Source organism: Artibeus jamaicensis, unplaced genomic scaffold (genome assembly GCF_021234435.1).
Source record: "Artibeus jamaicensis isolate MK-2021 breed Jamaican fruit bat unplaced genomic scaffold, CSHL_Jam_final scaffold_614, whole genome shotgun sequence".
Classification (NCBI taxonomy): domain Eukaryota; kingdom Metazoa; phylum Chordata; class Mammalia; order Chiroptera; family Phyllostomidae; genus Artibeus; species Artibeus jamaicensis.
The window spans coordinates 6,319,852-6,456,616 of NW_026522050.1; the positions used below are offsets into that span (position 1 = coordinate 6,319,852).

The window sequence follows — 136,765 nt, forward strand, 5'->3', positions numbered from 1 at the left end:
CTTGAGCATGGTCACAGCCCGTCCTGTGGTTTTGCAGCCCATGAGGAGAGCTGCCTGTACAATCTATAGGAACCCATCAGCCTCAAGAACTTCTGTGGTTTCTGAGTCACGGTTGGGCCATTTCAGCTTCCAAGCAGAGACGCCCAGGGAGGACTCACCATCTAGGCCTTTGCTGGCCTCCTCTGAAGAGGAAGGAGAAGACGTCTGCACCCCACAGCAGACCCTGGCTCCCCTCAGTCTCTGCATGGAGCCCCAGCATCACAGCCAGTCCCAAAGGGAAAGATGCTCAAGATGGCCCAGCTGGGGTGCTCCAGACCCACGTGCACACCTCTGTCCGGTGTCCTGTCTACAGATCCTGCTGGGAGCTGCTGTAGTGTTACCATGAATTTGTTCTGGCCAATGCAGGGAGGAAAGAAGGGAAGAGAGGGACAGAAAGGCGTGCTAGAGGAGTGCTGGGTTTCAGGCAAATTGGGAAGAAGGGTCCCGGAAAGCTTCCCCCTTCTTCCCAGGAGGGGAACTCCTGCTGCACCAGGGTTGCTGCTCCAGCTCTGTCCTGCTTCCCTTCGCCTTTTCCCACAGCAAAAGGGGAGCGTTCCACTGGCCTCAGCAGTTTCTTGTTCCTTTTATCTGGGGGTTGCGACGCATCTAAAAACCCCTGTTGTTTTCACTCAGGCGTCCTGCCTCCCCCGCCTGGATCCATTTCCTCTTTTCAGCAGTGCATGTGGGTGAGGGTGGGTGGTTGGAAAAACGGAGCCGGGAGACAGAGCCCGTAGCTGAACGAGAGACACCGTTCCTTCCTGGTGTTAACCAACGACACTTCCGAAAGGGGTGCCCACCCCAATTCCTATTACTGACGATCGCTGCCCATATTAACCCAGTTCAGAAGTCATGCTCCGTCCAGCGCCCGGCAGGGCCGAGGCCAAGTGGGTGGGTGGGTACTGGTTCAGAATGTCCAGGTCTGTATCCCAGCTCTGCCGCCACCGTGAACTTGGGGGAGTTGCCTAATCCCTCTGGACTTCAAATGGCCCAGATGATGGTTGCTAATAACAACACCTATCCCCCCAGGACTATTGTGAGATTTAGTGAAAGAATCAGCTTGAAGCACTTAGAAAGGTGCCTGATAGGTGGCCAGCACTCAACCAATACCAGGTCCTACTGATAGGTGTGGTACCTCTCGGCGGTGGGGCCTCCTTAGCTTCGGAGATGAACTAGTTGTCAGTGCACCAGGGTATGCTGTTCTAGCAAAGTTTGTACGAGGAGTCAGGTTACCAATAAACAGTTTCTTGGTGAACGTGCACTTAGGGCTGGGTGGGGACAATGGGCAGCAGGAGGCTCATATGGCTTCATTTCTCTCCCAGGAACTGGCCCAGAAGCCCCCCGTGGCTGGTCCAGGAGCCCTGCTCTCCTGCATGTAGGAGGGAGGCCCAATCGGGTTGCAACATCTGCTGACTCCAACATCCCCCAAGCCCGAGCTGTTTGACCTGACTGGTTGGAGCCACCCCCTCTTTCTGGTAGCTTTTGGGTGTCCTTTCGGATTCACCCTTGGTCAGAGAAACATCTCCCCAGAACCAGGAGGCCTCATCTTCATTCAGGGCCATGTAGAGGCTTGGCCAGCCCTGTCGGAACTGCTGAGCACAGCGGGAGACACCCTGAAGGCCCAGCTGTCAGACTCCCGCCCCTTCTGTCCTCTCTGGCCCGTGAACAGATGTCCTTCCTTCCCTCAGCACACAGTACAGGCAAACAGCACTCTGCTTTGGATAGACCTGCTCGAGTGGGGAGGTCACCCTGGTCACACTAATGTTTGTCTGGGCGCTATGCAGAGGTCAGTTCTCTGGGGGTGGGACTTCTGGTGCAGGGTACTGAGCTCACATGTTATTCAGGATTTCCCCACCCCCACCCCCTTGATCTCTGTTTTAGGTTTTGAGCACTTTGCACTTCTCTTCAAATATAACTTCATAATTTCTTTTGTTTTTTAGTAATGAAATACTTTTTGATACAATAGTTGCATTTATTAATCAGCTAGTATACTAATTGGGTGATTTTCTTGCATTATCTTTAACCTATACAACAACTGATTCCAGTTTTATAGATGAGGAGACTGGAGCTCAGAGGAATCAGTAAAATCAGTAATTGGCCCAAAAATCTGTGTTTGTTTGCTTGTTTTTTTTTGGCATTGCCTCAACATGATGAGTATTTTTCTCCCCAGTTGAAATGGAAAACATTTGCATTTACCTTTTATCTTCCAAAACAATTTATTGAAACCTCATTGAAGACCAAACCTGGAAAAATCAAGACATTTTGATCTGCATGAGCCCAGATTTTGCAAGGACAAAAAGTTCACGTTTCTGTTTCATTTGTCTGTTTGCTCGGCATATCCGAAGTCCAAGTCCTGTATCCAATGGGAACCATGGAAACTAGCAGCAGGATGCAGTGGTGCCAAGTGGTGATGCCTGAACAGGGCAGGGGCCAAGGACGGGTCGGGGAGACATAGGAGAAGGGGAAGAGTCCACAGACATGGACGACCGATGTGGGCTGCGGTCCAGCGCCTTCACTCGGGCGGTCACTTCAGCCTTCTCCATGTCTGCTCTAACCGGTTCCTAGATGTCCTTGCTGTGTCCAGGCTTCATGCCTCTGGAAGTGTTGCACTGGCTTCTTTCTGCCTGGGAAGACCCTGTTGTCACTCCAGAAACCTTGGGTCTCTTTGCCTGTCTCCCCTAACTAGACAATGAGCTCCTTGAAGGCAGGTGCTGAATCCCTCCTCTCAAAATCCCAGTTTCTGGCACAAAGCCTCGGGCACCCGGAATGCCTGTTGAGAGCAAATCAATAAATGAAAAAAGAGGCAGGATGAAGAGGAAGAAAGGAAGTAAAGAGAGAAAGAGTGCAGACATAGGGTGAGCCATCTGACCTTAGGATGATCGCTGCTCACTGATGTTACGTGTTAAACCTCATCGGAATGAGGCCTGAGAGCAGTCCTTAGAGCACATGCCTCTGCTAGTTGCTGGAGCTTGGACCACATGAAATGGAGTGGTCCAGAGGATAGTCTAACATTCTGTCCCAACAGTTTCCATGAGACTGAGGCACCCCTAGAGGTCATGCCTTCTGCAGACACTGACGTGGATGTGGGCTGGGGCTGCTAAGAGCCAAGACAGGGGTAGCAAGACAAGGGACAGAACCCTGACAACCTGTCCCATGTCCTGACTTCCAGTCCTGGATGCCCAGGTAGCCTGGGAGCTGGGCCTTTCTCACTGTTCCTGTGATTTACATTATAGAATCTCTCTCTGTTTGCTTTCACTTTTTCTGTTCCTTTCTTGCTACTTCCACACTTAACTGATCCCCCAGGCGCTCAGGAGACCGAAATGTAAGCCAGAGCAGGAGATAGGGCTTGAATTAATTTCAGCGTCTTTGTGTCTTGCGGTAAAATAGAAAATCTTGCATCTTATGTCCTGTTTGTCTTGGCATGCTCTATTTTCTTATTTATTTCCCCATCAGTTAATTTTGGAAAAGAGAAAGACTTGTCTTCTCTAACGTCCAGATATTCTATGTTAAGTCTGGTGGCATCAGCACACAAGTTTGGGAGTCAGGCAGACACTGCAACTTTGCAGAATGACCTTGGGCAGGTTCCTCTGAAGTCCCCTCCCAGAGCTGGCTCTGTGGACATTCCTGGAAACTGGAGAACCCAGCACCACCTAAAGTCTGGCTGCTGCCTTTCATTCCTGCAGCAACAAACCCACCTCCTATTTCTTTTATGACAATTACTGTAATTAAAGAAAGCACCACAGTTTTCGTCTCACTGGCAGGGCAGGCAGAGAGAGCTTGCTCAGATCGATGAAACTCATAACGGCACAGGACCAGGGCTGCCCCTGCCCCATGTGGTCAGGTGGGTGCACTTTCTCCATCCTTTGCACTTGGGTAGAGAGAGCTGGAGAGCACTCCTTCCCCAGGCTTTCCACTGTCCTAATCTCTTATATCCTCTGCATTAAAAAGAAGGGTGAGCTTGGAAAAGCTTGAGTCCCGGGGACCCCAGAAGCGAAGGTGGGGATCCAGGAGGCGGCACTTGGGGTGGGGGTGGGGCCTGCCGATTGCATGAATATGCAAGAAGCTATCCCCATTTCAGCTTTTGAGGAAGAAATGGCCACGCAGGCCAAGGAAGCTGGCAGCTCACTTGCTCTGGGCCAGAAGGAGAGCAACGCAGCTGGTTCGGTTGGCTATCTCAGGCTGATCACGGGCTCCGATGGGCAATTATACATGTCTTTGATTAATAAAAAATGGGGCAATGAATGAATACTTAATCAACGCAGGCTGGCGGGGAGGCTCTTTCAGAACCTGGGCTGGGGGTGAGGCAGGGAGTAATCAAAGGGGCCCTGGGAGGTGAAAAGGCAGGGCAGCCACGGGGGGTGTTTCTGGAAAGCTCTCCAGTCCTGGTCCTTGGGTCTCCGATAGATTCTGTGCTGGTGGATCTGCTGGACGTGCCGGGAGCAGGAGATGGGAGAGAGTGGAGCTGGTGGGCAAATGGGGAAAATGTATTCTGTGCCCACCCATGTGTCCAAAGAAAAGCACAAGGAATAGGGTGTGTGTGTGTAGGTGGCTATGTGTCCTCTGTGTGTGACACGTTTGTGGTCTGTTTGGTCCCCTGGGTCTGCCTGTGTGTCTGCAATGGTATTAAAACTCACTTGGTTGGGGGTGGGGCGGGGGGAGAGGCCCGGGAGCTGGGAGGCGGAAAGAGCGGCTGGAGAGATGAAAGGGGCCGCTGCTGGGGTTAGAGGAGGAGACAGGATGGAATCCAACGGCTGGATCACAAAGGGTGAGAAAGAGCCTTGGAGCCCCAGCAGAGGAGAAGGAAGTGGTGGAGAGTGGGAGGTGTTGGACTTTTTGGACACCGCCCCGCGGTCCTGGCCCTTCCGGAGGAGGTGGGGTGGGAAGGGGGAGGAAGGGGACGAAATGGGCGGTGAGAAAGAGGCGAGAACTTGAACCTCAGAACCTGAGAGAGCACAGAGACGACCTGGAGAGCCTGGGAGGCAGCCGGTAGGGTGCTGGGGAGGGGCTGGCCGCGTGGCCGGGGAACAGGGGGACAGGAGACAAGGGTGGGGGGATCGATGGACAGTGAGGCCTCTGCAGTGCCTACGCGGGGGGCGGGGCAGACAGACCTGCGCTGTAGGGGTCTCGGCTGCTTTCCTGGCACATGGTAACCAGAGCAGGGTTACCACGGGGAGTCCAGGGAGGAAGGGATATTTTGGAGTTGGAACATTTTGGGCATTAGACTGGCCTAGGTTGTGACCAACTAACCCGGGTGACCTTGGACAGGTTGGGGAAGCCTGCTCTACACCGTTCGCCAGGTTGCCACGAGGATCTGTGAGCACACATATGAAGTCCCCTCACCGCGCTGACTGGAGCAGAGTGGCTGCTGTCATTAATTTCCTGGACAGCCCTCAGAATTGGGCTCAGTCCCCCTTCCCCACCTGCTGCCACCTGTGGTGGAATGGGGAGACTTTTTGCATCTATTTCTAACAGCTGGCCCTGCTTTCCAACCCACAGAAAAGACTTTGGCCACCTCTGGCTTTCCCATGAGTTCCCTGTACCCAGCAGCCTCTGTCTTCTTCCTCTTTAAAAAAAAAAAAAACACCAAAAATTTATTTATTTATTTTTAGAGAGAAGGAAAGGGAAAGAGAAAGAGAGGGAGAGAAACGTTAACATGTGGTTGCCTCTTGAGTGCCCCCTGTTAGGGACCTGGCCTGCAACCCAGGCATGTGCCCTAACTGGGAATCAAACTGGTGACCCTTTGGTTTGCAGGCCCGCACTCAATCCACTGAGCCACACCAGCCAGAGCATCTCTGCCTTCTTTTATAGGATCCAGAGACCCATTCGCCAATGGTTTCTACCCAAGCCAGAAACAGCCAGGACCAGAGAGCTACATGAACGGAAGTGCCTGCCAGGGGAATCGTCCAAGTGCTGCAGTGCCAGGCCTTGTCCCTTCTGAGATCCGCCCCCGGTGCCAGTGGGGTTGGAGGGTCTGCTGTACTTCAGGCCATGCCAAGCCAGGGACCGTGCCTGCACGTGGCCACCCTGCTGACGGGGCTGCTGGAATGCCTTGGCTTTGCTGGTGTCCTCTTTGGCTGGGCATCCCTGGTATTTGTCTTCAAAACAGAGCATTACTTTGAGGACCTGTGTGAACGGAGCGCTGGGCTGATGAGCAACGCCACGGGCCACGATGGTGAGGGAGTGGTGACTTCTCTAGGAGGTTGAGCCTGGCTCCCAGGTGGTGGGAGAGGGAAGGGAGGACTTCACCTTCTGCCCCCGCTGCCGGCCTTTCCGTGGTGAAAGGGATGGTTGGCCAGCCTTCCCCTCTGTCCCGTCCTCAGTCTAAGGGGTGCCTGGGGAGGGAAGAACCAGCTTCTGAGGGATAATTAGGGGCAGTCACGCTTCGACTCGCCTAAGGGAAACCTTTCCGCCAGGAATGCTGTTGGTCCGTCTGCCCTGGGCTTCTGAGTTCCTCCCTTCTCTCCTCTAGACTGCAAAGCCCAGGACGAGAGGTTCTCCCTCATCTTCACCGTGGCGTCCTTCATGAATAACTTCATGACCTTCCCCACTGGCTACATCTTCGACCGGTTCAAGACCACCGTGGCCCGCCTCATAGCCATGTGAGTCTCAAAGGCCCAGCCTGGGCACAGGGGGGCAGGAGGAATTCCTCTGGCAGCAGCCCTGGCTGGAGGGAAACCCAGGCCAGGGAGTGAGCACACCCCGCACCCCTGTTTCCCTCTCCTCATCTTCTGCTTCTGCTCCTTGTGGATGCGTGTTCCTCAGGAGGCTGAGCTGAACAAGAGCCCAGGCCCACGTCCCGAAAGGGCAGGCCTGGGGCCAGGGTCACCACACTAGCAATACCTGCAACTGCCACCCCGCCTTCACCCTGGGGACCCTCGTCCGAATCTCCTGCAAGGCCTCACACCAAGGGGCTCAGGCTTAATCATCCTCCTCCTTACCCTCCGTCATTCCCCAAAGGCTGAGTAGATGAGTCAGGGAGGGTCAGGGGCTTGATCTTGCTCCCACAGAATGTCCCTGCAGCTGGCCGTGTGTTCAGCAATAAGCACTGGTCTGCTGGGGACTGGTAGGACCTGAAGCAAGCGCCTCCTGGTGGGCATGTGAGACATTAGTTGGCAGACAGAGGGACTGGAGGGCAGGCTGGGCCAGGAAGCAGCCAGAGATCAAGTCCCTTGTCCTTTAAACCTTTGGGTGCATGAGGGCTTTGTGTCAGTTTCTTGGTCTTTGGCTCTCTGTCCCCCCCTCTATCTTCCCCTCTCTTTGCCCCTTCCTCTTCCCAGCCTTCCTCAGCATGTTAAGAAAATCTGAGTCTTCCTTTCTGTGTTTCTTCTTTACTTCCACACAGAACACTTCGACTTTTGACGCTCTGGTCACCACATGTGTGAGTTGTTTTCTCCACACTGGACAGTTCTGTGACACCGGCTGGGTGTTCCACAGTGTAACTCAGTGCTGGCATTTTCTGTGGGGAGACAGTGTCAGACCCCGGAGGCGAAGGGCTCAGTCCCATGAGACTGCCTTCATTTCGGGTGTCGCAGGGGGTAGGTCCCCTGTGTGGGGGGAGGAGAAAATCTCCCTTCTTTCTACTTAGTTCTTCTGGCTGGTCTGAGGATCACATTGGCATGAGGCACATTAATGGGAGAAAATAACCACATTTAAGTCCACGGGTAACATATAGAGTCTCCGTGAGAATATGGAACCCAAGATCAGGCCATTGAGGCTTATCTGTCGTCTGGAGCTAAGGAGGAAGGAGGACAGAGAGTGGTTTGGGACTTCAAAGGGGGAGGAAGGCAGTTCACAGGGACAAGCAAGTGTTTGGTAAACCCATGTTTGCTGGACCATCGTTAACCATGGGACCCGGAGGGACTTCTGCTGACTGACGTGCTAAGCTCCTCCCTCTCACACGCTGGTTCAGGTTAAACCGTAGTTGTCTGCGATGGTACCTCCCACCTGGCAGCAGGTCCCCTACATTTTGGGGGGTAATTACGGGGAGGGTCAAAGCTTCTTTCTGAGTTTTTTGTTTCTTAACAACAACCAGCTTAAAATAAGCACTGGTCTTCCCTGACCAGTGGGGCTCAGTTGGTTGGGAGTCTGTCAAGAAAAGTGAAAGGTCACCGGTTCGATTCCCAGTCAGGTCACGTGCCTAGGTTGCAGGCCAGGTCCCCCCTAGGGTGTGTGTGAGAGACAGCTGATCAATGTTTCTCTCCCTCTCTTCTTCCCTCCCTTCCCCTCTCTCTAAGAGTAAGTAAATAAAATTTTTCAAAAATTAAAAAAAAAATCAGTGTCCCAAAGAGGCACATTTTGGGAGGCAAACTCTGTTCCCCTTCACCAGGTTACTCACAACTTCTTTGTCCAACCTGGCTATGGATCAGAGGTTCCCATGGTCTCCTCCAGATTTCATTATTTGATAAAGCAGCTTATAGACTCATGGGAACACGAATGCTTACTAGTTTCCGAAAGGACGTGATAAAAGATACAGAGAAACAGCCAGATGAAGAGCTACATGTTAGCCATTCTCAGAAAACATTCAGGTAAAGGAAATACGACTTCTGTACATAAAGCTTCTGTCCCCTTGGAGTTGGGCGAATCACCCTCCTGGGATTGGGAGTCTGGGGCGGCTTCTTCAGGTAGGCGTAGTCAGTGATGAACTCCATTTCTAGCCCGTCTCCACTCTCCAGACCAGTGTGTGGGGACGGGGCTGAAAATTCCAAGCTTCTAAACATGGCTCAGTCTGTCTGGTGACCAGCCCCCATCCAGGATACACCCAGGGTTGCCTCATCAAAACCAAAGATGCTCCAGTGCTCTTAGCACTTCACTTAGGAATTTGTGAGGGTTTTAGGAGCCCTGTGTCAGAGGCTGGGTACAAAGACCAAATCCATATTTCTTATTATAAAATCATAGTATCACAGTTCGCCCCCTGGTCCAGCAGCATGGATTCCTTATAAGGAATCACAGAGTTCAAAAGACACGACACCGTACTCATCCCCTTCAGTCACTAGTAACCATCTAGTCCATCACCATATCATATGAAAACGTCTCCCAGGGCCACTCAGGTCTGCAGGCTTCTACTGGATCTTGCCCAGTTCCAGAAGTAGGAGTGGTGTCAGCAAATTATGTCCTCACCCTTTTAGGCCCCTGGGATAACTGAGCTAAGAGACAACATCATCTCTTGCTCTGAGCCTCTTTGGAGGGGTTAATAATGTAATACTGGATTCCCTTCACTGCATAATGCACTTACTCATCCCTTTATCTTCAGTGACTATTCCTCCTTCTCTTCATTTTTACCCACATGTCTCCATGATGTGGGTCTGGATTGTGGGTGAGCACCCCTCCCCCACCCTGGCCCACTTCTGTTCAGGTCACGCAGGTGCAGAACTACTCGGCTGTCTATGGCACCATGTGGGCAATCTAGCCGCATTCGCTGTTGGCCCTGGATTTTGCCAGATGGGCTGAAGGCACATCCTCCCCCATCGAGCTCTTAGGAATTGTAACATAAAGGTTAAGCACAGTTCCAGTTTCTCTCTCAGGAATCCTCCCTGTTTCCATCTCTTGTACCCACTGTGTTGGTAAGGAAAAAAAAATTTTTTAAGTTGATGTGGAGCAGAAAGAACACCACAATCTTCTCTGTCTCCTCTTCCCCAGGTCTACGTAAAAAACAGGGACATGTATCCAGTGGGCACACTCCTTTAAGTCCCTCTGATGCTGAGTGTGAACACACGCTTGCGAAGGCGTGTAATCCAGCCCTTCCCACCCTTATTTTTCTCCATCTCCAACAACCGGTGCTTCAGTTGCCTGGTCCAATTCTCTGTCAAACTAGTACTCTGGGAATATCTCTGTCCACTGTTGGACATTCGGGCTGTAAAGGGTGGTTTTTGGTGTGAACAGGTGGTGGTCAGCCATGCAGATTGGTACAGTATTGATTCTTTTATTGCATCCACCCCTAGTAAGCACAGCCCAGTCCAGAGTTGGTGTTGATTCCTGTTGGGACCCGTGTGTAGCTGCCCAGTGCTTCCAGCAGCTGTTCCTCTTGCCAGCTCCATTCAGGGACTTCCCCCGGAGCATCTGCCACGTGGCCACCTGCGGTCTCTGCCTTCTTTGCTGGCAGGCAGAAGAGCTCTTACTGGACTCTGTGCCCCAGAGGCTGCGAGAGGACTACATCTAGGTCCAGCCCCTCTCTGCACTGCTGCAGCAGCCCCAGGTCCACTCAGCTGATGGACCCAGGTCGCCACATCAAGCGAGCACAGAGGGACATATGCTTGTTGATTTCAGTCATTATCTGAACTTGGAAAGGGGTTCTTCAGATGGACATCGACATGTCCTACTTTAATGCACCCCTCAAATGCCATAGTGATTTCCACAGGGCCATTCCTCCATAAGGGCCATTCATCCCTTATTAAAGGGATGCCCCCTGCCTGACCATATGGCCAGGCCATTGGGCTCTGCCCACCAGCCAGTAAAAACCCAACACTTTTCCATCTTTGCCCCTGCAACTCAGCCATGGAGCTGCTCTGTTTTTACCTCCTTTAATCAAAGTGGTGGCCTTCCAAACAGGATGTTGTCCATGTAGCACGAAACTGCCGTCCGCAAGCCCAGCAGCTCTGTCTGGGTCAGGTAAGGGTCCTTCATCAGGTGGAGTCCCAGTGACAGTGGGACCCAGCAGCCCTCACCCGGTTCTTGAGTCAGATCCACGAGAGAGGGGGCTCCCTGCTGGGGGGTCTCCTCCTTGCGTCCCCCAGCAGCATGAACTGGTGTGAGCCCTCTGTTATGGAGCTCTTCTGGGCACGGCCATGCCTCTTAGAACGCTTCTCCAACGGCAGCCCAGACATTGTGGACCTTTCGTGTTTGAAGATCATTTGATGTTCTTTAGTCATCAGTGTAGCTTCCACTAATGTCTGAAGACAAAATCATAGATGCCCTCCCATGGAGGTTCTCTAGTCCAAAGCCCAGTTGTCATCCCCGGGGGGTGCCCACAGGCTTTGCTGTCGCCCCGGTCGGGCTCCATGTGGCTGTGGCGTAGAGAACTTGTCCCTACGAGCCCTCCCATTTGTATTTCACAGTGTGCGAACTCAGGCGTTCTTACCGGCGCCTGTCCAGCATGTCCAGGTAGCCTGGCTTCCCATGCCTCTGTTTGACATTGTAGGTAGGGGCCCTGGTCCCTAGTCGGACACAGTGTCCACCCCCTATAATACAATCAGGTGAAGCAGGCACAACCACTTCACACAAATCCTCTTCAAACATACCAGTTTTCCTACACACTCTAAAAATCCTTACCTGAGGAAATGTTCATTGATCTTAGACAGAGAGGAAGGGAGAGAGAGAGAGAGAACATCGATGTGAGAGAGAAGCATCAGTTGGTTGCTTCCTGTTCGTGCCCCGACCAGGAATCGAACCCTCAACCTTTGGGTGTACAGGACAACGTTCAAGCCTGTCAGGACCAACCCTGACATTCCTAACTGTAGCCTCCTTAGGATGTTATCCACCAGTTTTGGTTTCTTGTAATCTTATCAACTCTTACATTTTCAGCTCCTCCCATGAAAAACCTGCTTGTCAGGGGCCTCACTGGTGGGTTTTGGCACCGTGGTACGTGAGGCTGCTATTGCAAGGGCCCTGAAAACATTTCTCCACCCCCCCACCATATTTATTTATCTTGTGCAGCAGGTGTTGGGTCCCCAGTGAGGGGTCAAGGTACTCTGGTCCTTGTGTCTGTCTGTAACTTAATTAATCTGCCTCAGGCATTTGCTGGTCTGGTTTCTCATAGTCTTGTTCCTTTAAGGCAGAGCGACCAGCAGGGGGTTCCCTTGGCCCACCCAGCCATCTGCAGGGCTGTATCAAAACCTCTGTTTTAAGGCCCCATGGCACCTGCTGGAAGGACAAGTGTCGGGCCTTTGCAAGGCCAGGAAGCTTCTCCGCCACAAGGAGATCGGAGGTGGGAGATGAGCAGCACCAGGAGGCCCATCTGGGCCCAGCCCTGTGAGCCGTCCTTTGGGACCCCTTCCCATGCAAGCGGCACTGTGCTGGGACAAGTGGGGTGGAAGCCCGGCCGCTCCGTCCTGCCACCCCAAAGTCACGGTGGTTTGAATTTTACTGAGGAAAATGACGAAGCTCTGGTTGTTGGATTCGGCTGCAAAGGCCGTGCTGTTGGTGACATTTCCAGAGTCTGCTGTAAGGTTGTCAAAGTAGCCAGTGTCTCTGTGGCCTTGTACAGGCCGTAGACCTAAGTTTGGGGGGTGAAAACACGGCACTATTTGCTTTATTCACTTCAGTGCTTAATGCCAGTTTAGAATTTCTATCAGTCCCTTCATGCTCCCCTCTCCCCTCCCCCACTCTCTCGTTAATTATGCTAATATAGTTATTAGCATCCCTAAGACCCAGGCGGGGAAGCAGGGACAGCAAATGCAGTAAGGCTTCCAGGACTGATACTCGGGGTGCCCACGTGAAAGGGCCCTTCACCGCAGCACCCATCGTGACCTGGGCAACAGGCGTGCTCAGCGGGTGACCATCCTGGTCATCACTGAGGTCGCGCTCCCGTGACTCGCATGCAGAGCGTGGCAGCTACTCCATCTGGGGTGTTCCACGTGGCACAGACGGAAACGGGACTGCAGTGGCTTTCATCCGGTCCACCCGGCTGGCCGCTGCCCTAGGAACAGCCTCCCGCGTGTCTGCATCACCACCACCACCTGTGATTGTCCCGTAGTCAGCTGCGGGCCCTGAATCCACCCAGACACGCTCTTCCGTCCCGCAGCATTCGAAATCAAAGACGTGGCCCCAGATACGTTACTCTCACCATTGACTTCAGTGAGGGTTCCTCAGGGCGTTGATGATACCCGTCCACAGAATGAAATGGCGCTTTCACGCTGTGCCCTCCGGTTCCCATTGTGTCTTGGTCCTGCTCTCCTCCCGCGCCGACTGCCTTCTTCATGCCCAGGGTCTTAGAGGTCCTGTCTGTTGTTCCCCCACAATTTTTCCCTTGGCAGGGTGGCCTGGAGGCTAACTGCTGCAGCTCAGACCGACCCAGCTCTGAGCTTGGTCTCGCCTAAGGGTCTGACCTGGCCCTCTCTTCTAATTTCATTGGAGCTACTACACGTAACAATGACCAAGAGACTGTGTATTTTACCTTTTCCTCACTAGTTTGCATTTTTTTACGCATCCAGTGAACCAGTTCCCTGAGAGTGGGCTCCATCTCTAAATTTTATTGGTGATTATGCCTTTAGAGACTGATTGTAACACAGCTGCTGGGCCATACTGTGGGGGACCACGTGGTCACCCAGGAATCAAAGGTTATTCATCTCACACCTGTTCATCCTTTCTTCTCAGACCCCACGCTTCCACCAGCCAGGGTCATTCTAGCAGATTCCACCCACTGACACCTGGGGAAAATTTAGTTCTCCTTTCGCCTTTGCTTTCACACAGAATGCGTCACTTCTGACACTTCTGTTCACCAAATGTGCGGGGAGATGTCCCCGCGCCAAGGAATTCTGTGACACCAGCTGGGTGTTGTACAACCTAACTCAGTTCTGATGTTCTTTACCTGGAGGTGCATCAGATCCCAGGAGTCTGCCCTGCACTGTAGACGCTAACCACAAGTGGTGGGTCCACAGATTACCTACAACTTCTGTCCAACTTGGCTACAAACTGGAGGTTCCGTGACCCCCATCCCCTACCCCTTGGACTTTCTTTGCTGGAACATCTCACAGAACTCAAGAAAACACTTCACTCACATTCACCAGTTCATTAAGGGACATGATTAAGGGTACGGCCAGCCAGTCAGGTGAAGGGATGGATGCACAGGGTGAGGTCTGGGAGGGTCCCCAGCACAGGAGCTTCTGTCCCCATGGAGTTGGCATGCGTCACCCTCCTTGGCATGTGGATGTGCTCGCCAACCCGGAAGCTGTCAGAGCCCCTTACTGTTGGGGTTCTACGGAGGCTTCTTCTCCTAGGCAATGATCAATTCTCTCCAGCCCCTCTCCCCGCTCTAGAGAACTTGGGGGAGGAGGGGCAGGGGGTGAAAATTCCAAGTGTCCAATCATGACTTGGTCCTTCTGGGGACCAGCCCCCATCCAGGTGCCTATCGAGAGTCACCACATCAGAGCAAAAGAGGCTCCCAGTGCTCTTCTCACTTAGGCATTTACAAGGGTGTCAGGAGCCCTGTGTCAGCAGCTGGGGAACAAAGACCAAAAAGGAGTATATTATATATTTCTTATTATAGATCACACTTAAGTATCGTTTTTATTACTCACGCCTTCAAAACCCCGAAACTACTGAGAGATCCCCGTAGCCTTGGGATCGTAGACCTGACATTATAGGACCCTAGAACTGTACACTTCAGGTCTAGATCATTCTAATTATTTCCTTTTATAGAAAGACCTACTGAGGCTCAGAGAAGGGCAGTGCCTTGCCCAAGGGTACACAGCCAAGAGGAATTAGGACTCAAGGCTTTCATTTCGGAGACCAGGCATTAATGTCTTTCCCCAAGGGACTGGCCGGTGGGGAGTGTGTCTGCCCCACCCCTCCAGGTTTCTCTCTTCTTGACGATACTCTCCACCTTCCCTTGTGTGTTTCAGATTTCTCTACACTAGCGGGACACTCATCATAGCCTTCATCTCTGCAGGTGAGTGTGGTCGGGTGGGAGGAAGGGACACCTAGAGCTCAGGGGCGCCAGGTGGGCGGGGCAGGTGCAGGAGGTGACGGCAGGACACACGGACTTCCACGGTTACTCAGAGATCCACAGACATGGCGCTCGAGAGAATCTTTGAAGGAATTATTGCTGGTCTGTGGAGATAGTTTAGTCTACTGAGAAATGTGGAAAATATGGACAATGAAGGCACTGCTTCAGAGGGTAGAAGTTATCCAAAGATCACATCTTTCCTCTGGTATGTGTTAAAATGCTCTGTCTCTTTTAAACATGAGATGATGATTTGAATGACTGGTGCTCTTAAAACTGTCCTCACTTAGCAGAGTAAAGGTAGATCACCCTATGGTAGTCAGAAGTTGTGTTCTCAAATTTTACTGGTCTATAAACATAGAAAATTCCCCAAGTCTGGGAATTCCAACACAGTTCATTACCACTTTCCCCCATCAAGTAGAGGACAAAACTGAAGCCAGGAGAGACTCCTGGCAAAGACTTGCCCACAGCCACAGAGTGAGTGATTGTGTGTTGGGGGGGGGTGGATGTGGGACCCCTGACCGGCCAAGAGATGCCTTCCCATATTACTCCCCAATGTCAGGTCATGAGGCTCAGATTTTGGGTTAGTAAGAGCATATAACTCGTGTGTGTGTGTGCGCGCGCGTGCGTGCAATACCTGTGCTGAAGCCCGAAAGTGACATGGCATCATCTCCACTGGTACCCAGTTAACACAGGCTGGGTGTCTCTGCCCAGACGGATCTCAGGAGGTAGCCTGGCACCCAGAGCCAGCTATTTAAAACCACTCTCCTGGTCAGTCTGGCTTCATCTTTCCTAACAGCCTGCAAATGATTTTCAAGTGGCTGAATGTGAAGGGGATGGTGGGGGATGTTGGACTCATTGTAAACCAGTCATTTGAGCAACAATTCTGCCTTCCCCCCCCAACACAGCACTTTTAGTTTGGGGGGAAGGTCTTGGGACTACACTGACCCTGTTGTAAAACGAATCATGACCAACCTCTAGTGCCTTCAGAGAGGTGTGCCTTTTATAGAGACAGAAGTTGGATCGGAAACTGTGCGAACCAACCTGCTTCTCAAGGTGTAGAACAACCGTTCATTACTTCAGAGGATAGTAGGAGAAACACACACATGCTACACTGACAAACAGGGAATCACCCACCTGGTGGAAAAGTTGTTTCATTTTTATTTCCCTGTGAGGCCTCTGATTTCATGAATGGAGGTCTTGATGTGGGTGGGGCTGGTGGGGCTGGTGCCACTGGAACACTGTGGCCGGAGCAGGTGGCAGGCTTTGAGCATTCTGAGGGCAAATGCCTCCATTTGCAATGTAACAATACTGTTTCCCTTCCATTGTATTTATTTTTGCAGTTGCTTGCTATTCATGACAAGCCACACAGGTTGCTCTTCATTTACAATAGTGATATGAAGTTTCCTTTAAAAATAACAGATTTCTTTTGGGTAAAAGGGAGCCAACTTAAAGAAAACATGTTAGCAAATACTAGTGTTACTGAATGGAGACCCGGCCCCGAGCAGGTCTGCCTCGGGCCAGACGGTAGTGTGTGGGTTCTTGACTTGGTGCGGGAAAGACTGCACGAGTCCAGGCGATTATGAAAGTGCGTGTATTAAAGCAGGGGAGAGTGAGACAGAGGAAGGACTTGGGGCAGGAGAAGCAGCAGGAGGGAACCCAGGCAGTGCTCTGCTAGTTGGCTCCCTAGAAACATAGGAAAGATGTGAGCCAAGGTGGGGCTGCTTTCAGCTCACTGGAAAATAAGGGGAGGGGGGCCTTGGAGACAGATTCAGGGGATAAGTCTGGGGATGAGCTGCCACTGCCCACTGCGTCCCTGGCTGCACGTCTTGTAGGGTCCCTTAGAGTCTAGGAGGAAGTAAAAAGTTCCTCCACGGTTCCTTCATGCCTGGGAAGGACCATGGGTATGCTCTAGAGAGAGCCCGTACTGGCATCCTTTGTCTTGAGGGATTTTCTCTCTCTTCTGGGACTGAGAGTCAGAGGGGGGGGGGTTTAGCAGAATATGCATCAGCTGTCTGGGTGCGTTTTTAATAAGCTGATGCATCAAAATGATCTCATGGGGGAGTATGGGGTCCTTCTCTGGTCAGCTTCATGGCTTTACTTTTATCTCGGGTCTGTCTGGCTCTAGTTGAGTTTTTGTTGTTTGTTCCCCTGACTTCATCCATCCTTGGGTTTGGCTGCCACAAATGGCATGAATCGGGTCTCTGTCTCCTATCTCCCTGACCATGTCGATTCAAGCGATTTATTCTCAGGCTAGGGAGGAAAGGTGTAGGCATTTGTTCTCAAGTGTCCTTGGTTAGGGAAGATAAGGTCTTGCAGTTCGGTAGCTGGCTGTGAGTTGTTCAAACTGTTTGGTCTTGTTTAATGATCTCGTCTCAGTTTCCCCATTCCACTAGCCCAGGAATGTTCCTAGCTTCTTACCATCCTGCCGCACTCAGACAGGCATGGGTCATGGCCAAAATCATGAAAGTGGGCAGAAGTTTGTGGTTTGGGAAAGACTAATTATTAAGCCAGACTCCCTTTGGCACTTCAGTTGTTTACTATGATCCAACATGTTCCAGAACGATTACAATGATTTTTCTTTTTTGCAAAAACAGGAAGTAGTCTTTCTTCAGTTTTTTCAAGGACAGGAAGTATTCTCTACTCAACCTGTGTTCCCCAATGCCAAGCACAATGCCTGGCATGAAGGCAGTGCTCCAAGTTCAATAAACAAAGGAAGAACAATCCCCGGGCTTGTTCTCACTGAGCTCTCCCAGTGCCCCAGGAGGCCGGAGGAGCAGAGGACTGAGTCACAGAGTGAGAATCCTGCTCAGAGCCGTGCAGTGAAGGAGAGGCTGGGCTTGGGGGCTGAGTCCGGGCTTCCCCTGCACAGCGCCCAGGACCGGCGGAGGGCTGCCTGTGCTTTAGTGAGGGCAGGGAGCAGTGGCATTTGGCTTTGAGTCCTGCCTCTTTTTGTAGAGAGACCCAGGCCTGCCAGGGACCAAGGGCCATCTTTGGTGGGGAAGAAGGTGGCTCTGGAGACCTCTGCAGGGCCTCTCTGTGGGGCACATTTTGGGGATCTCTGACCAGTACCTTAAGAGCCCCACCTCCAGGGTGGTCAGGAATTTGGAGCAGGTGGGGGCTGGATCTGAGGCTCTGTGTTTGCATTGTACTGTGGCAACACCCACCTCTGAGTTTGATTGTTCCAGCCTCAGCATCGCTGCTCTTCCTGGCCATGCCCATGCTCACCGTCGGCGGAGCCCTGTTTCTGATCACCAACCTGCAGGTGGAAAACTGCCCTCAACCCAGGCACCTGGCAGGAGGCTGGGGGGGGGATGGGGGGAGCAGAACACTTTTATCCCTCAGCTGTCTGAAATGGGGGCTGGCCTAAGCCAGGGAGGCAGCTGTGGACAGAGGGTGGTCTTGGTGTCAGGAAGGCCGGGCCCATGCTGGGTGCACAGGAAACAGTTCTTTAACAAATAAGTGAGTGATTCAGGCTGGTCGTGTATCCTCCAGATCGGGAACCTCTTTGGCAAACACCGCTCGACCATCATCACCCTCTACAACGGAGCATTTGACTCTTCCTCAGCTGTCTTTCTTATCATGAAGGTAAAAATCAGCAACAGCCAACATTTATTGAACACTTACATCTGCCAGGCACTGGTCTAGGAAACTTTGCATGATTTCTGTCCATGACCCCTTCTACTACTGCTAGTAAGGTGACGTTTGAACTGGAACCCAGGCCCATCTGGCTCTAGAGCCTATCTGGTGTTCAAGCCCCTCCTTTAAACTTACATAGGGTTTGGGGGGAGAAGCTAAGGGAAGGTGTGGCTACGATGTGCTTGGGCCAGCGCTGGCCACACAGTGGGTCCCTTTGGCATGGGGTGTTTGCACCTGTGAGCTTCCTGTTTGCACGAGGTGGGAGGCAGCTATGGGGACCGTGGGGGAGTAGTCACTTGGCATAGGGTCCTCATGGTTCATCTACGTTGCACCACGTGGCAGAATTTCCTTCCTTTTAAAGGCTGAATGGTATTCCACGGTCTGTGTGACCACAGTTTGTTGATCCACTCATCCCTGGAGAACACTTGGGTTGCTTCCAGCTTTTGGATCTTGTGAAGAACGCCGCTGTGAACAGGAGTGGTACGCTAACTTTTCCCTCCCCCTGCTGCAGCTCCTTTATGAACAGGGCATCAGCCTCAGAGCCTCCTTCATCTTCCTGTCTTTGTGCAGTGCCTGGCATGTTGGGCGAACCTTCCTCCTGATGCCCCGGGGGCACATCCCCTACCCACTGCCCCCCAGCTACAGCTATGGGTAAGGACTGTGGTCTGGTGTTTGTGGGCCAGTGCCCCTCAGGTGGCCTGAGGTGGGAAGCAGGGGGCGGGGCAGACAGGGTGATAAAGGGCAGAGAAAACCTGTCACAGAGGAGGACTGGAAAAAGGGGATATCGATTCGCTATTGCTGTATAACACACACCCCCAAAACTCACTGGCCTAAAACATTAAGCACATAATTATTCACAAGTCTGTGGGTAAGTGGATAGTTCAACTGATCAGGGGCAGACTTGGGTGATCGCGACAAGGCTTGTTCACGTCTCTGATCATCTATCTGGTGGGCTAGCTGAGAGCTAGGTGGTCTAGGATGGCAAGCATTTGAGGTGACAGGGATGCCTGGTCTCCTGACTCTCATCGCCCAGCAGGCTGGCTTGGGTGGATTTACATGGTGGTTCAGGGTTCAAGCGAGCGCAGAAGTGCCCGAAGTTCTTAAAGTTGAGGGCTGGGATTCGTACATCACTGTGTCTGCTGCGCATTTGTGGCTGAAGCAGCTAAGTCCAGCCCAGATTCAAGGGTGGAGAACGGCCAGAGCTGCAGTCACATTGCAAAGTATGGGGAGCAGAGGAGGTGAAGAAAGGCAACAGCCTTGCGGTCCATCGCCACAACAAGCAGGGCGAGGGCACGCATTTGCTTCTCACTTACTATTTGCAGACCCACGGGCTCTTGGGTTTCATCTCAAAATCATCCTCTGAGTTAGATGTCTTATCTTCATTTTCCAGATGGGATATTTGAGGCTCAGAAGGGTTAAGTCTGCGCCATGTTGCCTGCTAGGAAGTGGCAGAGCTGGGATTTGAACCTGGGCCTCTCCTACTCTTCCCACACTTCCCAAACGTTGCTGCCTATTAGAATCAGTAGGATTATTACTTGGAGATCTTTGAGAAAACATGGAAGCCTGGCTCATGTGACCAGGTGTCTGACTTCACCGGTCTGGGCTGCGTGCTGCTGGGGTGTCGGGTTGGAAAGGGTGATTGCAGTGGGCAGTGACACTGGAGATCCGTACCACTGTGTCCTCCAGCCTGAATCTCAGGCTCAGCTCACAGCCCTTGGGCTGGGGTGGTGGGGCTTCTGTTTCCACAGCCTGTGTTCTGGGGATGGCGCCGGAGAGAAGAAGGAGCAAGGATCTGAGTCCAGGAAGCTGGACCTACCATCCAAGGAGCTCCCGTCACCAAAGGAAGGTGAGCCCTGCCGGGTAAGCCATTTCCCCTGCAGAGCCTGGCTCTCCCCTGCGGCCGACCTGGCTCCTCACCTACAGAGCTCCACCAGGACTCAGACTCGGGAAAAGGCAGGAGGAGACAGGTCCCGTAGCATCTTCTCTGCCCTCTCATTTCACAGGGTCCAGAGAGGGGAAAGACCTTTGTCCCTGCTCTGTTTCCTATCCCTCTTCCCTCTCTTTCTCATCCCACCATCCCCCACACCCCTGAAGTCAGTCTTCCATCATTGTTTTCCTTTCCCCCAATTTCTCAGTCCCAAGTCTGGCTTATTTGTCCCAATTTCTGCAAGTCCCCTGGGTCTGCCCCCTTGCACCGTCCATCTCCTTTGCTGTCTCCTTTCCTTACTCTGTCTGTTTTGGGTCTTTGGTACAAACATCACCAATCACTGCTGGCTAAGGGAGAAACAAGAATAGGATTCTGTGAAGCTCACAAAATCAAGAAAAAATGAACTTGCTGGGCTCCAGGAACAGTAGAATGAGGGATCCCAGTCCATTCTTTGGTTCACAGGCCCACGCTCAATCCACTGAGCTACACCAGCCAGGGTGGGATCCCAGTCCAAAATGAGCCAGTCTGCCTCCCAGGAAGAGTGACTGATTGGTCCACCTTGGGTGAGGCACAGAACACCTGATTCACAGTCCTTCTCCCCATAGGACAGGGGTTTCCAGGAGGAATCAAGATCCTGGGACCGAACAAAGGGCGGGTATGTGGGTATGTGAAAGGGAGGGCATGTAGAGCAGCCGCAACAGCACCTGTCTTCCATCGACCCTTCACTTATCTCTCCCGTCCTCCTCTCCTTGTCTTTCTTTTCACTGTCCTGGCTAAGAAAGATCAGGGTAAAGTATTAGTGTGAGAAGCAGTGCGGGATCCGAGCTGCGGAAGACAGATGAGACTTCAGCAGACAGAGAACACAGAGGTGTGTCGTTCAAGGCGGTAGAGCCAGATGACAAAGGCGTGGGGGTAGGGACTTGTGAGTTGTAGTCAGCCTGGAGAGCACCGCCGGATGAGTTCTGGAGGGCCAGGACAGAAGTGAACCTGGACCTCAGGCTGTCCCACTAAGGCCTCTCAGCCTCCTCTGTCCCAGCCCTCCTCTTGCCTTGTGACTCACACCCAGACCCTCCTTTCCCCCACAGGGACCCCAGGAGCAGCAGGGCCAGAGGAACAGCGTTCTTTCCGGGGCTGTGTTACCTCTCGGCGCTTTGCCTGGCACCTGGTGTGGCTTTCTGTGATACAGCTGTGGCACTACCTCTTCATCGGCACCCTCAACTCTCTGCTCACCAAGTTGGCCGGTGGGGACAGGGCTCTGGGTATGTGCCGGGGCTGGGAGGCAGCCCGTCTGCACATCCCCCTGGGGATGTGGAACCTCGAGGGTGCGGGTGCTAAGATCAGCAGGGCTATGTGCTCCAATAAGAGGTCTGAGTGGGGGGTTTAGGAAGGAGGGTCAGGCCAGGCCAGGCAAGGGCAAGGGCAAGGTGGGCCTCATAGGCCCTCTCCTGTGAGGAAAGCCTGGAAATGATCCACCAAGCCCCCCGCTCTGTCCTCTGCAGTCAGCAGCTACACAAATGCCTTTGCCATCACTCAGTTCTTTGGAGTGCTGTGTGCCCCCTGGAACGGCCTGCTCATGGACCGGCTTAGACAGAAGTACCAGAAGGAGGCGAGAAAGACCGGTGAGACCTGGGCTCCCGAGGGTCAGGGAACCAGGAGGGGAGAGGTCTTGGTACAGCTCCATGCCTGCCTTCTCTTTTGTTCTTAATCTTTTGTACTTGTATCTGTCCATCCATCCATCCATCCATCCATCCACCCATCCACCCATCCATCCATCCATCCATCCACACACCTACCCACCAGTCTTTGAGTACCAATAATGCGCCAGACACAGTTCTGGATTCAACAATGGGCAAGACAGATGGAACCTTGTTCTCAAGCTGTCCTCAGTCCAGAGGTTGGAGAGAGGCAAATGTCAGGCATTGCAGGCCATGAAGTAAATCGCAGCAGGGCTGTGGAAACATGAAAAATGGCACGTAACCTGCTCCGGGAGAGGGTGGGATTGGTGTCAGGGAAGGCTTCCTGGAGGAAGTGGCACCTGAGCTGAGAGCTGAAGGATGAGTAAGAAGTGAGGAGATGAAGAGGAGAACCCTGGAAGAGTGAGCGGCCCAGGAATACAGTGGGGTTAAGATGATGAAGGAAGGAGCAAAACATTGAAGAAGCTGGGGAATTCCAGAAAGCGATTCAGACGTCCCAGGGGCAGGCAGCGCACGGTGCTGAGGAGCGTGGACAGGATCTTCCCCTGCGTTGGAGGAACCCAGGGGTTCTGAGGTCCTTCAGCCTCTGGGGGCGTGAGTGGGGAGGGACTAAAGTAGAGAGTGACGGTTTCATCCACAGCCCTCCTCCACTTCCTGGCACTGCCTCTCCTGCTGGAGCCTTCTAAAGCAAATCTCAGACGTCAATCATTTCATCCGTAAGCACTTCAGTCAGTATCTGTAACAAATTAAGGCCTCTATTACTTCAGCGTCACAGTAATAGTATCACCCCTAAAACAACCCGATAGTTTCTTACCATCATGTAATATGTAGTTCCGTCCAGATTTCCCTAGTTGCTTCAGATATGTCTTGTTACAGTTGGTTTGTTCAAATTAGGGTCCACACAGTGTATTTTTATTTGAGGTGCCTCTTCTGTCTTTTCAAATCTGTGTCCCCCTCTCACCCCCCCCCCCCGTTTATTTGTTGAAGAAACTGGTCTTTTGGTCTGTCAGTTTCCCAATTTTGGATTTGGCATCCTTTTCATGTCATTGAAAAATGTCTCTTTAACTGGCTATTTCCTGTAAACAGGCAGATTGAAGGCTGACGGGACTCGGTTTAATATTTTTTGATGAGAATGATTCAGTGGTTGGGCAGAGGGCTCAGCGGGCCGCTGGTACCTCTTGTCCCTGCTTTATGATGTTACGATTGATCAGCGGGTTCTGATGCTGTCGTTCTGATGGCCCCTTATACAGTTTCCCATCAGCTGCCGGCCTCGTGATCTTAGCAGCCATAGGTGATCAATGCCGAGACCCATTATTTTATTAGGGTTACGAAAGGGTGTTTTTTTATTTGTATCTTCCTTTCCACTTTTAATAGCTAGAATTCCTCAAGAAAAAAAAAACCTTTTCCTTATGGTCTGTTTGTTACCCTGAAGTAAATGCTTGGCTTTTCCTCTATTTACATTTCATAATAATGAGGTTGCCATAGCAACCCCTAGGGTGACTACTTGTTTGTTTTTAAAAGTTTCATTTGACATATATTTGAATATGTTTTAATCCGTCTCTAACAAAATTCTTGACGCTCACGTTTTCTCATTTTTGGACTTGACCAGTCCAGTGTCTGTGACCTTTACATGCAACCCTATTTGTTTTAGACGGTGTCTTCACTTTTGGCAAAGTGGGAGGTTCAGGTCCATTTCCGTGGGTCTGTTTCCTGCCCCAGGCCTGAAAGCTGCCATCTTTCCAAGTAGCCCTGGGTCCCTCTAATGGGAAACCGTATTTAAAATCCACAGTCTGGGTTCTCCTGGCTTTTAGGCCTTGGGCAGAGGTAAGACATCCATAATTTTTTGGATGAAAAAAATACGTCATGAATAGCTAGTGTTGGTATTTTAATTTAAACGGTACTTCACTGAGTTTGCATCTGTGTATCTTCTGAAAATTGTGCTTACGGACAATACTATCTCTATACATATACTATGTATACATACTGTATACTATAAAGATATATAGTATTTCAAAAAATTTTATGTACAATTACTGGTTTAGTAATATCAATATTTTTAAAATTTTAATTTTCCGGTTACAGTCAATAGCAAATATTATGTTAATTTCAGGTGTACCTCATAATACAGGGTCCAGCACAAATAATGCCCCTTTTTACTACAAAATCATAAGCATGTCATTCTGTAACATAACACTATCACACCCAAGCACATCACAGGACATTTTAGGTGAAATGTTCAAATTAAAACTGTAAATTATTACACCCCGCTAACCACACTCAAGCAGGCATTACTTCTGCTGGACCCTGTATTGCTACTGTATTTTCCTGTGTATAATGCACAGCCACATTTTTGTGCACATTGTACATGGGACTATTACACCCATGGTATGTAATCATAGTGCCCATGTATACTGTGCACCGTCACTTTCCCCTCAAAAATTTGGGCAAAAAGTGAATATTATACATGGCAAATATGGTAATAATATAATTGCAATTCCTTCCTCCCTCCCTCCCTCCCTCCCTCCCTCCCTCCCTCATCCCTAGGCTATTTCTCACAAGAGACCTATAGTCAAATTACTGAGTTACAAGTCACCAACTTGATATAAAATAATGTTCATCGATTTCATTTTCTTTCTGATTTTGGGACGATTGCTTTGCTTGTTTCCTCCCTATTACTTTTATTTAATTTCATTTGAAAAACATTTGCATATCAAACATATCCATTTTTCTCAAGCCAAAACTGTGAAACAAGATATATTCAAAGACATTTAGTTTCCCTCTCTGTTCCCTGAGCTCTCTTCCTTCTCTCTGTCTTTGGTAATTATTTTTATTGTCTTTTTTCCTTAAAGAAAGACTATCTACATATAATTTCTCTCTTTCTTAGAAAAAGCGCAGCACAGTGCACACCCTGCTCTGCAGATTTCTTTCTGTGTAATTCTCTGTTGACCGAGTGTGGGTGAATCAGGAGGCTTCGCTAGAATTAAATGACAAAGTTCTCTTCAAGGGTCTTAAGTGGGTGAATTACAATTCTGGAAAGGCTACCAGGCAATACCTAGAGTGTTGCAAAGAAGAAAAAAGGGTGTCGAGTTTTTATGGCACAAAGCACATTCTTGAAGAGAATCGGTCTTGCATTCTTCTGAACTGGTGATCTTCCGGGCGCCCAGGTGTCTGGACACGTCGACATTCTTTCCTAAGTTCTTCAGAGGATTATCTGAGAGATTCATGTACCTCCAGGCACTGATGCACAGCTGAAGAATTCAAACATTTAAGTTTCCAGGCTAACGTTAGATAAAATCGTTTTCCTCAGGTTTCAGTCCACACTGACTTTAGTCTAGTGGCTGCAGTGACTCCGTCTTGTTTCTTCCCTGTCCTGCTCCACAAGGGTCTGTCCTCCTTCCTGCAGCCGCTGCCTGGTCCCCTGGTGTGTGGCTGCCGCACAGTGGATTCCCCTCTTGGTGGCTGTTTGGGTGGCTTCCAGGCCCTGGCTGTTACCAGCTGAGCCCCCGAGAGTACCTGGCTCTGGGCTGGAGGGACCAGAGCAGATGCGGACCCTGTCAGAGGCCCCTGTACTGACCCTTGAGCGATCGGACGGTGGTCTACACCCAAGCTGCGTCCGTGGAAATGGAGAGTCGTAGATATATTTGCATGGTGGTCCATGAGATGGATTATCAACATTTATTGATGGATTGGAGATGGGGCATGAGGGAGAAGGAGGTTTCAAGAATGACCCCAGGCTTCTGCCTGGATGGTCAGGCGCACGGTGGCTCCTCATTTCCTCCCCATCTTCTTGCCCCTCACTCCCCTCCCTGGTGCCCCCTCCAGGCAGCCTCTCCTCCTCTCCCTCGAACCAGGTTCTTCAGCCTCAGCCGTGGCCCTTTCCTCAGCCGTGCCTTCGCTGATCCTGACATCTCTGCTGTGCCTGGGCTTTGCCCTGTGTGCCTCGGTCCCTGTCCTCCCCCTCCAGTATGCCACTTTCATCCTGCAAGTGATCAGCCGCTCCTTCCTCTACGGGGGCAATGCTGCCTTCCTCACCCTGGCGTAAGTGGCTAGGGGTGCATTACATAGTGGAGGACACCTGGGGGCAGAAGGAAGCATGCCGCAGGTGAGAAATCAGGAGGTGAGGGCATCCCTGGAGGTGGTCAGGTGTGGCAGGCAAGGCCCTGGAGCAGGTGTAGGGGGTGATGTCTGGGGGGAGGGCTGGTGGGAGGGATAGAGAGAGCACTGACTTGAGCCTTCCTGTCAGCCCCTCCCTCCGCCTCTTATCTGTCTGGGGAGTTGCCCTGCAGCGCTCACTTCTCTCCCACGTCTCCCAGGAAAGAGCGTTCCCGCCTTTGCTCCCTTGGCGATCCCTCTGGCCTTGCTTCCTCAGGGCATGTACCGCCTGGCCTGTGGTGATCTGCTTATGTGTCTGTCTTTGCCTTGAGACCTCCCCAGGGCACAGCCTGTGTCTGGGTCCCTACTGTCTCCCCAGGGCCTAGAGAAATGACTTACCAGTGTTCCGAGGTTTGAAGGGTTGAGCCAAGGCCGAGGGGGAAGGGCTGCGTGAAGGTGGGCGGGTGAAGGCAGGCCGAGGACAGGGGAGTCGGGAGCAGGCGGCTGGCTGACAGAGGCCAACGGAGGCCAGGCCCCCACCTGCTGGGAGAGAGTCCGGAGCTCACCAGGCCTCCTCGTCTGCCCTTAGCTTCCCTGCGGAGCACTTTGGGAAGCTCTTTGGGCTGGTGATGACCCTGTCAGCCATCGTGTCCCTGCTCCAGTTCCCCATCTTCACGCTCATCAAAGGCCCCCTCCAGAACAACCCCTTCTACGTGAGTACTGGTGGGGGGGCGGGACACCCAGCTCGGGGGGGACCCCAGCAGAAGGCACCCCCAGGCACGGCAGTGTCCCGACCACAGCACGGCTTTGTTGGCCTCATTTGAGGAAAGGTCAGCAAAGTGTGGAGCAGGAGTTCAGATCGGTCATTAGGAGGGAAAAAAAGGACTAGAAACCGAGGAGAACTGTTGGATCGCGACACTGGACGTGCCTCACTTAGTCCTCAGGAGCTGTGTGCTCCTGCGTGACGTAGAGCAGGCCGCTGAGTGCTCTCGAGGCCTCTGTTTCTGCACCAAAGGAACGGGCGTAATATCCCCTCCCACCCCCACTGCACAGGGCAGAGCGAAGAATGACCCACGGTGCTTCCGCGGGGCACCACGGTGTCTGAGGGGAAATAGGAGATGAACCGGGCGGAGCACCGGTCCCTCTGTGGGTGGTGGGTGCTGTCAGCGTCCCCGGGCTTTGCATCACTCCTCCCCCGCCCCCTCCAGGTGAACGTGATACTGGTGCTGGTCACTCTCCTGACCTTCGTCCACCCCTTCCTGGTGAACCGGGAGTGCCGGCAGGAAGCCACTGCTGCCACGACCACTTAGTGCGGAAGCCCCCGCTTTGCAGCCCTTCGAATGCTTTTGCTTCTCTTTCTTGGAGGACCCTGTTTCCAGAAAGACTTCGTCCACTCAGGGTACCTGTGTTAAATAGCCATTGTTTTCTCTTAAATAAAAGATGTATCTAACTGCCAGCCAAGGCTTTTGAGCAGTTGCCAAGCTGATCGACTTCATACAAACCCGCAGCAAAGGCACACGGTCGGCGGCAGGAAGCCCATGGCCTCCGCAGACTTGGCCTGAGGGGAGGTGATGTGACGTTTGGCACTGAAGCCCATGGGTGCCTGGGCTCCGTGCTGCTGGGATGACTTTCCACGTGAAGAGTAAGGTCGTCATGGCCTTGGCCATGCCACTTGGCATCCAGAGGTGGTGCCCAGCTTGCCCTCAAAGGCACAGCCTTGGTGGAGGGCAGCAATGAGGTGGGGGAGAAAGAGGAGCGGACAGGGTGGGGGTGGGGTCCCTGGGCCTAAGGCCCAGCTCTGTCCCTGATGCTGGGTGACCCTATGCAGACCTTGTCTGGTCTGATCATCAATTTTCCCATCTGTAAAATGGGAGGGTTCTGGAGCTGAAGGCTCTTTCTAATGCCCTAGAAGACTTGGGGAACACTGACAGGGTCAGGCCACCCAAAGGGCCTTGGGAGCCAGCTGGCCTGCTTGATTGAAGGATTTCTGATGAAGACTTTTGGGCCTATTTTCATCTCCAGAAAGGGGGTGGTGATTACTTATTTTGGGTGTTAAGTAAAAAATTTCTCTGGGGGATAATTTTGAGATAAATAAAGCATCTCTGCCTAAGGCAACCAGTGCTCTGCCTCTCCGGGCTTTGGAACTGTGGGTACGTGTGTGTGCATGGGCGTGCATGCATGTGTGAACCTGCCCGGTGCCCCCGCTTGGGGGGCTGAACACTCAAATGGCGGTGGAGGAGTCTGGCTGCAGCATTCTGGTTTGGCAGCTGAACCCAGAGGTGGGACAGAAACCCTGAGCCTGGGGCCACCCGCTGGTCCTGGGACAGGGCTTGAGATCCCTTCTCCCTGGGAATCTCTTCCTTTGCCTCCTCTTCCTCCTCCCCCCAGCCCCCACCTCCACATGGCACCCTCCCGCTGGGAGCACTGGGTGGAATCGGAAAGTCCCTGCATGAGTCTTACTTCTGCCGCTCTGCAGACAGGCCAGTCCCCTCGCCACTCTGACTCACAATTCCCTCACCTGGGAAGTTCAGTTCATTTCTATCTCTGAGGGCACTGGTGAGAATTTAAGTAATTGCTACTGCTTAGCACGTGGCAGGATCACAGGAGTGTTCCTTCATTTATGCATGGCCAGAGAGGAGAGGGCAGAAGAGAGGGAGGAGCTGCGGGATCAGGAGGGAGGGAGATGGTGGCTGGGTGAGGCGGGGGAGCCTGGAACACATGAGGTGTTACATTCCAATCAGGCAGGAGAGGGGCTGGGATAAGACAGTGAAGGGGAGGTGCATTCATTCATTCATTGTTAGTTGTTCAGCAAATGTTTACTGAGTCCCTACAATGGGTCAGTTGTGGTCCTAATCCTGGGAATATGAGATGCACAGGGTCTGAAGCCACCTGTTCTCTGAACTGCCAAAGGGTGATTTCCAAGGGTCTAGGACCCTGGATCTGAAGACAGACACCAGAGTGCTAATGGATGTCTTTCATCTAATCTTGCTCAAAAACGTTCATGTTTTGTCTTCAAGAAGGCTCCCTGCTGCCCAACAAAGAGTCTAGATCCTGGCCTGACATTCATGGCTCTTAACAATGTGAGGCCACCCCCTTTCTCTTCCCAGCCCCCTGCACCTGCCATCTCCAGGGGGACAGAACTCATCAGCCCCAGGGGCCCAGGGCCTGGTCTCTGGGTCTGTGAACACACACAGTTCCCCTGCACTGGGCGCTTGCCCCACCTCTGCTAGGGGCACCTGCCTGGTCCCCAGGGGTGGCCATCTCCTCTTAAGAAATCCGATCTTAGGCTCTCCAGCAGCTCCGAGTTCACAGCACTCGTTCACAACCTTCCTGGTGACAGCATCTGCCTGCTCGGATGGCACCCTCTCCTAACCTGGACAGCCAGGTCCAGGAGGCAGCACTGGGGTCCGGCTCAGTGACTGATGTGTGCTTGCCACCCGAGTGGCACAAGCTGGGGCTTGTTCAATAATAGTCACTGGGCAAGGCGATTCCTGTTCCGGCCTCAGAGCCACGTGGAAGCAGGGAGCAGAGGGCCTGGGGTGGCAGGCAGCGAGGCGTGGGGTTGGGGGAAGAACAGGGAGGAACCAGACCAACCCTTTCACCATCCTACCCCATCACCAGCGTGACCTTGCACGGGCCACTTCACCTGTACATGGCAGTTTCTTTGTCAGGACCGTTGTAAGAGTTAGAAATTAGGCCCAGTACCTACACGTGGTAGGTACTCAGCAGGTCACAGCTGTCATTGCACTTAGTATATTAAATTTAGAAAAGATGCTGAATGTCCACCAAGTGGCGGATGGAGAACCAGAATGTGGTCCATGCACACAGGGGAGCAGTAGGCAGCAATACAAAGGTAATGGAGCACTGACACAAGATGAATGACAGAAGCCGGTCACAAGACAGCACACATGGGATGATTGCCTTTGCTTGTGAAAAGTCCTGAGTAGGCACCTCTAGAGGCAAAAGGCAGGTTAGGGGTTTCCTGGGCCTGAGGCAGCAGGTAATGAGGGCTAATGGGGAAGGGGCTTCTTTTTCAGCAAGATGACAATTTTCTAAAGTTGATAGCAGTCATACAATTCTGAAATATACTAAAACCCACCGAATTAACACTTTAAACGGGTGACTTGTGCGGTATGTGGGTTGTATCTCAATAGAGATGTTACTGAAAATAAAGAAGGTGCCTGGATTCCTCAGGAAGGACAGGGAACACACACCCTGTCAGAGGGGATTTCTGGCCAAGACGAGTAAAGGGAAGAGAGCAGCAGCCCACATGCACAGTCTGGAGGGCCTGCCTCTTGCAGCCTCTTCCACAGTTGGGACCAACTGCTCTTTCAAAGGAGGAAGGACGCAACCAGGAGTTTCACAAGTTTTGATCTCCCTCTGCAACAGGCTCCCAGCACAACCGTCCTCTCCCCTACCAGCCCCAGCAGAGACTGGCTGGAGCAAAGCTGACCCCTCTGCAGCAGGCTGCCTGTCAGGCGGGGCCATCCCCGGGGGCCAGAGGGCACCTTAAGAGTTGGAGGGCACCTGTGGTTTCAAGGACAGCTGATGGCATGAGTTAGGGACTTTGTGTGACTGTCTGGGTCCTCATCCCACCTTTGCAGATGGGGCAAGTCAGGCTGTGAGTGGCACATGGTGTCCAAGATCATGCAACCAGCAGGTTGTGTGGCAGGTATTTAAACTCAGGTTTGTCTGACTCCTCAGGTCAGGTCCACTGCAGGTGTTCCCTTCTCTTTACATCCACTCTTACGTAAGAAACACATGGTGGTCGCAAGACAGATCAGAAAATACAGAACTACGTGAAAAAGAAGTCCCACCACTGAGAAACAACTGTGGTTCACATGTTGGCACGTGTCCCCCAGAGTCATGTGAACATGTTCAGGGGACACTGGAAATAATTCTGTAGCTTTTCTGTATGTCATCCAAGAGTTGCCAAAAGCATGACTGTAATCGGCTGCTCATAACCCATCCCATGGCCACATCACAGCCAGTTTGTCATCGCCCACCCACCCATCCTGGCCAGGAGTCCCCTTCACATAGGAGTTGGGACACTGTGCCCCACTCTCCTGCTGACCCCTCTGCTGCCTGAGCAGGGGTCCCAGATGACAGCCCGGGGGAGCCACCAAGGTGAGTGGACAGGAGAATATCAGAGATAATAGAGTCCAGGGGGCCAGCTGTTTCCAAAGAGCCACTTTAGAAGTTTGATCATTGTTGGTTAATTTACTCTTTAGCTGCAGGTGTAGCTGCTGGCTTCCCAGCGTCCCTGGACCCTTGTTTCCAAGTTGGAAGCTTGGGCAAGGGCTCCAGTAGGTGTTTGAGGAGCCCGGTTTCCTGCCAGCCCCTCAGAGGCTAGAGGATTCTAGGTGCCTGGGGCGGGACTCGGGCACAGCAGGAAGCACATGCTGCAGCATTTTTCGGGAAGGACACTGCCATGCAGCTGCAAAGCACAGGCTCTGGTCCTTTGTTTGGCCATGGGGAGGTCCCATGTGGGACATGTCTGGTGGTTTCTGGGCACCCAGCAGGTCGCTGCCTATAGTACAGCTGCTCACCAGCAGGCAGGGTGATTAACCAGGACCACCACCCCAGGTTTTCCAGGTGGCACATGGAAAAGAGAGGTTGGACTACTTATTTTCTAATTATAAACATCTGCTTCTTGGCCCCTCCCAGTGTCACCTCCCAGGCCTGAACGTGGACTCCAGTAGCAGGTGTGGAAAAGGCTCTGGGCTTTGCAGGCACCAGCCAGCTCTGTAACCTTGAAGAAACCCTTAATTCTGGGCAGCCTCAGTTTCCTCACCTGAAACAGAGTTTGGAACCCCTGTGAACATAATCACAAAGAGTAAGCAAGATAGTCTGTGGTTCACAGATGCTGAAAACCTCGGCATCGTGCATCGGCAGTCTTGCCTGGGGGTAATGTGGACTGTGGGACAAATCAAAGAAGCAAGTTCCTAGGAGTCAGACTAGGGTTAGACAGGCCATTGCTTTCTAATTGTATGAACTCGGGCAAGTCATTTAACCTCTCTGAGCTTCATGGGTCAGTAGCAGACGAGTGATGGCAATACCCAATTCGTAGGATGATTGTAAAGATTAAGAAGGTTGTCCTGGCTGGCGTAGCTCAGCAGTTTGAGTGCGGGCTTGGAAACCAGAGGGTCACCTGTTTGCTTCCCAGTGAAGGCACATGCCTGGGTTGCAGGCCAGTTCCCCAGTGGGGGTGTGCTAGAAGCAACCACATATTGATGTTTCTCTCCCTCTCTTACTATTTCCCTTCCCGTGTCTCTAAAAATAAATAAATAAAATCTTTTAAAAAAGGAAAGTTAATGGATGTCAAAGCCTCCATGGAACGTAGTGTTTAGTCTGTCACAGGAGATTTGTATTCACGGCAGAGCCTGAGAAGCCTGCTGTGTGTGATGGCTCAGTTGTCATTGCCTGCACAGCCTCAGGGGTGGGTGTCTAGGATTTCTGGCTTCTAGCTGGGTGAGCAGTACCAGAATGGATATCAGTGGGCATTTTCTGAACCCCCTGATTTTGTCTTCCTGGACTTCTACCTCTTACAGAGGCCTCACTGGGTTGACAGGAGCTGCTGGAATTATTCGAACTGGGCTGCAGGACAGCCTAACTGTGGGGTTGGCAGCTGCATAGTTCTATGCACCAGAGGTGAGGGGGACTGGGCACCAGGGTAAAGGGGAGGGATGGACTCCTACATACTGTCCCTTTGAGCTGCCCGAACACACCTTCCCAAACCCATAGCCTTGCCCAACTGGAGAACCAATGTCCAGTGTGTGAGGAGGGCTGAGTTGGAGGGTGAGGGTGTGCCCTGTGTGTGGGTTGGGTCAGGGCTGTCCATTCTCACAAAGCTGGGTTTAGGGCCTGGGGGCTCCATTCCTTCATCTGCTTAGAGGAAGCTACCGATGTGGCAGATGAGAGTGACAGGTGCAAATGAAAGGTGTGGATGAGGGACGAAGGAGAGATGCGGGAACTGGGGAGGGCTGACTGTTAGTGTGCCAGCTTCCATGGCGTTGCTGCCCGATATGAGGGAGCTCAGTCCAGTGCAGAGGCCATGCATGGGGCAGTGAGGCAGCCACAATCCATCCCCATCCCAGCCCTCCACCTGCTCCTGAGCCTCAGGCCCCTCCCCTGTGAAAGGGGTTGGGGACTGACCCGCCCTCTTGAATGGTTATGAGGATTCCCTAGGGGTCCAGACAGACACTTAGCACACTGCCTTCTGGTGTGAAGACCCAATGCCTGGAACTTGTGGGGATGTGTGGCCAACGAGTCCTGATGAGTGGTGACAGGCAAGAAACAAGAAAGACACAGGAGGAGGGATGGGGTCTCAGGCCACACCAGGATGGACAGCTGACATAGCTGTGCTCTCTACCACCAGGGGGTCAGTGGCAACGAGCCCAATGCTGCCAGCCTCTGCCCTTCGTCTGCGCTGCCTAAGCCAGCCATCTGGAGATCCTGCCTTGGAGCCTGCTGCCCACACCCCTCCTGGCTGCCCCGACCCACCCTGGGCCCTAGCTGGGCCTCCAGCCTCCCCTGCTCATAAAGCCAGACTTCCCACTGCAGTCCTGACTCTTGTCTCTTCATTGCTCCTTGGAGGGCTCCTGGGGTTGGAAAAGCTCGCTCCTGCAGGGTGGGACTTTGAGGGAAGTAAAAGATGGTAGAGTTGCACCCCCCCCCCCCCCCCCCCCCGGGTTCAAGGGGTAGGGCGTGAGGTGTTTGGCTGCAGCGCCACCTGGGGGCGGAGCACGAATTAGGTGGCTCTCCCAGGACTCCTGTGCTGTGTGGTAGGGGGCTTCCACCCTGCCCCTCCCCACCTCTCATGGGGTGGGCATTGCTGAACTGGCCCTCCTGCTTTGTTTGCTTCTCTGTGGCCTTCGGGGTGGGGTGGGAGTGGGGCGGCTGTCCAAGAGGAGGGTGATGTCACTGATTGGAGAATTGGAGGAGTGTTAAAAAAACAAAATTCAGCTGAGTGCATTTTAAGAGGAAATTGGCTTTATTCAAGGATTCATGAATCAAGCAGCATCCCATCCAGCAAATAGAAAGGAGCTCTGAGGAGCTGTACAAAATGGAAGGCTTTTCTAGGTAGAAGGGGTCAGATGGAATGTTGTAGCAAAGAAGAGGTGGTTGAGGTGAGGCCATCTCCCTTTGGAAGTGGTCTACCAAGAGGATTACGTCACTAGTTCTGACCAGGTAGCTGCACATTGGCTGGTTAAAGGTAACATTCCTGGGAGAGGCTGAGACTGCAGTTAGGTTCAGTAGTAAGTCTCGATTTGGGTGGGCTTAGCACAGGTGGCTCCGTCTGGGGCCTGTGAGTCCGCCCTTCCTTCCTCCCTCCCTCCCTCCCTTCCTTTTTTTCTTTCTTATCCTCACTCAGGGACATGCTTATTGATTTTAGAGAGGGGAAGGGAGGGAAAGAGAGACACCTGGGATGAGAGAGAGACAGAGAGAGTAGCATCAATCAGATTGCCCTCGTGTGCACCCAGGTGTGGGGACCAGACCCACAGCCTAGTCACGTGCCCTGATGGGAAGTCTGGCTGACAGCCTTTTGTCTGTGGGACAACCTGCCAACCAACTGAGCCACACTTGACAGGGCCTGGTATCTTTTTTTCATTTCCTTCCTTCCTTCCTTCCTTCCTTCCTTCCTTCCTTCCTTCCTTCCTTCCTTCCTTCCTTCCTTCCTTCCTTCCTTCCTTCCCCTTCTCTCTCTCTCTGTCTCCTTTCACAGTAGTGAGATCCCACCTGTGGTAACCACATGGGAGGGGATAGAGAGCAGCCTTGTGTAACTGTGTCTTTTTGGCCTAACAGTGGCTCTTTTTTCCCAATTCACAGCCACCTTTGGGTGAGTTCAAAGGCCCCAACTTCTTCTGATACATGTTCCCTTATTCCCAGGAGAGTGGCTCTTCCCCCCAATCCTTCTCCCTCCCCCTAGGTCCTGGTCTGCCTCCCTGGAGGGGCCACTTTCTCAGGAGGGAGCCACCTCCCACCAGGAGCACCTCGGGGCTCACATCAGGGCGTCTGGTAGCACTGTGGGTCCCACCCCAGTTCTGTAGCCCATGCCTGCACTTCTGCCCCTCCTGCCACTTTCTCAGACCCTAGGGACCCTGAGACAGAAGGCTGTGGCTGCTCTTTGTTCCAGGTGGGGTGCTGGGGTCCAGGTAGGACGTGGAGTTGGTGGAGCAGGAAGCTTGCCCTGACACTGGGTTTTCAGAGGGCAGAGAGCCCTGGGTTGTAGTTCTACATGGGGATCAGGGAAGGTGTACAAGTATTTCTGTGGGTGCTCATGCGCACATGCATGCATATGTATCGTGGTGTGTCACAAGTCATCTTGGTATACCTGTGTATGTCTGTGTATGTGGGAATCTATCTGTGTATGTGCATGACCTGTGTGACGCTGTGTGTCTGTGTGTTGCTTGGGCGTGTGTACATTGTATCCATTCCTGGTTAGCTGTGGATAGGCCCGTGTGTCCATGTACCTCTGTGCATGTGCATCTCTGTGTGGCTTCGCACCCTTACACTCCTGAACCTCTGCGTTGTGCGTCTGTGTGTACCTGTGTGTCTTTGTCCAGTGTATTTGCATTCATGCCAGTGTGTGCCTCAGCACACCTGTGTACAGGCCTGTGTTTCAGTGTGCATGTGTGTGCATCCATAGGGCATCTGATGGGCTGTGGAGTTTCAGGAATAAAAAGAGCAAACAGGAACGAAAGACAGGCATGCTTTGTTTCTAAAGATGCTGAGGTGATGCAGCAGGACGAGATAGGGGCAGCCCAGGGACAGAGGTGGTGAAGGAGCAGCAGGATGAGCCTCTTGAACATGAGCGGGCCTCTGGCAGCAGGGTGATGGGCCTCCCCAGCGCTGGGCCTCAGGGGCTTTCTCCAGGTGGAGACCTGTCCTGTGTAGAGGGGTCTGTCCTTCTGCCTTGGTGGGAGATTGGGTCCAGAAGCTCCTAGTCACAGCGTGCCAGTCTCCCCAGTGGCATGGAAGGGGAGCTGCTGGGGGGGTCTGCCCTCACCCTCAGGTCCCTGCATTGAGGACCATCACAGCTAATTCTCCATGCTCTGCCTCTAAAAGGACAGCAGAACCTGGCTGTGGGGCGGTGGGAAGGATACACTGTACGGGAAGCCCTACATACGTAGCTCTGGGACTGGTAATTCAAGTGAAGGGTAAGCTCCCCTTTATCAGCCTCCACTTATGTCCTTGATAGAAAATGGGCTTCAGCCAGTGCCTGGAGTCTGGTATCCTGCCAGCAAGACCAGTGGCACAGGGAGGGAGGGGAAGGCAGGAGGTGGCTCAGACCCCTTCAGTCTGAGGTATGTCTGAGGGAACAGGGTGGATGTCTCTCAAATATCTGGTACCGTTGTTATGGGCCTCAACTTCAACCATTACATATTCATTCCTTTGGATGTTTAAGGCCTTTCAGTGTTGAATAACCCTTGATTGAAAAGCAAACACTCTTAGGAGAAGCTCTTGAATGTGTTATTTATTTTTTCTAAAGATTTTATTTCTTTTATTTTTAGAGATGGGAGGGAGAAAGAGAAGGGAGAGAAACATCAATGTATGGTTGCCTCTTGTGCATCCCCCTACTGGGGTACTGGCCCACAAGGCTGGCATGTGCCCTAACTGGGAATCAAACTGGTGATCATTTGGTTCACAGGCCATCACTCCATCCACTGAGCCACACCAGCCAGAGTTTAAGTGTGTTATTTATTAATAGCTCTGGGAGACTGAGTGGCTACTTGCTGAGAACAAGGTTTTATGAGAAGGGACACAGGAGGGAGGTGTATATGGAACCGTTGGTGGGTACGGGGGTGGGTTGTGAGAAGAAAAGCCAGTAAAAGGCGGTGACGAGGCAGGGAGTGCTATGCACATCATAGTCTCTGCATGGCAACCCCGGGAGACTCTACTTCCCGGTACTCCTTGCAGTGAAGCTGGGCTCTGCTCCATGCTCCTGTGTGCGGCCGGTGACATTTGGCTGGACGAGATGCAAGTCCCTCCAGGCCTGGCCTTTAAATGCTCCCCTACAGCCCAGCCCTCTCACTGTCCCCGCCACAGTGACCTAGGAGTCTGTGTGGCTTGGTGGCATGAACTACCAGATGAAGGGTGGCCTGACCTACTTTGTCACATTAAACCTTGAGATGTTGCGATTTCCTTGTCACTGCAGCGAAACCTGGTTTAGCCTGACTTAGGGAGAAGAAGCTGCCAACAAATTTCTTAGTTTTTCCCAGCAGATGGAGCACTGAGGTCCAGACCCCAGACCGGGAGTCACAAAGCTCTGGGACAGAGTCCCAGTTCCAGGTCTTCACCCTACAAAGTGCCTCCTCTGTAACATGAGGGTTGGGTGAGACCAACCCTGTAACGTGTCTAGCCCGTGGCTTGGCCATGGCAAGTTCTCACTAAATGTTAGTTTTCTATGCTGGGTATTTATGGATGCCACACAGTGTTAGGAATGAGCATGGGTCCCTTATATTGTAAGTTTCTTTTCCTACTAAACAGCATTAGTAACAGGCCCCAGCCTCATGGTGTGTGATTACATTGGTGATTGTGCTGGGGACACGTTGAGGCAGCAGAGTGGAGTTAGCTGCAGTTGTTCCTCCAGGTATGAGCCTCAGCCCAGCAGGCAGAAGCAGTAACTGGTTCAGCTGTGGGGAGGACAGCATCAGGCTCATGCTCATGGGCTCACACACCTGCTGGCAGCTCACCAGCTGCCAATGTGCCTGCAGGTGGACCAGGCTGGCCTGGAGGAAAGGGGGCAGCTGAGGGAGGGGGTTCCTCCAGGACACTGCTGCCTGGCCCCCCTTCTGAGCACATCCCTGTGTCCCGAGCCTCAGCCCAGCCTCCTGAGAGCTGGGTGCACTGAGAAGGCCTGTGGGTCTGTGGTGGGGAACACGGTGCCGCCTTTACTGATGTTTCTGCCAACAACATCTCTAGACATGGCTGCCCCTGGGGAGGTGTTATCTCATGATCCTGAGGCAAGGGCTGGGGCTGGGGCTGGGGCTGGAGCGGGGGCCGGGGCAATGGGCCTCCTGTGGTGGAATCTTACCCCTTTTCCCCCTGAGGTGGGGTGGGGCCTTTGCCAGTGCACAGCTTGATCCTCCTAAATCACTCCCAAAGCAGCCCCCCAACCCACCGTTCAGAGTGTTTCTGCTGAGACCTCGTGGTTATGCCCACCCTCCATCCTTTCCAGAGGCAGATTCCCCAGGACGCTGGTGGAACATATCCAGGGCTCCTCACTGGCACCGGCCCCTTCTAACACCTAATTTTATGTGAAAAGATGCCCCGAATTTTCTATGCTTCAGGCTCCAGGAAAAGGGAAATGGGGGCAGGGGAGGACATGCTGTGTCCTCACAGCCCTTCCAGCGTCCTGTCCTGTCCCCTCTCCTGAGCACCAGGACACTAACTGTGAGATGGTCATAGTCCCTCTCTGGCCTCGGTTCACTCATCTGTAAACAGGACAGCCAGACAAGGTGGCTTCTGATACTCTCTAGTTTCTGATGTTAGATGACTGACCACCTTAGTAGGATGCCATTGGGACAGCCTGGCTGTCCAGCTGTCCAGCTCATGGGCACTGGGGCTTTGTCAGCAGTATTGTAAGGAGGACAACTGGCCTCCCAGCCCAGGGCCTCTGGTCTGGGAATCACACCCCCACCCTGGATGGCCGAGTCTGCCTCCTGTGGGAATGGGGCCTGGCTGTGTGTGGGTGTGTGGGGGCCCCAGAGAGAGGGCAAGAATGCCCTGCCCTGCTCTGGGGGAGCAGCTGTGGGGTGAGGTTAGGGGCGTCCACTGGCAGTCTCGCCTCCCCCTTCCTTCTGGTGTGGGGACCACCCAGCTGATTCAGAGAAAGAGATCCCACACTACTGTCTCACTGGTCTCCCCTAAAAGAGGGCCTGAGTTCCTGGGGCCAGCATGGGGCTTCCTCTTCATTACACTGAACCTAGTCATGGTCAGGGTGGAGAGGCTGAGGCAGCAGGGTGGACACCCTTGGGAGTTCACCCTTCTCTTGTAGGGTGTGAGCAATGGAGTTGGACAGACCTGGGTTGAAATCCCAGCTCTCTTGCAGCCTGGCTGTGTGGTTTTGGGCAACTGACTCAGTCTCTCTGAGTTTCAGTTTATGTTCAAAACAGGGAGCCTAATATCTACCTCATAGGAGTATTCTAAGGATTAAATGAGATAATGTGTGTGAAGTGCCTGGCACTTGGTAGGTCCTTGTGGCCTTTTGGTTTTACTGTTATTCTGTCTACCCTTTAGAAGGAGGAAGACTCAGGGGCTGCTGCTCAGGGGGGTCCTGGGAAGCAGGGAGGAGTGGGCAAGGGGTGGACGTGAGATTGAGGTCTCAGCAGTGGCACTGGGAGGTCCAGATACCATCTGGCATGTGGCCTTCTGAGGTGAGCTATAGAAATGAGACCCCCTCTCTCCCATCCCCCCTTGCCTGGTGGGGCCTCCTTTGGGGGGTCTGGGCTGAGGCCCTAGTGGCCGATGGAGTAGGCCCCCGAGTCTGTGGACTGCTTCTCCTCCGTGGTCTGATCGCTGGGGTACACCGGGTTGGCCGAGGCAGTGACCTTCAGCGTTGTCTCGTTCACCTGCAGAAGGAAGGCTGGCATGGTTCTGCTCAGACTGTGGGTGGGGACTCCCCTGGGCAGACTCAGCATAGGGCTGGAAGCCTGCCTTTTAGGAAAGTGACTCCAGTCTGTGTGACCCCGAGACACCATCCCTACACCTCAAGGGCAAACAGAAACCAGAGCCAGGCCATAGCAGGATTTGTCCTGCCCAGAAAAGGGGCGAGGATGCATGATGGGGACGGTGACAGCAATGACCCACAGAGCCCCCACGGTCCTTACAGAGCCCACGGTGGGCTAGACTCCCTCTTGTCTGGACCCCAGTGGGCACTGAGACCGAATGATTCAGAAACCCCCCGGAAGGTGAGCCACTGAGCGTCCTGGGGTCCAGTGCCCGTCCTGCCTTGTCCCACTGCCTCTCGTGGGCCCCCACTCACCTCCTCAAACTTCTTGGCTTTGTACTGGTCCGCCCCCCTTGAGGGAAGTTGAGCAGGATGATGTCACAGAGGACAGTCCCCTGGAGAAGGAGGAGAGGCAGGGCAGGCCCTGAGCTGTGGGGAGAGTGGGCAGGACTGGCCTGGGGCCCACAGCAGGTCGGGGGTGGGGACAGTCCTCCAGACACTGAGGTTTCCTCTTAGAAAAATGCCCAGGGGCTTTGGGGAATGTCTCTGTGACCCAGCTCCTCAGTGCCTGGGGTGACCCCAGAGGGAAATGCAGGGAGGGTACTGGGGGGAAGAAGCCGAGGGCCCGAGGGGGCAGAAGTCCCTGGGAACTCCTCACATCTCCTCCCCCACCCTCATGGGGAGGGTCAGGAGCCTTGTAGCAGGTGAAGCCTCCTGCAGGGGGAAGGCTGCTGTGAAGGCAGTGAGCTCTCCGTGACTGGAGAGCTTGTTCTCACAAGGGCAGACCTGGCAGCGAGGTGGTGGAGGGGACTGAGGACCTGGCAAGAGGCTGGGCTTTGCATTCTAGGCTGAAGCAGGGCTTCCCTGGGTCCGTTCCCCACCCATTCCTGCAGGTGGGGCCCCACCCTGACTGGCTGCCTGGCACAGCCTGGAGGGGCTGAACTCACCACTCCCACAGAGGTGAAGGCTGCCACGGAGCTGATGATGGTGGGGATGATGTTGAACTTGCCAGCCCCAGCAGAGACTGGCTGGAGCAAAGCTGACCCCTCTGCAGCAGGCTGCCTGTCAGGCGGGGCCATCCCCCGGGGCCAGAGGGCACCTTAAGAGTTGGAGGGCACCTGTGGGTTCAAGGACAGCTGACAGCATGAGTTAGAGACTTTGTGTGACTGTCTGGGTCCTCATCCCACCTTTGCAGATGAGGCAAGTCAGGCTGTGAGTGGCACATGGTGTCCAAGATCATGCAACCAGCAGGTTGTGTGGCAGGTATTTAAACTCAGGTTTGTCTGACTCCTCAGGTCAGGTCCACTGCAGGTGTTCCCTTCTCTTTACATCCACTCTTACATAAGAAACACATGGTGGTCGCAAGACAGATCAGAAAATACAAAACTACGTTAAAAAGAAGTCCCACCACTGAGAAACAACTGTGGTTCACATGTTGGCACGTGTCCCCCAGAGTCATGTGAACATGTTCAGGGGACACTGGAAATAATTCCGTAGCTTTTCTGTATGTCATCCAAGAGTTGCCAAAAGCGTGACTGTAAACGGCTGCTCATAACCTATCCATCCCATGGCCACATCACAGCCAGTTTGTCATCGCCCACCCACCCATCCCGGCCAGGGGTCCCCTTCACATAGGAGTTGGGACACTGTGCCCCACTCTCCTGCTGACCCCTCTGCTGCCTGAGCAGGGGTCCCAGATGACAGCCCGGGGAGCCACCAAGGTGAGTGGACAGGAGAATATCAGAGATAATAGAGTCCAGGGGGCCAGCTGTTTCCAAAGAGCCACTTTAGAAGTTTGATCATTGTTGGTTAATTTACTCTTTAGCTGCAGGTGTTAGCTGCTGGCTTCCCAGCATCCCTGGACCCTTGTTTCCAAGTTGGAAGCTTGGGCAAGGGCTCCAGTGGGTGTTTGAGGAGCCCGGTTTCCTGCCAGCCCCTCAGAGGCTAGAGGATTCTAGGTGCCTGGGGCGGGACTCGGGCACAGCAGGAAGCACATGCTGCAGCATTCCTCGGGAAGGACACTGCCTCGCAGCTGCAAAGCACAGGCTCTGGTCCTTTGTTTGGCCATGGGGAGGTCCCATGTGGGACATGTCTGGTGGTTTCTGGGCACCCAGCAGGTCGCTGCCTATAGTACAGCTGCTCACCAGCAGGCAGGGTGATAAACCAGGACCACCACCCCAGGTTTTCCAGGTGGCATCATGCGCAAGGAGGTTGGACTACTTATTTTCTAATTATAAACATCTGCTTCTTGGCCCCTCCCAGTGTCACCTCCCAGGCCTGAACGTGGACTCCAGTAGCAGGTGCAGAAAAGGCTCTGGGCTTTGCAGGCACCAGCCAGCTCTGTAACCTTGAAGAAATCCTTAATTCTGGGCAGCCTCAGTTTCTTCACCTGAAACAGAAGTAAGAAGCACCACGGGACTGTGGGGAGGACCAGAGAGAAGCTTTGGGAATAAAAGGTCGAGGCAGCTTGGGCTCTGGAGTTGGACTATCCAACACCAACTCCCAGCTCTTCCCCATGCAGGCTCTGGCACTCGGGTGCCCCAGTTTCTTCATCTGCAAAATAGGAATAAAAACAGGGATGTATCATGAAGCTATGAGGACTGGGTGGGTTAATGAACCTAAGGCACCACAAACTTTACACATCATACCCAGGCCAGGTGGCAGAAATGTGTGTGGGTGGATGTGGCTTCAGATGTCGTTGGAAACAGCTGCAGTGGCCTGGGGAGCAGAGCCAGGTGTGCCCACCTTTCACTCCCGGTGCCATGCTGTGGCCTTGGTTTAAGACAGAAACCACCCTGCAAGCATTAGCCCAAGCTTGCTTCTGCCTGAAAAAGTGGCACTTGTGCTGTTTAGAATGGGAAACTTTCAAAGGCAAAATTACCCAGTCTTAAGCCAAAGTCAGTGAAAGACATCAATCTTCCTGTTCAGTTCCAGTGCCCACCTTTGCTTCCCCAGGAGTCCGTGCAGACAGTCCATGAGTGCAGACCTGTCCATCATGGGGTCCAGGCTGTGTGTTCCTGGTGGAGCCGGGGGCGGGGGTGCATAGAGGGCCAGGGCACCTCGGTTCTCACCTTCTCAGGCTGCATACCCTTGAATGAGTAGCTTCTCAGTGCCATGTTTTCTCACCGGAAATGGGGGTTAGGGTGCCCACCTCTGAGAGTGGTGAGGATAAATGAGTCCCCGCATAAAAAGTGCTTGGTTCCAGCACACAGTCGGTCCTTAATTAACAGCAGCTATTAATATTTATTATAAACACAAAATCACATTTAAAGTGAGCCGGTTTTATATTCCTTGCCTTGAATGTGTCCTTCTAACCCTTCGCTAACTCCTACAGTTCCTTCTGCTCTCACCTTGGATCTCTTTTCCTCCCCTTCTGGCCTGTTAACCTAGTAACAGGGATTCAAAGCACCAGGTACCTCTCCCTGATAGGCTAGTGACAGAGACAGTTTACATATGATTTTAACAAATCAGTGTCTTCTGGAGACTTCCGCCAAGATGGAGGTTTAAGGTGGATGTGCCTGCCTCCTCACACAACCAAGTTGAGGGACAACTAAATATTAGCATCAGAAAACACAACCAGAACACGGAAAACTGAACTTTTCGGAAGTCCGCTAACAACAAATTCTTCGGCCCGACCGGTAAGGGGCGAAACCGGTGTCGGGTGAGGAGTTACAAAGGAGTCGACCCGGGCTCGGAATCCAGACGCGCGAATCCAGTCGCACGGGTTCCAAACCCAGGATTGGACCTAGTGAGCAACCGAGCGGCCCACCGGGTGAGCGACTACGGAGGAGTCAGTGGGGGAGGCGGTGGCAGCGAGTTGACTGAGGTTGCATGGTTGCACGCGGGTGAGGGAGTGAGCGCTTGGACCGGCGGCGGCGGTGGCGCCATTGCCATTTCCCCGCTCTGACCACGCCCCCACATACAGCGTCACAACCCAGCGACCTGGGAACCCAAGGCGCCGCTCCTCCCACTTAAAGGGCCAGAACAGACCAAAAATGTCGCAGGAAGACCTCAAAGCCCCACAGATAAATCTAAGTGACGAAGAAATAGCAAATCTCTCAGACGCACAGTTTAAAACACTGGTCATCAGCTTCCTCACAGATCTGGTGGACTATAGCCACAAATTAGAGAAACATATGAAGGCTAAATTAAGGGAAATGAATGGAATTCCACAGGAAAACCATAGAGATGAAAAAAAAAACTGGGACTCAAATCAATGGAGTGGACCAGAAGGAAGAAGAAAAAAATCATCAAACAGAAAGGAATGAAGAAATAAGAATTCAGAAAAATGAGGAGAAGCTTAGGAACCTCCAGGACATCTATAAACGCTCCAATATCCGAATTATAGGGGTACCAGAAGGGGGGAAAGACACAACCACCAGTGGAAAAACTATTTGAACAAATAATAAAAGAAAATTTCCCCAATCTGGCAAAGGAAATAGACTTCCAAGAAATCCAAGAAGCTCAGAGAGTACCAAAAAAGTTGGACTCAAGAAGAAACACACCAAGGCATATCATAATTACATTAGCCAAAATTAAAATGAAGGAAAGAATCCTGGAAGCAGCAAGAGGTAAGGGGACAATCACCTACAAAGGAGTCCCCATCAGGCTGTCAGCAGATTTCTCAAAAGAGACCTTACAGGCAAGAAGGGGCTGGAAAGAAATATTCCAAGTCATGAAATCTAAAGACCTACAACCAAGATTGCTCTACCCAGCAAAACTTTCATTTAGAACGGAAGGACAGATAAGGTGCTTCTCAGATAAGACCAAATTCAAGGAGTTCATCATCACCAAGCTCTTATTATATGAAATGTTAAAGGGACTTATCTAAGAAAAAGAAGTTAAAGAAACATGAACAGTGAAAGGACAACAAACGCACAGTTATTAACAACCACACCTAAAACGAAAGCAAACTAAAAGGACAGCTAGATCAGGAGTGGAAACATAGAAATGAAGATCTCAAGGAGGGTTAGCAACAGGGGAGTGGGAGGAGGAGACGGGGGGAGAAGGTACAGAAAACAAGTAGCATAGACAGTAGATAGAAAATAGATGGGGGGGCAAGAATAGTATGGGAAATATAGAACCTAAAGGACTTGAGACACATGGACATAAACTAAAGGGGGGTAATGGTGGGGTTGGGGGGGCAGGGTGGAGGGGAATGAAGGGGGGAATAGAACAACTGTAACAGCATAATTAATTCAAATAAATAAATAAATAAATTTATTTTAAAAAAAAAGCTAAAAAAAAAAAACAAATCAGTGTCTTCCATTAGGCTGGGAACTCCATGTGGGCAGTGACTATCCTGTTTTGTGCACTGTATCCTGGGGCTTTTCACGCGAATTGGCACAGAATGGAGGCTCAAGAAGTACTGGGTATGTAAGGGGAGGGTAGAGAGACAAAGAGGAATACAGAGAGAGAGGGAGGAAAAGAAAAAAGAAAAGACAAATCATGAAAGAAAGAGAAAGAAAGAAAGAGAAGAAAGGCAGAAGGAAAGAAAGGGAAGAAAAAGGAAGGACGGAAGAAAGGAAGGAAGTGTTCCTTACTCCATGGAATATAGTGTTTAGTCTATGGAGGCCTTTCAACAATGTCATTTCCAGTTTTAACTCAGACATCACTGTGGTCATCAAAGCCACTGAAGTATCTTTGCCTGGGGTTTGAGTGCAAAGAAAACAGGGGGAAGGGACAGGCTGCAGAGAAGGGAGGTGAGTGAGAGGGGGCAGAGGAGCTGGAAGACCTGCCCTGAGGCCTGTCTCTGACTTGCTGTGTGATCTGGGCACCTTGTTCAGTCTCTGAGATGCCATTTGCTCACGTGTAACACAGGTTGTTCAAATGAAGCAGCGTGTGTAAAACTCACAGTGGGGCCTGCTCTTGAGAGCCTCTGACCCTGTTGGTCATCGTCATCACAACCATGAATGATGGGGTGCCCCTGGTCTGGGCCCCAGGAGGGAGGAGAACGATGGGGTGGGGTCTGGCTCTCCCCCTTCTTCCACCAGGGTGGCCTCAAGCTTCAAATCCCCAACTAAGAATTGGGCCCCAGAATTGGCCAATCCCCCCCCCCCACCAACCATGTCAGGTTGATAAGCTGAGGGTCTGGTCCGTTGGGCCAGAGAGATAACAGCCCAGACCGTTAGTTACTCTGCAATGAGGCCCAGCAGTGACCTCTCAGATACTTCTCCATTTGCAGGTTCCCTTCAAGAGCAAGAAGAGGAAGAAGCCCAAGCCTTTTCCACCTGTGGGACACCTGTCCCTGGTGCCATGATCCTGGAGGGCTGTGCTGGGGTCTGAAGAAGTGGGCACTGCCCAGGGAGAATGTCGCAGAGCTGAGTCACCCACCCTGGCAAGGCCAGCAGCTCCTGGCAGAGATATCCAGTAAAGTCAGGACTCCATGGTTGCAGGGGTGTTTTGGGGCTACAGTGCCCTTGTCTGGAGCTTGGTTGATTCAACTTTTGATATTTTGTTCATCACAGATTTTTTGCATGTATTTTGATTTTTCAGAAAGATTGCATGAAAGTATTCATCTTGACTACTGAATTCTTTATTGCCCTCTTAAAATTTGCACTTGAAGTGTGTGCCTCAATCTCTTCCCCTAGTCCTGGTCCTGGTGGTGATGGAGGGCTGGTGGGAGCTGGGGAGTGGTGGTGAAGGGGTGGCCAGCTGCCCACAGGGTGTGTGAGTGATTCTGCATGAAGCTTTCCAGTCCAGCTGTGGCCTCTTGGCCCAGAGATTTACCGTGAAGTGGAACAAAATGGCATATTCTAGATCAGTGATCATCAGTGTGGCAACTTTGCTCCCCAGAGGGTATCTGGAAATGTGTGGAGATGTTTTCAATGGTCTCTGGGGGACAATTGGATTGACTGAGTGGAGGTGCCCCTGAGGTCTATTGGGTAAAGACCATGGATGCTGCCACACTTTCTACAGGGCAGAGGACAGCTTCCCACATCAAAGGCGTATTTGACTGCAGATGGTAATAGTGCAAAGGCCGGGAACCTTGATCCTGACCCATAGCATGGAAGAGAGAGCATAGGTTTTCACACATTTAAGACAAAAAAAGAGGGAGAAGAAGAGTGAGAAAGAGAAAGAGAGGGAGGACAAGAAGGAAGGTGTGGGAAGAATGGGAGAAGGGGGAGGTGGGGTGGGGGAGGTTTGGGAGCCAAAAAAGACAGAAATCTCAGGCCCCCCACTTCCTGTGCTTCCTTGGCAAAGTGGCTTTCCCTCTCGGAATCTCATTTTTCACACCTGTCAAGTGAGGATCTCATGCATTCTCATGGGAATGAGGGTGAAGGTAGGATTCTGGGATGGAATCATATAAAATGCCTGGTCTAGACAACCACTCTTGAGAATGAGGCTCATTCTCCCTGTGTCCCCTCCCTTCCTCCTTCCCTTTCTCCTTCCCTCTGGGTCTTTCAGCATCCTGGCGTCCTCTACTTTATTTGCTGGGATATTGACCAGAGGCAGGCTTCTCCTAGAGTGAGAGGCTGGGGTACATTTGAGGTGCCAGTAATAAGTATGTCCGGGGCCTTCTCCAGTGCCTGGGTGTTTGGACACCCATATGAGTCTGTTGGCCCTGGGAGGCAGGTCCCTGTAGTCCCAGCAGAGAGCACATGCAGTGAGCAACTGTCTTCTTATCAGCTCCACTGCCCAGCACCCCAGCCTGGGGCAATCATTCTGGGGTCTTCCCACTTCCCCAAAAGCCCTGTTGTATAAGGGCTGCCTTGGATGCCCAGCAGCCTGAGGTACTGAGAGTGGAGACTCTTGCAAGGTGAGTGGCCCCCTGGTTTCCCAAGCAGGGTGGGTTCACAGCTTGGGAGAGGGCAGAGGCCTATATGGCTTGTCCTTAGGACTGTGCTGGCCACTGTCCTTCCAGTCCTCCCCCAGTGTGAGTGAAGGCTGCTCTGACCCCGAGCAGACCTGCTCCTGCAGGGACAAGGGTCTGGGCTAAGTGCTGTCCCAGGGACAGTGATGGAGCTCTGATGTAGAGGGGACTTTTGTACTTGAGCTGACTCCCCCACATCCTTTTGCTGAGTCTCCAGGTTAGGGTCTGTTTATTGGGGGAGAAAGAAGCTGTCTACTTTGTCCTTTTATCAGCAGATTAAACAAACAGCCACATCTCTGTTAAGCGACAGGGCTGTGCAGACACACAGGACATCTTCAAGGAGGGAACGTGGTGCTGTGACCCTGTCACAAGACTGAGCAAATATGAAACACGCCCTGCTGCTGCCCCTTCTCCTGCTGGGGACCGTTGCTGCTTTTCATCTGGGTAAGTCCTCCCCTTCCCTTCTCATCCAGGTTTTTCTTTCCTCCTCTTTCCTGCATTGTTGTGGCTGCCTTGGGGCCAGGGTCACGGCTTTCCTTCTTCAGCTGACCCAGCTCTCCTCTGGTGAGATTTCTTCTGGACTCAGAACTGTGACCTTACCTTTTTGTCAGGCTCGTTCACAAGGTAAAAACCACTCACCTGTGAAGATGAAGGGCTTCATATCCCCCCACCCCCAGAAATACACACGTGTGTCAGTCAGCATCAGTGTCTGGTGCACCTGTGTGAGTTCTCACCTCACCCAACATGGAGGAGATCCTTCCAGTCTGGGCTCCAGACAGCAGCAGCACTAGGAAGGCCCCGTGGTGCTGTCCGTGGTGCTGGAAGAAGGCAGAACCCCACCTGATGGTAGGTTATCTCTTCTTCCCAGAGAATCATGCTCCCCACCTGGACAGCCAAGACACACAGGCAGACCTGAGCCAGGATCTGGAAGGTTCAGGAGATCAGGAGGGAGAGTTGGCCCAGACTAAAGAGGAGATTCAGTCAGAAGAAGAGCAGGTGGAGGCTTCTGGCTACCAAAATGACTGTGAGGAGGAGAAGGCCATGCAGTGGGACCCAAGTGCCCTGGACAACGACTTGCAGTGCCCCAAGACCGAGGACACAGTTGAAATAGTGGGCCGTCCTGGGTGCAAGACCTGTCGCTACATCTTGGTGCAGACCCCGAGACAGTTTTCTGTAGCTCAGGTAAGTGTCACTGTTGCTAGTGTGGAAGGAGGACCACAAGGATAGAATGAGAGTGGATTCAAACTTCTGTTCCCTCTTCATTCAGAGTAGTGGTTCTCAAAGTCCAGGTGCGTCAGACGTCCCTAGAGGTCTGGTTGGGAGATAGAGTTTTGGTGCCCAAGAGTTTGCATTGATTACGAAGTGCCAGGTGACATTATGTTGGTCTGGAGACAGCACTTTGAATCACAGATTTCAACAAAAAGCTTTGGTATCAGATATACTTGTGTAAAAGCTTGGCTGTGCCTGCTATTGGCTGTGTTACCTAGGAAAGTCACTTCAGCTTTCAGAGCTTCAGTCTTTGTTTTTTAAAAAATTATGTTTTATTGGTTATGCTCTTACAGTTGTCTTGATTTTTTGTCCTTGGCCCCTCTCTACCCAGCATTCCCTACTCCCTCTGGCAATACCCCCACCATTGTTCAAGTTAATGGTTCATGCATATAAGTTCTTTAATTATTCCATTTCCTATGTTGAACTTTATTACATAGGGACATTCTGTAACTATTTATTTGTATTTAATTCCCTGACCTCTTCATCCATTTCCCCACACTGCTTCCCATCTGGCAACCATGAAAATGCTCTCCAAATTAAAGATTCTGTTCTTATTTTCTTAGTTTGTTTTTTAGATACAATTGTTGATAGATATGTATTTTTGCCTTTCATTGTTCATAGTTTTGATCTTCTTCTTTTTCTTAAATACTTCCCTGTAACATTTTAGAAAATGATGGTCTGGTGATGATAAACTCCTGTAGTTTCTTCTTGCCTGGGAAGCTCTTTCTCTGCCCTTTGATTCTAAACAATAGCTTTGCTGGGTTACAGCAATCTTGGCTGTATGTCCCTGCTTTTCATGACTTTGAATATTTTTTTGCTAGTCCCTTCTAGCCTGCAAAGTTTCTTTTGCAAAATCAGCTGAGAGTCTTATGAGAACTCCCCTGTAGGTAACTAACTTCTGTTCTCTTGCTGCTTTTAAGATTCTTGCTTTATAGTTATTTTTTTGGCATGTTAATTATGATGTACCTTGGAGTGGGTATCTTTGCATCCATCTTGTGTGAGAATCTCTGTGCTTCCTGGACTTTCATGTCTATTTTCTTCAGCAAATTAAGGAATTTTTCTTTCATTATTTTAAAAAATAGATTTCCAATTTGTTGACCTTTCTCTTCTCCTTGTGGCACCCCTATGATGCTAGTATTGGACCTCTTGAAGTTGTCCCACAGGCTGCTTATACTATCATTATTGTTTTTGGATTCAGTTTTCTTTTTGTTGTTCTGATTGGTTGTTTTTCCAAATCATTGATTTGATTATCAACTTCATGCACTCTAGTGCTATTTCCCTGTAAATTGATCTTTATTTCAACTAGTGTATGTTCTGCTTCTGACTGGATCTTTTTATGCTGTTGAGGTCCTCACTAAGTTCCTCAAGCATCTTTACTATAATTTTTCTGACTCTGCATGTGATGTATTGTTCATCTCCATTTCACTTAGCACTCTTTCTGGAGTTTTGATCTGTTCTTTCATTTGGGCCATGTTCCTTTTCCTCTCCATTTTGGCAGCCTACCTGTGTTTGTTTCTATGTGTTAGGGAGAGTGCTTTGAATCCGTGTCTTGGTAGTGTGGCCTAGGTGGTAGATATCCTGTAGCGTCTAGGGCACAGCCTCCTCTATCGTCCATGCTGGGTACTCGAGCTGTGTCCTTCATGTGGGCTGAGTACACCCTCCTTTGTAGTCCAACCTTGATTGCTGTGGGCAGGTCAATGGGACTGATTTATCTGGGCCAGTCAGCTGCAAGGACTGGGTGTGACCACTGACCACCAAATACAGCCTTTCAAGGAGGATTAGCTGTTCAGGGCAGGGTGGTGGGGCTGAGACTTTCAGTATTTTCACTTGTACAATGGAGATATATAGTACCAACTTGTTAGAGTTGTTGTGATTATTAAATTAAATAATAGATGAAAGTATTTGCAATAGTCCCTGGGTTGATGGAATCTGTCAATAAATGTTGGCTATGATTTTTTCTAAGTATTAGAAAGTATTTCCTGCAAAAAGATTCTGATGACAGATAAAAGAGCAAGAGAAGGGAATGAGGGAGCTAGAAGATCCGTGATTTCTGACTGGACAAGGGATGCAGAGCTCCTTCCTGGACTCTGGGACCAGATAAAGAACTGAATTTTCTACCCTGCTTCTTCTTTCTGTAGGCAACCTGCTCGAGGTGCTACAGAGGCAACCTTGTCTCCATCCACAACTTCATTGCCAACTATTATCTCCAGTGCATCACCAGTGGAGTCAACGGAGGCCAGGTCTGGATTGGAGGCAGAGTCTGTGGCTCGGTAAGTGAGGGGCCAACTCCCAGGTACAAGAAGGTCTCTGAATGCCTCAAGAGAGCACCTGCCTAGCCTCAGGCCTCATTTCAGCACCTGAGGTGACCCAGGTGTGGGTGCTGGCTTGTGCTGGCTCAGGAGAACTGGTGTTTGTACTAATCTCATTTCACCCCATTGATCAAGGACTTCATGCCTGCAGTATGAAATGCGCCACGGTGGGTGTGTTCACACCAAGGAAATTGGCAATTGTTACAAATCAGCATTCCTCCCACTCTCTGCCTTCTCATCTTGCCCCAGAGCTGATTGTTAAACCCTTGCCAGCAGACCACTGGAGTCAAGAGACAGGGTCCATGCCCAGCTTGGTCACTTTCAGGCTGGATGGCTTCCTCATGTCTAGATGGGGTCCTTCTTCTGTCCAAGTGCCTCTGGCCTAGTGGGTAAATAAGTGCCATCGTATTTGCTCCTCAAGTGTGGTCCATGGACCAAGCAGTTATTAGCATCTTCTGGAAGCTTGTTAGAAAGGCACTACCTTGGGTCCCATCTGTGAACCCTGAATCGGGATCTGCCTGTTAAAAAGACCCACAGGAGATTTGTATTCACGGCAGAGCCTGAGAAGCCTGCTGTGTGTGATGGCTCAGTTGTCATTGCCTGCACAGCCTCAGGGGTGGGTGTCTAGGATTTCTGGCTTCTAGCTGGGGGTGAGCAGTACCAGAAAGGGATATCAGTGGGCATTTTCTGAACCCCCTGAGTTTGTCTTCCTGGACTTCTACCTCTTACAGAGGCCTCACTGGGTTGACAGGAGCTGCTGGAATTATTCGAACTGGGCTGCAGGACAGCCTAACTGTGGGGTTGGCAGCTGCATAGTTCTATGCACCAGAGGTGAGGGGGACTGGGCACCAGGGTAAAGGGGAGGGATGGACTCCTACATACTGTCCCTTTGAGCTGCCCGAACACACCTTCCCAAACCCATAGCCTTGCCCAACTGGAGAACCAATGTCCAGTGTGTGAGGAGGGCTGAGTTGGAGGGTGAGGGTGTGCCCTGTGTGTGGGTTGGGTCAGGGCTGTCCATTCTCACAAAGCTTGGCTCAGGGCCTGGGGGCTCCATTCCTTCATCTGCTCAGAGGAAGCCACCGATGTGGCAGATGAGAGTGACAGGAGCAAATGAAAGGTGTGGATGAGGGACGAAGGAGAGATGCGAGAACTGGGGAGGGCTGACTGTTAGTGTGCCAGCTTCCATGGTGTTGCTGCCCGATATGAGGGAGCTCAGTCCAGTGCAGAGGCCATGCATGGGGCAGTGAGGCAGCCACAATCCATCCCCATCCCAGCCCTCCACCTGCTCCTGAGCCTCAGGCCCATCCCCTGTGAAAGGAGTTGGTGGCAAACCCGCCCTCTTGAATGGTTATGAGGATTCCCTAGGGGTCCAGACAGACACTTAGCACACTGCCTTCTGGTGTGAAGACCCAATGCCTGGAACTGGTGGGGATGTGTGGCCAACGAGTCCTGATGAGTGGTGACAGGCAAGAAACAAGAAAGACACAGGAGGAGGGATGGGGTCTCAGGCCACACCAGGATGGACAGCTGACATAGCTGTGCTCTCTACCACCAGGGGGTAGGTGGCGACGTGCCCGATGCTGCCAGCGTCGGCCCTTCGTCTGCGCTGCCTAAGCCAGCCATCTGGAGATCCTGCCTTGGAGCCTGCTGCCCACACCCCTCCTGGCTGCCCCGACCCACCCTGGGCCCTAGCTGGGCCTCCAGCCTCCCCTGCTCATAAAGCCAGACTTCCCACCGCAGTTCCTGACTCTTGTCTCTTCATTGCTCCTTGGAGGGCTCCTGGGGTTGGAAAAGCTCGCTCCTGCAGGGTGGGACTTTCAGGGAAGTAAAAGATGGTAGAGTTGCACCCCCCCCCCCCCCCGTGGGGTCAAGGGGTAGGGCGTGAGGTATTTGGCTGCAGCGCCACCTGGGGGGGGAGCCCGGATTAAGTGGCTCTCCCAGGACTCCTGTGCTGTGTGGTAGGGGGCTTCCACCCTGCCCCTCCCCACCTCTCATGGGGTGGGCATTGCTGAACTGGCCCTCCTGCTTTGTTTGCTTCTCTGTGGGCTTCGGGGTGTGGTGGGAGTGGGGCGGCTGTCCAAGAGGAGGGTGATGTCACTGATTGGAGAATTGGAGGAGTGTTAAAAAAACAAAATTCAGCTGAGTGCATTTTAAGAGGAAATTGGCTTTATTCAAGGATTCATGAATCAAGCAGCATCCCATCCAGCAAATAGAAAGGAGCTCTGAGGAGCTGTACAAAATGGAAGGCTTTTCTAGGTAGAAGGGGTCAGATGGAATGTTGTAGCAAAGAACAGATGGTTGAGGTGAGGCCATCTCCCTTTGGAAGTGGTCTACCAAGAGGATTACGTCACTAGTTCTGAGCAGGTAGCTGCACATTGGCTGGTTAAAGGTAACATTCCTGGGAGAGGCTGAGACTGCAGTTAGGTTCGGTAGTAAGTCTCGATTTGGGTGGGCTTAGCACAGGTGGCTCCGTCTGGGGCCTGTGAGTCCGCCCTTCCTTCCTTCCTCCCTCCCTCCCTCCCTTCCTTTTTTTCTTTCTTATCCTCACTCAGGGACATGCTTATTGATTTTAGAGAGGGGAAGGGAGGGAAAGAGAGACACCTGGGATGAGAGAGAGACAGAGAGAGAAGCATCAATCAGATTGCCCTCATGTGCACCCAGGTGTGGGGACCAGACCCACAGCCTAGTCACGTGCCCTGATGGGAAATCTGGCTGACAGCCTTTTGTCTGTGGGACAACGTGCCAACCAACTGAGCCACACTTGCCAGGGCCTGGTATCTTTTTTTCATTTCCTCCCTCCCTTCCTCCCTTCCTCCCTCCCTCCCTCCCTCCCTCCCTCCCTCCCTCCCTCCCTCCCTCCCTTCCTTCCTTCCCCTTCTCTCTCTCTCTGTCTCCTTTCACAGTAGTGAGATCCCACCTGTGGTAACCACATGGGAGGGGATAGAGAGCAGCCTTGTGTAACTGTGTCTTTTTGGCCTAACAGTGGCTCTTTTTTCCCAATTCACAGCCACCTTTGGGTGAGTTCAAAGGCCCCAACTTCTTCTGATACATGTTCCTTATTCCCAGGAGAGTGGCTCTTCCCCCCAATCCTTCTCCCTCCCCCTAGGTCCTGGTCTGCCTCCCTGGAAGGGCCACTTTCTCAGGAGGGAGCCACCTCCCACCAGGAGCGCCTCGGGGCTCACATCAGGGCGTCTGGTAGCACTGTGGGTCCCACCCCAGTTCTGTAGCCCATGCCTGCACTTCTGCCCCTCCTGCCACTTTCTCAGACCCTAGGGACCCTGAGACAGAAGGCTGTGGCTGCTCTTTGTTCCAGGTGGGGTGCTGGGGTCCAGGTAGGACGTGGAGTTGGTGGAGCAGGAAGCTTGCCCTGACACTGGGTTTTCAGAGGGCAGAGAGCCCTGGGTTGTAGTTCTACATGGGGATCAGGGAAGGTGTACAAGTATTTCTGTGGGTGCTCATGCGCACATGCATGCATATGTATCGTGGTGTGTCACAAGTCATCTTGGTATACCTGTGTATGTCTGTGTATGTGGGAATCTATCTGTGTATGTGCATGACCTGTGTGTCGGTGTGTGTCTGTGTGTTGGTTGGGCATGTGTACATTGTATCCATTCCTGGTTAGCTGTGGATAGGCCCGTGTGTCCATGTACCTCTGTGCATGTGCATCTCTGTGTGGCTTCGCACCCTTACACTCCTGAATCTCTGCATTGTGCGTCGGTGTGTACCTGTGTGTCTTGTCCAGTGTATTTGCATTCATGCCAGTGTGTGCCTCAGCACACCTGTGTACAGGCCTGTGTTTGAGCGTGCACGTGTGTGCATCCATAGGGCATCTGATGGGCTGTGGAGTTTCAGGAATAAAAAGAGCAAACAGGAACGAAAGACAGGCATGCTTTGTTTCTAAAGATGCTGGAGTTGATGCAGCAGGACGAGGTAGGGGCAGCCCAGGGACAGAGGCTGGTGAAAGAGCAGCAGGATGAGCCTCTTGAACATGAGCGGGCCTCTGGCAGCAGGGTGATGGGCCTCCCCAGCGCTGGGCCTCAGGGGCTTTCTCCAGGTGGAGACCTGTCCTGTGTAGAGGGGTCTGTCCTTCTGCCTTGGTGGGAGATTGGGTCCAGAAGCTCCTAGTCACAGCGTGCCAGTCTCCCCAGTGGCATGGAAGGGGAGCTGCCTGGGGGGGGTCTGCCCCCACCCTCAGGTCCCTGCATTGAGGACCGTCACAGCTAATTCTCCATGCTCTGCCTCTAAAAGGACAGCAGAACCTCGCTGTGGGGGGTGGGAAGGATACACTGTACGGGAAGCCCTGTATACATAGCTCTGGGACTGGTAATTCAAGTGAAGGGTAAGCTCCTCTTTATCAGCCTCCACTTATGTCCTTGATAGAAAATGGGCTTCAGCCAGTGCCTGGAGTCTGGTATCCTGCCAGCAAGACCAGTGGCAGAGGGAGGGAGGGGAAGGCAGGAGGTGGCTCAGACCCCTTCAGTCTGAGGCATGTCTGAGGGAACAGGGTGGATGTCTCTCAAATATCTGGTACTGTTGTTATGGGCCTCAACTTCAACCATTACATATTCATTCCTCTGGATGTTTAAGGCCTTTCAGTGTTGAATAACCCTTGATTAAAAAGCAAACACTCTTAGGAGAAGCTCTTGAATGTGTTATTTATTTTTTCTAAAGATTTTATTTCTTTATTTTTAGAGATGGGAGGGAGAAAGAGAAGGAGAGAAACATCAATGTGTGGTTGCCTCTTGTGCATCCCCTACTGGGGTACTGGCCCACAAGGCTGGCATGTGCCCTGACTGGGAATCAAACTGGTGATCATTTGGTTCACAGGCCATCACTCCATCCACTGAGCCACACCAGCCAGAGTTTGAGTGTGTTATTTATTAATAGCTCTGGGAGACTGAGTGGCTACTTGCTGAGAACAAGGTTTTGTGAGAAGGGACACAGGAGGGAGGTGTATATGGAACCGTTGGTGGGTACGGGGGTGGGTTGTGAGAAGAAAAGCCAGTAAAAGGCGGTGACGAGGCAGGGAGTGCTATGCACATCATAGTCTCTGCATGGCAACCCCGGGAGACTCTACTTCCTGGTACTCCTTGCAGTGAAGCTGGGCTCTGCTCCATGCTCCTGAGTGTGGCCGATGACATTTGGCTGGACGAGATGCAAGTCCCTCCAGGCCTGGCCTTTAAATGCTCCCCTACAGCCCAGCCCTCTCACTGTCCCCGCCACAGTGACCTGGGAGTCTGTGTGGCTTGGTGGCATGAACTACCAGATGAAGGGTGGCCTGACCTACTTTGTCACATTAAACCTTGAGATGTTGCGATTTCCTTGTCACTGCAGCGAAACCTGGTTTAGCCTGACTTAGGGAGAAGAAGCTGCCAACAAATTTCTTAGTTTTTCCCAGCAGATGGAGCACTGAGGTCCAGACCCCAGACCGGGAGTCACAAAGCTCTGGGACAGAGTCCCAGTTCCAGTTCTTCACCCTACAAAGTGCCTCTTCTGTAACACGAGGGTTGGGTGAGACCAACCCTGTAACGTGTCTAGCCCGTGGCTTGGCCATGGCAAGTTCTCACTAAATGTTAGTTTTTTTATGCTGGGTATTTATGGATGCCACACAGTGTTAGGAATGAGCATGGGTCCCTTATATTGTAAGTTTCTTTTCCTACTAAACAGCATTAGTAACAGGCCCCAGCCTCATGGTGTGTGATTACGTTGGTGATTGTGCTGGGGACACGTTGAGGCAGCAGAGTGGAGTTAGCTGTAGTTGTTCCTCCAGGTATGAGCCTCAGCCCAGCAGGCAGAAGCAGTAACTGGTTCAGCTGTGGGGAGGACAGCATCAGGCTCATGCTCATGGGCTCACACACCTGCTGGCAGCTCACCAGCTGCCAATGTGCCTGCAGGTGGACCAGGCTGGCCTGGAGGAAAGGGGGCAGCTGAGGGAGGGGGTTCCTCCAGGACACTGCTGCCTGGCCCCCCCCTGAGCACATCCCTGTGTCCCCAGCCTCAGCCCAGCCTCCTGAGAGCTGGGTGCACTGAGAAGGCCTGTGGGTCTGTGGTGGGGAACACGGTGCCGCCTTTACTGATGTTTCTGCCGACCACATCTCCAGACATGGCTGCCCCTGGGGAGGTGTTATCCCACGATCCTGAGGCAGGGGCTGGGGTGGGGGCCGGGGCAATGGGCCTCCTGTGGTGGAATCTTACCCCTTTTCCCCCTGAGGTGGGGTGGGGCCTTTGCTAGTGCCCACAGCTTGATCCTCCTAAATCACTCCCAAAGCAGCCCCCCAACCCACCGTTCAGAGTGTTTCTGCTGAGACCTCGTGGTCATGCCCACCCTCCAGCCCTTCCAGAGGCAGATTCCCCAGGAAGCTGGTGGAACATATCCAGGGCTCCTCACTGGCACCGGCCGCTTCTAACACCTAATTTTATGTGAAAGATGCCCCGAGTTTTCTATGCTTCAGGCTCCAGGAAAAGGGAAATGGGGGCAGGGGAGGACATGATGTGTCCTCACAGCCCTTCCAGCCTCCTGTCCTGTCCCCTCCCCTGAGCACCAGGACACTAACTGTGAGATGGTCATAGTCCCTCTCTGGCCTCGGTTCACTCATCTGTAAACAGGACAGCCAGACAAGGTGGCTTCTGATACTCTCTAGTTTCTGATGTTAGATGACTGACCACCTTAGTAGGATGCCATTGGGACAGCCTGGCTGTCCAGCTGTCCAGCTCATGGGCACTGGGGCCTTGTCAGCAGTATTGTAAGGAGGACAACTGGCCTCCAAGCCCAGGGCCTCTGGTCTGGGAATCACACCCCACCCTGGATGGCCGAGTCTGCCTCCTGTGGGAATGGGGCCCGGCTGTGTGTGGGTGTGTGGGGGCCCCAGAGAGAGGGCAAGAATGCCCTGCCCTGCTCTGGGGGAGCAGCTGTGGGGTGAGGTTAGGGGCGTCCACTGGCAGTCTCGCCTCTCACTTCCTTCTGGTGTGGGGTCCCCCCTGCTGAATCAGAGAAAGAGATCCCACACTACTGTCTCACTGGTCTCCCCTAAAAGAGGGCCTGAGTTCCTGGGGCCAGCATGGGGCTTCCTCTTCATTACACTGAACCTAGTCATGGTCAGGGTGGAGGAGGCTGAGGCAGCAGGGTGGACACCCTTGGGAGTTCACCCTTCTCTTGTAGGGTGTGAGCAATGGAGTTCGACAGGCCTGGGTTGAAATCCCAGCTCTCTTGCAGCCTGGCTGTGTGGTTTTGGGCAACTGACTCAGTCTCTCTGAGTTTCAGTTTATGTTCAAAACAGGGAGCCTAATATCTACCTCATAGGAGTATTCTAAGGATTAAATGAGATAATGTGTGTGAAGTGCCTGGCACTTGGTAGGTCCTTGTGGCCATTTGGTATTACTGTTATTATGTCTACTCTTTAGAAGGAGGAAGACTCAGGTGCTGCTGCCCAGGGGGGTGCTGGGAAGCAGGGAGGGGTGAGGCAAGGGGTGGACATGAGATTGAGGTCTCAGCAGGGGCACTGGGAGGTCCAGATACCATCTGGCATGTGGCCTTCTGAGGTGAGCTATAGAAATGAGACCCCCTCTCTCCCATCCCCCCTTGCCTGGTGGGGCCTCCTTTGGGGGGTCTGGGCTGAGGCCCTAGTGGCCGATGGAGTAGGCCCCCGAGTCTGTGGACTGCTTCTCCTCCGTGGTCTGATCGCTGGGGTACACCGGGTTGGCCGAGGCAGTGACCTTCAGCGTTGTCTCGTTCACCTGCAGAAGGAAGGCTGGCATGGTTCTGCTCTGACTGTGGGTGGGGACTCCCCTGGGCAGACTCAGCATAGGGCTGGAAGCCTGCCCTTTAGGACAGCGACTCAAATCTGTGTGACCCCGAGACACCATCCCTACACCTCAAGGGCAAACAGAAACCAGAGCCAGGCCATAGCAGGATTTGTCCTGCCCAGAAAAGGGGCGAGGATGCATGATGGGGACGGTGACAGCAATGACCCACAGAGCCCCCACGGTCCTTACAGAGCCCACTGTGGGCTAGACTCCCTCTTGTCTGGACCCCAGTGGGCACTGAGACCCAATGATTCAGAAACCCCTGGAAGGTGAGCCACTGAGCGTCCTGGGGTCCAGTGCCCGTCCTGCCTTGTCCCACTGCCTCTCGTGGGCCCCCACTCACCTCCTCAAACTTCTTGGCTTTGTACTGGTCCGCCCCCTTGAGGAAGTTGAGCAGGATGATGTCACAGAGGACAGTCCCCTGGAGAAGGAGGAGAGGCAGGGCAGGCCCTGAGCTGTGGGGAGAGTGGGCAGGACTGGCCTGGGGCCCACAGCAGGTCGGGGGTGGGGACAGTCCTCCAGACACTGAGGTTTCCTCTTAGAAAAATGCCCAGGGGCTTTGGGGAATGTCTCTGTGACCCAGCTCCTCAGTGCCTGGGGTGACCCCAGAGGGAAATGCAGGGAGGGTACTGGGGGGAAGAAGCCGAGGGCCCGAGGGGGCAGAAGTCCCTGGGAGCTCCTCACATCTCCTCCCCCACCCTCATGGGGAGGGTCAGGAGCCTTGTAGCAGGTGAAGCCTCCTGCAGGGGGGAAGGCTGCTGTGAAGGCAGTGAGCTCTCCGTGACTGGAGAGCTTGTTCTCACAAGGGCAGACCTGGCAGCGAGGTGGTGGAGGGGACTGAGGACCTGGCAAGAGGCTGGGCTTTGCATTCTAGGCTGAAGCAGGGCTTCCCTGGGTCCGTTCCCCACCCATTCCTGCAGGTGGGGCCCCACCCTGACTGGCTGCCTGGCACAGCCTGGAGGGGCTGAACTCACCACTCCCACAGAGGTGAAGGCTGCCACGGAGCTGATGATGGTGGGGATGATGTTGAACTTGCCAGCCCCAGCAGAGACTGGCTGGAGCAAAGCTGACCCCTCTGCAGCAGGGTGCCTGTCAGGCGGGGCCATCCCCGGGGGCCAGAGGGCACCTTAAGAGTTGGAGGGCACCTGTGGTTTCAAGGACAGCTGACAGCATGAGTTAGGGACTTTGTGTGACTGTCTGGGTCCTCATCCCACCTTTGCAGACGAGGCAAGTCAGGCTGTGAGTGGCACATGGTGTCCAAGATCATGCAACCAGCAGGTTGTGTGGCAGGTATTTAAACTCAGATTTGTCTGACTCCTCAGGTCAGGTCCACTGCAGGTGTTCCCTTCTCTTTACATCCACTCTTACATAAGAAACACATGGTGGTCGCAAGACAGATCAGAAAATACAAAACTACGTTAAAAAGAATTCCCACCACTGAGAAACAACTGTGGTTCACATGTTGGCACGTGTCCCCCAGAGTCATGTGAACATGTTCAGGGGACACTGGAAATAATTCCGTAGCTTTTCTGTATGTCATCCAAGAGTTGCCAAAAGCATGACTGTAAACGGCTGCTCATAACCCATCCCATGGCCACATCACAGCCAGTTTGTCATCGCCCACCCACCCATCCTGGCCAGGGGTCCCCTTCACATAGGAGTTGGGACACTGTGCCCCACTCTCCTGCTGACCCCTCTGCTGCCTGAGCAGGGGTCCCAGATGACAGCCCGGGGAGCCACCAAGGTGAGTGGACAGGAGAATATCAGAGATAATAGAGTCCAGGGGGCCAGCTGTTTCCAAAGAGCCACTTTAGAAGTTTGATCATTGTTGGTTAATTTACTCTTTAGCTGCAGGTGTTAGCTGCTGGCTTCCCAGCGTCCCTGGACCCTTGTTTCCAAGTTGGAAGCTTGGGCAAGGGCTCCAGTGGGTGTTTGAGGAGCCCGGTTTCCTGCCAGCCCCTCAGAGGCTAGAGGATTCTAGGTGCCTGGGGCGGGACTCGGGCACAGCAGGAAGCACATGCTGCAGCATTCCTCGGGAAGGACACTGCCACGCAGCTGCAAAGCACAGGCTCTGGTCCTTTGTTTGGCCATGGGGAGGTCCCATGTGGGACATGTCTGGTGGTTTCTGGGCACCCAGCAGGTCGCTGCCTATAGTACAGCTGCTCACCAGCAGGCAGGGTGATTAACCAGGACCACCACCCCAGGTTTTCCAGGTGGCATCTGCCCCGCCGCCAGGAGGTTGAACTACTTATTTTCTAATTATAAACATCTGCTTCTTGGCCCCTCCCAGTGTCACCTCCCAGGCCTGAACGTGGACTCCAGTAGCAGGTACGGAAAAGACTCTGGGCTTTGCAGGCACCAGCCAGCTCTGTAACCTTGAAGAAATCCTTAATTCTGGGCAGCCTCAGTTTCTTCACCTGAAACAGAAGTAAGAAGCACCACGGGACTGTGGGGAGGACCAGAGAGAAGCTTTGGGAATAAAAGGTCGAGGCAGCTTGGGCTCTGGAGTTGGACTATCCAACACCAACTCCCAGCTCTTCCCCATGCAGGCTCTGGCACTCGGGTGCCCCAGTTTCTTCATCTGCAAAATAGGAATAAAAACAGGGATGCATCATGAAGCTATGAGGACTGGGTGGGTTAATGAACCTAAGGCACCACAAACTTCACACATCATACCCAGGCCAGGTGGCAGAAATGTGTGTGGGTGGATGTGGCTTCAGATGTCGTTGGAAACAGCTGCAGTGGCCTGGGGAGCAGAGCCAGGTGTGCCCACCTTTCACTCCCGGTGCCATGCTGTGGCCTTGGTTTAAGACAGAAACCACCCTGCAAGCATTAGCCCAAGCTTGCTTCTGCCTGAAAGAGTGGCACAGGTTGTCTTGCGCTGTTTAGAATGGGAAACTTTCAAAGGCAAAATTACCCAGTCTTAAGCCAAAGTCAGTGACAGACATCAATCTTCCTGTTCAGTTCCAGTGCCCTCCTTTGCTTCCCCAGGAGTCCGTGCAGACAGTCCATGAGTGCAGACCTGTCAATCATGGGGTCCAGGCTGTGTGTTCCTGGTGGAGCCGGGGGCGGGGGTGCATAGAGGGCCAGGGCACCTCGGTTCTCACCTTCTCAGGCTGCATACCCTTGAATGAGTAGCTTCTCAGTGCCATGTTTTCTCACCTGAAATGGGGGTTAGGGTGCCCACCTCTGAGAGTGGTGAGGATAAATGAGTCCCCGCATAAAAAGTGCTTGGTTCCAGCACACAGTCTGTCCTTAATGAACAGCAGCTATTAATATTTATTATAAACACAAAATCACATTTAAAGTGAGCCGGTTTTATTTTCCTTGCCTCGAATGTGTCCTTCTAACCCTTAGCTAACTCCTACAGTTCCTTCTGCTCTCACCTTGGATCTCTTTTCCTCCCCTTCTGGCCTGTTAACCTAGTAACAGGGATTCAAAGCACCAGGTACCTCTCCCTGATAGGCTAGTGACAGAGACAGTTTGCATATGATTTTAACAAATCAGTGTCTTCCATTAGGCTGGGAACTCCATGTGGGCAGTGACTATCCTGTTTTGTGCACTGTATCCTGGGGCTTTTCACGCGAATTGGCACAGAATGGAGGCTCAAGAAGTACTGGGTATGTAAGGGGAGGGTAGAGAGACAAAGAGGAATACAGAGAGAGAGGGAGGAAAAGAAAAAAGAAAAGACGAATCATGAAAGAAAGAGAAAGAAAGAAAGAGAAGAAAGGCAGAAGGAAAAAAGGGAAGAAAAAGGAAGGACGGAAGAAAGGAAGGAAGTGTTCCTTACTCCATGGAATATAGTGTTTAGTCTATGGAGGCCTTTCAACAATATTATTTCCAGTTTTAACTCAGACATCACTGTGGTCATCAAAGCCACTGAAGTATCTTTGCCTGGGGTTTGAGTGCAAAGAAAACAGGGGGAAGGGACAGGCTGCAGAGAAGGGAGGTGAGTGAGAGGGCGCAGAGGAGCTGGAAGACCTGCCCTGAGGCCTGTCTCTGACTTGCTGTGTGATCTGGGCACCTTGTTCAGTCTCTGAGATGCCATTTGCTCACGTGTAACACAGGTTGTTCAAATGAAGCAGCGTGTGTAAAACTCACAGTGGGGCCTGCTCTTGAGAGCCTCTGACCCTGTTGGTCATCGTCATCACAACCATGAATGATGGGGTGCCCCTGGTCTGGGCCCCAGGAGGGAGGAGAACGATGGGGTGGGGTCTGGCTCTCCCCCTTCTTCCACCAGGGTGGCCTCAAGCTTTCAATCCCCAACTAAGAATTGGGCCCCAGAATTGGCCAATCCCCCCCACCACCAACCATGTCAGGTTGATAAGCTGAGGGTCTTGTCCGTTGGGCCAGAGAGATAACAGCCCAGACCGTTAGTTACTCTGCAGTGAGGCCCAGCAGTGACCTCTCAGATATTTCTCCATTTGCAGGTGCCCTTCAAGAGCAAGGAGAGGAAGAAGCCCAAGCCTTTTCCACCTGTGGGACACCTGTCCCTGGTGCCATGATCCTGGAGGGCTGTGCTGGGGTCTGAAGAAGTGGGCACTGCCCAGGGAGAATGTCGCAGAGCTGAGTCACCCACCCTGGCAAGGCCAGCAGCTCCTGGCAGAGATATCCAGTAAAGTCAGGACTCCATGGTTGCAGGGGTGTTTTGGGGCTACAGTGCCCTTGTCTGGAGCTTGGTTGATTCAACTTTTGATATTTTGTTCATCACAGATTTTTTGCATGTATTTTGATTTTTCAGAAAGATTGCATGAAAGTATTCATCTTAACTACTGAATTCTTTATTGCCCTCTTAAAATTTGCACTTGAAGTGTGTGCCTCAATCTCTTCCCCTAGTCCTGGTCCTGGTGGTGATGGAGGGCTGGTGGGAGCTGGGGAGTGGTGGTGAAGGGGTGGCCAGCTGCCCACAGGGTGTGTGAGTGATTCTGCATGAAGCTTTCCAGTCCAGCTGTGGCCTCTTGGCCCAGAGATTTACCGTGAAGTGGAACAAAATGGCATATTCTAGATCAGTGATCACCCATGTGGCAACTTTGCTCCCCAGAGGGTATCTGGAAATGTGTGGAGATGTTTTCAATGGTCTCTGGGGGACAATTGGATTGACTGAGTGGAGGTGCCCCTGAGGTCTATTGGGTAAAGACCATGGATGCTGCCACACTTTCTACAGGGCAGAGGACAGCTTCCCACATCAAAGGCGTATTTGACTGCAAATGGTAATAGTGCAAAGGCCGGGAACCTTGATCCTGACCCATAGCATGGAAGAGAGAGCATAGGTTTTCACACATTCAAGACAAAAAAAGAGGGAGAAGAAGAGTGAGAAAGAGAAAGAGAGGGAGGACAAGAAGGAAGGTGTGGGAAGAATGGGAGAAGGGGGAGGTGGGGTGGGGGAGGTTTGGGAGCCAAAAAAAAGACTTAGAAATCTCAGGCCCCCCACTTCCTGTGCTTCCTTGGCAAAGTGGCTTTCCCTCTCGGAATCTCATTTTTCACACCTGTCAAGTGAGGATCTCATGCATTCTCGTGGGAATGAGGGTGAAGGTAGGATTCTGGGGTGGAATCATATAAAATGCCTGGTCTAGACAACCACTCTTGAGAATGAGTCTCCCTTTGTCCCCTCCCTTCCTCCTTCCCTTTCTCCTTCCCTCTGGGTCTTTCAGCATCCTGGGGTCCTCTACTTTATTGGCTGGGATATTGACCAGAGGCAGGCTTCTCCTAGAGTGAGAGGCAGGGGCACATTTGAGGTGCCAATAATAAGTATGTCCAGGGCCTTCTCCAGTGCCTGGGTGTTTGGACACCCATATGAGTCTGTAGGCCCTGGGAGGCAGGTCCCTGCAGTCCCAGCAGAGAGCTCATGCAGTGAGCAACTGTCTTCTTATCAGCTCCACTGCCCAGCACCCCAGCCTGGGGCAATCATTCTGGGGTCTTCCCACTTCCCCAAAAGCCCTGTATAAGGGCTGCCTAGGATGCCCAGCAGCCTGAGGTACTGAGAGTGGAGACTCTTGCAAGGTGAGTGGTCCCCTGGTTTCCCAGGCAGGGTGGGTCCACAGCTTGGGAGAGGGCAGAGGCCTATATGGCTTGTCCTTAGGACTGTGCTGGCCACTGTCCTTCCAGTCCTCCCCCAGTGTGAGTGAAGGCTGCTCTGACCCCGAGCAGACCTGCTCCTGCAGGGACAAGGGTCTGGGCTAAGTGCTGTCCCAGGGACAGTGATGGAGCTCTGATGTAGAGGGGACTTTTGTACTTGAGCTTACTCCCCCACATCCTTTTCCTGAGTCTCCAGGTTAGGGTCTGTTTATTGGGGGAGAGGGAAGCTGTCTACTTTGTCCTTTAATCAGCAGATTAAACAAACAGCCACATCTCTGTTAAGCAACAGGGCTGCGCAGACACACAGGACATCTTCAAGGAGGGAACGTGGTGCTGTGACCCTGTCACAAGACTGAGCGAATATGAAACACGCCCTGCTGCTGCCCCTTCTCCTGCTGGGGACCATTGCTGCTTTTCATCTGGGTAAGTCCTCCCCTTCCCTTCTCATCCAGGTTTTTCTTTCCTCCTCTTTCCTGCATTGTTGTGGCTGCCTTGGGGCCAGGGTCACAGCTTTCCTTCTTCAGCTGACCCAGCTCTCCTCTGGTGAGATTTCTTCTGGACTCAGAACTGTGACCTTACCTTTTTGTCAGGCTCGTTCACAAGGTAAAAACCACTCACCTGTGAAGATGAAGGGCTTCATATCCCCCCACCCCCAGAAATACACACGTGTGTCAGTCAGCATCAGTGTCTGGTGCACCTGTGTGAGTTCTCACCTCACCCAACATGGAGGAGATCCTTCCAGTCTGGGCTCCAGACAGCAGCACTAGGAAGGCCCCATGGTGCTGTCCGTGGTGCTGGAAGAAGGCAGAACCCCACCTGATGGTAGGTTATCTCTTCTTCCCAGAGAATCATGCTCCCCACCTGGACAGCCAAGACACACAGGCAGACCTGAGCCAGGATCTGGAAGGTTCAGGAGATCAGGAGGGAGAGTTGGCCCAGACTAAAGAGGAGATTCAGTCAGAAGAAGAGCAGGTGGAGGCTTCTGGCTACCAAAATGACTGTGAGGAGGAGAAGGCCATGCAGTGGGACCCAAGTGCCCTGGACAACGACTTGCAGTGCCCCAAGACCGAGGACACAGTTGAGATAGTGGGCAGTCCTGGGTGCAAGACCTGCCGCTACATCTTGGTGCAGACCCCCCGAAGGTTTCGCGTAGCTCGGGTAAGTGCCAGTGTGGCTGCTATGGAAGGAGGACCATGAGGAGGGAATGAGAATGGACTCAAACTTCTGTTCCCTCTTCATTCAGAGTAGTGGTTCTCAAAGTCCAGGTGCGTCAGACGTCCCTAGAGGTCTGGTTGGGAGATAGAGTTTTGGTGCCCAAGAGTTTGCATTGATTACGAAGTGCCAGGTGACATTATGTTGGTCTGGAGACAGCACTTTGAATCACAGATTTCAACAAAAAGCTTTGGTATCAGATATACTTGTGTAAAAGCTTGGCTGTGCCTGCCATTGGCTGTGTCACCTAGACAAGTCACTTCAGCTTTTAGAGCTTTAGTCTTTTTTTAAAAACATGTTTTATTGGTTATGCTCTTACAGTTGTCTTGATTTTTTGTCCTTGGCCCCTCTCTACCCAGCATTCCCTACTCCCTCTGGCAACATCCCCACCATTGTTCAAGTTAATGGTTTATGCATGTAAGTTCTTTGATTATTATTCCATTTCCCATGTTGAACTTTATTACCATGGGATATTCTGTAAATATTTATTTGCATTTAATTCCCTGACCTCCTCATCCATTTCCCGCACTGCTACCCATTTGGCAAGTGTCAAAATGCTCTCCGAATTCGTGATTCTGTTTCTGTTCTTCTTTTCTTAGTTTGTTTTTTAGATACAGTTGTTGATAGATATGTATTTTTTGCCTTTCATTGTTCATAGTTTTGATCTTCTTCTTTTTCTTAAATAGTTCCCTGTAACATTTTAGAAAATGATGGTCTGGTGATGATAAACTCCTGTAGTTTCTTCTTGCCTGGGAAGCTCTTTCTCTGCCCTTTGATTCTAAACAATAGCTTTGCTGGGTTACAGCAATCTTGGCTGTAGGTCCCTGGTTTTCATGACTTTGAATATTTTTTTTTGCCAGTCTCTTCTGGCCTGCAATGTTTCTTTTGCAAAATGAGCTGAGAGTCTTATGGGAACTCCCCTGTAGGAAACTAACTTCTGTTCTCTTGCTGCTTTTAAGATTCTTGCTTTATAGTTATTTTTTGGCATGTTAATTATGATGTACCTTGGAGTGGGCATCTTTGCATGCATCTTGTGTGAGAATTTCTGTGCTTCCAGGACTTCCATATCTATCTCCTTTACCAAATTAAGGAATTTTTCTTTAATTATTTTAAAAAATAGATTTCCAATTTGTTGACCTTTCTCTTCTCCTTGTGGCACCCCTATGATGCTAATATTGGACCTCTTGAAGTTGTCCCACAGGCTGCTTATGCTATCATTATTTTTTGAATTCTTTTTTCTTTTTGTTGTTCTGATTGGTTGTTTTTCCAAATCATTGATTTGATTATCAACTTCATGCACTCTAGTGCTATTTCCCTGTAAATTGATCTTTATTTCAACTAGTGTATGTTCTGCTTCTGACTGGATCTTTTTATGCTGTTGAGGTCCTCACTAAGTTCCTCAAGCATCTTTACTATAATTTTTCTGACTCTGCATGTGATGTATTGTTCATCTCCATTTCACTTAGCACTCTTTCTGGAGTTTTGATCTGTTCTTTCATTTGGGCCATGTTCCTTTTCCTCTCCATTTTGGCAGCCTACCTGCGTTTGTTTCTACGTGTTAGGGAGAGTGCTTTGAATCCGTGTCTTGGTAGTGTGGCCTAAGGTGGTAGATATCCTGTAGCATCTAGGGCACAGCCTCCTCTATCGTCCATGCTGGGTACTCGAGCTGTGTCCTTCATGTGGGCTGAGTACACCCTCCTTTGTAGTCCAACCTTGATTGCTGTGGGCAGGTCAGTGGGACTGATTTATCTGGGCCAGTCAGCTGCAAGGACTGGGTGTGACCACTGACCACCAAATACAGCCTTTCAAGGAGGACTAGCTGTTCAGGGCAGGGTGGTGGGGCTGAGACTTCCAGTATTTTCACTTGTACAATGGAGATATATAGTACCAACTTGTTAGAGTTGTGGTGATCATTAAATGAAATAATAGATGAAAGTATTTGCAATAGTCCCTGGGTTGATGGAATCTGTCAATAAATGTTGGCTATGATTTTTCTAAGTATTAGAAAGTATTTCCTGCAAAAAGATTCTGATGACAGATAAAAGAGCAAGAGAAGGAATGAGGGGGCTAGAAGATCCGTGATTTCTGACTGGACAAGGGATGCAGAGCTCCTCCCTGGAGACTCTGGGACTAGATAAAAAACGAAATTCTGTATCCCGCCTCTTCTGCTTTCCACAGCGAATCTGCTCAGGGTGCTATGGAGGCAACCTCGTCTCCATCCACAGTTACTGCTCCAACTATCATCTCCAGTGCATGGCCAGGGGAGTCAACGGAGGCCAGGTCTGGATTGGAGGCAAAGTCTGTGGCTCGGTAAGTGAGGGGCCATCTCCCAGGTACAAGAAGGTCTCTGATTGCCTCAAGAGAGCACCTGCCTAGCCTCAGGCCTCATTTCAGCACCTGAGGTGACCCAGGTGTGGGTGCTGGCTTGTGCTGGCTCAGGAGAACTGGTGTTTGTACTAATCTCATTTCACCCCATTGATCAAGGACTTCATGCCTGCAGTATGAAATGCGCCACGGTGGGTGTGTTCACACCAAGGAAATTGGCAATTGTTACAAATCAGCATTCCTCCCACTCTCTGCCTTCTCATCTTGCCCCAGAGCTGATTGTTAAACCCTTGCCAGCAGACCACTGGAGTCAAGAGACAGGGTCCATGCCCAGCTTGGTCACTTTCAGGCTGGATGGCTTCCTCATGTCTAGATGGGGTCGTTCTTCTGTCCAAGTGCCTCTGGCCTAGTGGGTAAATAAGTGCCATCGGATTTGCTGCTCAAGTGTGGTCCATGGACCAAGCAGTTATTAGCATCTTCTGGAAGCTTGTTAGAAAGGCACTACCTTGGGTCCCATCTGTGAACCCTGAATCGGGATCTGCCTGTTAAAAAGACCCACAGGAGATTTGTATTCACGGCAGAGCCTGAGAAGCCTGCTGTGTGTGATGGCTCAGTTGTCATTGCCTGCACAGCCTCAGGGGTGGGTGTCTAGGATTTCTGGCTTCTAGCTGGGGGTGAGCAGTACCAGAAAGGGATATCAGTGGGCATTTTCTGAACCCCCTGAGTTTGTCTTCCTGGACTTCTACCTCTTACAGGGGCCTTACTGGCTTGACGGGAGCTGCTGGAATTATTCGAACTGGGCTGCAGGACAGCCTAACTGTGGGGATGGCAGCTGCATACTTCTATGCACCAGAGGTGATGGGGACTGGGCACCAGGGTAAAGGGGAGGGATGGACTCCTACATACTGTGCCTTTGAGCTGCCCGAACACACCTTCCCAAACCCATAGCCTTGCCCAACTGGAGAACCAATGTCCAGTGTGTGAGGAGGGCTGAGTTGGAGGGTGAGGGTGTGCCCTGTGTGTGGGTTGGGTCAGGGCTGTCCATTCTCACAAAGCTTGGCTCAGGGCCTGGGGGCTCCATTCCTTCATCTGCTCAGAGGAAGCCACCGATGTGGCAGATGAGAGTGACAGGTGCAAATGAAAGGTGTGGATGAGGGACGAAGGAGAAATGTGGAGACTGGGGAGGGCTGACAGTTATGAGCCAGCTTCCACGGCGTTGCTGCCCGATATGAGGGAGCTCAGTCCAGTGCAGAGGCCATGCATGGGGCAGTGAGGCAGCCACAATCCATCCCCATCCCAGCCCTCCACCTGCTCCTGAGCCCCAGGCCCATCCCCTGTGAAAGGGGTTGGTGACTGACCCGCCCTCTTGAATGGTTATGAGGATTCCCCAGGGGTCCAAACACGCACTTAGCACACTGCCTTCTGGTGAGAAGACCCAATGCCTGGAACTCGTGGGGATGTGTGGCCAACGTGTCCTGATGAGTGGTGACAGGCAAGAAACAAGAAAGACACAGGAGGAGGGATGGGGTCTCAGGCCACACCAGGATGGACAGCTGACATAGCTGTGATCTCTACCACCAGGGGGTCAGTGGCGACGTGTGCGGTGCTTCTGGCGTCTGCCCTTCATCTGCGCTGCCTAAGCCAGCCATCTGGAGATCCTGCCTTGGAGCCTGCTGCCCACACCCCTCCTGGCTGCCCCGACCCACCCTGGGCCCTGGCTGGGCCTCCAGCCTCCCCTGCTCATAAAGCCAGACTTCCCACTGCAGTCCTGACTCTTGTCTCTTCATTGCTCCTTGGAGGGCTCCTGGGGTTGGAAAAGCTCGCTCCTGCAGGGTGGGACTTTGAGGGAAGTAAAAGATGGCAGAGTGCCCCCCCCCCCCCCACGTGGGTTCAAGGGGTAGGGCGTGAGGTGTTTGGCTGCAGCGCCACCTGGAGGCGGAGCCCGGATTAGGTGGCTCTCCCAGGACTCCTGTGCTGTGTGGTAGGGGGCTTCCACCCTGCCCCCTCCCCACCTCTCATGGGGTGGGCATTGCTGAACTGGCCCTCCTGCTTTGTTTGCTTCTCTGTGGGCTTCGGGGTGTGGTGGGAGTGGGGCGGCTGTCCAAGAGGAGGGTGATGTCACTGATTGGAGAATTGGAGGAGTGTTAAAAAAACAAAATTCAGCTGAGTGCATTTTAAGAGGAAATTGGCTTTATTCAAGGATTCATGAATCAAGCAGCATCCCATCCAGCAAATAGAAAGGAGCTCTGAGGAGCTGTACAAAATGGAAGGCTTTTCTAGGTAGAAGGGGTCAGATGGAATGTTGTAGCAAAGAAGAGGTGGTTGAGGTGAGGCCATCTCCCTTTGGAAGTGGTCTATCAAGAGGATTACGTCACTAGTTCTGAGCAGGTAGCTGCACATTGGCTGGTTAAAGGTAACATTCCTGGGAGAGGCTGAGACTGCAGTTAGGTTCGGTAGTAAGTCTCGATTTGGGTGGGCTTAGCACAGGTGGCTCCGTCTGGGGCCTGTGAGTCCTCCCTTCCTTTCTTCCTCCCTCCCTTCCTTTTTTTCTTTCTTATCCTCACTCAGGGACATGCTTATTGATTTTAGAGAGGGGATGGGAGAGAAAGAGAGACACCTTGGATGAGAGAGAGACAGAGAGAGGGCATCAATCAGATTGCCCTCATGTGCACCCAGGTGTGGGGACCAGACCCACAGCCTAGTCACGTGCCCTGATGGGAAATCTGGCTGACAGCCTTTTGTCTGTGGGACAACCTGCCAACCAACTGAGCCACACTTGCCAGGGCCTGGTATCTTTTTTTCATTTCCTCCCTCCCTTCCTCCCTTCCTCCCTTCCTCCCTTCCTCCCTCCCTCCCTCCCTCCCTCCCTCCCTCCCTTCCTTCCTTCCCCTTCTCTCTCTGTGTCTCCTTTCACAGTAGTGAGATCCCACCTGTGGTAACCACATGGGAGGGGATAGAGAGCAGCCTTGTGTAACTGTGTCTTTTTGGCCTAACAGTGGCTCTTTTTTCCCAATTCACAGCCACCTTTGGGTGAGTTCAAAGGCCCCAACTTCTTCTGATACGTGTTCCTTATTCCCAGGAGAGTGGCTCTTCCCCCCAATCCTTCTCCCTCCCCCTAGGTCCTGGTCTGCCTCCCTGGAAGGGCCACTTTCTCAGGAGGGAGCCACCTCCCACCAGGAGAGCCTCGGGGCTCACATCAGGGCGTCTGGTAGCACTGTGGGTCCCACCCCAGTTCTGTAGCCCATGCCTGCACTTCTGCCCCTCCTGCCACTTTCTCAGACCCTAGGGACCCTGAGACAGAAGGCTGTGGCTGCTCTTTGTTCCAGGTGGGGTGCTGGGGTCCAGGTAGGACGTGGAGTTGGTGGAGCAGGAAGCTTGCCCTGACACTGGGTTTTCAGAGGGCAGAGAGCCCTGGGTTGTAGTTCTACAAGGGGATCAGGGAAGGTGTACAAATATTTCTGTGGGTGCTCATGCGCACATGCATGCATATGTATCGTGGTGTGTCACAAGTCATCTTGGTATACCTGTGTATGTCTGTGTATATGGGAATCTATCTGTGTATGTGCATGACCTGTGTGACGCTGTGTGTCTGTGTGTTGGTTGGGTGTGTGTACATTGTATCCATTCCTGGTTAGCTGTGGATAGGCCCGTGTGTCTATGTACCTCTGTGCATGTGCATGTCTGTGTGGCTTCGCACCCTTACACACCTGAGCCTCTGCGTTGTGCGTCTGTGTGTACCTGTGTGTCTTTGTCCAGTGTATTTGCATTCATGCCAGTGTGTGCCTCAGCACACCTGTGTACAGGCCTGTGTTTGAGCGTGCACGTGTGTGCATCCATAGGGCATCTGATGGGCTGTGGAGTTTCAGGAATAAAAAGAGCAAACAGGAACGAAAGACAGGCACGCTTTGTTTCTAAAGATGCTGGAGTTGATGCAGCAGGACGAGGTAGGGGCAGCCCAGGGACAGAGGTGGTGAAGGAGCAGCAGGATGAGCCTCTTGAACATGAGCGGGCCTCTGGCAGCAGGGTGATGGGCCTCCCCAGCTCTGGGCCCCAGGGGCTGCCTCCAGGTGGAGACCTGTCCTGTGTAGAGGGGTCTGTCCTTCTGCCTTGGTGGGAGATTGGGTCCAGAAGCTCCTAGTCACAGCGTGCCAGTCTCCCCAGTGGCATGGAAGGGGAGCTGCCTGGGGGGGTCTGCCCCCACCCTCAGGTCCCTGCATTGAGGACCGTCACAGCTAATTCTCCATGCTCAGCCTCTAAAAGGACAGCAGAACCTGGCTGTGGGGGGGGTGGGAAGGATATACTGTACGGGAAGCCCTGTATACATAGCTCTGGGACTGGTAATTCAAGTGAAGGGTAAGCTCCCCTTTATCAGCCTCCACTTATATCCTTGATAGAAAATGGGCTTCAGCCAGTGCCAGGAGTCTGGTATCCTGCCAGCAAGACCAATGGCACAGGGAGGGAGGGGAAGGCAGGAGGTGGCTCAGACCCCTTCAGTCTGAGGCATGTCTGAGGGAACAGGGTGGATGTCTCTCAAATATCTGGTACTGTTGTTATCGGCCTCAACTTCAACCATTACATATTCATTCCTTTGGATGTTTAAGGCCTTTCAGTGTTGAATAACCCTTGATTGAAAAGCAAACACTCTTAGGAGAAGCTCTTGAATGTGTTATTTATTTTTTCTAAAGATTTTATTTCTTTATTTTTAGAGATGGGAGGGAGAAAGAGAAGGAGAGAAACATCAATGTATGGTTGCCTCTTGTACATCCCCTACTGGGATACTGGCCCACAAGGCTGGCATGTGCCCTGACTGGGAATCAAACTGGTGATCATTTGGTTCACAGGCCATCACTCCATCCACTGAGCCACACCAGCCAGAGTTTGAGTGTGTTATTTATTAATAGCTCTGGGAGACTGAGTGGCTACTTGCTGAGAACAAGGTTTTCTGAGAAGGGACACAGGAGGGAGGGGTATATGGAACCGTTGGTGGGTACGGGGGTGGGTTGTGAGAAGAAAAGCCAGTAAAAGGCGGTGACGAGGCAGGGACTGCTATGCACATCATAATCTCTGCATGGCAACCCCGGGAGACTCTACTTCCTGGTACTCCTGGCAGTGAAGCTGGGCTCTTCTCCATGCTCCTGAGTGTGGCTGGTGACATTTGGCTGGATGCGATGCAAGCCCCTCCAGGCCTGGCCTTTAAATGCTCCCCTACAGCCCAGTCCTCTCACTGTCCCCGCCACAGTGACCTGGGAGTCTGTGTGGCTTGGTGGCATGAACCTCCAGATGAAGGGTGGCCTGACCTACTTTGTCACATTAAACCTTGAGATGTTGCGATTTCCTTGTCACTGCAGCGAAACCTGGTTTAGCCTGACTTAGGGAGAAGAAGCTGCCAACAAATTTCTTAGTTTTTCCCAGCAGATGGAGCACTGAGGTCCAGACCCCAGACCGGGAGTCACAAAGCTCTGGGACAGAGTCCCAGTTCCAGTTCTTCACCCTACAAAGTGCCTCTTCTGTAACACGAGGGTTGGGTGAGACCAACCCTGTAACGTGTCTAGCCCATGGCTTGGCCATGGTAAGTTCTCACTAAATGTTAGTTTTTTATGCTGGGTATTGATGGATGCCACACAGTGTTAGGAATGAGCATGGGTCCCTTATATTGTAAGTTTCTTTTCCTACTAAACAGCATTAGTAACAGGCCCCAGCCTCATGGTGTGTGATTACGTTGGTGATTGTGCTGGGGACACGTTGAGGCAGCAGAGTGGAGTTAGCTGTAGTTGTTCCTCCAGGTATGAGCCTCAGCCCAGCAGGCAGAAGCAGTAACTGGTTCAGCTGTGGGGAGGACAGCATCAGGCTCACGCTCATGGGCTCACACACCTGCTGGCAGCTCACCAGCTGCCAATGTGCCTGCAGGTGGACCAGGCTGGCCTGGAGGAAAGGGGGCAGCTGAGGGAGGGGGTTCCTCCAGGACACTGCTGCCTGCCCCCCCCCCCCCCGAGCACATCCCTGTGTCCCCAGCCTCAGCCCAGCCTCCTGAGAGCTGGGTGCACTGAGAAGGCCTGTGGGTCTGTGGTGGGGAACACGGTGCCGCCTTTACTGATGTTTCTGCCGACCACATCTCCGGACATGGCTGCCCCTGGGGAGGTGTTATCCCACGATCCTGAGGCAGGGGCTGGGGCTGGGGCTGGGGCGGGGGCTGGGGTGGGGGCCGGGGCAATGGGCCACCTGTGGTGGAATCTTACCCCTTTTCCCCCTGAGGTGGGGTGTGGCCTTTGCTAGTGCCCACAGCTTGATCCTCCTAAATCACTCCCAAAGCAGCCCCCCAACCCACCGTTCAGAGTGTTTCTGCTGAGACCTCGTGGTCATGCCCACCCTCCAGCCTTTCCAGAGGCAGATTCCCCAGGAAGCTGGTGGAACATATCCAGGGCTCCTCACTGGCACTGGCCCCTTCTAACACCTAATTTTATGTGAAAAGACGCCCCGAGTTTTCTATGCTTCAGGCTCCAGGAAAAGGGAAATGGGGGCAGGGGAGGACATGATGTGTCCTCACAGCCCTTCCAGCCTCCTGTCCTGTCCCCTCCCCTGAGCACCAGGACACTAACTGTGAGATGGTCATAGTCCCTCTCTGGCCTCGGTTCACTCATCTGTAAACAGGACAGCCAGACAAGGTGGCTTCTGATACTCTCTAGTTTCTGATGTTAGATGACTGACCACCTTAGTAGGATGCCATTGGGACAGCCTGGCTGTCCAGCTGTCCAGCTCATGGGCACTGGGGCTTTGTCAGCAGTATTGTAAGGAGGACAACTGGCCTCCAAGCCCAGGGCCTCTGGTCTGGGAATCACACCCCACCCTGGATGGCCGAGTCTGCCTCCTGTGGGAATGGGGCCTGGCTGTGTGTGGGTGTGTGGGGGCCCCAGAGAGAGGGCAAGAATGCCCTGCCCTGCTCTGGGGGAGCAGCTGTGGGGTGAGGTTAGGGGCGTCCACTGGCAGTCTCGCCTCCCGCTTCCTTCTGGTGTGGGGACCACCCAGCTGATTCACAAAAAGAGATCCCACACTACTGTCTCACTGGTCTCCCCTAAAAGAGGGCCTGAGTTCCTGGGGCCAGCATGGGGCTTCCTCTTCATTACACTGAACCTAGTCATGGTCAGGGTGGAGGAGGCTGAGGCAGCAGGGTGGACACCCTTGGGAGTTCACCCTTCTCTTGTAGGGTGTGAGCAATGGAGTTCGACAGGCCTGGGTTCAAATCCCAGCTCTCTTGCAGCCTGGCTGTGTGGTTTTGGGCAACTGAGTCAGTCTCTCTGAGTTTCAGTTTATGTTCAAAACAGGGAGCCTAATATCTACCTCATAGGAGTATTCTAAGGATTAAATGAGATAATGTGTGTGAAGTGCCTGGCACTTGGTAGGTCCTTGTGGCCATTTGGTATTACTGTTATTATGTCTACTCTTTAGAAGGAGGAAGACTCAGGTGCTGCTGCCCAGGGGGGTGCTGGGAAGCAGGGAGGGGTGAGGCAAGGGGTGGACGTGAGATTTAGGTCTCAGCAGGGGCACTGGGAGGTCCAGATACCATCTGGCATGTGGCCTTCTGAGGTGAGCTATAGAAATGAGACCTCCTCTCTCCCATCCCCCCTTGCCTGGTGGGGCCTCCTTTGGGGGGTCTGGGCTGAGGCCCTAGTGGCCGATGGAGTAGGCCCCTGAGTCTGTGGACTGCTTCTCCTCCGTGGTCTGATCGCTGGGGTACACCGGGTTGGCCGAGGCAGTGACCTTCAGCGTTGTCTCGTTCACCTGCAGAAGGAAGGCTGGCATGGTTCTGCTCTGACTGTGGGTGGGGACTCCCCTGGGCGGACTCAGCATAGGGCTCGAAGCCTGCCCTTTAGGACAGCGACTCAAATCTGTGTGACCCCGAGACACCATCCCTACACCTCAAGGGCAAACAGAAACCAGAGCCAGGCCATAGCAGGATTTGTCCTGCCCAGAAAAGGGGCGAGGATGCATGATGGGGACGGTGACAGCAATGACCCACAGAGCCCCCACGGTCCTTACAGAGCCCACTGTGGGCTAGACTCCCTCTTGTCTGGACCCCAGTGGGCACTGACAAGTGCCCAATGATTCAGAAACCCCTGGAAGGTGAGCCACTGAGCGTCCTGGGGTCCAGTGCCCGTCCTGCCTTGTCCCACTGCCTCTCGTGGGCCCCCACTCACCTCCTCAAACTTCTTGGCTTTGTACTGGTCCGCCCCCTTGAGGAAGTTGAGCAGGATGATGTCACAGAGGACAGTCCCCTGGAGAAGGAGGAGAGGCAGGGCAGGCCCTGAGCTGTGGGGAGAGTGGGCAGGACTGGCCTGGGGCCCACAGCAGGTCGGGGGTGGGCACAGTCCTCCAGACACTGAGGTTTCCTCTTAGAAAAGTGCCCAGGGGCTTTGGGGAATGTCTCTGTGACCCAGCTCCTCAGTGCCTGGGGTGACCCCAGAGGGAAATGCAGGGAGGGTACTGGGGGGAAGAAGCCGAGGGCCCGAGGGGGCAGAAGTCCCTGGGAGCTCCTCACATCTCCTCCCCCACCCTCATGGGGAGGGTCAGGAGCCTTGTAGCAGGTGAAGCCTCCTGCAGGGGGAAGGCTGCTGTGAAGGCAGTGAGCTCTCCGTGACTGGAGAGCTTGTTCTCGCAAGGGCAGACCTGGCAGCGAGGTGGTGGAGGGGACTGAGGACCTGGCAAGAGGCTGGGCTTTGCATTCTAGGCTGAAGCAGGGCTTCCCTGGGTCCGTTCCCCACCCATTCCTGCAGGTGGGGCCCCACCCTGACTGGCTGCCTGGCACAGCCTGGAGGGGCTGAACTCACCACTCCCACAGAGGTGAAGGCTGCCACGGAGCTGATGATGGTGGGGATGATGTTGAACTTGCCTGCCTGTATGTACAAAGACCGAGGTGAGTGCACAGAGAGTCCAGCAGCAGGGCAGGGGTGAGGCCAGAGGCTGAGCCTGGACTCCCAGCCAGAGAGAATGGGGAGCAGCAGGCCCCACCCCTTCACGGTGGGGAGACTGGAGGTGTGACCGGCTGATGGTCTCAGAGCCAGTTGGTGGCTGCACCCTGTCCCCCTGAGGAGCCTCCCGAGGGCCCAAAGTTGGTCCAGGCTCCCTCCCTTCCACCCCCTGCCTGGCACAAGGAAGTACTCACATTCCCGTATACCAGCACGTCGAAGCGGATGCCAAAAGCCTTCAGGAGCGTGCGGTACTCGCTGCCGTTCTCCAGCTTGTAGTACTTGGCAAACCTGGAGGTCAGAGGCAAAGCTGGGTTCCACAGTGGGCCCCTGCCTGCACCGTGGGAGCTCGGGGGTCCCAAGCAGGGTCCTCTGGAGCCTGCGGCCATCATGTACCTCACAACCCTCACAGATGGCTTGGTGGGACACCTGCTGTGGTCCTCCCTGTGTGGTCAGCTGGCCTACCGCACAGGCATCATCTTGGGGGCTTGTTAAAAGGCAGATTCCTGGGCCCCACCTTGACCCCATGGAACAGCATCCCTTTGAGTGGGGCCCAGGACTCAGCCTTTGAAACCATTTCCTTCAATAATTCTGATGTGCATGGAAGTCTGGAACAGTTCACGCTTCTTCAGTCCTATTTGTCTGGGTATTCCAGGGCTGGGCTCCCTCAGGGGCTCCCCTCTCCACAGGCTTTTCAGCACGTGTGGGTTCAAAGCCTGGCTCTGTGACTTAGCAGCTACCTAATGCTAAGAAGCAAAGTCTTGGAGGAGAGGGGCTGAAAACTGTCTTCCTGAATGTGATCAGTTACGGCCCTGGGTGTGGCAGCCGAGAGCGTCAGGGGCCAAGGCAAAATGGCCTAAATTCAAGTTGCACCAGCAGGAGAGGAGGGTTGGACCCCAGAAAGGAAGGCATTTCTAGAAAGACAAGAAGGTCCAAGAACATGATTCTCCACTGAGGTTTTAAAGGAATTTGCAAAAGTGGCATCTGGAACGGGCAGAAGGCTCCAGGAAACCCTCGCCGGGGCTTTCGGGTTGGCCTGAGGCTAAGTGTGGATGACCTCCGTCTCCACGCCACCTTGGACAGGGCACCAAAAATATGCAAATCTCTTACTGCGTGTGTATAAGCAGCTCCGTGAGCCCCAGGGAGCAGACACTGGTGACTTGTTTCATAGGTGAGGAGACAGGTGGGAAGTAACTGGCCCCAGCTGGGATTCTGATCCACACTGATGGCTCCCAAGTCCCTGCTCTTAACCCTGAACCGTCCTGGCTCTGGGTGCTTGGTGGCCACTGAGGACACAGGAAGCCTGGTGCCAGACCTCAGCATCCTTCTGCGCTCAGTGCTCTGTCTCCCACCGCTGCAGAATCCAGGCCTGGAGGGGAGATGTGGCAACGGATGCCCGTGGGCACTGGGCAGTGGTGGGAGGGCGAGTCGAGGGGCAGAGGCTGGACTGCACTCCTGAAGCCGGCATTCCTGGCCACGGGCTGCAGCCGTGAGAAAGGCCCTGACATTGGCCAGGAGAACAGAAAGGCGGCATCCTGGGTGCTGCCTTTCAGAGCGAGAGCTGGCTAAATTTATCTCGAGAAGGAATGTGAAGAGAACAGGGAGAAAAACCAGAGCCGACTTGGTTGTTCTCCAGCACCTGCCTTCCAAGAGGCACTAAGCATGATAAGATCATTATCTCACCCACCACCCACCCTTGGAGGAGGCTTGGCAGGGCCTGGCTCTCAGTCTGATGGGAGGGAGAAGGAACCCTGAGCAGTGGGGGCGGGCAGGGGGAGGGAGGGGATGAGCTGCAGACACAAGGACCCAGAAGTCCTGACTTCGGCACTCCAGGGTGGTTGGAGAGGGTCACAGAATGTGGCCATCAGGTCTGGGTTACTTCCCTCTTGGCCCTCAGCTGGACCATGTTTCCCAGACACTTTGCGTCTAGCTGGGGCCCCGTGACTAGTTCTTGCCCATGGAATGTGAAGGGACGTGGGGTCTGTGTCCCCCTCCGACACCTTCTGGGCCAAGGGGTGTCAGATCAGTGAACCTTCCTCATCCTCCCTTTCCTCGTGGCCAGCTGCTCGAGGGCCAGGGGAGAGCTCAGGGCCAAAGGGGCGACCAAGTCAACAGGCGGCAGAAGCCCAGACCCCTGGAGGCTGTGTGGAGCACCCCTCCCCCCAGCCCCCCCCCCCCCCCAGTGCACTGCGCCAGGAACAAGGAACCAACCTTTGTGTCAGCCACTGAGATGGGGGTTGTTTGTTACAGTGGTTAGCAATATCTGCCATTACAAACTCCTGTAATTTTATAGCCAGGAAGCCTGAGCTAAAGAATGAATTAAAATTGGAGAGGCATTCAAGATGAGAGACAGAGAGAGAGCGAATTCCAGTGATGCTGCACTCCTAGGAATAAACTCTCTGAGAAAGTTCTAGAAGCTCTAAGTGTGGTCCTACGCCTGTCTTTAACTAGCTTCTGACCCCATGCACGTCACGCAACCACTCTGAGCTTTTGCCCTCAACTGAGAGGTGCGCGTGAGGAGGACCAGACGCGAGACTGTCCAGACATAGTAATTAGAGCAAGATATAGTAAGCGCTTAAAGCACGTCTCTGCTCTTTCTTGTCGTAAGATCAAGATAAAGTGAGCTAAGGATGCCTACATTTTCCTTACCAGTCACACCCGCTGCCCCCTGGACGTGAGAGCATTAGCAGCGACAACAGACAACTTATGCTGAGTGCTTCCCATGTGCCCAGCACTGTGCTGAGTGCTTCCTGTGTGGGGACTCACTCAACACTCACAGCCACCTCAGGGAGCTCAGTACCCTATTTACAGATGAGCCATCGGCGTCAGAGAGGTTAAGTGACTTGTCTACGGTCACAACCAGCAGTCAAATGAGCAAAGCTGGGAGTCGACCTCAGGCAGTGCCGTGGGACAGCCCAGACTCTTAGCCAGCGTTTCAGAAGGTTCTTTCTGTTGCCTGATTTCTGTTGGGTCTCCGTTCACTTCTTCCAGTTCTCTAGCACTTGCAGGGTGGGTCTTGCCAGCTGCAGTCATTGGCTGGGAGAAGACCAGGAGGGGTGGGAGACCCACCACGTGTCAGGAGAAGGACCCCCAACCTCCTCATTGGAGAGGGGAAAGGTTGAGCTACACCTGCCTGGCTGGATTGCTCCCAAATGCTCCGATTCCAACCTCTCCAGCTTTGGTTTTCTCGGTTGGGAAATGGGGCTGATAACAATGGCATCGCCATTCCACACCTTGCCTTGCACTAGGAGGCCCCTCTCACTCTGGCTCAACCCCTCTCCCGGCCTGGTTTGCAGAATGCCCTCACTGCCCTGCCCCCTTCACGTGCCAGCCACACAGGCTGCTTTCCTGTAACTGTACACACTTCCCAGACCTAGACTCTGGGTGGCCTTTGCCCATGCTGTTCCCCTCCCCCACCTTCCACCTTGCAAACTCCTATTTATCCGTCTGGGCCCTGCTCAGTGACTTCTCGTTCTTGCAAGATTTAGCAAATATTTAGAGTGAAGCTACTGTCGGCCAGGCACTGAGCTAGGCACCTGCCAATACTCTGGCAAGCTCTGCTTTCATGGGAGAGAAATATTAATCACGCCATCCCATAAGTAGCTACACTTGGACTTCAGGGCTGGGAGGGAGAGGTGCACCATTCTAAGAGCACAGCCAAGGAAGACATTTGGCCTAGGCTGGTGGGCCAAGGAAACCTTCTGTGAAGTAACACCGAGGCCAAGGCCTGAAGAGTGGAGAGTTGAAAGGAAGGAAGCCGGCAGTGGGGGGCAGCTTTCCTGGCCGAGGGGGCCCAAGTGGTCAGGGAAGGGCGGGCATTTCTGAGGAAGCGGAGGGAGCGCCCTGTGCCCTGGTCCTGGGAGGACGGACATGTATGGAAGTGGCAGCATCCGCTTGGCCCTGGCCCAGCAGGCAGAGCCCACTCCTGTGCGTCTCCCCGCAGTTCCACATGCACTGATTTCACACCTGCAACTGTCCGCAGTGAAGCATTTACACCACAGGAATCGGCGAACACTGCAAACCCAGATTTTGTCTTCTTTCTCTCCAGGGCGCCCATTTCCTAGTGCTGGGGCTGTGAGGTCCCTGTGCGCTACCGTGTCTGTCGCTGCTAGGGCCCCAGTCCCTCCTGCAGTCCCCCACCACAGCAGACCACTGTTGGTAATCTGGACTGCAAGCCAGCTCCCCTGTCTCTTTTTGCTCAGGGGTCCCGCACAGTGACTGCTTGCCGGAGGAATACCTGAGTTTTCAGACTCCTGACGTCTCCCAGATTGAGTTTAGCAGTGTTGGCCTCCAGTCTTCCTCCCCTGACTCTGGCTTCTCTAAATGCACCCCGTTCTTCAGGCGGAGCTAGTCCATAGGGGTAACAACAGCTGTTTCTCTCCCAAACAGAAAACATCTGGCTCTGGCAGCTGGCTTCGTGGGGAAAGTGGGCGCTGTTGGTTCCCACATGGGGACCCAGCCTCGGGGAGGCGGAGGGGGAAGAGCAGGGACAGTTGTATGTGGAGCTCTCACTCGTGCTGAGCACCAGGCTAGAAGCTCCCACACCCGTCCTTTCACTTGGGGCCCCCAGCAGCTCCATGGGGGAGCTGCTGGCTTAGGACTTTGAAATGAGCCAGTTCTGGGCTTCAGTCCTGGTTCTGCCCCTTAAATTCCTTTGTATAACCTGGGGCAAATTACTTCACCTCTCGGCCTCTCAGTTTCCCCAAACCTGAAGGGAGGTGACGGCCGTAACTGCTGAGTGGACTCGGCGTGCGGCTGGATGAGAAGGCTGAGCACAGTGGCGGACACAGAGCTTTGAGTCTGTTGTCCAGCGGTCCTCAGGCAGCACCGTCAGACTCAGAGGCTGGAAGAGGCACAGCTGGGATCTGAAGTGCGCCTGCTGAATCCCAAGCCTCCGCCTACCCCCTGCTGGTCCCCAGCAGAGGAGTCAAAAAGGAGCGTCCTTGTGGCCTCAGGGGGCAGGGAACTTGGGAAGCAGGTTGAGGAGGTGCGACTGCAATCATGCCAGAACCGCCAGAGAGGACAGCAGAGAGGACACCTGCAGGCCCCCGGCAGGGGGAAGGGTGGGAGAGGGAGGCCCTGGGGGTGGTGGGGCTGCCAGGGCAGGGAGGGCCATCTGAGCCCGGACCTGTGAAGGAAGGGCTGATGGCCGTGTGCTGGCTACTCTCCACTGCGCTGCAGGCTGGGCCCTCTGGTCTCCGGGGCGTTTGGTCAACGGGAGGAACCGGGTGGGGAGCAGGGCGGCACAGGTGTGGTCAGTTGTTTCTTCTGCCCACTGTTCCCTGCCTCCCCACAGTGCCTGTGGCGGTGTCACTCTGGCTGCTTCTCCGGCCAGGGACCCAGCTCTGGACCAGCCTCCCATTCCTCCCGCTGCCTGTGGGGCGAGGGGTGGCGAGAGTGTCCCCCGTGCTCAGGCCCTGGTGACTCAGCTTCCTGGCGTGTGCGTTTCTCCACTCACCCCAGCGGGGGGTGCTTCCCACCCCGCCCCTCACTGGGACGCCTGTCCGTCAGCCGACAGGCGCCCCCCACCAACACAGGACCGAACAGAACGAGTCTCAGGCCTGACGTGCAGAGACGCGTTCGAGTGTGGGGGAGTGAGGGTGCGGGGGTGCGTGCGTGCGGCCAGAGCAGCAATAGCTACCGCGTGAGTAAGTGCAAGCGTCAATTAGCACAATAAACCGTTCGTCAGAGGGGCCTCCGCGGGGCAGCGTGGAAGCTGCTCGCAGTGTGCTGGTCTGGTCTATAAATACCGGTCCCGCCTAGCAGCCCCCCTCCCGGAGCCCTTCCCTAGAAAACTTCTCGCATTGACTCAGACTTTTAGAGTCTGCAGGGGTCTCAGAGATTATCACCCTGAAGCAGCCAGTTCTACGGAGGAGGAAGGTGAGGCCCGTGGGAGGGGTGGGACTTGCCCCAAATCCCGCTGAGCTCTCATGTCAAGGCCTGAACCACATGGCAGCCCACAGGGCTCCTGACCCATAACCCCGGCCCTCTCTGCTTCATGTCTGCTTCACCTGAGTTACTCTTGATTTGCTCCGGCACAGAGTATATATATTTTTTTGGTATGAACATGTTATTTGGGTTCAGGTTTATCATTTGCAGTAGTTTAAAACATCTTGGGTCACAGGAACTGGTCTTGTTCACCTCTGTATTGGAAGAGATCCTCACAGCCCTCCTCACATTAGCCACAAGAGGTTTCCCGCCACTGCCTGATTTCCTCCAGTGACAGGGAACTCACTACCTCTAGGAGTGGCCCAATTTCAGCTCCCACCATCACCAATGCTTCCCTCCGCGGAGCTGACATTTGCTGCAGGTGGCAGCCCTACATGTTTGCTGAATGGAGAAGGGTTTTTATCACGATCTACAAATCCCTTGGAAGCTCTGAGACATCTGTTTAGAAACGATCCCATAGAGTGGTGGGAATTCCTTCCTAAAGCAGAGACACGCAACTGTTACAGCAGCAGGGAAAACAGCAACGCACGTGCGGGGCTCAGGTTGGACTTGCAAGGGAAAACTTGGGCCTGGAATTTGGGTTTCCAAGGGAAGGAGGTGGCGTTCTCAGCAAGGCTTTTCCGCCTGGTGGGAAAGCATCCTGCTAGCCGAAATACACTTCTACAGTTGATTTTGTACTGATAGGAAAATAGCGTCTGGCAGTCTCATTGCATGGGGGGTGGGCAGCATCCCTGAACAAGCTGGGACTCCTCCTGTTAGAGAAGGGCCCCAAGCCATATTTATTAGTTATGTTCTAGGAATCTAGTCAACCTCAAAGACAGACATTTCAGAAATGGTTTGTTCTCAAGCTTAAAAAAAAAACGATATTACTACTAATGTATCTTTGGTGAGGCAGAGAGAGACAGGTGGAAGCAGAGTTAGAAGGGGTGCCTGAAAGCCAGGTTACTAGGTGTCTACTCCTAGAAGTAAGCTTTTTGCCCTCAGCTTCCTCATCTGTACAATGGGGGGAACACACTGTCCTGTCAGGATTCTGTGGTTGTGAGCACCGGCTCTGGAGCAGACGGACAGGGTGTGGGTTGCAGCTCCAGCAGCATTTGCTGTGTGGCCTTGTGCACAAACAGGAAGCCTCTGAGCTTCCCATTTCAGCTATAACATCACTCAACGAGACAGGTGGCCCACAAAGAGCACTTGCTAGGTCCCTGGCTTGCTGGTAAGTGTTCGGGGAGTGTTAGCTGATGTTTCCTACCCGGCACATTGGTGGTGGGAGGCTGCAGTAGCCACACAAATTAGAAGGGGCTGTGTATATCCGGGATCTTTCTCATTGCCTCTCCCACCATGCAAAATTCAAGCCAATGGGCCCCGTGAAAGCAGGCCTTCGAGTGCTTCTGCGGTGAGGATGGCGACGGCTGCTTTTAACACTATCCTACGGCTGCTGGATGCAGAGGAACCCAGATTGCGGAAGGGGTGATTCAAGCCAAGGGCGCACTTCGAATCCTTCTCTGTCAGTTGGCCTAAGATCTCGCTGATCTGTGTGTTTCCGCATGGAAGCGGCTCGGCTGCCAAGTCTCAGAGCTCTGTGAAAGCTGCTGCGGGTGCATTTGCAGCGCCGAGTGCTCACCACAAACACCTACAGCACGAGGAACATTTAGCAGCTGAACAGTGTTTTCTGTCCCAGACACCGAGGGAGGAAATCCAAAACCGCATTGCCTTTTAGGAGCGGAGCTGTCTTGGGCGCTCTCAGGAGTAACAAGAATCACATTGCTAAGTACACCATTTTGCTTCTCTCTCATCATTCCAGTAGTTACTACTGGGTTTCTCTCCTAGAGCTGCATATCTATATCTATCTATCTGTCTATCTATCTATCTATCTATCTATCTATCTATCTATCTAGTTTTACTTTTTAATTTTGCAAGAAATGTGATGGCGGGAGGTTTGCTAGAAGCAGGGGCTACAGATCAGGTCCCTAAGTGTGAGTCCTAATGTTCCTCTTAATCAGGCTGTGCAGTTCTGGGCAACCCTCAAAATCTTTCTCGGCCTACTGGGGGCTGAGGCAGTGAGCCCTGGGGTGGGCAGTGAGCTGTCAATCCTATCAAAATAGGTGTGAAAGGGCTCTGGGGGCTCTTAATCTGAGATCCAGGGCTAGGCTTTTAAAGGTCTTCAAAGCCTGGAAATTTTATGACACCTGAATATAAATGCAGAGAAGTAAACTGACCACACTGCCCGGGATGTTAATTTCCTGCAAGGGAGCAGACAGAAATGAAGGGAGTTTCCGCGTGTCGTTACTCTGCATACGTCCATTTTTCTTGGAGTTATTACTCTGAGGAGGTATTTATATCTTGTTTGTAGAAATAAATTAGCCTTTTAAAAAGAAATTGCCTGCAGCAGTGCTCCTGGCTATGAATACATGCATTTTTCTTGGGCAATCAATGGTGCATGCTTTCGTCGGGGGTTGCGGGCGGTTGTTGCAGGAGTGGGTAGCAGAGTTAGAGACTTCCAGAAGTTAATGAAAGTCTGCGACTTCACGGATGAGAGTTGTTAGGGCTGTTACTGAACACCAGTGCTCCCCACCTCCTCACCCTGCCCTGGGTGGTCTCGGCTGGAGCCTGGCTTCTGGCTGCTGCTGGGGCCCACCTGTCCTATCCCTGCCTCTGGATTCCAATAACGGCCACCTGCCCTCACCCCTTCAGACCTGGGCAGCCACCAGTGTCCAGTTACTGGCCCCAGACACTGCGCGATCCTTTCTGGTGTCCCGACACCCTGCCCACACTCAGAAACAATCCCTCATGAAACTCTCCTCAAATTACCCAATTTGCATGTGCCATCTGTTTCCTGTTAAGACCCTGACTGATACAGTGTTTTTAATGTCTTTGTACCCTCTCTGCCGGTACACTCACACACACCACATCTATTCACCGACCCTCTCACGCACACGCACACGCACCCTCCGGCTCCCACAGTGGACGTTCACAGTCACTCACAGACATATACCCTTGCTCACAAACTCACACTCCACACTCACGACGGGGTCTGCTCCCGGCACTGGGGAACACAGTGCTCTGGTTAAAAGCCTGCTCTGGTGAACTGAGGGTCCCCCCGAGATGCAGGAGCCCTGTCTGCCTTCACCTGCGCACCACCAACCTGGCGACTCGTGCCAGTTCTTATTTTTAGGACAGCTGCACTGTGTCCATTATTACTCATGCAGACAAACGCAGCAACTGCACATGCTCAAGGTACTTGGAAAGAGGCTTCATAAAAATACCACATTTGAAGGAAAAAACACTAATTAAAGCGGCCCCTGGAGTCTTTAACCTTGCAGCATGGACTTGGAGGTCAAATAAGATCTTTCCACCTGATTTTAGGTAGATGGGGACAGATGGAACCCCCCGGGTCACACAAAGACTAGTGCAGATGGACAGCACCAGGTACTGTGGGTGGGTATTGAAGGGAGAGATATTTGGACTCCATACAAGGTCATCTTTACGATCACTGGAGGCCATCGGGTGACAGGCCACCTTAGGAAGGGGCCCTGTGTCTAGTGCTGTGTTGCGGGGAGACGAATGTCAGGGTTGGGAGCAAATGACCTCTAAGGCTGCTCTAGGATGCACCTCGCTGCCCCTTTGAAGTTTCTGCTTCCTCATGTGTAGAATGACCACCTCCGTCTGGGTGTCTCCAAGGGATCTTCAACAACTATAGATTCTCTAAATCTCTTATTCTGCAGGCAAAGAGCCTGGAAAAATGGTGTGGGGGGTGCGGTGGAAAGGGGCTGCAGAAGTAATTAGTGATGGAAAAGCAAATCTCTAGCCACCTCTGTATGTCTGAGTTTGCATATTAAAGCAGGGCTGGATCTGGGCTGAATGCTTCCACTGCCTCCAAAGCAAGAGGCAGCCAGCACTGGGACGCTGGGAAATCCTGGCCTGTGTTGGAGAGGCCAGTTAAGTTTTGGGGGGAGATGAAGTTTCTGTACCAGGCCTCCAACAGCTGCTGGCTGGTTAGCCTCCCTGGACCTCAGATTCTTCGTTGGAGACCAAAGTCTCAAGCACATAGACAGACACGTTTACTTGAGGATTAACAAGTGCCATGTCCCCAGCCTTCCTGGTTGGGGTAGAGACCAGCCAAGAAAACACGTCTGCATCCTGTCCATTTTCCTTGGCGTGTCCATTCTCCCACACTCACTGGCTCTGTGACCTTGCAAAACTTATTTCAGTCTGCGAGCCTCAGTTTTCTCCCAGGTGAAGTGGGGGATGGTAGCACCTCCCTCACAGGGTGGGGGGCTGCGGGTGGAGAACAAGGAACCCAAGCACTGAAGACACCTTGCACGCGGGGCGCCCGGCTTCCTGCCTTCTAACAGGGAGCTAGTGGGACACTCAGGAGCAGCATGCAGGGCACCCATCGCCCGCTCTGCCCTGTGGTCCACGCTGACCTTGGCCATGGCCCTTTTCCTCTCACCCCAGGATTCAGAAAGGTGGCTCACATAGGCCCTTAGCGTCACCTTGAGTGTCTGTGTGGTGTTGATCGAAGGCGGCATGCAGGTGGGAGGCCAGGCAACCAGGGAGGGAGTTCAGGGACCCTGGGCAGAGCCCTCTGCTTGCCAGTGCTATTCCTCTGGGAAGCCAGACGAATAGGGGTTTGATCCTCTGACACCACAAGGATCAAATTGGGCAGCTTTGCCCCCTCCTATTTCGGTCTGGAGGTCTTTGGTGAGGCCTCAGTTAGGTGGGGCCCACCCTTCTCAGATGCTTTCCCTAACCCCGCCCCCGGGGAAGTGTGCTCACAGGACGCTCAGAGCCCCTCTGATCTGTCTCCTGAACACAAGCGTACCCAGGACCAGGTGCGCCTGGCGTGCGGCGGTGCGCAGGCCAGGTGCGCATGCGTGTGCCGCAGCACTCTGAATTGGAGATGAGGAGCTCCAAACCAATTCTTCTTTAAATGAAAGGCATTGTTCTGAAACTGTATGACACCGCTAGTCGGGGTCTTCCTATTAGTTACAGTTTCATAAGCTTTCCTGCCAAGTAAGTGATTTGGAGGGTTGAAGAATTCCCAATGGCCAGAGAGAAGTTATGAAGATGAAAACTTGCCTTTTAGATCATGAGAATTTTATTAATATGTTACTATTTTAAGCCACCATACAAAATCCTTTGTATTGATTTCGGTGTGATGTACCCGACTGAATAAATATACCAATTTCTGCCAGGGAGCCAAACAGTATTTTTAAACTACTTTAAAATATGTGTTGTTTCCTATGATTTTTTAAAGTTTGGAGTTGATTATGATAGCACTTTCAATTTTTTAAAAAATTCTTTTTTCCAGAGATTATACATGCATATTTTAAACTATTAAACATAAAGCTTAATGGGGTGGATAATTACTTTTTCAAGTTACAAAGAAAGTTTAAAAGAAAGGCAAAATAATTTTTTTGCTTATGTTTGTCGTTTTGTTGGAAAATACCACTACAACAAAGAAAATTTAAAAAACAATTCTCTAAGCATATAACTGAAATATATTCTTATATGGGATTTTTTTTTCTGATTGTCTGTAGCCAATTAGCCTGTTTAGTACATAACATGGTGTCCTCAGGGCTCTGTCAGAAACGTCAGGATCTTCAAAAATTAAGGGAAGAACAGAACAGAGAGCTAAAGCTTTTTAGACATTGGCTGATAGGACCCTCAAGGTAATAATCACACCACCGTCCTTTCATGGATGGGGAAGTTAGGAGGCGAGAGGGTCAAGGGCTTGCTCAAGGGCTTTCAGGTGGCTCCCAACAGCTCAACCCGTGTTTTTCTCTTTCCTTTTCTTCAAAGGGGGAGGGGGAGGGGGGGCTCCCTTGCTTCTCAAGGCCATTGGGAATATCAACTAGACACTATTAAAGACTGGTCTGAGTTCCACAGTGATTTGGAAAGGCACCGAAGAACTGGTGACCATTGTAACTGTGACTCCAGTGAAATGTCCCGGCTGTGCACGGAAATGCGTTTCCATCTTGCAAGACGATACCAGCCATGGCCCTAGCTTTGTGGCATGAGAACCCTTCGGAACTGCAGGCACAGAAGGAGGAATGGGGCTGCCCAAAGGAGGAGGGACTTAGGCACAGCACAGCCTTAGAGACGGAGCAAACAAGGGGCTCAGAGTCCCAGAGCCCAGCATTGCAGGCCAGCATGGCCATCCGGCCTCACTGCCTTCGGGAGCGTGAACCCTTGGCAGTCCCTCCTCTCACAGGATGGCCAGTCCTTCCAGAGGCTGCCGTTGGAAAGTCCTTCCTAATTTTGAGCAGAAACCTGATGGGGGAGCATGGGACCTTTTCTGCCCAGTGCACATAATTGCTTCAGGAGCAGTTCTGTAGAACGGCCCTTGCCTCCTCCCCCCGTGCCCCAGGGTTACCTGAAGTTGTAGCCTGGGGAGATGCTGCTCTTCTGGGAAACGCTGTCCAGTCGGGTGAAGGAGTATCTGGGGATGCACTGGTCCCAGGCCTTGTCCAAGTCGCACTCCCAGCCGATCTTAATGCCCAGAACTCCGCCCTGGAGAAAGGGGCCAGGTTTGAGCGTGCCCCCAGCCCTCCCTATCCCTGTCCTTGTCCGGGGGTGGGATGGGGGGCGTGACAAGGAGACCCGTGATTTCTTTACATTTTCTTGGTAGAGGACACAGGTAGGGAGAGAGGAAAGTGACCTGTCTCAGATGTTGCTTAGTACCGAATTACTGTAGCTCAGGGTGAGAGCCCTTAAGTCTCTAAGCCCCGCTTGCGGTATCTTCAGCCCCTTCCATGCCACACGGGAGAAAGTGGCCACAGACCCACAGCGCCAAGGCCTCTCTATCTGCCGGTGGAGTGTGATGATGGGAAGGGGGATGGGGCTTGGGGAAAGGGCGAGGGAAGAGAGACCACTCAGGACCGCGGTTGGGTGGGCAGGGCTCAGGAGCCAAGCCCGTGGCCGGCTGGGATGCCCCCAGCAGGCGGCGCTGTCTCCCGGCCGCCCGTTCCCCACTGCCCCCTGAAGGGTCCCTGCCCGCAAGCTCCTGGAAGAGTGTCTAGGTCCTCACCGTGCTGGCCAATTTGGCAAAATCCTGCCCCGCAAACTTGACCACATCCCCCACACGCAAGATGGGGCAGAAGGGGGCTTTGTCAGGGTGGAAGTGGCAGGTCTTCATGTCGGCCGCGGTCAAATTGGGAAGCAGGTTTCCCCTGGGGGGCAGGGGGCGGAGGGAGGAAGAAAGGAGAGAGGTGGGGCCGGAGGTTAAGGTAGAGGCAGACCCTCACAAGGTTTCTCCAGCTTTCCTGAGTCTCTGGGGCCCCCACGTTTGGGGTGGGGCAGGGAGTCTGAGACCTGAGCTCTCGGACGCCCACCATCGCCCTCACCTCTGTCCCCGTATCATTCTTGTAACTCCTGCCACCCTCCCTCCCATCTCTGCGGCATGAGTGTTCCTTCATGTTGCATGTCCCCCAGCTCTCAGGCTGGGGCTCCTGGGGGTGGCGGCTGGTGGAGAAACTGGCCCCGGGGTCCACCTAATACTTGGTGGTCAGGGCTGGCTGGGAGATCAGGAACAGGAGAGACACAGCGAGGTGGGGAGGAGGTGGGGAGACCACTGTGAATGGGCATCTCCTGTCCCCTGAACGGGAGGGGGCAGCATGGGCGGGGTGCACGGCCTCCTGGCTTTGGGGAGGAGAACTCACTTCTCAAAGTTGAACAGGGGGAACCGGATGCTGTTCTTGATGAAAATAGTGAAGTTCTCGGCTTCCATCATGACAGGCCTGTGGGTAAGAACAGAAGGGAGAGGAAAAGGGACAGGGGAGCTTTCACCTGGGGGGGCCACCCTTCCTGGTGGACAGGTCCCAGCGGGTGCAGGCACGAGGCCATGGCTTCTCAGGGTCTGAGGGTCAGGGGGACAGGAGGGTGGCGGTGAGATGAGCCGGGAAGGTGCTCTCCTGAGGGCACTTCTGCCCCAAGTGGACACTGTGGGGTGGGGAGGGTGCCCACAAAACCCCCCACAGCTCAGAGATGTGGAGCCCGATGCAGTGGCGAGGAAGAACGGGGACGGGGTCTCTATTCCCGGCTGGTCAGGCCCTCACATTTCCACCGTGTCCACCTCGGTGGGGCACCACCCTTGGATCTCACAGGTCCGGAGCTCAGAGCTGTAATTCACGCAGCGGCCGGTGAGGATCCCTGGGGTTGGGGTGGGGGACACAGAGCTGTGTGCTTGTCTGGCCCTTTGCTGAGTCCTCCCCCCACCCCACCCCTCCTCATAAGAGGTGCCCCCAAACGCACACACACATAGAGGGATCTTGCAAGCGGAGGGAAAGGACAGGCCGGGCGAGGAGGCCCGCTGTTACCACAGGTCCCTGCGGACCTCTCTCCGCTCCTCCCCAGTCCCAGGCCAAGCCGAATGAGGTGACGGTCTTCCTCTCACTGGGTCCCCGTGTCCCCCAGTCACGGCATGCTCTTTCTAGCCTCGGAGCCTTTGCTGCCTCTGCTCCTCTTCTGTAGAATGTCCCTTTTCAAGCCCCCCTGTCCTGCCAAATCCTACCCACCTTTCAGGGCCCATCTCAACTGCCACTGCCTCTAGGAAACCACTTGGAACCAAGCTCTCTCCCACGGTACTTCCTGGACATCACCTGACACCAAAAAGCACGTCTGTCTGTCACCCCGATCCCTGCACTGGGAACTCCGATGGGGGCCCCAATCCCACTTTGGGGTCGAAGAGGGTGGGGAAGGGGCTCCACTCACCCCCACTGGGGAAGCGCTCGGGCCCGCACTGGCTGTCTGACTCACAGCGGTACTTGTCCTCGCTCTGTGGGAGACAGGTCCACAGGTGGGCAAAGGGCCCTGGGTGAGCCCCTTGGCACCCACTGCCTCCCCACAGCTGGTGGACTCTGGACAGTGGAGGCTGGTCCCAGGACACAGCTCCAGGGGGCACCTCGAACCTCTGCTTACCCCCACGCCCCTCCCTGCCGCCACTCCCTGTACAAAGGTTTCCTCCACGACCTGCTACTTCATCCACCTCCCTCCCTTCCTCCCCTCACCTCCGGGCAGAATCCTTGCATCTGGTTTTCAGTCACAATCATCTTGGTGATGATGACAAAGACAGAGGTGCCCTTGGGAGATGAATGGAGAGGAAAAAAGTGACAGCGCCCCTTTGTGAGGGGAGGACTGCCTTACCCCCACTCTACAAACGAGGAAACTGAGGCTGTGGTGGAGAGAGTTAGCCAAGGTCACAAGGTAATCAAGGGCAGACGGAGGTCCAAACCAGGCCCTTCCAACTACCCGCCTGGCCCATCTTGCTCCCTGCGAGTCCTTGATTACAGGACAAGTTGTGGCAGAACGAGAAAGGATGCCTCCTGCAGCACTTGGGGGGGTGGGCCACCCCCCTGCCCGCCAGCGACCAGGGCAGGGGGGCTCTGGATCACCGAGGCCACAGAATCTGGTGTGGGAGTCCCATTGGCATCCACTCCCCCAACCTGCCCAGGGTTTGGGCATCTACTCAGCGACTTTGCGGAGGGGGGGCCATACCTGGGGTGGGGTCACATAATCAGACACATCCATGACTCTGTTGGCGTAGCGTCCAAAGCCCTTCACCTTGGTTACCACGGAGGACTCAATGGCCGTGTCCCGCACCTGGTACGCCTTCTCATGCAAGAAAACCCACCTGGGCAGGGGAGCGGGGATGGAGAGCAAGAGAGAAGGGCGTAGGCCCCTCAGACAGAGGCTGGGAGGGGTCACGTTCCTGCGGGGAGGCCCGTGCTGTGCGTGTGGGACTTCACAGCGAGTCCTGATTTGGCTGAGACTATTGTCTCCATCTTTCCCCCCATTTCTTGCTTAAGGAACATTTTTAGACCTTCCCCCCCATTGTCCCCCCCATAACATTTTAATACTATACACACCAGTTTATGCATTGTATGAGTAGTTGTGCTTGACACAAAAAAAGTGAGATATTTTTATTTCTCAGGAGCCAGTGTTAACCCTTTGAGGGTGCTGGCTGCTGCTGCTGAGGCCACCTCCCTGGCGGGAATCCAGAGAAAGAAGGGGCAGAGGACCCGAGGCCTGACTCTGCAACCTAGGCCTTGCTCACGGCGGTCTCCTAAATGTCCACACATAGTTGGTGTTCACTAAACAAGTCAGTGACGATGCTTGGGAATTGGGCACCTGGCAGAGTCTCCATCTGAACAAGCACTGGGTGAAAAGGATGGAGGAGGAAGGGAGGGGCAGCAGCTGAGCCTTTACCTGGCAGGTAGATGGAGCGGGGTTGGGAGGGAGGCGCCTCTAAGCTTATTTCTTGGTTTGTGCTGCCACCTGGTGGACATTTACCTGTACTAGTCTCTTCCTGCTGCTCCCAGCCATGAGGAACCTTCCCTTCTCCCAACCCCACCTGTCTCCCCAGACACTTGCAGCCTTCCCCAGCAGCAAGAAGGGACAGCAGGCACCTCTGCCCTCTGCATTTCTGTGAGGTGCCCACCTGCCCATTCGAAATTGCCCATCACAGCCCTCCAGGCTCCAGCCACGTGGCCTCACTACCACGTTTCCAGCAGGCAATGCAGTCTCATTTTCCCGGACAGCACGCCCGGAGGCAGATGCTGACACTGTGCCCATTGTGCAGATGAGAAAACCTCATGAAATATACTTGGAAAATGCTGCACACTCTTAGTTTTGCAGAAACACTGGTGATGTCTCGTGGAATCCGGGAGCGTGCGCTTTTGGGAACTCTGGGTTGGGGCCACTTTCTGCATGCTGACCAGCGTGGTGCGAGGTAGGAGAACCCCATCAGATGAAGACGGGTGGGAGGCACTGCAGACGGTGTAGGGCAAAGAAGACAAGGCTGGAGCCTGGGACACCGCTGAGGGCAACACGCGGGCTGGCGGGCAGACTTTACAAGGAGCGGGTAGGGACTTCTAGCTCTGGAGCTTTTGTGGGTTGTGGGCGGTGGTGAGTCCACAGGCCTGGGAGGTCTCAAGAAGCCTGACGCCTGCCTTCCAGGGGCAGGTGGGATGTGATGACCTTATGGGGTTCCCTGATGTTGGAAGGTGCCGCGGGGAGCAGCTCCTGGACTATGCTGGGGGTCAGGCATTGGGGTGCTGGGCACCTGCCCATCATGTTCATTTGAATGCAGGCGGACATTTGCCAGTGGATACTTGTCCAGGCTTTGGTGAGAGGGTTCAGTCACCCCATACCAGGGCCTCCCTCCTGCCTGAATCCTGCCTGCTCTCTCGTGGGAGAGGACCAGTGCCGGCAGATGGCCCCAACCTGTCACCTGTTTCATTGTTTCAGACTTACAGCAGGCCACCCCCTGATTTACGCCCCATTAAGAGTGATTCACAGGCTTGTAAAATGCTCTTACAAACACCACGCCTCTGTGGAAGTCCGAGGAGCCGGGAGCTGTATGTCCTTAGCGCTTTTATTCCCTTCTCTTTTTTCCTCTTTTGACAGGGAAGAGGGGGGGTTGAAGCACGGCTCGCACAGAAAACTCATGGCTGTCTGATGTCCCAGCAGAAGAGAAGGTAGCATCTCTGCTGCAGAGAGCCACCTAAAGGAGCCCTCTTTGCTCATGGCCCCGGGGTCCTGTGGAGGCAGGAAGGTCTTCAGCCGGCTCTGCTTCCAGCTGAGAGGGGTGTTGTCGCCACTCTGCACCCACCTGAGTGGACGTCACAGCCACAGCCCCCCCCGCCTGGCCACAGGATGGAGACAGCTTTGAGCACTGACCTGATGACATGGTTTCCTGAGCTACCACCCCCCCCCCATCTTTAAAGTCCAGGAGCATTTGCTGATGAGAAACAGAGCTCGGATTAGTATTATCATCTAATCAGCACAGCACGCCGAGAGCTGTATGTGTGAAGGAAATCACTGTACCTTCACCACAGCCCAGTGACAGCTTCGTTATTATCATTGTGCCGCAAATAAAGGAACCAAGGCACAGGGCGGTGTGCCGATCTGCTGAGCTGGTACGTGGGTTCCAACCCAGGCGGACTGCTCACAGCTTCCTCGCCACAGGGTCTCCGCCTGTGTCCCAGGTCAGGGCCTGGCCCCTGCACTGGATCCGTGTCCAGCTGGTCCCTGCCCGTCACCAGGAGAAGCACCTCCTAGCTTAGGAGCATCTCAGAAGGAAGGACCGAGGGCTTGGAGGAGCAATGACCCACCCTCTCGCCTCCCCCTCCTTTCCCCAGTTCTTCAGGGCTCCCTCTGTGCCTGGTGGCGGGGAGAGGCCACATCAGAATTCTCACTCTGAGTTAAGTAACAGTTGGAAGAATTTAGTGGCCCTGTGGGGCTGGAGGACGTCATCAGGGCAGCTCGATGTAAGGGGATGCTTCATTTCCAGAACAGAGGGCCCGAGTCTGTCTCCAGAGGCCAGAGCTGCGGCGAAGGGGCAGAACTGCACCTTCAGTTCTTGGCATTGACTCTGCTGTTCTGACTTATTTTTTCTCAAGTTCCTGGTCTATTATTTATAGAGTGGAAGGCGGTGGCAGCTCCTTGGCAGGTGGGGTGTGCAGGAGGGAGGCCAGAGCAGTGTCCCAGCTCCCGCCCGTCCACCCCGCGGGAGTCAGGGAGGAGGCCAGGGAGTGGGCGTGAGGCACTGCGTTGTGTGTGCTGGGAGGACAGGGGTCTCTCAGGAAGGCGCGAGCTGGGTGGCGGGAAAGGGGGAGGCCTGAGGGGGAACCGATGCAATGATGAGAGTTACCATCTATTCCTGGGTCACCTGACTCAGGAAAGGCACCGACACGCGACTCCACCTCACCACAACCCGCTGGGAGAGGCGTTCCGAAACCCATTTTCCAGATGCAGCGACTGAGGCTTAGAGACATCCAGGCCCTGATACCAGCGGGTTGGTACCACAGTGAGGCTTGTAGCCAGGTGCTCCAGGACCCACAGTGTCCCCGTCATGGGGCTGCGGGGCGGGGAGAGGGGAGACAAGAACAAAAGCCACTCCTCTCTCTAAACCTGCAGGATGGGCGTCCAACAGGTCTCCCCACCACCCTGCCACCTACTGTGCCCACAAGGTGCCTCAGGGTGCTACTCTGGGCTGAGAGGAGGGGAGGAGGGGCCAAGGAGGTTGAATTCCAGCTTTTTTCTTTAAACCAGAGCAGCTCTCCATTCTCACGGTTTGTGCTCCCAGTGAGTGTGTGGATCGGGCCTTGTTGGGGGGGCAGGACAGAGAGAGTGGGGCTGTGATAAGGTCAGAGTCACTACCCGCCACCACGGGTCCTTCCTGTGGACAGAGCGTCAAAGGGCCAAGATTGCCCTCCCCACTAGTTTGAAGAAAACAGCCCAAGGCCACGCACCCGCCATCGTCCTGGGGACTCAGGCCCCAAGGATCTTCCATCTCCTCCTCAGGTCCTCACAGGATCCAGAGAGGAGGCTGGCTCTTAGGAAGCCCCACCCCACGGAGGAGACTGTGTTACCACCTGGGCCCAGGAAAGACGAGGGGAGAAACACCAGGTAAGTCCTGGTCTCTGTGCACCTGGGAAGGCAGGACAGAACCTGTGTTTCCTCCCGAGTCTGCCCAGGTGCACAGAGAGGCCAGTGATGAAGTGGCGTCCGCCACAGACGGGCAGATGAGGCTAGAGGAGGGGGTGTGCTGTGCCGCCGTGAGGGCGCGAGAGAGACGTCCGGCTCGTGTAACACACGTCCTAGGTAAGTCTGCGCATCTGGTCTACCCGAGAGGCACACTGTGGAAAAGACTCGAGTACCAGCTAAGCGTTCACATCACAGCATTAAAAGTCCTTCCAAATTCTATCGAGCACAAGGTGCTCTCCCTCCATAGGACTGCCCACCTGCTACACATGCACCCCCACCTGTTCCAGTCCCTGGCACGTCAGCCAAAGCGGGTTTCCCACCTCAGGTCTCATCACGTCTCTCTGTCTCTCTCAGTTGATCTCTCTTGATCAGGCGTGCACGTGTGCACACACACACACGCACACACAAACGTTTCAGTGGCTTCCCGTCCACTCTTCTTCCCAGGTCTGGCATCCGGCTGGCGCCCTGCCCCCATCTTACACCACCTCCCCTCGCTCCCTCTGCTCCAGCCACAGACACCTTTTCTTCCCCCCACAGGCCTGGCCCTTTTCCTTTGCAGAGCTGGGCTTCTCTGACTTGAACTCTCTCCCTTCCCTGGGTTGCTCCTCCTCATCCTTCAGACTTCATCTTAAATGCCCGATCTGCAGAAGACCCTCCCTCCTTCCTGACCAGGTCAAATACCTCCATAACTCGGCCCTTACAGCGCTGTGCCTCGTCAAACCCCGAGCTCCGGTCGAAACCTTACATCTGTTTGCAGGGATGATTTGACTGATGTCCCTCTCGCACTACCTGCTCCAGGAAGGGGAGGCCCTGTCTGCTCTTGCCCACCACTCTACCCTCGGGGCACAGTGCCCGGTGTGAAGAGCCGCTCCCTCACTTTTTGCTAAATTAAGAACAATGGATTCAGGAAGTCTAATGGTGCACAGGGGCCCATGCGCACAGAGATGGGGCTCAGCCGGGGTCCGCGCTGCGCCAGCACCGATGCAGATGGAAGGAGCTGCTCCAGGGGGAGCTGTCAGGCTGGAAGATGGATGGCGCTGGATACCGAGACGCCATCTCGTGCTGGCTCCGACGGGCCAGGCCCCAGCACTGAGGGGTCTGGGCATCAGGCGGATCGTGATGAGGGACAGACAAGGGCAGTGTGGTGCTGAGCAGGTTGGTCCAGGAGCCAGCCGTCTCTGCCCACCCTCCATCCATCTCCTGCCTGGAGCCAGCAGAGCTGGGCCAGGCCGCGAATGTGCTGAGGCAGCTTTTGGCATGCACCTGGACCAACATATCATCCTTGGGCTATGTATAAACAATCAGCATCACATGTGCACCTGAACGTGAACTTTTAGAGACCAACTCTGAGCCAGGCTCCAGAGATGCAGACATGAGGCATTTGCAAACATCTCACAAAACCTCAAACTTGGAAGGGAACTTCAAGGCCATTCAATCCTACCCCAAAGCTTGAGGCCCTCCTGTAATGTCCCCAGGAGCAGCCCTGGACGTACAGTGTCTGCAACATCCTCACGACCAAAGCTTGCTGGCCCTTACCAAGCACGCCGAGCCCCACTCCCGTCGTCCATGTCGGCCCACCTTCCCATGCCCACCTTCATGCCCTGCCGCGCGACCTTCAGGCAAGCAGCTGCCCCCCTTCCCAGCCGCAGCCCGCACGCACACAGGATGCCTCCCGTGACTTGCTTGAATTAACTCACGACGGCTGTCAGTGGCCCGTAACTCATGGGCACACACAGACCCATTGTCTCAGAGAGCGGCGTGAACGAGAGACCTGCACACCAGGAAAGAAAATCCTGCTCGGCCCGTGTTTCCTGGTGCCCACCAGTGTGTGTGAGGGACCACGAGGAGGACAGAACCTGTGTTTCTTCCCCAGCCTGTTGCATATTCGGTGGCCCTTTGTGCATGTGTGTGTCTCTGTGTGTGAATATGCAGGTCTCTGTGTGTGTGTGTGCATATGTATATGGGTGTGTCTGTGTGAATATATATGTCCGTGTGCATGAGTATGCATGTCTGTGTATGCCTGTGTGTGCATCTGTGCATGTGCCTTAAAGAGCTGGGGGCCAAGAGGGGAGTTTGGACCTCGCTGGCTCTTACACATCTCCCGGGAAGGGTTATGTGGTGCAAAGTCAGGTAGACATCGGGAGTTTAGGCTTTCTGCCAACAGGGAGTATTCTGGCTTTGTGAGGAGGGACCCTACCCCGTGTTCAAAAAGGCCACTTTTCTCCTCAATAGCCCTTCCCTTGAATGTTTCTGATGCCTGTGTTTCTCCCTGCCTCCCAAGGAAGACATCCCCCTGTTTTGTCAACCCTCCCAGAGCAAGGGCTTCCACCCTTTCCCCCCCACCCCCCCTGCCAGGAGGGGGTCCCCTGTTCTAAATCAGTTCCGGTTCTCTCCCTCCCGCCCCCAGCTGCTCCCCTTCCCACTCTATAATCAACCTGTCACCATCTCTGCTGTTTCAGTGCCTTCTGTCCCCCTTGTCTTTTTGAGAGCCCGAAGAGTTGACTGAGGTCAATGGAAAGATGTGTGTTTGGGGATCTGTCTACTATCTGGTTGGGGTGGGGATGAGAGAAGGGAGAGGGGAGATGCTCCCCTGGGACCTGTCCTGGCGGAGGGTGCTGCAGGGGCAAGGACTGCCCTCGGGCCCTGTGCCTAGAGACCACTCTCTAACTATGGAGGATTTACTGGGCAAGAGAACTCCTCTTGCGGCCAGACTGCTGATGGGAGTGGCGCAGGCTGGTCCTTGGGACATGATTCCACCAACGAGACTGTTTCCCCAAGAGAGGAGAAGCCTAGGAAGCTGGACAGCAATAGGGAGGGGAGAAGGGAGTCAGGATGCCGGACGGCCCTCCCCTCCTGAGACCTGAAGGGCCACAGACTCACCCCACAAAGTAGGAGATGATCAGAAGCTGGACTGCCCGGTTGATGATCCCAATGGTCCAGCTCTTCACAACCACGGACTTGGTGGTCTCATAGGTGAAGAAATCCGACACGCAGTTCATGCCGAGAGAGTGCTCAGGGGCTGCTCATAGGGGCCCAAGGGTGGCCTCAGGAGGGAAGGGGACCTCAGGGAGGGAGACAGGGATCACGGAGTCCCGGAGGGAGCAGCTTAGAGGGGCTTATGGAATGGGGAGCCTGTTTCTTTAAGTCAGGCAACCCTAGCCCAGTACCCAGGCTCTCCCTGCTCTTGACACTCTGGGCTGCCAAGAGTCCAGGGCCAGGGCGGGGGACCCCTTTTTGTTCGTCTCCACCCCACTCCCCTGTGATGTCACGGCAGGGGTGGGGTCTCCAATCCCAGGCTCCTGATTGCTTGGGATCCAGCTGGTGAGGGCCCTCTGGGACTCATGTTTTATCTGCACTCTGTCTACCGTTTCTGTTCTCTTCTCTTAGGCTGCATCTTCACCCAGCTCACCAGCTGCTTCATGCACTCCTAAAAGCCCCTCGCAATGCCCCACCCCCCAGCCACCTAATAGCCCGTCAGCTCTGAGTACCACCTTCACTTTTGTCTTTCTAAAGCAACTCGGTTCTGCAGCCATCCCTGCCCTTCCCAAGTTGCCTCCGACAGAATGGGAGAGGGGAGGGACCTCGGACAGCCCTCTAGGTCTCCTGGGAGGGGGTGAGTCAGGAGTCACAGTTCGTATTTCTAACTCAAGTTGGCAGAGCTTCCAACGGAAGCTCTACCTGTAGCATAGCATTATTACATTGTTTTGTGTTGTTGTTGTTTTGGTTGTGTTTTTGGTTTAATGTCAATTTACTTATCCGAATGGCTTGTAAGATTGTATGCTCCTGAAAGGCTGGTGCTATTTCTATCTCGTTCACTACTTTCCTCAAATCCTAGAACTCTGTTGGAGCTCCCTACGTGTTTATTGAATCCTGCTGAACAGATCCTGCTAGTGCTGCAAAGGCCATCACCAGCAGCTCAAAGCCAGCAGTGCGGCTTTGCCCGCCATCTCTCATCCCATGGCCGGGTCCGCAAGCTGGTGTAAATCAGATTGTCAGAGAAATCTGGAGTTTAAATATTCTGTCCCCAGGTCTTCAAACGGACAACTGTCAACCATTCTGGATGTAGATTCAGTGTGCTTAAGACAAAAGAGAACTGGACTTGGGTAAGGAGGTTTGGGTTCCAGCTTCTAGCTTTACTGCCAACTCACTGAGACCCTGGGCAACTCCTCCTGGGGTCTCAGTTTTTCCACCTGCAAAAGGAGATCGGAGGTCGGAGGAGACAAACTCCAACACGTCTTCCAGGTCTGGCCTCCTTTGATTTTGCAAGATGTATTCTGGGACTAGATGGGGGGTGGGGTGGGGCATGGGTTTGGCAATTCCAGGCTGACTGTGGTTTCCAATCAGTTCTGGCTCCAAGGTGAATCTGACACCAGCACTTGAACTTGACACCACCATTCGCCAGCCTCTTCCAGGCGATCCATACATTGTGGTTAGAGACGTGAGGTTGTTGGGATCCAATCCCATGTGACAGGGTAGATAGAGCAGGGCAGTCACGGCGACACCAACACCCGCATTCTCTTCGCAACCAGTAGTGGGAAGGGTCGTTTCTCTTCACAGCTCTTTTAAGTATTTTTCTTCTTGTCCCACAGCCTACTTACTTTCTTTCCCACGGAAACCACTGTTGCAGGAGGACCCACATCGATCCAACACACATACACACACATCTGTGGAAAGTTCGTTACAAGAAAACTACAGTTTCTCCTCAGAACCTAGCCCTCCATTGAAGTGTCTGTACTTTTTTTTTTTTTTTAAGAGCCCTCCGCATCCCCATTTTGTGGCGCAACCCGGGTGGGACTTCCTGGCCGCCTGCTGCCCTCAGGTCCTCCGGAGCCGCCGACGCTCTAGGAGGCCGCCTAGTGGGCGGGCCGAGCTCGCGTCTCTCTAGCCAGCTCGTCCGCTCTATGGTCCAGGTACAGCTTCCGGTGGCGGGACGCTGGGCCGCGCACGCGGGAAAAGCTTCCCCGTGTCCCCCCCACTTCCATCCCCGGTGTCCCCGCCCCCTCCCCCGCGTCCCTCTGCGCGCCCACCGCCCGCACCCGGGCCGTCGCGAGGCTGCTTGCTTTAGGAGGTGGGTGGTCACCGTCCCCGTGCCCCAGGAGGGTGCGAGTTCCGTTCCCCCGCGGGCCACTCGAAATGGACTGTTCCGTGTTCGAATCCGCGGGCAGCGGGCGAATCCACTTTAGGGGGCGGGGAGAAACCGGGTCTGGGGCCGCAACGAGGTGGGAGCGTTGGCAGGGAGACCCTGCACTCTGAGCTGGGTTGGGGCGCAGGCGAAGTACGGGCTGCGGCAGGCCCTGGGGTACCGCTGCTCGTTGCCATGGCGCCCGGCGGAGCGCCCAGAGCCTGTATCTGGTTGGGGTGTAAGCGCTACTTTAGGCCCGGTTCTCTAGCCGGGGCCTGGCCCCCCGAGTCCTGCGGAGCCCGCTTGTAGCCTCCTAGGCAGAGTAACGGGTCCACCTGGCCCCGTCGGTGAGCAGAGTGAGGTGTTGATTTTCGTGCTCACGTGCCTCACTTTTGAATTCAGGTTCTCAACCTGCTGAGTATTTGCACACCCATCCAGGAATTGGGGCCCAGCTCCCCAGTTGAGGCCAAAGGGGGCAGGTCATCATGGCAGAAACACTGGAGTTCAACGACATCTATCAGGAGGTGAAAGGCTCCATGGTAAGAAGGGCCAGACTTTTGATACAGGTGGAGAGGTGGGAGGGGAATAGACTGTTAGTCTATTAACAAGAGCTTGCCTCGATGATGTTGATACTTTGGAAAGTGAGTCAGAGTATCACATGTATCTGGTGTTTCCCCACAAAAGGCAACTGTGGCAGAGTACAGAAGTTACAGGGTCTCGGAGTTTGAAGAGACCATTCCTGCTGCTTAGTCCGGAATCCCGAAACTGAGGACCTGCAAGGGTTGTGGATGCCAGAGCCCAGATTAGAATCTGTACTTGCTGGCTACTTGTCCCTTTTTACTGGCCCCCACCACTTCAGCTGTGGGTTCTGGATTGATATCCTGCCCGCCGAGAATGGGTGGGTATTGGTTGGTACTCTACCCCACAGGCACTGTGTACCGTCCCCCCGTGCATTTGGGCCTATTTTTCCAACAGAATGATGGTCGGCTGAGGTTGAGCCGCCAGGGCATCATCTTCAAGAACAGTAAGACAGGCAAAGTGGACAACATCCAGGCTGGGGAGTTGACGGAAGGCATCTGGCGCCGTGTGGCTCTGGGCCATGGACTTAAATTACTCACGAAGAATGGCCATGTCTACAAGTATGACGGCTTCCGAGAATCGGTGAGGTGTCTTGTTGCCGTAAACCCTCTCCCACGTTACCATCTTATTTAATTTTAATTTTCTGGAGAGTTGGGGCTCTTCCCTTTGATAACTGACCACGCAGCGTCTAGTATGGGCCCCACAGAGCAGGGCCGTCCCAGCCACAAAGCCATCGGCGTTCCACTTTGGGTGTCAGAATCTCGGGTGTCTTTGTGCCTTGACTCCAGAGGGTTTCCTGCCATTGTGATTTTTTTTTGTGGTTTCTGCTTGTTACCTTTCTCCCAATTTTGAATCTTAGCTTGATGCTTTGGTTTGGGTTTTGTTTTTCCATTTTGAACTGCTGGAGTTAAAGACTTCATTTTAATGTCCACTTTCATTAACGCAGTACCCACACAAAGGTTGCAGTGAGAGGCCCATAACCATGAATTGTCCGTTTCTTATTCTACTCTTTTCTCCCAGAGATCCAGTCCCCAGAAACAGTCTCTTTCAATACCCTTTTAAACAATGTTATAGCTGAGATTCTTAAGTCAGTATGGATTTCTGATAAAAGGTATATTGAGGTAGTTTCTCAGAAATAGATAATGCCAGAACGTTTAAGTTTGTGTTAAAAACATCAGGGTTTACTGGGATTGCTCTCTCCACTGCACCTGCAGGAGTTTGAGAAACTCTCTGATTTCTTCAAAACTCACTATCGCCTTGAGCTAATGGAGAAGGACCTGTGTGTGAAGGGCTGGAACTGGGGAACGGTGAAGTTTGGTGGTGAGTCCTGGGCCAGGCTGAGGTCTGGGGAGAAGGTAGGATGAAAGTTGTCAGCCTTGAACTTGTTTTGCTCTCCTTCTGTCACTGTCTCTGATTTCCTCTCAGTTTGTAAGTCGTCTCATATTTATTGAGGACCGAGAGTGTTTTAGGCACTGTGTCTGGTCTTGGGGGTGCAGTGTAAATGCAGCAGCCATAGTGCCCTGTCCTCGGGGGACCTGTCTCTGGCGGAACGGGGTTTACGCACACTCAAGGGGAGAAGCTGTGGCTTGACAGCCCTTTCCCCACAGGGCAGCTGCTTTCCTTTGACATTGGCGACCAGCCAGTCTTTGAGATACCCCTCAGCAATGTGTCCCAGTGCACCACAGGCAAGAACGAGGTGACACTGGAGTTCCACCAGAATGATGATGCAGAGGTCTCTCTCATGGAGGTGCGCTTCTACGTGCCTCCCACCCAGGAGGATGGCGTGGACCCTGTTGAGGTGAGGCTGCTTCTGGTCACTTTGGGGGCAGGTGGTACTGAACAGGCGCTGGCTGGCCTGGAAGCAGATCCCTGTTGCTGCCTTACCAGTGTGTGCTTTTGCAGGCCTTTGCTCAGAACGTGCTGTCTAAGGCAGACGTGATCCAGGCCACGGGAGATGCCATCTGTATCTTCCGGGAGCTACAGTGTCTGACACCCCGAGGTCGGTACGACATTCGGATCTACCCCACCTTTCTGCACCTGCACGGCAAGACCTTCGACTACAAGATTCCCTACACCACGGTGCTGCGCCTCTTTCTGCTGCCCCACAAGGACCAGCGCCAGATGTTCTTTGTGGTGAGCAAAAATTACTGAGGGTCTGCTTGAGTCTTTAGTAGATATATTTTCCTGGGGTTTAGTTAATCAGCAAATTCTCATGAGGCATCAACTGGTGCTACAAGTCTTATTGACTCTTCCTTATCAGATCAGCCTCGATCCCCCCATCAAGCAGGGCCAGACCCGTTACCACTTCCTGATCCTCCTCTTCTCCAAGGATGAGGACATCTCCTTGACACTTAACATGAATGAGTGAGTGCCCCCTGGACTCAGACCCTGCCACGGACCTGCAGGTGTGCTCTAGAAGCCAGCCGTGCTCATGACCTCATTTTCCTCTGTTTGTAGGGAAGAGGTGGAGAAGCGCTTTGAGGGGCGGCTCACCAAGAACATGTCAGGATCCCTCTATGAGATGGTTAGCCGGGTCATGAAGGCGCTGGTGAACCGCAAGATCACAGTCCCGGGCAACTTCCAAGGGTGAGCGTGCAGGCCCAGGCTCCTGGGCTGCAGGGACAGGTCATGCCACCTCTAGGGACCTGGTTGGGTGGTATCTCAGTGGTGTCCGTCACCTCCATCAGAGCCGCTTAGTGAGGCTCACTCGTCTCTGCACACGTGTTGCTCCCGAGAGGTGGACCCTGTTGCTGCGGTAGGCACTGACTGGGCTCCCGCGCCCTCCGCCAGGCACTCCGGGGCCCAGTGCATCACCTGTTCCTACAAGGCGAGCTCAGGACTGCTGTACCCGCTGGAGCGGGGATTCATCTACGTCCACAAGCCACCCGTGCACATCCGCTTTGACGAGATCTCCTTCGTCAACTTTGCCCGAGGCACCACCACCACTCGTTCCTTTGACTTTGAAATTGAGACCAAGCAGGGCACTCAGTATACCTTCAGTAGCATTGAGAGGTGAGAGCCTTTGCCAGTCACTTCTTGGGCATCCTGGTTTTGACCCCCCCTTGACCTGGAGGCTGGGCCCCCCTAGGCCTGTGACTCGTTGCCAACCTCAAGCTGCGAACAGAATTTTTCTTTTGTTTCCCTGGGTTTTGATTCTTTTCCTTGGAGTGCTCAGCCTTTGGAAGTCTTTGTATTGCTTCCTTTCTGTACTTAAAAAAATATTGGTTTTCCATATTACGAAAGCTCTGCGCTCAGTACTAGCCCTTCTCCTCCTCCACTCCCCCTGTGGTGGAAATGCTATCTCTCTCTTTCCTGGAATGAGCTTGGTGCCCGACGACACAGCAGCTAATGTTTATTGAGTGCTCACTGTGGGCTAAGCATATTACAAACCTCTCCGTGCTTAATCCTGGTAACAACTGTGAAGTGTGAAGTACAGGCCAGTAGAAAGATGAAAAATCCTCTCCCTGACATCTTCCCCCTGTTTGGCGCCTATTTGGTAACGAGGTGCACACCCCTCCCCACCTTTTCTTTCTCCGAACTCTGAGAGCCGCACAGGTTCCTCTTTCAGGACTAGTGTCGGGCCCTTCACTGCTGTCCTCCGAGGGGCCCTGAGCTGTTGGGTTGGATGATATGGTCAAGGGCTCTGGGCCCCAGCATCTGTCCTGGCCCATGGGTGTCTGAACAGTGTGCTGTCCTCCCCTCAGTGGCCTTGCCCATGTGGTAACTCTGTGCATCTCCCCTCACAGGGAGGAGTATGGGAAGCTGTTTGATTTCGTCAACGCGAAAAAGCTCAACATCAAAAACCGAGGACTGAAAGAGGTATCTCTGTGTGGGGGGAGCATGAGCCTCTCCCCTTCCTTCTGTGGTGGGGAGAGGGGCAGGGATTCTTCCGGCTTCTTTTTCACTCTCTCTTCTTTTCTTACCCTTATAGAAAAAAGAGGTGCGTGTGACCCTTCCCCCCTTCCTGGTGCAGGTTTTTTCAGCATGACCTTAGCTCAGTCTCTGCAGCCCCTCAGGACCCCTCAGTGGGACTGGGAGAGGGAGGGGCTTGGACTAACTTTGCTGCCAGGAAGTCTTCAGGGCGTGAGCCCTGCACGCTGGCTGTGTGTGGACAATTCAGCCCCAGGGTCTTCTGGGGGCTGCTGCTCTGATCTTACAGGCATGGGGGCGTGCTTCTGAGTGTGCAGGGTTCTGGCACCGGGGCGAGTTGGCCCTTACTCCCAGCTTATTCCTGCCTAGGGCATGAACCCCAGCTATGACGACTATGCTGACTCTGATGAAGATCAGCACGATGCCTACTTGGAACGCATGAAGGAGGAGGGCAAGATCCGGGAAGAGAATGCCAACGACAGCAGCGATGACTCCGGAGAAGAAACCGGTGGGCTGGCCTTGGCAGTGTGGGGGCAGTCAGACTTCCTGGTGGCCAGAGCTGGGTGTCTGGGCAAGGGGGTGGGATTTCCATGGGGTGAAGCTGATGCGTCCTGTGTTCTTTTCCAGATGAGTCGTTCAACCCAGGTGAAGAGGAGGAAGATGTGGCAGAGGAGTGAGTTTTGGTTCCACCTCATGGGGGTGAGGTGGTGGCCTGTGAGCTTAAGGGGACCAGAGGTTTCTGGACATTTATTGTGTCCTACCATGAGCTACTGACCTGAGAGAAAATGTACGTGACTTTCAGTGGTAGAGGGAAGTGTTTTGAAAATGGTCAAGGGCTTTGCAAGTGCAAGTTGCTTTGTGAAGCTAGAAAAGTGTGGTCTGGGAAGGCCGGAACTTTGTGTGTTGGTGTGAGTGGAGAGTCCAGGGATGAGATTGGCTCTAGGCCCTGGATCAGGGTGCCCAGAACCTGTGGGGAATCTGTTTCTGTTCGTTCCGATTTCCTTATTTTGGGGTCGGTTTGCCCCATCTGGTGCCAGATGACCTTTAGGAGCTCTGGGCAGGCTTAATCCAACTAGTTTATCACCCCGGGGCACCCCCCTCAGAGCAGCAGCTGGTGGTTACATGGCCCTTCCGAGGCTGAGTTAGGAGCACGTGCGAAGAACTAGGCCCCATGTCCGCCCTTAGTGCTCGCGGTGGGTGAGCCTGTTCTGAACGGCGGCACGGTGGTTCCCAACCGAGAGTTGGGAGTCTCTTGATCCCAAGGTATTTGGAATAAACGTCGGACAGGAATGAAAAAATAAAGTCGATAGCAGTCCACTCTTTGTGCTTGCCACGTGCTTATTCATAGTCTGTGAGTAAAGACTAGGAAATGTCTGGAAAACGGTTTAGCACCATGCAAGTGTAGGCAGTTCTGTCTTCTGTGAGATTTCTCTGTGTTTCAAATAGGCCTTTAGTTACATGCGTATGTACCGGGTTAGACTAGAGCCGCTTTCCCCAACTTTTTTTTAGTAACTGTCCCTTTACCAGAAAGACTACAGGGTAGAGTAAGATGATTAACTCAAAGGAAGTGATGAAATAGACTTAGGCATGCTGATGAGACAGAATTTGTGTCCCCAGGAGCTTGGGGATGCAGCAGGACCTGCGTGAGGCTGGGACCAAGGAGAGCAGCTGAAGCCCGTTTGTGTTTCTTTGGTTGATTCGCTCAATAGCCCGTTGCTATGGCTGGGTGGTGGAAGCCACCCTAGCACAGGGGAGGAAGCAGAGTTGGGGAGAGTGGTGGAGGCTGTGTGGTCCTCCTCCCATTCTCTTTTCTCAGATGATTTCTTTGGACTTATTTTCTTCCTGTTCTGAGGTCGCAGGGTGCCGTCCTCCCTTCCGGAGTCTAAGCCCCACTCTCCTTGGCAGGTTTGACAGCAACGCCTCTGCCAGCTCCTCCAGTAACGAGGGTGATAGTGACCGGGATGAGAAGAAACGGAAACAGCTTAAAAAGGCCAAGATGGCCAAGGAGCGCAAGAGCCGCAAGAAGCCTATGGAGGTAAGGCCTCTCCTCTGAACAGGAGGGTGCTGGGTGGCCATTCTCTGCCCCGTGTCCACCACCAGTGGGGCCTGTCAACTGGTCCTCCTGGGGCTGATTTCTGTAGCCAGTGAGTACAGCCTTGACAGATTATCTTCTTGGAAATGTTTCTTTCTGATCCTTTACATAATCAGCTTCTGGGAGATCTGAATCAGGAGACCAAAGATGGGCCCCTAATGAGCTGGGCATGGGGGTGCGGAGGGGTGGAAGAGCTGTCCTTAGGGAGCTCTCAGTCCAGCTTGATGCTGTTGAGTCCTTTCTCCACTTTGTGCCCAGGTAGGTGACCCAATAATTGTGTGGGAAGGATGTAGGGGTCTGTGGGATGTAGACAGCTGAAGGCATTTCGGTTGTTGTGTAGGTGAAGAAGGGCAAAGACCCCAATGCCCCAAAGAGGCCCATGTCTGCCTACATGCTGTGGCTCAATGCCAGCCGAGAGAAGATCAAGTCAGACCATCCCGGCATCAGTATCACGGATCTTTCCAAGAAGGCAGGCGAGATCTGGAAGGGAATGTCCAAGGAGAAGAAAGAGGTGAGCAGCAGCAGAGATGAGGGTGGCGAAGCTTGTAACTGATAGAGGGGCGGGGGCCCGTTGTGAAGCTTTTCTGTATAGGTTTTGCCTGCACCAGGGAGGAGACCTCATTCTCTGTTCTGTGTGTGTGTGTGTGTGTGTGTGTGTGTGTGTGTGGCAGGAGTGGGACCGCAAGGCTGAGGATGCCCGGCGGGAATACGAAAAAGCCATGAAAGAATATGAAGGGGGCAGGGGTGAGTCTTCTAAGAGGTGAGTGTTGGGAACAGAATGGCCCAGTAACCGCCCTTTTGGAAGATAGTTTTGCAGGTCCAAGTTGAGAATTGGGGTGTTGAAGATAACAAAGGGGCCTCTGACTGCAGTAGGGCAGTGCTTCTCAAGTCGGGGCAGGCAGTTGCCTGCGTATGGGAAGCGAGCTAGGGGATTCCTGGTCACTGAACAAATATGGCCCATTTACCTAGAGGGTCAGTTTTACTTGAAGGTATAGGACAATTAAAAGTACATATTACTACAGACCATAATTCATACGAGTTTTTAAAGAAAAAGCAGTAGATGTCAAGTAAGTTTTGCATATGACCAGGACATGACCCCTCAGTCTTCTGGTTCCTCAATGCTTTTCCTTGGGGCACTTGGGGCTGACACGGCAGGCCGTTGACTGTAGTGTGATGGGCACCGTGGCTGGGACCTAGAGAGGCCTTGTGAAAGCTGGGGAGGTTTGGCCTTGGTGATGAGGTAACCTGAAGGCCTAGCCCTTTGCCTTCTTGCTAATGTAGGGACAAGTCAAAGAAGAAGAAGAAAGTAAAGGTGAAGATGGAAAAGAAATCAACACCTTCTAGGGGCTCGTCATCCAAGTCATCATCAAGGCAGCTGAGTGAGAGCTTCAAGAGCAAAGAGTTTGTGTCCAGTGATGAGAGCTCTTCTGGAGAGAACAAGAGCAAAAAGAAGAGAAGGCGGAGCGAGGTGCGGCTGAAGTTTGGGGGCTGTGGGGCCTAGACGGGTGAGGGGCATCAGAGATGGGAGACGGCAGATGTTTTTGGGTGGGGTTGAGACCCTGCCGGGGTTTGTGGCTGGTCCCTAAGAGTAGTGGGATGGAGTGGATTGGTGGCGTTCTGGGGCTCTGGAGGCTAGTGCTGGAATTTAGGGACCGAGCTGGGGAACTGGGGGCCCTCACCACTGAACAGTGGCTGTGAGGGCAACCAGGAATCTACCATTTCCCTGAAGAGACATTTGGTTTTCAGGACTCTGAAGAAGAGGAACTGGCCAGTACTCCCCCCAGCTCAGAAGACTCAGCATCGGGGTCTGATGAGTAGACAGGAGGAAAATTCTCCTGGGCTTCTCCGGTCACACCCCCAGTCTCCCCCCCCCCCCTCATGTTTTTGTACCACTTTCTCATACAAAAATGTAGCATTTGGATTCTGTGCCATCTGAACAAGCCGTCCTGGGGCGTGCACTTTGCTGGGACAGCAGGGGAGGCATCTTCCTTGACTGCTGCTTCACAGGGATGATGGCTCTATAGTTTGGGGAGAGACTGGGTGGGAGGCAGGGCAGTGCAAGGATTCAGATCCTCATCCTCCTTTCCCAGCCTCGGGATATAGCTGCTTCTCGTCCTGTTCAAGTTGCAGGGCTTGTGTGAGGTCAGGCCTGTAGCTCCTAACTGGGGCATATTTCTACTTTTATTTTGTATTTCTGGTCTGTGAAAAATAAACATTTAATAAAGGGAACTGACTTTGGAAACCATGTCCATGTGCCTTCTCTCTATCCCTGTTGTGTGGTTCTCACTGTTCTTGGTGGTGTTTACCGCACTGTGGACTGGGCAGGGCCCTGCTGGGCAGCCGGGAAGCCAGTCTTCAGGTACATCCTGTTCTGTTCCCGGCTGGACAAGCATTGGTTTTCACCCTCTTCTGCCGGTATGGGCCACCTGAGAGTCTAGAAATGAGAGCTGATCTGATTAGGCAGTCTCTCTCACAGTTCACTCCATTAGCCAAGCTAAGGGGAGGCAGCTGCTGGCTCCATCCGCAAATCACCTACGAATCAAGGGTCTTCCAAGGCTGTAGATAATGGAATCAGGATTGGCCTCTCTGCAACCAGAATGGAAACCTGAGCCCCGAGAGTTGGGAGGATGAACAGGGTGGGGGGTGGGGGCACAGTCTGATGGGGGTGCAGGAAAGACATAGAGTATGCCGAGGCTTTTGTTCTTCAGGGAGCAAAGGGGTGCACCAAGTTAGAAGAATTTTGTCCGTTGGGAAGCAGACATAACAGAAGATAGGTGGGGAGGATAACTAAAATAGAGCTTCCACTCTTCCTTCTAGTGGCTGCAAATCTGAATTTATACACGTGCGGTGGCCACGTTGCGTAGGCTCCCAGGTGTTTGCCCCAGGAAGTCTTTCCAGGCGGCCAGTGGTTCCCTTCTTTCTCGCCTTGACTCTATGGTGCTTCAATCAGTTCGGGCCGCTAAGCCTGAGGGTTGGGCTGTGCGCCTTAAGTCTCCTCTCTAGCCGGTCGTCTCGGTGGCCATTTTGCCAGGTCGCTATTAACGGCTGAATTGCGTCAGTTTTCAACCCCGTCTGATGTTGGGGCGGGCCCCTTATTTGCGAAGTTCATGAATAATTGAGTACCTGGGCCGCGGCTATTTGCATACAGCCCCAAGAGTTAAGCACGGGCTTCCCGCCCCGGGTTTTCACTGACTCATGGATATTCATGAGCCGCCCTGGGGGTGTGGGCCTGGGCGGGGCTGGGGGCGGGGCCCCGGCGGGGCTCGCAGTGGCTAGGTCCCCGGTGACGGCGGCTGCAGTGGCGGCGGCGGCGGTGGCGACTGCCCGAGCCCGAGCCCAGCGAAGCCAGATCCCGGGAGAGCGTGTGAGTGCGCGGGGTGGGGTGGGGAACGGGAGGGTGAAGGAGGGGGCGGGGTCCAGCATTGGGGGCGGGGGAGAGGCATGGAAGGAGTGGGCGCTTTCCAGCCCGGACCTTGGTTGGGGAGGGGGCGAGGGGTGACCGGGAAAGTTTGCAGGGGCCGGGGGTGCTGAGGGAGCAGGGAGCACGCAGGCAGCGAGGGGCACGCGTGAGCTGGCGCGTGTGCGCGGGGGCGGAGGGTGCACGGCCTGGAGCTCGTGCTGGCTGAACCAGAAGAAAGGGGGAAGGGGCGCGGACTTGGGGCGGGGCCGGGGGCGGGCGGAGCTGCTAGAGGGACCCCTGCCATCCCCTTCCCCCGGGTCCCTGCTAGCCCCCTCCCCCGGATCTCTCGGCACGCCCCCAGCCACCCCAGCCCGCCTCCACCCCGTCTGCGTCCCTATTCCTTCGTCTTTTACCCGGCTGCTTCACATCCTGCTCACGAGTCTTGCGCTTCTGCTGCCCCCTCTTCTTCCTCGTCCTCCTCTTCCACCCCCACCCCGTACCCCACCACCATCTCCACTTCCACCCCTTTCTCCTCCTCCTCCTCCTCCTCTTCTTTGGCTAATGCGTTCCCCTCTGTCCAGAGCTTCCCACTGGGCCCCTCCAGACGGCCCCTTGTCCCAGGCTGTTCTGTCCTCCCGTTGGCCCTCCCTCCTCCAGCAGTTTCTGAGCTGTCCCTGCCGACCTCTCTGGATCCGGATCTGACCGGAGATCCTAAGGTCCGTAGAGACGACCCCTTTTGCCCCGGTCTCTTTCTAGGCCCCTTGCCCCGACTGGAGCTGCCCACCTCTCCCCAGCCCTTGGCAGGCTTTGCTCCGGGGTATCAGCTAGTCTACTCTGGCTCCTGAGGTGGGGAGGGCTCAGAGCCGCTGTGATTCTGCAGCTTTTGGCTACCGACTTGGGCACCTGGATTTCCTGGCACGGGCTTTGAGCTGCTGTGGCACCTCTTCATTTGGGGAAGTGGAGCCCCTGCTTCATGGCTTAGCCCCCTCATACTGCAGAGGTGTCTGTCAGACCCCCAGATGGAAGAGTGTTTAGATTCTGGGCTAGTTCATCCCCGTTTCTAACCACCCACACCATGTTCCTTGTAATAATAATGTTCAAGGACAAGGAAACAATCTTGTGTTTTAATTTTATATTTTCTATCACGTTCCCCTCCCCCACGCACACTTGGACAGGCTCTGCACAATTACTCACCCACCCACAGTGAGCAGTGCTCCGTGGAAGCTGGCTGACCAAGGGAACTGATGGTCTTGGGTTTCTCTTTACTCTCTTCCATCTTTGAAACAAGCTGGGGCAAGGTCAAAGGTGAGGGGTGAGTGGGCTTTGCAAAGGGTGAGCATCAGAGGGCCCTTTTGGGATTTGGTGTTGCCTTCCCAGACCTGCTGGAGTGGGTGGCTCTGAGGAAGGGAGCACCCATTGTGGGTTGGAGGGGGTTAGATCATTCTCGGAGACTCTGCTTACCAGGTGATAGGAAAATCCCCCTTCCTCTAGAACAAGAGGGACCAGGACTCTGTCCCCTGTCCCCGAGGTTGGAGAGTCTGGGGGAGGGGTGTTGTGGGTGGGATGGTGCTTCAGGAGCTGGGATGAGAACTGAGGAGGTGGTGGAGTGTCTGAAGAGCAGGTGACAGGACTGGGCCCTGTGGGAGTGAAAGAATGGTCTGGGGAGAGGAGGAGGTGGTCACCAAGCATGGTAGCTCATTGGTGACACCGAGTGGAATTGTAGTAATAATGGCCAATATTTGTTGGGCATTTCTGCAGTAGGTATTATGCTGAGTGGTTTACTTGCATTTTCTGCTATAAACCTCCCAACAGTCTTGGTAACTCCACTTTTCACGCAGAGAAACCGAAGCTTAGAGAAGTAAGCACCGTGCCTAAGGGCACGCAGCAGAAAGTGGTAGACCCATCTAGCATTGAATCAGACCCCAAGCCTGCTCCTGGTCCCGGCTTAGAGGAGGGACACCCATTGGCTTCTGCCACAGGGCTCTGACACTTGGTTTAAAATTTCTGCCACTCAAAACCCTTGAGGCCAACCCTAGGGTGCTGAGGGCTGCCCGCAGATCCCCAGGTCCTAGGCCGTGGCTGTCGTACCCTGACTGTCCTAGGAGAGGGAACCCCCGGGAGTTTTTCCCTCCAGGCCACCCCACCCCCCGGATGTTCTCAAGCCCTGTCCCATTCTCCCAGCCCAGGCCCGGGGCTCCTCCTTCCTCTTGGCGCCGCTCTGGAAATCCAGTGGGAGGCCATTGCTATGGCAACAGGACTAGGCCCTGGCTTTACCTCATCAAATTCCGAGCTGAAGCCAAAGCAATTGAGAAATTAAAGAAAAAAAAATGTATTCCAGATGTTTACTTCTTATTCCTTATTTTTCCGTGTTTGGATGAGACAGCTCTGAGGGAGGTGGGAGTGGGGCAGGGATGTGGAAGGAGGAGGGGGAAAGTGGGGAGAGGGAACCACTCCCAGCTGCAGGAGGGAGGGAGAGAAGGAGGGTGAGCAGGAAAAGGGAGGCAAGCAGTTGAGGCGGAGCCCCAGGTTGGGGAGGAGCGGGTTTTTCCCGTCTCCCTTGAGGTGATTCATGAAGAGGCAAGACTTTAGGGCCTTCTTGTTCTGCCCCTGAGTAGATACCTCTAGCGGGGCTGCTGCACCCAGGGGTGCCCTGGGAACAGTAACTAGGGTGTGTTGGAGAGCTCTCCAGGGGAGGGAGGAGTGGCCAGCTCCCTGCAGCTCCAGGACTTTGGGGTTAGGAGACAAGAGCTGGAGAGTGATCTGGGAAAAGTCGAGGGTAGGCTTTTGGGGACCTCCCTTGACCTCCCCACCCCTTCTGAAGTTCCCTCTTCCTGTTCCACACTCTCCCTCTGCTAGAAGTAGCAGACTTCCCCCGGCCAAGGCTGCTGCCAACGCCCAACGCTCTTGCCTTCTCTCTCTTCTCCTGGGCCTTGGGCCACCCCAGCTCACACCCCTCTGCTTCCCAATTCTCATGCAGGTCCTGCCGCATGTGATGAAAGTGTCTGCTCTCAGGGAAGGCACAGCCATGGCTTCCCCACCACCCCGGCAGATGGAGGAGGAGCTGGCAGCTGCTGGCTCGGAGCCAGGTAGGTGCCTGTGGGTGCAGGGTGACGTGGGGTGTCTGAGAGGACGGTGGAAGGGGCTGAGCCCCCATTCTGTCTTGGAGAGGGGTGGCAAAGGATGGTTCTGTTGGGTTGGGAATGAGGGAGGAGTGCAGAGAATGTGCAGGATGAGTTTGAGAGAGTGAAAATTTCTCAGTTCCTGGTAGGACCCTTCAGAACTGTTCGAGGTCATAAACCTCCCACAGATAAAGAACAGGCTAACCTTCAGAATGATGTGGGGAAAGCCGAGTGTTTTTAAGAGGAGGAGAGTGGGGCCTACACGAGTAATGAGGTGTACCTATGGGGGTTTGAATCCAGGCCTCCTGGCTGCTGTCTAGACTCCTTGCTTAGTCTGAGCCAAATGAGTGGGCGATGGAGGTTTCTATTAGAAGGGCTGAGTCCATGAGTAATTCTAAGGTCTTTTATTTGGCTTTGGAATGCATTATATATATAGAAGGTAGGCTCCTGGTCTTGTTTTTTTCCCCCGTGGCAGATTTATATACTTTTGTGTGGGTTAGGTCAATAGTGAGTTTGCATTCCTCATCACACACCGGATGGCAGTACGCAGGTGGCCTGGGTGTGTAAGCGAGGGTGGGGCAGCCAGGAGGTGGAGTGGCGAGACTCACCTGGGGTAAAAGGGTTGCTGTGGGTGGTTGGACGGAAGAGTGTTCTGTAAGAGGACAGGCCCGGACTGGGGAAATGTGGGGCTGAGTGCTTGAAATGGGCAGGCAGGCATTTATTTATTGGCTTATTTGCTCATTCATTCATTTGCTTGACAAGAACATGTGTTAGATGCAAAGTAGGGTACAAAGAAAAACAAGGTGCCAGCTGGGCCCTAAAATAGCTTTAGCTTTTAAGAGGAATTGACTAAACATTTTGGGAATTTGGAGACAGGAGAAGATGCTTCTGGGCTGTGTAGAGAAAATGAAGGAAGGCTTCATGGAAGAGGTGCCTAGAAGGTTGTCAACAGTTTGAGTTTATAGGGTGGTAAGTAAAGTTCTGCTTCCTGGTTCTTCTGACACCCTCCCAACCAACTCTTTTCTTTTGGTAGGTGACCCTCGGGCCAAACCCCCGGTCAAGCCCAAACCTCGGGCCCTGCCTGCCAAGCCGGCCCTGCCTGCCAAGCCTGGCCTGCTGGTGTCTGTTGGGCCACGGCCTCCCCGGGGTCCCCTGGCAGAGCTGCCTTCTGCCCGGAAGATGAACATGCTGGCGGGACCCCAGCCCTATGGTGGCAGCAAGCGTCCTCTTCCCTTTGCTCCAAGACCAGTGGCTGAGACTTCTACTGGAGGAGAAGCCACCCGAGAGACTGGGAAAGAGGAGGCTGGGAAAGAAGAGATGCCCCCCTTGACACCCCCAGCTCGATGTGCCGCACCGGGGGGTGTGCGGAAGGCCCCCGCCCCCTTCCGTCCAGCCTCAGAGCGCTTTGCAGCCACCACGGTGGAAGAGATCCTAGCCAAGATGGAGCAGCCGCGGAAGGAGGTCCCCGCCAGTCCTGACCGCCTCTGGGGCTCCCGCCTCACCTTTAACCACGATGGCAGCTCAAGATACGGTCCCAGGGCCTATGGCATGGCTGCTGGTCCCATGGATGAGGATGGTGGGGCCCTCTCCAGGGGATGGTCCCAGGAGGGGCCTTCAAAGCCTCCCACAGAGTGCCCAGAAAAGCACAGCCAGACCCCCGAGGAGAGGTGAGGGGTGGGAGGCTGTATGTTTTGCGTTCTGGAGGACGAAGTGGGTGTCCCCATGTGGGACTGCGACCTTCACTTTTAGGTTAGTTGTGTGCTGTGAGTGCGGGCAGACCCTGCTCTCAGTCACAAAGCTTTCTGCCAGTAGACAGTGTTATGACTATATTCTCTTTAGGATTGTAATTTTCTTTATGGAGTTGATGTGTATTTATGATAGAGTTTAAATGCACAGTATGGATGTTTATTTTTTTTTTCATACGAAGAGCTGAATTTTGCCTCTTTTAACCCACAGCCATCTGTTTAGTGAAGAGAATATTAGATCTATTTTAGAGATGAAGCCCTGGCTGGTGTGGCTCAGGGGGTTGAACATCAGCCTGCGAACCAGAAGGTCGCTGGTTTGATTCCCGGTCAGAGCACATGCCTGGGTTGTGTCCCTGGTTGTCAGCACACACGAGAGACAACTGACTGATGTTTCTCTCCCTCTCGTTCTCCCTCCCTCTCCTCTCTCTAAAAAAAAAAATAATAATAATAATTAATTATAAACAAAGAAGTGAGGAAACAGATTCAAAAGTGACTCCCCATGGGTCCTTGGCAACAAGGACAGGGGTTTGACTTCAGGTCTATTGGATTCCAAAGCATATGCTCGTAACTGCTCGCTCCTTCTGTGTGCGGAGCAGTGTGCCAGGTGCAGGTGTGTGTGTCAGGATGAGAAGGGCACAGTCTGCCCAGTAGGAGTCTGATGGGAGAGATAAGATGTGAACACACCTTGACACCGGGCCAGCTAGTGTCACAGAGCAGAGATTACAGCCAGGTTGGAGACTGTTGCATGTAAACCCTTCTCCAGCGCTGGTGCCAGTGTGAAGGAAGGCTGGCCTGGACCTCTTGGGGTGGTGGGCACAGGGCCTTGGAGGAAGATGTTGAGGGGTCTCAAGTTCTATCAGCTGCACAGAGGCCATCCCCAAGGCAGGGAGAGCCCTCTTGAGGCACTTCGGACCCCTAGGCCCTTGGTGGCTGTGCTGGGCCAAGCGGCTCCCCTCCCTCTCCTGCTGCTGGCAAGGGCAGGGCTGCCATGGAGTGAACCTAAGGCCTAAGGCCTCTGCCCTACCCTGCCCTCCAGCCTTGTCCCTTTCTCACCGGGAAGTACCTGGAGGGCAGGGCTCCCAGTTAACCCTTCTTTGTCCCAGGGCTCCAAGCTGAGAGCGAAAGAGGAACAACTTCAGCCTTGGAAAATCACTCTTCCCCCTCTCCCTCCCCCTGCGATCCTTCTAGAAGTATTGGCAGGGCAGCCAGACCAGCTGTGCTCTCCCTGGCTGGTTAACTCCTGAGGGGCTAGGGGAAGGAGGAGTTATCTTTTAGGGGTCTGGGCTTGCAGGATGCTTGTTCTAAAGGGACTAGGGGAGTTTAACCCTTGATGTGCAGGCAGGGAATGGGCACTCTGTCCTGGTACATATTTTCTGCGAAAACCATACAGCTTCTCTGGTCCAGTGGTTCTAGGCAGGGCTCAGTAGAAAATGCCTTGGAAGGGGGGCGGTTAACTTTGGGTGCTGTTAAGTCAGTCGGGCAGATTCTTATCAAAGAGCTCTGTCCCTTATTCATCTACTACTGGCTTCTTAATTCTGTGCCTCGATTTCCTGTCTTTCTTCCTCCCAGGAGCCCCGCTTTGGACCGGGCCTTCAACGGGGACCTCTCGCAACCCGCCAGCTCTGAGCCACTTACTGATGTGAGTTGTCCCCCTGTTATACATCGAGTCATGGAATTGTAGAGCCGGAAGGGCCATCTGAGGTGGCCTCTTCTATCTCTCTGTAGTTCAGAGGGGGGCGCCGAGGGTCCTGGAGGAGGTGACTTGCCCAAGGGACTCTGAGGCCAGTGCTCTTGATCAAGTGTGGTTCCGGCCATGAGGCTGCTCGCTATCAGGAGTAATTACCCATCACAGTTGCCATTGATCAAGTACCTACTGTGTGCGGGGCCTGTTCCTGGAACATTGACTAACTTAATCCTAGTGATCACTTAAGCCTAGTAGAGTCTGTTGGTCCCACGGGAGAGGTGAAGATGCCAGAGCTCACGGGGATTAAGTAATTTACCCAGGGGCGGAGGCAGGGTCCTGGTTGTCTGACTCTGGTGCTCTCCTGCCTGGGCTGCCTTCTCAGGGTGCTGGGGAAAAGTCCCTCTTTGGGGGTTTTTGTTACATCCCCAGCACAGAGTGCTGGGAGCATAGTCAGCCTGCTCCCCTGAGTCACTGAGCCCTTCTTGCTCGTAGAGGCTGCCCCATCTGCCCAGTGGTGGAGACCTGACTCCGTTCGTCCACCCAGCAAATATTTACTGAGCACCTGCTCTGAGCTGGATGCTGGGGAAACACCAGAGAGCAGAGCACGCGCCATCCCTGTTCTCTGGGAGCTCCTCTTCCAGGGCGCGAGCCAGCATGAGCCTGGTCGTACCTGTGAACCAGCAGATGTGTAGTCAGACAAGTGCTGGGAGACCGGAGAAGGGAGAGAGGACTGGGGTGAGGGCCGGTGGGGAAGGCCTCTCTGAACAAGGTGAGGGAGGGAGCCGTGCGGATGTTTGGAGGAGAGCATTCTTGGCAGAGGCAGCCACAGGGACAAAGGACTTGGTGCCTCCCTGGCTGGGAAGCCAGGCTGTCTGAGTCAAAGTGACAAGGGAGGAGCTGGGTGGTAGTAGTGAGTATTGAGAAGCGATGAGTGAGGAATGGAGCCTCGCCGGCCAGTGGGAGGTCCTTGGCTTGAGAGAGGGGCAGGAGCTGTTGAGCGGTTTGAAGGAGAGGTGTAAAGAGTCCCCTTGCCCTTTTGGTTGCAGGGAGCTAAAAGCAGCAGCGGGGGCCCACTGGGGGGGCTCTTGGAATAATCCAGGGGCGAGGTGATGGGCCCTGGAGGTAGCCTGTGCCGGGATGGTGAGACATGGCCGCTCTGGGTAGAAATTGAAGGTGAAGTTGAGGACAGGATGTGCAGACAGATTGATAGCAGAGAGAGGGAGTGTGAGCAGGTGCGCATGCAGAATCAAGGATGCTGCCAGGGCCTTTGGCCTGAGCCACCGGAAGGATGAGGTTACCGTTTAGTGAGATGGGGACTTCTAAGGGTGAAGCAGATGGAAGGAGATGTGAGGAGTTTGCTTCGGGAGTCACTGAGTTTGAGGTGGCCTTATAGACAGCCTCATAGAAATGTCGAGTGGGCAGTTGACTATTTCAGTCTGGAGTTCCAGGGACTCGTCTGCACACAGATGGTAGCGAAGACTGGCTGAGATCACCAGGGGAGTGAGTGGATGCGGCACCGGAGGAAAGAGGACCCAGGCACAGCCCGGGAGCCAGGACAGAGCAGCAAGCAGGTGGGAGGGAAGCTGGCGAGGGCGGAGTCCTGGAGGCCAGAAGAAGCCAGCTTCCAGGACTGGAGGAGGGCAGATCAGCTATCAGGTGCTGCTCACAGGTCAAGGAAGGTGAGCACTGAGAAAGGTACTTGGCTATAGGGAAACATTGTAACCTCGCAGTTAGGTGGCGAGGTGAAGAAAGCAGCCTGTGTGGGGCGGGTTCTCGAGAGAATTGGGACAAAGTATGGGGACAGATGGTGAATGTAGACAGTGTGTCCAGGAAAATGAGTGGTAGGTAGAGGGAGAGGTAAGGGCAAGAGTGTTTTTCTTTTTTTAAGGAGGAAGAAATGAAAACAGTTTGTGTGCTGATGGAAATGGTCCAGGAGAGGAGGAAAAATCAGTGGTGCCGGAGAGAGAGGAGGGGTTGTTGGCCTTAGTCCTGGGCAAGGGCAGTTCACGATCTGGTCTCACATCAGGCGGTGGGCTCTGGCTGTTTCCTCCCCGGCCTCTGTGTTCCCAGGGAAGCTAGGTGGGCAGCTGAGATGAGGGGGTGGAGGTGCCTGGGGTTTGAGGAGACAAGTGTTGCCTGGGAACCTTTGGGAGCAGTGTGTCAACAGGCTAGACAGACAGTAGGATGCAAGAGGGGGTTGAGGGTTGGGAAAGGGACTGTGATGTTGGTAGAGAGACATGAGGATAGGAGGCGACTGGGAGACAGTGAGAAGGAGGGAGGGTTAGTGGCCATGCTTCCCACAGGTGTTGAAGGACTGAGGGGGGGCAGGGAGGGTGGAAAGATGGACCTGGAGAGACAAGAGGTGGGAGTGGGTGAGGGGAGACTTGAAGGTGAGGTCATGGAGGGCTGCAGTTGTGAGTAAGGACGGAGTCACGGGAGAGGCGGGTCACAAAGTCCTCAGAGAAGGAGAGGTCAAGGAATTGAGCCAGGATGCTGGGAAGCTTGACTGAAATCGCTGAGGACCACGGCAGGGGTGGTCCTGGGGGCGCCGCAGTGATCCGGGGCCTACACTTGTCAGGGCTCGAGGGGTCTGCAGGGGCCCCAACAGGAGGGCGGCGGGAGCTGTAAAGCTAGAGCTTTGTAGATAGGAGGGAGTGGGAGGGGCCTTGAGAAGCGAGCAGGACGTGCCTTCCTCTGTCCAGGCCTGCAGTCCCATAGAGGGGACAGCAAGGGAAGTGTGACCTCTGGGGAGGGCAAAGGTCAGACAGAGCAAGACTCACTTCTCGCCTGGGGCTAGGCCGAGTGGAGCAGTGAAGGAGTGCCAGCTTCCTGGTGCCCCTCTACTCCCCTCCTTTCCCACCCTTCTGCCCCCACCTCCCCCAGCCCTCATCATCTGCCTGCACCCTAGTCCTCCCCTTCCCGCATCGTCCTAGAGCATCCATTCTTTGCAAGTCCTGTCCCGAGAGGGGCCGTGTACACAAACCTTACTTCCCCTCACCTAACTCTGTGAGAGGGACATTGCTGCCACCAGCCCCAAAGGACTGAAGGGGAGAGAGGCTGAGGCTCAGAGAAGCCAAGTGACCACCATCTGGGAGAGCTTACAGCCCACGAGAGGCAGTGCCAGATGCCTCCAGGCCAGGGGATCTCACGCCTCCCAGTGCCTTCGCCCGAAGCTCGAGGCCTGCCTGCTTCCTTGGGCAGCGCTGTGACCTGCGGGTGCACAGAGCAGGGTGGGCAGACCCACCTCCCCACCCTCTGCAGCCTCTACTGTGCGGGGCTTGGAGTCCTGCTCTGAGGTGGGACCCCTGCCTGCCCGGGTGGTCAGATTCCCAAATTTCCTTTTCTCTTTATAAAGCCAGTATTCTTGACCGTGAACCATGGACTCAGGAGATCCTTTGATGGGCTTTGGGTTGGGTAGGTGGGAGGGTTTGAGCCACTTGAAGTGGTGTGGGTCGTGTGTGAGTAGGGCCACTTGTGTTTTTCTGGGGAGAAGGCCTGAAGGAGGGGTCTGAGAACTCCGAGAAGCTTAAGAAGCCCTGGGCGCCCTAACTAATCTTTCCCAGCTGTCCTGAGAGACACCCCAATTTTCTCCTCCTGTCTGTGGAGGGAGAGTGTGAAGGAGCAGCTGACCTGTGGTCCGTATCAGGTTGCCATGGGCCTCCCCCCGCCCACCTGAAGGTGAATGATGGCTCTTGACCTTTCTCTTGCAGGTTCCCAAGCCCTGGGTCTCCTCAAGTCCAGGCCCCACCTCAGAGAATGGAGGGTCCACCAGCCCAGGCCTTCCTGCTGAAGTCTCCGGCTCAGCCCCTGGCTCTCCCAGACTTCACTCACCCGACGGGAGCTCTCCTCGCCGTGCGCACCTTCCAGAAGTCCAGAGTCCTTTAGCCTCCGGGCCTTCTCCCTGCCTGCCCGTGACTTCATCAGCCCCGGCTGTAGCCCTGCCTGACGAGGGCTCCTGCCGTGCCCCTAGCCCAGGGCTCCCTGCTTGGGGTGCTCCAGAGGCTCCCAGACCTGGCAGCCCTCCAGTGGAGAAGGTCTTGGGGTGCCACAGCCCAGAGCAGCCTCTAGTCACCTCGCCCCGGCCCCTGAAGGAAAGGGGTGAATTGCTCGATTCTGATCGGACGTTTCCGTCTGGCGAGGAGGCGGCCAGGGCTGACACCAGCCTCCGCCCCACCAGCCTGGCTCAGCGCCGGTTTTCCGAAGGTGTGCTCCAGCCGCCTAGCCAAGACCAGGAGAAGCTGGGGGGCTCACTCGCTCACCTGCCCCAAACCCAGGGGAGCCAGTCAGCCCTGGATCATCCCTTTGAAAGTGGGACAGAGTCCAACTGGAGCTTGTCTCAGTCCTTTGAATGGACCTTCCCGACTCGGCCTTCGGGTCTAGGGGTGTGGCGGCTGGACTCCCCACCCCCCTCCCCTATCACCGAAGCCACTGAGGCTGCAGAGGCCGAGGCTGCCGAAACTGGGGCCACTGAGGCACCTGACTGGGCTGCATCCAGTAGAGAGGGAGTGTCCCAGCAGGGGCGAGAGGCCCAGTCCACTCCAGAGGGACCAGAAAGACCTGGTTCTGGGGTGCAGACAGAGGATTCAGGCATCTCCCCAACCCAAAAAGGTGATGGGGAGAGTCAGCCTCCATCCCCTGCTGTTCCCCTCAAGCCTCTGCCAACAATGGGGGACACACCTGAACCGGCCTTGCTGCAGGCAGAGGAGAGATATGAGGAGCAGGAGCCCACAGCCGGACAGGAGTCCCTGCTCCCTCTGGCCACTGGGGAGGCTGCCCGGCCCCTCCTGGAGCCAGTCCTGGGGCAGCAGCAGCCAGCACCCCCTGATCAGCCTTGTGTCCTCTTTGCTGACACTGCTGACCCTGGGCAGGCATTACCTGCTGAGGAGGAGACTCTGACCCTGGCCCGGGCTGAGACTACCCAACCCAGAACGGAGGCTCAAGACCCCTGTAGCAGCTCCCGCTGGCTGGACGACCTCCTGGCTTCGCCGCCACCCAATGCTGGCAGTGCACGGCGGGGAGCTGGGTCTGAGCTGAAGGACACACAGACGCCAAGTGCCTGCTCTGAGGTGAGGATGGGAGCACCGGGGGTTGGGGGCCAGGGCTTCAGTAGTCTTCGTTCTCTCAGCGCGGACTTCGTGTCCAGAACTAGGGGCACAACTGTCAGCAGGGCACCTGTGGACACGCTCCTCACGGTTGTGTGGTCTAGCAGTGCTGTGGGCAGGGGTTGCTGGACGGTGCTTAGGGTCTGGCCAGAGGTTCTGTCTGATTGCAGCATCTACTGGTTGAGTGGTTTTGGGAATGTGCTCTCACTTCTAAGCTTCAGAGTCCTTTCATAATGACGTTCTCCTCTTAGGGGTTGTACTGCAGGTAAAGTGAGATGTGGACTGTGCCTAGTGTGTGGCGTCCACTGAGTGCTGGGAAGGGCAGCGGAGCCCAGCGCGTGGAGGTGGGTGCTGGGAGCAGGTGGCCTGGGTTCGGCTGGGCTCTGCTACGTGCCCAGGTGTGCCTTGGAGCAAGTTACTTTTCTGCCTGTGCCTCAGTGTCTGTATCTGTAAAATGGGAATAACTCTACCTCATAGGGTGATTGTGAAGACTAAATGAGCTGTAGTACTTGTAAAGTAGTGCCAGTGGCACCTGGCTCATTGTGAGCGCTTGGTAAGTGTTGGCTTTTATGAGCGTTATTGCCGTTGAGCTCCAGACCTGCCTGGTGCACAGGCAGCCAAGGCCCAGAGCTGGCAGAGCCTGTGCAAGGTTACCCAGCAAGTTGGCAGCTGGGCTTGGGCCCAGTGCCCTTTCTCCTACCGCGATGACTCTGATTTTGAGGGCTGGGGTCCAGGTGCCTTTTGAAATGTGTTTTTCAAGCCCAGCCTGGGCTGGTAGGGGCGGAGCTGGAAGGAAGGAGGAGCCAGGAGCCTCTGAGGGGAGGGAGTGTAGGAGGAGGAGCAGGAAGGAGTTAAGAACGGCTGGCTCCTGCAGTAGGTGTGTCTGTCCCGGGATGTGGGTGACTCAACTGGCTTCTGGGCGGGGCCACCGGAGCTGCAGCTGCTCTTGAGCCAGCGGTGCCAGGGTGAGCCCCGAGCCAGAGCGGTCAGACAGGTCCCGGCGAGGGGAGCGGCCCAGCCCTGTTCCCTGCCTGCCGTACCCAGCTGCCTGAGGCGGGTTTGGGGGGCAGGGACCATGGCCGGGCTTGGGGATGGGGAGCACAGCATGTCTATTTTAAAGAGGCTGCTGGCCAACGCGGAGCTTCGGGATGAGGCTGGCCGCCTTCGCAGCCCTGCGGCCAGGGCTCGCCTGCCCTCAGCAGTGAGTCAGGGAGTATGGGGTGTGGGTTGCAGGGAGCCCTGGCGGGGTCTTTCCCCTGTGCCAGAGCTGGCTGTCCCCTCTCAGCACTGCACCCTGCCCCCCTCATCCCCTAGGGCTGAGGGATGGCTGCACTGGCTTCCTGGGGAGGGCTGGGCAGAGGGTGCTTTCCTTAGGGAGGGAGGGGCTGGGAGCTCCGGGGGGAGGGGGGACTGGACCGGCGAGGGTGGTGCTGGGATCTCACTGTGGGAAGGAGGTTGTGGAGGGGCCTTGAGTCTTATCCTCTTCTAAAGAAAGTGCCCCACACCCCTGTGAAGACCACTCTGCCAGGGCAGGTAGCCAAGTGTTGCCCAAGGGCTGTAAACATGACCTCAGGGTCATCGATTGAGTACTGGTTGCTGTTGCTGGGTGCTCCTTCTGTGCCTGGCACTATGCAGAGAACTTGGCGCCAGTGATCTTGTTTAATCCTCCCTAACTGCCCGTGCAGTAGGAATTATCCCTGTCTAAGGATGAGGACCCTGAGGCCCAGAGTGGTTAAGTGATTTGCTGAAGGTCACACAGCTGGGATACAGACCCAGGCATTCTGTTGCCAAAGTTCAACTCTCAGGCGACAGACGGTGCTGACTCTCATTCTAGATTAACTCTAAGCTCTGTTTCTCTCTCTTTCTCTCTGATTCTCAGGGACTCCTTGGCTGGGCCCAGAGAGATCTGCAGAGTGAATTTGGGATTGCAGCGGATCCGCAGCCCAGCAGTTTTAGCCCTTCCAGCTGGTGCCAAGACACTTCTCAGGACTATGGCCTTGGGGGTGCGAGCCGTAGAGGGGACCCAGGCCTTGGACAGAGGGACTGGTCCAGCAAGTGTGGGCAAGGAGTGGGAGAAGGGAGCACCAGAGACTGGGCCAGCAGGTGTGGCATCAGCCGTGAGGAGCTGGAGGTCAGCAGCCCGGATGGGAGTGCAGTGTCTGCCCCAGGGGGACTTGCAGCCCAGGACCGGGTGATTGGAAAGCCAGCCCCACTTGGCACTCTGCAGAGCCAGGAGGCGGATGTTCAGGACTGGGAGTTCAGAAAGAGGGATTCCCAGGCCGCTTTCTCCAGCCGCGACGCGGAACTCCAGGACCAGGAATTTGGGAAAAGAGATTCGCTGGGTTCTTACAGCAGTCGGGATGCGAGCCTTCAGGACTGGGAGTTTGGGAAGAGAGATTCTTTGGGGGCTTATGCCAGACAGCAGGCAGATGAACAGAGCCAGGAAGGGGCGGAGAAGGACCACCTCAGCAGGTTCAGCAGCCAGGATGCTGACGGGCCGGGCCAGGAGTTTGGGAAGAGAGATTCGTCACTTGGCACCTATGGCGGTGGGGGTTCTGAGCAGCCAGACCAGGATTTCGGAAAGAGTGCCTGGATGAGGGACTACAGCAGCTGTGGCAGCTCTGTGGCCCTCGGCCCCCAGGACAGAGGCTTCGGGACGAGAGCCCCGAGTGCTGGGTTCAGCCCTGAGGAAGCCCAGCAGCAGGATGAGGAGTTTGGGAAGAAAATTTCGAGTGGAGGAGATAGCCTGGGTGAGGCCAGCAGGGATGCAGGCCATCCAGAGGAGATAGAGTCGAGGGGCTTGTTCAGCCCCAGCACCCCCCAGTTGCAGGATGGGGCACTGGGGCAGAGGGGCCCGAGCAGCTGGCAGGACAGCGGTGCCAGCCAGGAAGTTGGAGGGCCGCAGGAGAGACGGCCGGCCGGGGGCCAGAGCCCGGGTGATGCTGACCTGGGAGGCAGGGAAGTGGGGCAGCAAGGCTGGCCTGGCGACATCAGCCTCAGTGTTGCGCCCCAGCCAGCGGTGGCCTTCAGCCCAGGGCAGCGAGACTGGAGCGGTGACTTTTGCACGGAGGCTGCTGAGAGAAGCTATCAGTTTGGCATCATTGGCAATGACCGAGTGAGTGGTGCCGGTCTGAGCCCTCCCGGCAGGATGGAAGGTGGCCACTTTGTGTCTCCTGAGAAGACCTCGGCTGGGCCTGTGGACTGGACTGACCAGCTAGGCCTCAGGAACTTGGAAGTGTCCGGCTGTGTGGGTTCCGTGGGCTCAAGTGAGGCCAGGGAGGATGCCGTGGGACAGATGGGCTGGTCGGACAATTTGGGCTTGAGAGACGTGGACCTGGCCAGCTGTGCGAAGACTGGGGGGCCTGAGGAGCCCAGGGGGATGGGAGTTGGGGAGAAAGACTGGACTTCTGATGCTGGGGTGAGGGGCAGAGATTTGGCTGGGGTCGGGGAGGAAGGAGGCCACAACCAGGCCAGAGAGAGTGGCGTGGGGCAGACCGACTGGTCAGGTGTGGAGGCTGGACAGTTCCTTAAATCCAGGGAGCGTGGAGTGGGCCAGGCAGATTGGACACCAGACCTGGCTCTGAGCAACATGGCCATGGGGGCAGGTAGCGGCTCCAGGGAACTCGGGGTGGGCCAGGTGGACTGGGACGACAGCCTGGGCCTGAGGAATCTGGAGGTGGCCTGTGACCTAGAGGCCGGCGCTTCTCGGGAGCCACGGGGATGTGGAGTGGGGCAGACCGACTGGAGCCAGGACCTGGGGCTCCAGAGTATGGGGCTCTCTGGGGCCCCGAGTGAATCCAGGGAGCACGGGGTGGGAGAAGTCAGCCAGTGCCCAGAGCCAGGTCTTGGGGACACTGGCACGTTGAGCCCTGGCTTGGAGGCCAGAGACCCCATGGAGGCCAGGGAGCTGGGGGTCGGTGAGACAAGTGGGCCAGAGACCCAGGGTGAAGATGACTCCTCACCGTCCTTGGAGACCTGCCCTGAAGGTCCCGGAATGGACACAGGAGAAGCTCCCGGCTTCGGAGCCAGGTAAGGGGAGCCGCCCCGTATGGGAGGGAAGGTGGTGCTGGCGGTCTGAAGGCTTAGAACCGCTCTGGGGAGAGAAGAACCAGCTTTCCCCACGGAGTTTTACTCTTTGGGAAATTACGACAGTTTCAGTTGTGAATTTTTATTTTTACTTTTTTAAAAACTGAACTCTGACATGCACTCAGGTTGAGTTCCTGCTTTGAATGAGTGTGTCGTGTGGAGTGTGACTCTTTGCAGCCCACGCCTTAGGCTTCCTTGGTGACGTTGTACTGGGACGGGGCCGGAGGAACTGGAGTGGCACATGTCACATCTTTGGGTGGGTTCCACTCGAGCACAGTGGCTGCTGCACAGGCCTCTCAGCTCTGAAGCCACAGGTGCTCCTGGGCCAGGGACCATGGATTGCTTCCCTGGTCCTGCACGGATGCAGGAAGGAACACTCTTTGTTCTTGGCCTTGGCCACTCCAGGTCCGGAGTGGAGTGCACAGTGGCACTCACTGTCTCTCAGGGGGTTAGGAACATGGTGCTTCTTGCCTGCCCTGTGTTCATGGCTAGAAGAAGCAACAGTTTAAGAACCTGAAGGACATGGGACCTGGCCCCTGGCCCCTCCCCCACACAGTTGCTGAAAAAGAACTTTCCAGAGGAACACACTGGTAATTTTGCCAGCCAACCACAGTCTGTCTCAGGGATTTTTATGTTCTAAAACCGATCGAGCTGATTTCTTGCCTGGAAAGGGTACAAAAAGGCATTGTATTGTATGTCTTCCGTTAACATTTCCCTCCACTGAGATTTGCATTCGTCGTCTTGACTGAGTAGAAAGTTTGCCCTTTCCCAACCCTGGAGCTTCTCACCTGCCAAGGAGGAAGGGAAGGGGAGGGAGGTGTGGGGCAAGCTGTGTTGTAAGCAGGGGGGCTGACGGTAGTGGGAGGGGGCAGGAGGGACCAGGGAGGGTCTAGAGCAGGGGTGTCCAACGTCTTGGCGTCTCTGGGCCATGCCGGGAGAAGAAGAGTTGTCTTGGGCCACACATTAAACACACTGTGACACATAATGACCAAAAAAATCCCTCTAATGTTTTAAGTAAATTTACAATGTCGTGTGGGCCTGTATTCACAGCCAACCTGGACTGCATGTGGCCTGTGGGCTGTGGGTTTGGACACCCTTGGTCTAGAGGGAGTTGGGGGGTGGTGGAGGTGTTGAGAAGGCATTTGGGTTGAGGAGAAGGAGAAGAAAGGGTGATGGGGCCCTGATGTTGCCCCGGGGAGCTGAGGAGGGAGTGTTCTGGGGAACCCCAGCTGTGGAGTGGGAGATGGGGGAGCCTGGGTCCGAAGTGAAGACTGTAGGGACAGAGCTGAGTTCACAGGCCTGGGAGTCCAGAGGCTCCTGGGTCCCTGGGCCTCTCTGAGCCTCACACCCTAATGATAGACACAGGAAGCATTAGCATTCCTGGTGGCAGAAGGCGGGTGCCCAGCGGTCGCCCTGGTGTCTCTTCCCAGGACTCAGAGAAGTCTGCGGTCCCCAGTGCTTGGCCGCACATCTGACCTCATTGGTCTTCACAGCTGCAGGTGAACACAGAGGGATGATTAGCATCTCCGGTTTGCAAGAGACAGGGTGTGGTCTGCCTGAGGTCACAGAGTCAGTGGTGCGTCTTTCCTGCTTCATCTTAAATGCTGTCAGGTGTGGCCATGGCTTTCAGGACCGAGGTGTGAGTTTAGTGAGAGTGCGTATGTGTTCGAGCTGTGTTTTGAGGGAGCAGTGGGCAGAGATGCATAAGCTGCACTGAGATGCAAGTTGACCCAGCTTCTCATTCACTGGGCAAATGTTTGCTTAGTCCCTTTCCTGGCCAGGCCCTGGGCCAGGGGCTGGGGGCGCAAAGGTAGAAGCGGCTGTGTCCTTGCCCTTGAGTCGCTCACAGATGGACAGTGGGGACAGAACCTCTGGGGGCAGGGGTGCTGGCACAGGTGGAGCCCTGGGCTGGCAGGGTGGAGGAGTGGTGGTGGAGGGAGGGAAGCAGGCCAGCCCCACGGAGGATTTAAGCTGCAGAGACTGAGAGAGTGGAGGGGCGCTGGTGCGGCGTCCGTGGCAAGGGACAAGTGTGCCCGGATGGACAGCCGGGTCTGCAGGGCCCGGCACGTTCTGTGAGGCTGGGGCCCAGGGAGGGACGGCATGGGTAGATGGCCAGTGTGTCCCCAAGCAGGTGTTCCTGGGAGGGATGCACAGACAGGGTCCATGACGTTGACGGCAGTAGTAACCGTAGCTGTTACTCATAGGGCATGCTCTGAATGCCAGGCCCTGTGACTCGAGGTTCACAGTCTCATTTCATACCCCCGGCAACCTTATAAAGGTAGGAGCTTTTGTAGGTGAAGGAACTCGCCCAAAGTCTCAGTGAGTAGAAGACCAAGGATATGAACCTGACAGGCTGGCCCAGCTCATCCCCTCTGTGCTGTGTTGTGTGAGGTCTTGACCGTGTCCTTCCTGAAGGAGCCTGGGAAAAGCATGGGAAGGAGGGATGGGTTGAGGGGAGGGAGAGACAGATCTCATGAAAGGGGCTTCAGGAGGGGGAGGTGTGACCACATGGTGACCTTGTCTGCCGGTCCATCTCCTTGCAGCCCCGGTGGGTGCCCGGCCCGCTCTCCACCCTCTGGCTCCCAGGGCCTGCTGGAGGAGGTGCTGGCCATCAGCAGCTCCAAGGCAGTGGCCCGGAGGGAGTCCGCAGCTTCGGGCCTGAGGAGCCTGTTGGAAGAGGAAGGAACCCTGGCAGGGGATGACCAAGGGGAGCCCCCAGAGCCCAGCAGGGACCTCGTGTCCTCCTGGAGGCCCCAGCCTGATGGTGAAGCCAGCCGGACAGAAGAGGTGGACGGCACCTGGGGCCCTGCGGGGGCCGGGCGGGGCGACCAGGGCGCAACGCGCCCTCCTCGGCGGCCCCCCCAAGGGCCTCCCCCCAGCTCCCCCAGCCAAGACTTCTCCTTCATCGAGGTCAGTGGAGGGTGAGCCCAGGCCAGCGAGTAGACTGTTGTGGGGGGTGAGGGTGGTGGAGCCAGAGCCTGGCCCCTGGGACTCCCCAGCTGCTCCGAGCTCTGTGGTCTCAATCCAGGAGGCAGAAAGTGGGCGAGGGGTGAGTTGGATGAACAGGGGCTCCTGGCTACAGGAGGGATCCGCTCACAGCCAGGTGCTTTTGAGAGGTTCCCGTGTGATGGGGCAGCACCATGGGACGGTGATGGCAGTGGTGTTGCCTTTGTCTTGAGCAGGACACTGAGGTCCTCGACAGTGCCATGTATCGGAGCCGTGCCAACCTGGGGCGCAAGCGTGGGCACCGGGCCCCGGCCATCCGGCCAGGTGGTACCCTGGGCCTGTCGGAGGCGGCAGACTCTGAGGCACGCCTCTTCCAGGACTCCACAGGTAGGGCCAATGTGGTGTCCGCTGTCTCTGTTGGTGTCTGGGGCTGTGCCGGGAGGTGGAGGTGTGGGGTGGGCTGCCGGTGCTGAGCCCTCTCTGGGCCCTTGCAGAGCCACGAGCTTCTCGGGTGCCGTCTTCCGATGAGGAGGTGGTGGAGGAGCCTCAGAACCGCCGGACACGGATGTCCTTAGGCACCAAGGGGCTGAAAGTCAACATCTTTCCCGGCCTGAGCCCATCAGCTCTGAAGGTACCATCTGATTAGTCAGCAAACACATCCAACCACCCGGCCAGCTGGACACCTTGCATCCAGCCTTCTCCCCATCATCTGTTCATTTCCCCACCCCTCCTGCCCATTTTTATTCTCACTCTGCTCTCCAGTGAGGGCCTGCTGCACCCTATGCTGTGTGCTGATCGTGATGGAAGGAGGATCGAGGCTGTTCTACGTCCCAGAACCTCACGGGTGGTGGGGGACAAAGCCTTGTCTGTAGTTAGATGTGGCAAAGGGAGAAGTTGAGGGCTCATGGGAAGGGCTGGGCCTGTTCGGAGAGAGAGAAGTTGCTTTATGATCGGGGGAAGCCTCATGCTGCACGTGCCCATGCTCTGAGGCATGCACAGGAGTTGGCTGCAGAGGCCGAGGTGGTGGGAGGCCTTTCAGGCAGGGGAAGGAGAAGCAAAGGCTCAGGCCTGAATGCAGTTCAACAGTATAGCACCTCTTCCAGGGGCTGCCGTGTGTGAGGCAGTGCTCAGCTCTCAGGACCTTTGTCGTTAAGTGCCTTCCTGTCCATCTGGGTGAAAGGACTGCAGAGGCGTTTGGGCCTGACTGGGGACTGCATGCCCTTTCTGTGAGTCCTCCCGCCCGTCCCTCTGACACCTCTGTGTACCTGGACTTGTCTGTCAGGCCAAACTGCGCCCCCGGAACCGTTCAGCCGAGGAGGGGGAGCCGGTGGACAGCAAGGCGAGCCAGAAGGAGTCTGTGGTCCAGCGGTCCAAGTCCTGCAAGGTCCCAGGGCTGGGGAAGCCCCTCGCGTTACCTCCCAAGCCAGAGAAATCCTCAGGGTGGGTGACGTGAACTCAGGGCGTTGACTAACCTCAGTGTCTTGGCCTAAAAAGGGAAACCTCGCTTTATGTAGAGGAACACCAAAGCTCGGGGAGGAGGTCGACATGCCCCGAAGTAACTGTGTTGAGCTGGTGGCAGGGTTCCTGTCTTGGAAGCCAGGCCCTGGGCTCCGTCCGGGGGTGGGGGTGGGGGTTCTATTGGTGCCACTCCTCATTTTGTTCCGCCTTCCTCAGGTTTGCTTTGTGACCTTGCCCTCTGTCTTATAGGTCAGAAGGATCGTCACCCAATTGGCTACAAGCCCTGAAGCTGAAGAAGAAGAAGGTCTAAGAAGTCACTGAGGTGAGGGCAGGGCCCTGGGCTTGGGGAGTGGGGTCCAGGGATGAGCAAGGCATGCCCTGGAGGATGCAGGAGGCCCCTACCTTCCCTCCTCACCCACCTCTCTCTGACGGCCTGGAAGCAGGCAGGTGGAGCCAAGCTACAGAGACTTGGTGTGTCCCTGGACTTTCCCTCAGTTTTGCCCACAGAACGGGGTGGTGTTGTCTGGCCTTTGATGGACTGGGAGGGCTTCTATCCCAGCCTTCTTCCCTGGGCTCAAGGATGGTCCCCAGGCCGTGTGGCTGGCCTGAGTGTGCTCCAGCAGCCCTTCTGGCCTGGGGCCTCTGGGGCAACTCACCAGGAACCTTCCTTACAATAGGGCTCAGTTTGGGGAGCCAGGATGGGCACAGGGGAAGGAAGCTGGGAGCACCTCCTCTGTCCCCCGCGGTCCACTCCCCTGAGCTCTTCTCTCCTTCCCGGTGCAGGTCCTTCCCATCTGGCAGTCTCAGGCAGTGCCCGTTCCTGTGGGGTCCCCGGCAAGGAGATGGCTGGAGTTCCCCATGTCCCAGGCTGCAGCCTCTGCTCCCCTACACCTCGGAGGAGTGTCTGGGGAGGCACACTTATGCACTTTGTATCACCCTCCCAACTTCCCCTACACCTTCTCTTCCTGCCTGGATTCCAGCCTGGATTCTGTCGATAGTGGTCCAGGGTTCTGGTCCTTCCTCTGTGCACACTCTGCCCGCCTCCCTCCTGCTTCCTCCTCCAGCCTACCTTGGGTTTTCTTTTGATACCAATTTATAGCATTTTTTATAAAAGCCTTTGATTTTTGTAATGGGTGGAGCCCAGCCCACCCCAGGTCTCCTTCCACCCTGCCAGGTGCCCCACAGAGACCAATAACATTTTGCCACTTGAAACAATAAAGTTTTTTGGGAATTGGTGTTGCCCAGTTGTGGTGTGTGGTCATCACGCCCTGTCCCCCTGTCCAAGGCCGTTCTGGGGAACGCCAGTTCCAGCCCTGACCTGCCAGGAACTCACTCTGCTGTTGAATGTGTTATTACCCTCGTGCTCCTGGGCTTAGGGTCCCTGAGGAAGGTGTATTGGTTCTAATAGGCGGATTGCTGATTTGAGCAACCCCGAAACCTCAGGAGCTTAACACAAAGCTTTATTTTTCTATAAATAAAGCTCTCGGTCCACGTGGGTTGGTGGTGGGGACACTCTGTGCCTTGAAGTCATTCAGAGCCCAGGCTCCTTCCCTGTTGTGGCTCAGCCACCTGCAGAGGCCTTTGAGTCCTCCACAGCGTCACAGGGAGAGGGGAGCAGGATGTGGGAGACCCACACCCCACTGGCCAGGATTTAGTTCATGGCCCCTGCTCACTTCAGGGGAGACTAGAAAACCTGGGTTAGTTGTGTGGTCACAGAGAGAGAAAACTGGGTATTGGTGAAAATGCACCCTTCTTACCAGCAGGTTGGTTTCTGTAAAGGGTCCTTTTGGCCTTTCATCCCATGCATTCTGGGATGTCTCCTGGGTTCTGGCCTTGCCCACTCCAGCCCCTGTCCCCCAGCCTAGCTCTCTGTCATCCTGGGTTTCCCAGACTTGCCCCAAGGTTTGCTATAAGGAGAGGCTCCTGTGGACTTGCCTTGATGGACCTAACAGAGTCACTGAATTCAGACTACAGCTGCATTTAGAAGTCACCTCAGTGACCGGAACTACTTTGGTTATTTTGTGGAGCATGGGAGCCATCAACTTAATTTGACAATTTGACTAAAGCTATGGACTCACTAGAAAAACACGTGTGTGTGGGGTTTCACAACCTAGCCGGGAATTCCCATCACTTTCTAGAGCGGCGGTTCCCGGCCTTCCCTGAGCATCAGTTTCCTGGGTTCACAGCCTTCTGGTATTTCCATGTGGTAGGTGGTGCTGAGGAATCAGCATTTTGGGAATGCCGTAGAAGTGGAGAGGATAGAAAGTCGGGGCGTCAGATGGGTGCCTGGCCTCACCCCTGGGTGGTTCTGCTGCACAGCCCCGGTGCCAGCTCCCCCAGGGCCCGGCACAGCCCAGCTGGTGTGAGCTTTGTCCTAGTCTCGCCCCTCCCCCTCAGGGGGCAGGACTGGCAGAAACCCAGGCCAGACACTTAAGGCTCATTTGTGGGGCAAGTGGAGCCTGGGCTGGTCCCAGTGCCTGGGCTCTGCTGGGAGGGAGAAGGGTCAGGGGCCCGCTTCCAGGGAAGGCAGAGCCAGACCAGGTGAGTGGGTGGGGGTGTCCCATACTCCTCCTGCCTGAGGAATTGGTCAGGGCCTTGGGTGGGAGGCAGGGGGAGAGAGCAATTCACAGGAGCTTTGGTCGTGAGGGCAGGTGTCTGAGAGCAACCGCAGTTGGGAAAGTCGTGTGATTCTTACCGGGCAGCCATTCCTCAGACTGTGCCTGGGGCTCTTGGGAGTGGCCTCAGAGGGGCAGGTTTTGGTCTTTTGAACCTGGATTTGGATTTGGGGGACAGCAGAAATTCTCCTGGATGCCTGTATTGGGGAATACTTGGGGCAGCCAAGCAGGCTGATCAGTTTTGGTCAAAGGTGGCTCTGAAAGCCTTTTCTGAAGAGTTGGATGAGCTCAGGAAGAGTGATTAGAATAAGTGCACAAACCACTGGGAAGGCAACAAGTCAGCGTGCTCATAAAGGAGCTAAACCCTTTCTGTATGCGTTAGAGAGCTGAGCAGTCCCCAGGATTTTTGTTGAAAATTCTCAGGGAATCTGGTCCCAATCCAAATGCAGTTAGAAACAACTTGACACGGCCTCTCCCCTATTCCTTGCTTCTGATGCCCTCTCCAGGAGCTTGTTCATGTATGAATTGGATATCAGACCACGGAGGAAGCCCTGGAAACTGAACAGGTAGGGGCCCACAGAGCAGGTGCCCAGAGCAGGCCCACATCCCCTGTGACCTCAAGCTGGAACTGGTGGGTTGAGCCTGACGAGCTGGCTTGGCCCATGGCCCTTGGGATTCCGAAGGGGGTGGCAGGTAGTGGGGGAAGTCTGATGGTTTGCTGCCCACCGTTAGCATATCCTTCCTCCGGTGTCCTGTCCCCAAAGGTGGTCCAGCCATCTGCCAAGGTCACAGCCCATCCCCGAAAGGCTTAGAGACTGGCAGTTCTGGTGTAGGAGTGAGCAGATCAGTTTATATTTTGCTTTTGATCTCAGGGACCCTGTTGTCCGAGCCTCCCCTTTAAAAGAGGTGCAGTAAGAGGGTGCAGTAGTGCCCACTTACCACAGGGGGTGCTGTTGTTGCAAGGCTCTCAGCAAATGCCTGACACTGTGGGTCGTGCTCACCTGTGTGTGTATGTGTATATGTGTATGTGTGTATGTGTGTATGTGTGTATGTGTGTATGTGTATGTGCGCATACACACTTTTTTCCCTATATGTACATACCTGTGAAAAAGTTTAATTTATAAATTAGGACAGTATGAGATTAATAACAGTAACAACAAAGTAAAACAATTATAACGATACACTATGATACAAAGTTACGTGCATGTAGTTGGTCTAGAAAAATATTACTGTGCTTTATACTCACCTTTTCACCCGAAGGAAGCATTTAGGGCTTTTCCCTGGCAAATCCAACTGGCCCGCATCCCTACTCTTGCACGTTGGGGCCGTTATTAAGTAAAATCAGGGTGACTGGCACACAGGCAGTGCAACACCGGGACCTTCCATGTGATACTCGAGATGGCAGCATCTGTGGCCGGAGACCCCGGATAAAGGGCCGATTACGTTGCCAGTGGGGCGGAGCAAGGTGGTGCCAGACTCCATCATGCTACTCAGAACAGCGCACTATTTAAAGCTTATACATTGTTTATTTTTGGAGTTTTCCATTTACTATTTTCAGAGTGTGGTGGACCCTGGGTGTCTGAAACCGTGGAAAGTGGGACTTCGGATGAGGGGGGGCTACTGTATCTGCTTCACAGCACTGTTGGAGGGCTAAGTGGTGGTGGATGACCTTGCCTGGGACCAAGCTGGCGATCGCTCCTGACTGGTCCGGTCTTGTCTTTCTTTGTGCGGTGGGAACAGAGGACCACGTTTGGTTTTCTTGACTCTGGAGCAGGCAACAATGGCCTGGAAGCTGTTGAACAGGATTTTCTAGGGGCTCCTTTGCCTGAGGGCCTCCCTGAGTCAGCAGTGTCTCCTCACCGGGACCGGCCCTCTGGCCCTGCAGCTGCAGCCCTGCCCTGCCAGCAAGGGCCCAGCACAGCCGGGAAAAGAGCTGGCAGGTTTCGGAGGCTCACCACCCACCCCTGGGCGGGTGCCAGGCCCTGGTGGCGGGGGCCTCCTGGGAGCAGAATGATAAAGTGGGTTGTA

The 136,765-nt window shown here is 54.1% G+C and overlaps 6 protein-coding genes across 8 annotated transcripts; 5 read left to right on the forward strand and 1 right to left on the reverse strand.

Moving 5' to 3' along the window:
- Nucleotides 1–4,913: 4,913 nt before the first annotated feature.
- Nucleotides 4,914–27,500, forward strand: SLC43A3 (solute carrier family 43 member 3). 2 transcript variants are annotated; one of them, XM_037163301.2, is made up of 13 exons: nucleotides 4,914–5,022; nucleotides 5,788–6,208; nucleotides 6,506–6,635; nucleotides 14,592–14,638; nucleotides 17,881–17,957; nucleotides 18,188–18,280; nucleotides 18,843–18,982; nucleotides 20,080–20,177; nucleotides 21,344–21,517; nucleotides 21,758–21,877; nucleotides 25,804–25,990; nucleotides 26,634–26,757; nucleotides 27,253–27,500. In XM_037163301.2, the coding sequence occupies exons 2-13, from the start codon at nucleotides 6,025–6,027 to the stop codon at nucleotides 27,352–27,354; spliced, it is 1,476 nt and encodes a 491-aa protein (XP_037019196.1). In that variant the 5' UTR covers nucleotides 4,914–5,022; nucleotides 5,788–6,024; the 3' UTR covers nucleotides 27,355–27,500. The 2 variants fall into 2 exon arrangements, with proteins under 2 accessions (XP_037019196.1, XP_037019195.1); XM_037163300.2 differs by having other exon boundaries at nucleotides 5,845–6,208.
- Nucleotides 27,501–47,459: 19,959 nt separating this feature from the next.
- On the forward strand, nucleotides 47,460–52,839 carry LOC128626530 (proteoglycan 3-like). The gene is made up of 6 exons (XM_053659210.1): nucleotides 47,460–47,475; nucleotides 47,805–47,973; nucleotides 48,398–48,711; nucleotides 50,937–51,068; nucleotides 51,839–51,938; nucleotides 52,666–52,839. The coding sequence occupies exons 2-6, from the start codon at nucleotides 47,913–47,915 to the stop codon at nucleotides 52,722–52,724; spliced, it is 666 nt and encodes a 221-aa protein (XP_053515185.1). The 5' UTR covers nucleotides 47,460–47,475; nucleotides 47,805–47,912; the 3' UTR covers nucleotides 52,725–52,839.
- Nucleotides 52,840–64,867: 12,028 nt separating this feature from the next.
- Nucleotides 64,868–69,406, forward strand: LOC128626488 (proteoglycan 3-like). The gene is made up of 5 exons (XM_053659053.1): nucleotides 64,868–64,913; nucleotides 65,272–65,411; nucleotides 65,833–66,146; nucleotides 68,379–68,510; nucleotides 69,281–69,406. The coding sequence occupies exons 2-5, from the start codon at nucleotides 65,351–65,353 to the stop codon at nucleotides 69,404–69,406; spliced, it is 633 nt and encodes a 210-aa protein (XP_053515028.1). The 5' UTR covers nucleotides 64,868–64,913; nucleotides 65,272–65,350.
- Nucleotides 69,407–76,187: 6,781 nt separating this feature from the next.
- Nucleotides 76,188–99,918, reverse strand: P2RX3 (purinergic receptor P2X 3). The gene is made up of 12 exons (XM_053659192.1): nucleotides 99,800–99,918; nucleotides 92,927–93,062; nucleotides 92,440–92,511; nucleotides 92,144–92,207; nucleotides 91,489–91,582; nucleotides 91,093–91,170; nucleotides 90,462–90,603; nucleotides 89,808–89,944; nucleotides 77,683–77,776; nucleotides 77,348–77,413; nucleotides 76,718–76,795; nucleotides 76,188–76,301 (listed from the first exon to the last, which is right to left on the reverse strand). The coding sequence occupies exons 1-12, from the start codon at nucleotides 99,916–99,918 to the stop codon at nucleotides 76,188–76,190; spliced, it is 1,194 nt and encodes a 397-aa protein (XP_053515167.1).
- Nucleotides 99,919–101,830: 1,912 nt separating this feature from the next.
- On the forward strand, nucleotides 101,831–110,824 carry SSRP1 (structure specific recognition protein 1). The gene is made up of 17 exons (XM_037141825.2): nucleotides 101,831–101,987; nucleotides 102,444–102,580; nucleotides 103,017–103,202; nucleotides 103,835–103,940; nucleotides 104,228–104,418; nucleotides 104,523–104,753; nucleotides 104,881–104,984; nucleotides 105,078–105,206; nucleotides 105,411–105,632; nucleotides 106,367–106,439; nucleotides 106,860–106,998; nucleotides 107,118–107,163; nucleotides 108,396–108,525; nucleotides 108,923–109,093; nucleotides 109,254–109,342; nucleotides 109,864–110,050; nucleotides 110,329–110,824. Exons 2-17 carry the CDS (start codon nucleotides 102,527–102,529, stop codon nucleotides 110,398–110,400), a joined length of 2,130 nt encoding a protein of 709 aa, XP_036997720.1. The 5' UTR covers nucleotides 101,831–101,987; nucleotides 102,444–102,526; the 3' UTR covers nucleotides 110,401–110,824.
- Nucleotides 110,825–111,842: 1,018 nt separating this feature from the next.
- On the forward strand, nucleotides 111,843–133,362 carry TNKS1BP1 (tankyrase 1 binding protein 1). 2 transcript variants are annotated; one of them, XM_037141827.2, is made up of 12 exons: nucleotides 111,843–111,946; nucleotides 114,960–115,068; nucleotides 116,135–116,768; nucleotides 118,416–118,485; nucleotides 122,241–123,596; nucleotides 125,512–127,661; nucleotides 130,262–130,628; nucleotides 130,901–131,051; nucleotides 131,159–131,295; nucleotides 131,947–132,104; nucleotides 132,372–132,444; nucleotides 132,906–133,362. In XM_037141827.2, exons 2-11 carry the CDS (start codon nucleotides 114,975–114,977, stop codon nucleotides 132,430–132,432), a joined length of 5,178 nt encoding a protein of 1,725 aa, XP_036997722.2. In that variant the 5' UTR covers nucleotides 111,843–111,946; nucleotides 114,960–114,974; the 3' UTR covers nucleotides 132,433–132,444; nucleotides 132,906–133,362. The 2 variants fall into 2 exon arrangements, with proteins under 2 accessions (XP_036997722.2, XP_053515056.1); XM_053659081.1 differs by lacking the exon at nucleotides 111,843–111,946 and adding an exon at nucleotides 114,674–114,758.
- The last annotated feature ends 3,403 nt before the right edge of the window (nucleotides 133,363–136,765 follow it).

Coding starts and splice junctions, on each gene's coding strand:
- SLC43A3 (XM_037163301.2), top strand. CDS start 6,025: ATGCCAAGCCAGGGACCGTGCCTGCACGTGGCCACCCTGCTGACGGGG. Junction 6,209..6,505: donor CAACGCCACGGGCCACGATG/GTGAGGGAGTGG, acceptor TCTCTCCTCTAG/ACTGCAAAGCCCAGGACGAG. Junction 17,958..18,187: donor TTCTGATCACCAACCTGCAG/GTGGAAAACTGC, acceptor TGTATCCTCCAG/ATCGGGAACCTCTTTGGCAA.
- LOC128626530 (XM_053659210.1), top strand. CDS start 47,913: ATGAAACACGCCCTGCTGCTGCCCCTTCTCCTGCTGGGGACCGTTGCT. Junction 48,712..50,936: donor GACAGTTTTCTGTAGCTCAG/GTAAGTGTCACT, acceptor TTCTTTCTGTAG/GCAACCTGCTCGAGGTGCTA. Junction 51,069..51,838: donor GAGGCAGAGTCTGTGGCTCG/GTAAGTGAGGGG, acceptor TACCTCTTACAG/AGGCCTCACTGGGTTGACAG.
- LOC128626488 (XM_053659053.1), top strand. CDS start 65,351: ATGAAACACGCCCTGCTGCTGCCCCTTCTCCTGCTGGGGACCATTGCT. Junction 65,412..65,832: donor CATTGCTGCTTTTCATCTGG/GTAAGTCCTCCC, acceptor TCTTCTTCCCAG/AGAATCATGCTCCCCACCTG. Junction 66,147..68,378: donor GAAGGTTTCGCGTAGCTCGG/GTAAGTGCCAGT, acceptor TGCTTTCCACAG/CGAATCTGCTCAGGGTGCTA.
- P2RX3 (XM_053659192.1), bottom strand. CDS start 99,918: ATGAACTGCGTGTCGGATTTCTTCACCTATGAGACCACCAAGTCCGTG. Junction 92,208..92,439: donor TGCAAGGATTCTGCCCGGAG/GTGAGGGGAGGA, acceptor TGTCTCCCACAG/AGCGAGGACAAGTACCGCTG. Junction 89,945..90,461: donor TTGCCAAATTGGCCAGCACG/GTGAGGACCTAG, acceptor CCCTTTCTCCAG/GGCGGAGTTCTGGGCATTAA.
- SSRP1 (XM_037141825.2), top strand. CDS start 102,527: ATGGCAGAAACACTGGAGTTCAACGACATCTATCAGGAGGTGAAAGGC. Junction 104,754..104,880: donor AGCGCCAGATGTTCTTTGTG/GTGAGCAAAAAT, acceptor CTTCCTTATCAG/ATCAGCCTCGATCCCCCCAT. Junction 105,633..106,366: donor ACCTTCAGTAGCATTGAGAG/GTGAGAGCCTTT, acceptor CTCCCCTCACAG/GGAGGAGTATGGGAAGCTGT.
- TNKS1BP1 (XM_037141827.2), top strand. CDS start 114,975: ATGAAAGTGTCTGCTCTCAGGGAAGGCACAGCCATGGCTTCCCCACCA. Junction 127,662..130,261: donor GCTCCCGGCTTCGGAGCCAG/GTAAGGGGAGCC, acceptor ATCTCCTTGCAG/CCCCGGTGGGTGCCCGGCCC. Junction 130,629..130,900: donor AAGACTTCTCCTTCATCGAG/GTCAGTGGAGGG, acceptor TGTCTTGAGCAG/GACACTGAGGTCCTCGACAG.